General features: G+C 49.0%; 4 protein-coding genes across 6 annotated transcripts; 1 reads left to right on the top strand and 3 right to left on the bottom strand.

The window, feature by feature from the left end:
* Positions 1–4,853: 4,853 nt before the first annotated feature.
* On the top strand, positions 4,854–15,790 carry CALM3 (calmodulin 3). The gene is made up of 6 exons (XM_028742140.2): positions 4,854–5,372; positions 11,428–11,458; positions 11,922–12,065; positions 12,942–13,048; positions 13,279–13,414; positions 14,169–15,790. The coding sequence occupies exons 1-6, from the start codon at positions 4,869–4,871 to the stop codon at positions 14,195–14,197; spliced, it is 951 nt and encodes a 316-aa protein (XP_028597973.2). The 5' UTR covers positions 4,854–4,868; the 3' UTR covers positions 14,198–15,790.
* Positions 15,791–34,369: 18,579 nt separating this feature from the next.
* On the bottom strand, positions 34,370–81,082 carry PTGIR (prostaglandin I2 receptor). Its single transcript, XM_028742142.2, has 2 exons — positions 79,508–81,082; positions 34,370–35,416 (listed from the first exon to the last, which is right to left on the bottom strand). Exons 1-2 carry the CDS (start codon positions 80,348–80,350, stop codon positions 35,165–35,167), a joined length of 1,095 nt encoding a protein of 364 aa, XP_028597975.2. The 5' UTR covers positions 80,351–81,082; the 3' UTR covers positions 34,370–35,164.
* A 20,206-nt stretch (positions 81,083–101,288) lies between these two features.
* On the bottom strand, positions 101,289–103,826 carry LOC144328509 (guanine nucleotide-binding protein G(I)/G(S)/G(O) subunit gamma-8). Its single transcript, XM_077932284.1, has 2 exons — positions 103,698–103,826; positions 101,289–102,588 (listed from the first exon to the last, which is right to left on the bottom strand). Exons 1-2 carry the CDS (start codon positions 103,779–103,781, stop codon positions 102,460–102,462), a joined length of 213 nt encoding a protein of 70 aa, XP_077788410.1. The 5' UTR covers positions 103,782–103,826; the 3' UTR covers positions 101,289–102,459.
* Positions 103,827–108,559: 4,733 nt separating this feature from the next.
* On the bottom strand, positions 108,560–119,726 carry LOC114603338 (guanine nucleotide-binding protein G(I)/G(S)/G(O) subunit gamma-8). Of its 3 annotated transcripts, XM_077932283.1 has the most exons (4): positions 119,450–119,703; positions 112,688–112,819; positions 111,053–111,159; positions 108,560–109,854 (listed from the first exon to the last, which is right to left on the bottom strand). In XM_077932283.1, exons 3-4 carry the CDS (start codon positions 111,134–111,136, stop codon positions 109,726–109,728), a joined length of 213 nt encoding a protein of 70 aa, XP_077788409.1. In that variant the 5' UTR covers positions 111,137–111,159; positions 112,688–112,819; positions 119,450–119,703; the 3' UTR covers positions 108,560–109,725. The 3 variants fall into 3 exon arrangements, with proteins under 3 accessions (XP_077788409.1, XP_028598068.1, XP_028598067.1); XM_028742235.2 differs by lacking the exon at positions 112,688–112,819 and having other exon boundaries at positions 119,607–119,726; XM_028742234.2 differs by lacking the exon at positions 112,688–112,819 and having other exon boundaries at positions 119,450–119,696.
* Positions 119,727–132,635: the final 12,909 nt, after the last annotated feature.

The following is a 132,635-nucleotide window of genomic DNA, read 5'->3' as shown; positions in this document are numbered from 1 at the left end:
CTGGGCGCACCACACGCAAACATATACACACCAGCTGCCGGCCCCAGTGGCTATAGGAGGGCGTGGGACTGGGATGAAGAAATCCCGGTGCGGTTGGGAATTTCCGACTCTTGAGCATTTCAAAATAACCAGCCACCTGCAGCGCGGAAACAGGGGCAGCCCCAACCATCGCTTTGGAGCGAGTTTCTAGACCTCATGGGTCCACACCGGGGTCGGCAGCTGAGGTCTCATGCATTTACATGTTACATTATAAGTTACATGGAACCAGGCAGAGGGCCTTCTAGGTGGTGGCCCCCGCCCTGTGGAACACCCTCCCACCAGATGTCAAAGAGAACAACAACTACCAGACTTTTAGAAGACATCTGTTTAGGGAAGCTTTTAATGTTTGATGCATTGTTGTTGTTGTTGTTTAGTTGTGTCCGACTCTTCATGACCCCCTGGACCAGAGCACGCCAGGCACTCCTGTCTTCCACTGCCTCCCGCAGTTTGGTCAAACTCATGCTGGTAGCTTCGAGAACACTGTCCAACCATCTCGTCCTCTGTCGTCCCCTTCTCCTTGTGCCCTCCATCTTTCCCAACATCAGGGTCTTTTCCAGGGAGTCTTCTCTTCTCATGAGGTGGCCAAAGTATTGGAGCCTCAGCTTCAGGATCTGTCCTTCCACTGAGCACTCAGGGCTGATTTCCTTCAGAATGGATAGGTTTGATCTTCTTGCAGTCCATGGGACTCTCTAGAGTCTCCTCCAGCACCATAATTCAAAAGCATAAATTTTTCAGCGATCAGCCTTCTTTATGGTCCAGCTCTCACTTCCATACATCATTACTGGGAAAGCCCTGTTTAGGGAAGCTTTTAATGTTTGATGCCTTACTGTATTTTAATATTTTGTTGGAAGCTGCCCAGAGTGGCCAGGGAAGCCCAGCCAGATGGGCGAGGTTTAAATAATAATAATAATAATAATAATAATAATAATAATAATAATAATAATAATTTATTCATGCATTTATTTGACAATATTCTGTGCCACGGACGTGGGTGGCGCTGTGGGTAAAAGCCTCAGCGCCTAGGGCTTGCCGATCAAAAGGTCGGCGGTTTGAATCCCCGCGGCGGGGTGTGCTCCTGTCGTTTGGTCCCAGCGCCTGCCAACCTAGCAGTTCGAAAGCACTCCCGGGTGCAATATAAATAGGGACCGCTTACTAGCGGGAAGGTAAACGGCGTTTCCGTGTGCGGCTCTGGCTCGCCAGAGCAGAGATCTCATGCTGGCCACGTGACCCGGAAGTGTCTCCGGACAGCGCTGGCCCCCGGCCTATAGAGTGAGATGGGCGCACAACCCTAGAGTCTGGCAAGACTGGCCCGTACGGGCAGGGGTACCTTTACCTTTATTCTGTGCCACTACTCGTAAAATATACCTGAGCGGTTTGCAATAATACATACGGCAGAAAGCTAAAAGCTGAAGCCGGCAATTGTGGAAAGATGTGCACTTAACTGTCTGCACGAGGTTTCTAGGCATTTTGAGCAGAAAGACCTTTCCTCAAAAGCCTGGCCTGGCCTTACATACGAGTAATATTCACCATTGTAGAATAGGGGAGAGTTCCTCTGAGCACGTGCAGTTCTGCTGAGCAACATCTGAGAGGAGGACTGCTTTGGAGAGAGAAGGGAGCCCAGGGAGCAAGCATCCCCTCAGTGTCAAAGAATCCTATTTTCTGTTACTGATAAACTGTTCTTAATGTGCTGTTGAGGGAGAACCGGTACATATATCTTTGGAATAGGGAAGAGTGGTGGGGGAAATTGACCTTTATGTCTATTTGTACTAAATGAGGCTGAATAACTGCCATCGCGACAACATAGCGGCCTCCGCTGGCAAGGGGGTCACCCCCACAAAAAACGATGCAATATGTGGGGCATTCTGGGAAAACAAAATGGCAGCCCTCAGGAGCGGCTGCGGAAATTATTACAGCCACCACCAAAGTAAAAAGGAATGTCAAATGCAGCAAAGCAAATGGGGAACTCGACAGTTTCATTTGTGAGAACGAAAACGGATAGAGTAACAAAAAGCCCATTATAAACTTCTCTGTTCATGCGCCATTCCTGATAAGACCTGAAGCCGCATCGATTCTGGGTGGAATTAGGACCACCAAGGTCACTTTTTTTTTTGCTGTAAAAGCGGCAACAGCGAAAAACAAGTGCGTCTCGCAGGCCGGGCGCTCTCTGCCCTGCTTAGAAGGCTCCAGGGTAACATTATCTTCCCTGTTCAAGCTCACCGAAAGTCCATTACAGTCCATGAAAGGCAGGCGAGCCAGCGGGCGAGAGGAGGTCTCTGTTACAGGATCCATGGCCCAGAGCCATTTGCTCAATCGTTAATAAACTCCGCGCCGAGAGATCAGGATACGGACAGGCGCCAGGCCAGGTGTGTGTGTTTCTGGATAAGCATTTAGCATTTAGGGGTTGGTGGAGAGGAGAATGAGAGACGAACCACCTCGAAAACGAAAATTGTGCAGCAGGAAAAGGGTTCAGGAAAGGGCGAGCAAAACGACCGAGGCGATGGAGAAAGGGGACAGGTTGCAACATTTGGGGCTTTTTACTTTAGAGGGAGGGACGTGGGTGGCGCTGTACGCCGGCTCCCTTGGCCAATAAAGTGAGATGAGCGCAGCAACCACAGAGTCGTCCGCGACTGGACCTAATGGTCAGGGGTCCCTTTACCTTTTAAGCTCAGTATGGGACATGGGTGGCGCTGTGGGTTAAACCACAGAGCCTAGGGCTTGCCGATCAGAAGGTTGGCAGTTCGAATCCCTGTGACGGGGTGAGCTCCCGTTGCTCGGTCCCTGCTCCTGCCAACCTGGCAGTTCGAAAGCATGTCAAAGTGCAAGTAGATAAATAGGTGCTGCTCTGGTTCGCCAGAAGCGGCTTAGCCATGCTGGCCACATGACCTAGAAGCTGTATGCTGCCTCCCTCGGCCAATAAAGCGAGATGAGCGCCGCAACCCCATTCTGCTTTGTATTCTTTGAAATTCTTTATCATACCCCTTATGGGTACATATGCGTACCACACTTTAGGAAACTCTTTGGGTGACCCGTGGTCTGGTTCAGTAGAAGGCAGCTTCCTAGGTCCTTACCTCAGCAATGTCTGGAAGGCCTTTTGTGTGTTCTCAGAGGCACTCTTGTCCCTAGGAGCACTTCATTTCATGGAGGCATGACTGGAAACAAAACGTTAGTTGCTTTCCATATGACCCCCTCCAGCAGCGCGAGCCAAAGGTCTGTGTTGCCTGTGCATTCTAATGTGTGAGATCCTGTTTCTTATGTTTCCCTCCTCCAAGCAAAACTCCAGTTAAAAAAAATTAATAATGAAAGGAAGGAGGATCAAATTCAGTGATTTCATAGGGAGATATTCTAGAGTTCCTGTCTACTGTACTTCCCTATAACTCCTTGTGAACATTTTGCTGACCACATTATTCCTCACCTGCCGAAAGATGGTATCTGTGGTTGGAAGGGGCGTGAACTGATCTATGTTTCATGCATTCAAACCGTTTTTAACAGGTAGCGAGAGTTCGGAGGGCCTGTTGTCTCAAACCCTGACTGGAGAATCGCTGGCAGTCTGTGCAGGGAATTCTAAGCTTAAGATAAAGGGACCCCTGACCATTAGGTCCAGTCATGGCCGACTCTGGGGTTGCGGCACTCATCTCGCTTTATTGGCCGAGGGAGCCAGAGTACAGCTTCCGGGACATGTGGCCAGCATGACTAAGCCGCTTCTGGCATACCAGAGCAGGACAAAGTAACGCCGTTTACCTTCCTGCCAGAGCGATACCTATTTATCTACTTGCACTTTGACATGCTTTCGAACTGCTAGGTGGGCAGGAGCAGGGACCGAGCAACGGGAGCTCACCCTGTCGTGGGGATTCGAACCACTGACCTTCTGATCGGCAAGTCCTAGGATCTGTGGTTTAACCCACAGCACCACCCACATCCCATACTGAGCTTAAAAGGTAAAGGGACCCCTGACCATTAGGTCCAGTCGTGGCTGACTCTGGGGTTGCGGCACTCATTTTGCTTTATTGGCCGAGGGAGCCGGTGGCCAGCATGACTAAGCTACTTCTGGCGAACCAGAGCAGCGCACGGAAACGGCGTGTACCTTCCCACCAGAGCGGTGCCTATTTATCTACTTGCACTTTGACGTGCTTTCAAACTGCTAGGTTGGCAGGAGCAGGGACCGAGCAACGGGAGCTCACCCCGTCACGGGGATTCGAACCGCCGACCTTCTGATCGGCAAGCCCTAGGCTCTGTGGTTTAACCCACAGCGCCACCAGCGTCCCAAATACTGAGGTTAGTGGACCTTTATTTCTAATGTGGCCAGATCAACAGATAGGAGAGAAGCCAGGGAGAGCAGTTGCAGCTTGAACTTCTTCATTGACAGGCTGCAGTTCAACAGGTAAAGCGCCATACCATCACTGCATTGCCCTGCGTGGGGAAAACTGCGGTTGTTAACACCCAGTCTCTTCCACGTAGCAAAAGGAAACGCACCAGTCTAGGGGAAAAATTGCAGGTAAAAAGTTTGGGAGCGGAAAGGGGCGGGGAAACATGGGATGGGGCGTGGCCAGAGGTGTGGCCTATATGCGATGAGCGCGTGGCTGCATGAAGGAGGCGGGGCTATTGCCTGCCTGGTGATTATTGTGGCTCCGCCCCCTATGCCCAGATTGATCTATTTGTGCTGGGAGTGGGGGGGGATAGTTGGCTTGTACCATTCGAAAGAGCGCGAGCGGCTGCCTTCGTCCCTGAAACCCACGAAGCAAGCAGCCCGCTACCCTGCTGGCTCCCCTGCCTTTCCGCCCATTCCTCCCGATTTGGTTCCTCCCTCCACCCCCCCTCTTTCCCGCTCCAACATGGCCCGCTCCGATTTTGACGCATTGCAGGTGAGAGGCGACCAATGGCCGCGGCAGTCTCAGCCTGCGCCTCGCTCCCCAGCCAATGGGCGCGCGCGACACAAGCGCGCCGTCACAATACTGTGTCCTTCCGCTCGAAGGCGGTTCGAAGGAGGGGCGGACGGAGAGAAAAAGCGGCGGCGGGCGGAGAAAAAAAAAGAGAGAGGAAAAATAGTCCCCCTCTGCTTCCCCCACCCCACCCCGCAAAGAGGAGGGGAAGTGGGCGGGGCTTGCGCGGCGGCCGAGAGCAGCTCAGGCGCGCGGAATGCGGGGAGAAGGAAGGGGGCGGGGCGCTTCCCTGGCGGCGGTTGGCGGAGGGATCCCTCTCGCGCCGTGTGTGTGCGTGAGGCGGCCCGCAGCGGGTTCCGGCTAGTGCTGCTCCCACCTCCCTTTCCCACATCGCCGCCGCTGCTCCGCGAAGCCTCTCGACGCTCTAGCTGCTGTCGCCACCCGGACCCGGCCATGGTGAGGGGCGCCTGAGGGGTTAATTGAGGAGGGGGTGGTGGGGGCGAGGGGGGAAAGGGTTAATGGAGGGGGGTCTTCAGGGGGGCTGTATGAGGGCGGAGGGGGCCGAGGGTCTCTGAGGAGGGGGCCAGGTAAGTGCCCCATTGATTTTATTGTGTGTGGGGGGTGTTAATGGGGGGGGCAGGGGAGAAATGGCGCCAGTGAAATGGTTGTGGGGGGTGCAGAGTCAAATAGGGGGGTATTTGGGGTGCGTGAGACGGGGGGGGGGGTCACCGCACTGCAGGGCACATGGGGGGGGGGGCCGGCGCGTGCAGGTCCTGGGTTGCAGATGGGGGAGCACTGGATGGGGGAGGTTTTTTTGGGGGGGTGAGCGAATGGAGGTGAGGAGGAAACAGATGTGGGGAGGAGGGGGGCCGTTTGAGCGCAGGGTTTTGGGGGTGCCAGCTTGACTGCAGGGGAGGGTTTTTTGGGGGGGAGGCTTAGGACGCCCCTCCTACGGAGTGAAGGGGGGTGCAATGAGCATTTGGGGGCTGGGACGAGTGGGGCAGCGAGAGAGGCGAGGCGTGGGGGGAGGCTGATCTCATCCCCCCCTCTCTCTCCTGAACCTTCCTTCCGAAGAAGCAGGAAGGGGAGAGGCGAAATGTGATAAGATGAGCAGTGTGTGTGTTGGGGGGGGGGTTGTTGATGCTGGGGGGGGGGTCCAGGGGGTGAGGCTGTGGGGAGCGGATGGGGCGCGGAGAAGGGGAGAAAGCTGGGAGGAAGTGCCCTGGATGCTGGGTTTTCCGGAATGGCTGGCTACCTGGCCGGTTAGGTTCTTGGGCAATTGGGGCAAGGAGCAGGTGGCAAGGTTAATGGGAGTGGAGCAGAAAGGCAGGGCTCGGCTCAGGTGTGGATGTGGTTTCAGGGAGCTTGGGGTGGGAGGTGATGTGGGGTTGGCATCACCACAGGTACTGAACAGAGGAGGTGATGGCAGCAGGGGCACTGGGCGGAAGGCCCACCTGGCTGGGGGATGTGATGGGGCAGGAGGGCGGGTGGGGCTGGAGAAGGGTAACAGCTGATCATCACAAGGCCTTTGGCAAGAAGCCGTTGAGGGTGTTTGGATCTGCCCTTCAGGAGTACTTTGGGTAGGGGTCTTGTTTCTGGAGATGTTCTCTTGGGTAGCAGCGCTGTAAGGCTGCTGAATGATGTTGCTGAGAGTGGGACACACGAGGGCCATGGGAAAAGGGCTGGAGGTGATTCGTTGAAGGGGATGTGTGGGAGATGGCATTTTGTAGCCCATTGTTCAGAAGCCGACAGACAATGAGCCTTTGTGGGAGGTGGCCATGTAGAGTATCTGGTGTGAGATGAGTGAATGGTGTAGAATTGGAGGAAGTGAACTGACAGGACCCTCAAAGGTCAGGCTGGTGTTTCTAGGAGTGGAAGATCTAATAGGCAGAAAAGATAGGGGGGAAGCGTATTGAGAGAGCTTTATGATTTGAAGAGAGAATGCATGGAGTTGATGGTCTTTTGAATGGTCTCCTCATAAGCTGTGTTGGGGCTGGAAATGGCGGGGCTGGGTTGCTGATGTGAATTCACTTTCCATCATCTAGAAGAGCAGAGAGGCTTGTCTTGGGGATGCAGGAGAACATGGGTGTGGATCCTGACCAATATATTTGAGCTGTCTTCTTGATGAAGGTTTTATTGCCTGCATGTCCTTCTGTTCCATGAGGCTCCTGGTGGTCTGCTTTCCAGGTTACTGTTTAGCTGCAGCATCTGATGTTCTCGTGCACTGGGCCTCAGAAACCCCTTTGATTTGCCTCAACAAGGAAATTGACAAACTCCTGACTCAAACAAAAGCATGGAAGTAACCATTCCACTCCGTGTCTCACCTCTGACTGGCTTTGGGGGGAAGTGGGGAAGCCATCCAACACGATAATTTGAAATGTAGTGGGGTAGTTCTGGTCTAATTGCAGCGTGACAAACCATTTGGCACGAAATAATAGTGCGAAGACTACTTTGTAGTCTGGTGATGAGGAGAGGGAATCCTGGGGACCTTCGGGATGCTTGGAGAGGAGCCATAGTTCAGTAATAGAGCCACATGCCTTGCATACAGAAGGACCCATGTTTTAGTCCCTGGCATCTCCCAATAAGGCTGCAAGAGACTCCGGTCTGAAATTCTGGAGAGCCGCTGCTTGTCAGTGTAGACAGTACAGTAGCCCAGGTGTAAAGCACAAGGTTTGGTGTCTCAGTATTACAGGGTCACTTGTCTGTGGGTGGGAAGAGTGCTCGAAATGGAGAAAGAACGCCTTTAAAGAGCCACCCTCCTGTAATGAAGCCAGGGGTCCTTCTAGTTTTGATCTTCCTCTCCCTGCTGCAGCTTCCGGCGCGTGGATGACGCACTAATTCCTTCAGTCCCTTGCTGGAGCCTCCCTCAGCCTGTTGCAATATAGAAGAGTGGCTTCCTGTTTGAGTCTGCATTTCCCTCTGGCGGCTTGGCTTATCCACCAGAAGCTATTAGATTATTATTTTCATGCTGGCTGCTCTTGCCATGCTAACCTACTTTCCAGAGCATCTTTCCCTCAGGCCATCTAGATTGGCTACCCTGAAGGGCCACCATCTCTCTTTCTCTTTCTCTAGCAATTATTGAGATGTAGGCCATCTTAATCAATGCTGAAAAGGCCAGTGAGATTTTTTTTTTGGGGGGTAGCATGGTTTGATTGGGGAGGGGGATGAAGGCCAGGACTGTCCTTCCTTGATCTTACCACGGCCTTTGGTCTTCTGTCCTGTAGGGATGCCATTATAAATGCCAAGCCACTTCTGAAGGCTGATTCTGAAGAGCAATGCACTTCTTCTTGCTCTTTGCATTTCCCTCTCGTCTAGCAGACCCTGTGTAGCTTATGCGATCTGACAAGTTTAGACAGGGATGTCAGAGTTCAAGCTTTTGCCCTGAAGAAATCTTTGGCCAAGATGAAAGTCAGGTGGCTGTTCTGACCCCCTCCTGCCCCGTTGCCCCTAACAGTTCTGTGCCTGAGCTCAAAATGAGGATTTTTTCCTCTCTTGGCTGAGATGTGGGTGGTCCCACCCACCCTTTCCTGCATTGATGTGACCCTTTGTGGTGCAGTGTATTAAAACCTTCCCCAGATCCTCACTTTCTGTCGCTGCGTTGGAAGTGCTTTATCATCCTTGTTTCCTTTTCTGACAGTAGAGGGCTCCTAGGTCCATTGCAGTCTGTTTAACTGAGCCCCTGTTAATCCGGGGTAGCATTAGTTTCTCTGCAAAAATACCTCTAGCTCAAAAGCCTAAATGGGTCCGCCCCCCCCCCCCCCCAGAATGGGGCGTGGGGAGGACTTCATATGGTTGCATCTGGACTTTCATTGGGGGCTTTCCTTCCTCTCCCCCCCCCCCCCACGGGCTTCGCCCTTCTGCATGTTGCACCCTTGGCAGTCCTTGGTGATATCTGCATTTTGCAAGGAGCGACTCTCAGGCGGTATCAGGTTTGCCTTGTATCTTCTGCTCTGGCTCTCGCTGTGCTGCAGTGTTGGACTGGCTGGGACTGCAGTGAAGGCTGGAGTCCAAGCAATCCTCGTGTTTTGCAGCTCTTACTTCCAAAAGCACTGAAGTAGAATGTTAAAACTCCTTTTTTTAAACAAGTGCACTGTAATGGGTGTGAGCTGCAGGCTGCTTCTTAGCCAACGCAGAAGCACGATGGAATGGTGCAGCCAACTTGAGCAAGGCCAGACAAGGGGGAATGCGGCAGAGATGCTCTTGTCCAGGATGTCAGAAGTCCCATGATGTGGTAATACAAAGGTGGAAATGTGCCTCACTTCCCCTTGGAATCCACTTTACTCAGTACCTGTACACTGTTGATAAACACCCTCACTTCTCCTTAGGCCAAGATATTTGCATTTCTTTTCCCACCATTCTTCTGAGATCACAATCATTCTCACCACAATACTGTGACATAAGGTAGGCTCAGTTTTTGACTTGCCTACGGTCACCCATTAAGTGCCATGGCTGAGTAAGGATTTGAACCAGTGTCTTCCTGATTCAGTTCTAAAGCTTTGCCCTTGTCATCCCAGAGCCCTACATTTCTGCAATAACATTCAGCCAGAAAACTGCCTTCTGAATGTTGCCTTATTTTAAGGAAGAAGAATTCTGGTTGGGTTCAGCCATTGAATGCTCAGGTCGAGCTGTGGATCCCAACAGAAATGAGTCTGCAGTGTTGCACTGTCTGTCCTTTTTTATATCCTGCCTTTCCTCCATTCTGGGGCAGCTTAGCACAAACCCAAAGGCAAAGCATTAATACAGTGCAAATAAAACATCAATAAAAGCACAAATTTGCAATATAAATACAATGAAACAGTAGAAATAGATTATCTGTGTCTAAAGGCATGCCATTTTGGGTTTCATTTCTGAAAGCATTGTAAATATATAAAAGGATGTCATATAGAGGAGGGAGAAAAGTTGTTTTCTGCTGCTCCAGAGAAGCGGACACGGAGCAATGGATCCAAACTACAAGAAAGAAGATTCCACCTAAACATTAGGAAGAACTTCCTGACAGTAAGAGCTGTTCAACAGTGGAATTTGCTGCCAAGGAGTGTGGTGGTTTCCTTCTTTGGAGGTCTTTAAGCAGAGGCTTGACAACCATATGTCAGGAGTGCTCTGATAGTGTTTCCTGCTTGGCAGGGGGTTGGACTCGATGGCCCTTGTGGTCTATTCCAACTCTAGGATTCTATGGGAAATGGGAAGAAATCATTGCTTTGAGATCCTTTTCCAGTTCTGTTACTTCTGGCGGTGTAAATGGCCACCACCATATCTTGTGGCAGTGAATTCTATACTTGATGGTCAAACTAGCTAATGACCCCACCCCTGTGGTTTTTTTCCAGTCCTTCCTGCATGAAACAGCTGGCGCTGTTGGTCTCTGTCTGCACCTTTTGCTGTGCATCTGCTCTCTGGTCATGATACACTGTGGCTTAGATTGCAGAACCTGACTTGTGAGAGGCCAGCGGGTGGGTGGGTGCTGCCACCGCTCCTGAAACTGGCATGGCTTCAAGGGCCTTTTGGTGCCTCCTGTAAACATAGGCATGATGCAGAAGGGGGCTGGGCGTGTCTAGCTCAGAGCAAAGGTTGGGGGAAGTGGGCTTGAGAGGGTTAGGCTTAACTTCTATGGTATTTCAGCAGATGCTGTAAGTTACTTGATGAAGAATCCAGCCACCTAAAAAAAGAAATCTTCCTGACCTGCTCTTGATTATTTATTTGCTCCTTCCTGACAATTTTTGAAAGCCAGCAGAAAGAGGAAGGAGAATGTTATTTCACTAGGGTCATCCCTTTAAAGAGGACACAATCCACTTGGTCAGTGCTCAGCAAAGCAGGCATAGATTGGCTGTTGAGGGGTTTAATGAAGCGGTGTGGTTCAGGACCCGCCTATCCTGCTCTGAAACATTTAGGTTTCTGCATGTGACTTAAAATCGTAGCACTGTAGAGTTGGAAGGGACCACGAGGGTCATTAGGAGAACCCCCTGCAATGCAGGAATCTTTCGCCCTGCTTGTTCCAATGATGCAGCTGTCGCCATCCACCTGCAGTTCTTCTGCATTGTGCCATATTATGGGGGATGTGCATAGCTCCAGGTTTAAGACTTCTTGGTGAGAGCCAGGGTGAAGGAAGGCAGCAGTGACAACCGTAGGGAGGAAGCAATAGAATGATGGACAGGCTTAAAGGCCATGGCCTGTCCTAGTATGAGGAGTGGTGTGTTTGGAAGCCCCTTCTCACCTTCTGTGGATTGGGCTGCTGCTACAATCTCAGCTCTGTAGCCCTGAATTGCAGAACAGAGGCTGGGGGTTAAGCCAAATGCAGCCACATATAGCAGGTTGTATATCAGGAGACCCTTTGGATACTGCAGGTGGAGACTGCATCCAGCTTGGTAGGTCACAAGGTGTGCGAACCTGAGCTGGGGGCTTACAGGTAATGTGGAAAATGGCATGGGCTCTGCTGCTTCCCCACCAGGGAGGCTGATAAGAGATGTAGAGAGGTTTGACTCTTCATTTCATATGTGTTTTTCTCTCCCACTTCTTTCAGGCTGACCAACTTACCGAAGAGCAGATTGCAGGTGAGTCCTCAGCACACAGTGGCAGTAAATATTAACTCGACTGGCACTGAATTGATCTGCACGTTGAGGGAAGGCGAGCAGTACATCCCCTTGTCTACTGGCTTTGAAGCTGGGTTAACTACAGCTCAAACTGAGCCAGAATGCACATGGTGAGGGGCAGCTTGTGAGCTTCTTTGCAGAGAAGGAGTTCTTTTAGGAGAGATAATTTCCCCATCTGCTGGGTTTGGGTGGTGGTGTGAGGGCAAGGCCACAAAAGATCAAAACAAATCCCTGGGAAAATGTGAACAGGCTTGTGCTGCCACCAGCATTTTAGGCACTTGGGATTTCAAATACACCACCAGACTCACTTGGTCCCCCTCTCTCCCAAGTCTTTGGAATGGGGCTGGCTAGACTTCCAGGATAATCACTGGTTGCAAGTACATGATCTCTATGTAGCTTACACCAACCCTGCTTCCCCCTGCAGAATTCAAGGAGGCCTTCTCCCTCTTCGACAAGGACGGGGATGGCACCATCACCACCAAGGAGCTTGGCACTGTGATGAGGTCTCTGGGTCAGAACCCCACCGAGGCAGAACTCCAAGACATGATCAATGAAGTTGATGCTGATGGTAAGTGGCCCCAGCACTAAGGGGGCCTGGGCAGAGTAAATGATCCAAAACCTATGGCTTCTGCCAGTACTTTATGCAGAAATTCAGCGGGGGGTTGCTTAGATTGGGGAGCAAGCTTTATTCTTGATGGACAAGAGGAACAGTTTACCTTTCCCTCTGAGCTTCTCTGACTCCTGTGCTTAGACATCCACCCATCCCTGCTGTTTCCCTGCCTTTTGTGACTGAGAGGCAAGAGGTAGAAGCAAGAGGGATATTGATTTATTTGATCTTGCCAGACTAACATAGACTGGCCTATGTATTAAGTTGCCAATGAATGCAATGGTGGGGACTGGTTCTGATAGGGTACTAGCTGACAGTGGTGTGGGGGATGGGTCAAGGCTTGTGATGGACCCAGAAAGTCAATAGTTGTAGTAGTAGTAATAATAATAATAATAGCAATAATAGGAAGTAGCACCCTGTTTCCTTCCAGGGATAACAGAAGGGCACAACATGAATGTCTTGAAAATGCCACTCACTTTCTTCAGTGCATATACTGCCTTCCAAGCTGCACTGTCCAAGATGCTTAAAATAAAAACAAAATACCAACACTTGGGTAATGCCTGCAGTATCTTGAGATATTCTTTGTGATTGCTTCACAGGCAGACCGTTTGGCGGCCGCTAGTTTCAGTGCTGGGGTGTGGAACTCCTTTTGTGCCATAATGTGTCCAACTCCAACACATTCCACCAGCTAGTTAGGTTCCCTTCAAGCGGGGCTTCAGTCTTCCCAGGCTGGCTTTTGTCCTAGGGTGGCTATTTGGGATTGGTCTCGGCATCCCAGTCTGCAGCTGCTTTGGTTTCTGCTGGCTTCGTCTTACTGGTGCTCATTTCTCTTTTCAGGGAACGGCACAATTGACTTCCCAGAGTTCTTGACCATGATGGCAAGGAAGATGAAGGACACAGACAGCGAGGAGGAGATCCGAGAGGCTTTCAGAGTGTTTGATAAGGTGAGGAAGTGGAGAAGAACCACCCGCCTTCTGGAGGGGAGGGAGGAGAGTGGACAGAATAATGTCTTGCATCACCATATACTCTGGGAGAATGGCAAGGAAACAGCAGTGTCCCCTTCCCTTAATCTGGAGCATACAGAATGGAGAAGGAAACACCATTTGCCAGGATAAAAGTGGAAGGTGCTGCCTAGCTGTGCTGCTCCCTGCTAAACTGATTCCTTTGCTTCCAGGATGGGAATGGCTACATTAGCGCAGCAGAGTTACGCCACGTGATGACAAACCTAGGGGAGAAGCTCACTGACGAGGAGGTGGACGAAATGATAAGGGAGGCAGATATTGATGGGGACGGGCAGGTCAACTATGAAGGTGAGTCGGGGATGGGATCAGCATCTTGCCTGCCGCCGTTTTGGCAGCCAGAACGTTGCATGAAAGAATTGAGGTTCTGCTTCGGCAGAGGGTCTCTAAAGAACTGTATGGGCCCTCTTCTGGTTTTCAAGGGCCGTAATTGTGTCACAGACTTCAGCCATCTGGGTGGCGTGGAAGCACCGTAACCATTTTTATATATCATTGTTGAGGGGGAGATGTTTTGAGCTGTGTGGAAATAACCCCAAATTTAATACTCCCGAGTCCATCAGTGAGGTCCACATATATGCAGAACGTATTCAAAGGCTTTGAAGTTTCCTTTTTTTTACAGGCCTTGGCTGGATAGAACCAGGGCTTTCTTAGCCCTTCCCCTCAAATCTTGATGGTACTATTCTGGGGATTTTTCTTTGCTTCTTGAAGCCTTCACACATTGTTCAATATAGCAGGGTACACATTAAGGTCGTGTTCAGTGGCGGGGGTACCCTTGACTTTCCCTCTGGTAGTTTTCTCTGGATGAAGGCATTATGAGAGGGGAGCCGACACAGTTCACAGCATTATCACAGCTCTGTTTGCTTTTATCTTTTGAAAACTACATCGAGTGTAAAAGTCGAATCATGCCAAGCCGAAGTAACTGTGTGACCGCTGACTGGGCTGATGTCTAGGGAGCTTTTCGACTAGGTGATCTCAAGTCTTCCAGCTTCAAAGGGTGTGGGCACCGCCGTACTGACTTTGCTTCCTTACACTGTGTCTCTTGCAGAGTTTGTGCAGATGATGACTGCAAAGTGAAGCCCGCAGAGTGGGTGGCTGGCAATGCCCATTCTCCTTCGATACTTTTCTCCAACACACTCTCTCTACTTAAGTAACCTGGTTCTCTAAGCAAAACAATCGGCTGTGGAATAAATCTGACCAAGCAATTAAAAAGAAAAAAAAAGAAACTCCCCAAGCTGCATGATTGCACTCATCTCTCCCTCCTTCTTCTTGCTCTCCCTCCTTCCCCCTCCCCGCCTTTCCTTCCTTCCACCTCTTCTGGTGCATACCCCCCAAAAAACCTCCCTGAGAACCTCCAACCTTGTGGATGTCTTTTGTTTCCATCGGGTCTTCTGTTCTGCAGCCAGAGCTGGCCTGTCTCCCAGGGCGCAGATATCTTTCTCTTTCTTTCAAGAATCCACACGATGGGGGTGGAGAGAGCGCAAAAACCTTCTTAATCGTGTTGCATGTGTCTGGCACTGTGGTCGTGCGCATTGACATGGCGGTTGCCACCGAAGGTCTTGCCCCAGGGAACACCGAGGAGGGGTACAAGGAGGAAACTGGGTTGTTGTTTTCCCCCCCTTCGTTTTCGTGGGAGGGGGGGCACTATCCCATCGCCGGGGTGCCTGTGGCTGAAGGCGGGTTCCAGAGAGCTCCGTCAGCATGATGTGGGGAGAAGAGGCTGTTAAAAAGAGGGGGAGGGGGGAGCGTCCGACAACTGTCCGATTGGCTCTTTAAAGAAGAAAAAAAAACCACGCAAAACCGAACCAACCGCCCATAATTTTAACTTCTGTCTTTGTTCTTAACCTTGTATAAATTGTAAATGTCCTTACAGTTTCCTAAGCATTGTGTCCAGACATTGGAGCTGCTATGTAAATACCTGATGCTACAGGCCCCTTTTGCGGGGAGGGGGGGTCGCCCCGCGTATGGCGACGGCGAATGCTTTTGATTGGCAGCTTGAGGGGTTTGGGAGGGGGGGAAGCGTCGGAACGGAACCGCAATAAAACAGTGAAGCCGCTGCTGAGTGAATGCCAACTGCGCCAGAACGCCCTCTTCTCCCTCCTTCCTCCCCCCCCCCCCCGCCTTCCTCATGCGACGCTTCATTTTTTTCGTAGTGGCTCTCTCGGTTTTAACGCTTGTGCCGCACCTTTGGCTTCAGTGTCTGTGCTCTTTCAATGTTGCTTCCTTAACTCCGCCCGTCCCCACCCGCCCCGCCCCCTTTCTCGCGGCAAAACAGCATGGGCCGCAAACTTGCTTCTCTTTACTTTTTTCACTTTTATTTTTTAATCCAAAAAAAAAATAAATAAATAAATAAAGAAGAAGAGAAAAAAAAACCAGTTTTGGAGGGGGAATCGAAACAGAGCTGCAGAATTTCCCTGAAACCGGGTGAAAGAAGAGTGCTTTACGCAGTCCGTGGCGGATTTGACCACGCCCCCTCTTATTATTATTTCCTGTCTTCTGCACTCCTGTGTTGAGCAGAGGTGGAGGGATCTCACCTGAGAACTTAGGCAGGGGGCGTGGGGAAGGTTGGAGCAAGAATGTCTTTGAAAGCAGGTGGTGTTGTGTTCAGTTCAAGCTGTGAAAATAAAATTATATCAATGTTTTCCAATAAAATGCAGTGACTACCTGAAATGGCTGTGTTTGCTTTGATATTCCCTGTCCCTTTAACTGGACCGCCTCGTTCAGTTGTTTTGTTTCACAGTTGCTGGAACAGCTTAAGATGTGAGTGTCTCTTTTCCCCATGGGCAAATGCAGCAAATTCCCCTTGGGGAAACTTTTTGAAAACAAATTAAATTGGTAAGAGCTTTCCTCTGAAGGTTGTAATCGCTGAGCCACTTCCATGGGCTCCTGGTATAAACCTGGAGCTACTTGTGTTGGAAAGCATCATTTGACTTAATTGCTTTGAGCAGAAGCAGCCGCGTTCTTTATGTTGCTTCCATTGATCCTGGGTGGGCAAAGGAAGGAAATGGAGGACAAGGGAGCCAAAAAATCTCAAAAGGAGGGTAAGGAGATTGCAAAGAAAGCTGAATGAATTCTTTGCCTCTCTCTTCACAACCAAAGATACAGGCAGGTCCCAGTGCCTAAACCTAACCTTTACAGGAGGTGAGTAAGGAACTGGGGCAGATAGTTCTGATGAGAAATGATGCTCTAAGCCTAGTAGGCAACACAAAAATTGACACAGAAATAGAAATACTTTATTGTCACTGTACCACTTGTTTACAGTAAAAGTAATCACTGTGTCCCATGGCATCCACCTGAGAGTTACAAAAGAACTCAAATGTGAAATTGCTGATCTGTCTAAATAAACTTGCCTCCTCCATTCTTGAGGATTAGAAAGTAACCAATAAAACACTAGTAGTTGTTTTTAAAGGATGCAGGGGGGAATGCTGCTAGCATACTGTCTGCCCCAAGAAAACTGGTGGAAAGTGTTAAAGATAAAATAGCCAAACATAGAGAACAAGCTTCGCTCAAGCAGAGCCAGCATGGCTTCTGCAAGGGAAAATCCTGTCTCGCAAATCTATTGGAGTTCATTGACAGTGTCAACAAGTATATGGGTATAGATTGGTTAACACAGTGTACTTGGACATATAAAAGCTTTTTGACAAAGTACCTCATCAAAGACCCCTGAGTAAGCTCAGCAGTCAAGGAATAAGAGGAGAGGTCCTTTTATGGATCAGGAATTGGCTAAGTTGCAGGAAGTAGAGTAGGAACAAATAGACAATGGGGAGAAGTAGAAAGGATCAGTTTTGGTACCTGTGCTATTTAACTTTTTCATAAATGATCTAAAGGAGTGAGCAGTTAGGTGGCCAAGTTTGCAAATGATATTAAATGGTTCTGGATCATTAAAGCGAAAGAGATTGTAAAGAGCTCCAGGAGGACTCCCCAAAGCTGAGTGAACGGGCTGTAAAATGGCAAGTGCAACCCAAGTTAAACAAGTGTAAAGTGATAAAATACTGGAGCAAAAAATATTAATTTCATATGCTCATGGGGTCTGAATTGGCAGTGACCCCACAAATAAAAATTTGGGGTTGAAGTAGGTAGCTTGATGAAGGCACTGACCCAGTGTGTGGCAGCTGAGGCAATTTCCATGCTATGGGTCATTAAGAAAATGAATTGAAAATAAAATGGTTGATATAATGTCGTTACAAACATCCACGGTGCAACTGCATTTGGAATACCGTGTGTGTTTCTGGTCACCTCACCTCAAGCAGGATATTGAAGAGTTGGAAATGGTTCAGAAAACGGCGAGAGAAAGGTTGCAGCGTTCAGGACCTTTTAGTTAAGACAAAAGGTGGGTTAGAGTGGACAGGATAGAAGTTTATGACGTAATACATGGCATGGAGAAAATGCATAGAGAAAAGTATTTCCCATTCATAACACTGCAACTGGTGGACCTCCAATGAGACTGAACGTTGGAAAATTCAGAACAGATACAACAATTTCTTCTCTCTACCCATAGTAGGAACTATGGAACACATTCCTTCTGGAGGCAATGAGGGCCACCAACTTGGATGGCTTTAAGAGAGGATTCAACAATTTCATGGAGGAGAGGGCTATAACTTCTCTGGTAGCTTTGATGGCTTTGCTGTGCCTCCATAAAGGTAAAGGGACCCCTGACCATTGGGTCCAGTTGTGGCCGACTCTGGGGTTGCGGTGCTCATCTTGCTTTATTGCCGAGGGAGCCGGCATACAGCTTCCGGGTCATGTGGCCAGCATGACTAAGCCACTTCTGGCGAACCAGAGCAGCGCACGGAAACGCTGTTTACCTTCCCACCAAAGCGGTACCTATTTATCTACTTGTACTGGCATGCTTTTGAACTGCTAGGTTGGCAGGAGCAGGGACTGAGCAACGGGAGCTCACCCCGTCGTGGGGATTCGAACCGCCGACCTTCTGATCAGCAAGTCCTAGGCTCTGTGGTTTAACCCACAGCGCCACCCGCGTGCCCGCTGTGTCTCCATAGCTGGATGTAATAATGCTTCCAAATAACACTTGCTGGAAGCCACATGTGGGGAGAGTTGCTCTCGTTCTCATATCCTGCTTTTGAGGGTTTTCTACGGGCAACTTGTTGGCCACACTGAGAACAGGATGCTGGACTAGATGGCCATTGGCCCGATTCTGCGGGCATTTGTGTGTGCCTGTGTGTGTCTGCATACACTTAGCTGCGGATGACCCAGTCCCATTGGCATTTCAGTGCAACATTGTCTGCAAGACCTAGAGCTGTGCTGGCTGCGGACGATGGGAGCTGGAAGTCTCTTAACATCTGGAGCACACCAAGTTGGGGGCAGCTGCCCAAGAGAGTTGATCCGCGGCCTGCGCACATTCTACACTAGCTGCCAAAACCCTGCCCCGCTGGCCACCCAGTTCCTCTTGCATGCAATATTTATTTACAGTATTTATAGGCTGCCCTAGAACACAAGTCCTCTTGGTGGTTGTCAACAAGAAGAGAAATTAAAATCCGGGAACAGTCAGAGCAGAACAGGATAGAAACACTTAAATCTGCAGCTGTTAAAATTATAGCGTGCACTTGGGGCGGGGGGAGGGTTCTAATGCGTGTGGTTTTTGCAAGTTGCAAGAGCGGAAGATGACACCCTCTGCTGTGGAACATGGCAAAGACCTCTCTTAAAGTTGAGGAGTTCTCAGAAATACGGGTATTTGGTTACAGCTGCTCAACTGACGCCAGCTTTTTTGCTCATAGGGGGTCAGCCATGAGCTGCTTCGAGGCAGAATCCCAGTCGCCCTGGATCCATAATAATAATTTATTATTTATACTCCGCCCATCTGGCTGGGCTTCCCCAGCCACTCTGGGTGGCTTCCAGCAATATATTAAAATACTGCAGTACATCACACATTAAAAGCTTCCCTAAACAGGGCAGCCTTCAGATGTCTTCTAAAAGTCTGGTGGTAGTTGTTCTCTTTAACATCTGGTGGTAGGGTGTTCCACAGGGCGGGTGCCACTTCTGAGAAGGCTCTCTGCCTGGTTCCCTGTAACTTGGCTTCTCGCAGTGAGGGAACTGCCAGAAGGCCCTCGGTGCTGGACCTCAGTGTCCGGGTAGAACGATGGGGGTGGAGATGCTCCTTCAGATATACTGGACCGAGGCTGTTTAGGGCTTTAAAGGTCAGCACCAACACTTTGAATTGTGCTCGGAAGCATACTGGGTGTAGGTCTTTCAAGACCGGTGTTATGTGGTGTCAGCGGCCGCTCCCAGTCACCAGTCTAGCTGCCACATTCTGGATTAGTTGTAGTTTCCTGGTCACCTTCAAAGGTAGCCCCACATAGAGCGCATTGCAGTAGTCCAAGCAGGAGATAACCAGAGCATGCACTACTCTGGCAAGGCAGTCCGCAGGCAGGTAGGGTCTCAGCCTGCGTACCAGATGGAGCTGGTAGACAGCTGCCCTGGACACAGAATTGACCTGTGCCTCCATGGACATCTGTGAGTCCAAAATGACTCCCAGGCTGCGCACCTGGTCTTTCAGGGGCACAGTTACCCCATTCAGGACCAGGGAGTCCCCCACACCAGCCCTGTCCCACCAAGAACAGTACTTCTGTCTTGTCAGGATTCAACCGCAATCTGTTAGCCACCATCCATCCTCCAACCACCTCCAGGCACTCACACAGGACCTTCACCACCTTCACTGGTTCTGATTTGAAAGAGAGGCGCATCCATTCATTGCACTTAAACCCCACTTAGCTGGAGGTGTCCGAAAGCTGCTCTAACCACTTCACCATCCTGGTTCGGGATCAAGTTTAAGTGTTCCTATACTTTGCTTTTACTTGCATACATACCCACCCTTGCTGGAGCCCTGTGTTCTGTTGCTAAGGTGGATTTGTCTCCCAACTGGAATGGGTGCTGAGACGCAATGGGAAGCCCTCTCTTGAGAGAAGTTAAGATGATGCCTCTGATCAGCACTTCCACTGTTCAAAGATGCAGCGGATTGACTTGCCCTGGAAAATGCTGTTTGCAAGGAGGTGGGGCCAGACCAGTGACTCTCAAAGCCTCCTTTGATGGTACCCTCTGTGGGAGCCCCTGAGGTTCTTTCAGCACACTTCTCAGTTGTTATCCTTGGCAAGCCTAAGTCGGGGCGATGTCTTTTCTGCTCCCCCTTTTTAGTGGTTTGGTGTTTTCAAACATGGGGCCCTCTAGATCAGCGTTCCTCAAACTTGGGTTTCCAAATGTTGTTGGACTACAGTTCCCATCATCCCTGGCCATTGGCTAAACTGGCTGGCGATGATGGGAGTTGTAGTCCAACGACAGCTGGGGACCCAAGGTTGAAGGACTTTGGTCTGGATTCTGATGCCCATCACCCCAGGCTATATGGCCAATAGTCAGGGATGATGGGGTCTGTCTTGCACTCAAAACACCTGTTGTGAAAAGGAGTATTTACTTACAGTATTTAGAGATGGTTTCATTATGCAAACATCAAACTGGTGTAGGATAGTGCACAGGATATGATAAATATAAATTCAAAGCAAGTGAAACAGCAGCATCTAATAAATGATAACCTGTGGCTAGGTTCCTAGTCCTGAATTGTTTGGATCTACAGTGTAAGAATGAGACGCGGGTGTCGCTGTGGGTTAAACCACAGAGCCTAGGCCTTGCTGATCAGAAGGTTGGTGGTTTGAATCCCCGCAACGGGGTGAGCTCCCGTTGCTCGGTCCCTGCTCCTGCCAACCTAGCAGGTCAAAAGCACGTCAGAGTGCAAGTAGATAAATAGGTACCGCTCTGGTGGGAAGGGAAATGGCGTTGCTCTGGTTTGCCAGAAGCGGCTTAGTCATGCTGGCCACATGATCCGGAAGCTGTACGCCTGCTCCCTCGGCCAGTAAAGCGAGATGAGCGCTGCAACCCCAGAGTCGGTCACGACTGGACCTAATGGTCAGGGGTCCCTTTACCTTACAGTATACGGGGGGGGGGGGCGCGGAGTTTTGGGTTCATCTCTCTCCTTCCTAAAGGTGATGGTTGCCTCTTTCACTTTTTCCTCTGACAGGACCAAGTATTTGCCAGCTCTGATCGTCCTCCTGAGATTCTAAATAGGTTATAGAGGTTGATGGGGAAAGCTGACTTTTTTCTTCTTCAAAATAGCTGTGGGCATCTCTGAAATCTCTGGCGTTTGCAGATTGAAACAGTGGGAGGGCAGATTTGGGAGCTTACTTGAAGACAAGCGAAACTGACGGCTGGCTGTGAAGTTGACAGGAGACAAAGCGTATCTGAATCTGCACCGTCTCCTTGAGCACAGCAGAGGGAGCCAGCCGCCATGGGGAGATGGCTTCTTGAACAGGCTTTCCTACTTGTTAACTGTCGAAGCCCTGTCCTCTTTCTAGCTAGGTCTCGCCTGCCTAATCTCATTTGTTAGGTACCTGCTAGGTGCAGACTATGTTCATTACATGGCTGTGGCTGCAGCTTCCATGCTTTTACGCGCAACCCTTTGCTTCTCCTGCCTTCTTAAGAATAGGAAAAAGCCTTCAATGCAGATGGTGACAGCAGTCATGAAATTAAAAGACGCCTGCTTCTTGGGAGAAAAGCAATGACAAACCTAGACAGCATCTTAAAAAGCAGAGACATCACCTTGCCAACAAAGGTCCGTATAGTTCAAGCTATGTTTTTCCCAGCAGTGATGTATGGAAGTGAGAGCTGGGCCATAAAGAAGGCTGATCGCCGAAGAATTGATGCTTTTGAATTCTGGTGCTGGAGAAGACTCTTGAGAGTCCCATGGACTGCAAGAAGATCAAACCTATCCATTCTTAAGGAAATCAGCCTGATGCTGGGAAAGATGGAGGGCACAAGGAGAAGGGGACAACAGAGGACGAGATGGTGGGACAGTGTTCTCGAAGCTACCAGCATGAGTTTGACCAAACTGCGTGCCCGACTCTTTGTGACCCCCTGGACCAGAGCACGCCAGGCACTCCTGTCTTCCACTGCCTCCCGCAGTTTGCTCAAACTCATGCTGGGAGCTTCGAGAACACTGTCCAACCATCTCGTCCTCTGTCGTCCCCTTCTCCTTGTGCCCTCCATCTTTCCCAACATCAGGGTCTTTTCCAGGGAGTCTTCTCTTCTCATGAGGTGGCCAAAGTCTTGGAGCCTCAGCTTCTGGATCTGTCCTTCCAGTGAGCACTCAGGGCTGATTTCCTTCAGAATGGAGAGGTTTGATCTTCTTGCAGTCCATGGGACTCTCAAGAGTCTCCTCCAGCACCAGAATTCAAAAGCATCCATTCTTCGGCGATCAGCCTTCTTGATGGTCCAGCTTTCACTTCCATACATCACTACTGGGAAAACCATGGCTTTAATATATGGACCTTTGTTGGAAAGGTGATGTGTCTGCTTTCTAAGATGCTGTCTAGGTTTGACTTATGTTGGTACCAACATGAGTCTGACCAAACTGCGGGAGGCAGTGGAAGACAGAAGTGCCTGGCATGCTCTGGTTCATGGGGTCACGAAGAGTTGGACACGACTAAACAACAACTAGGTTTGACAACTTAAGGAATGCGTAAGTTAAATAATGACTATGGATGATTCACGGAAAAGCTGAAGGAAGTCCAGAAAAGAAACACTTTGTGATAAATTGGATGTGAAATTATTGTGTGTTTTTGTTTTTGTTGTAAATTAATAAAAATTATTTATAAAAAAACAACAACAACTAGGTTTGACATTGCTTTTCTCCCAAGAAAGGTGTGGTATAAATGCAGCCAATAAGGCAGCCTCTCAAGTAACCTGGTCCTGAGCTGTATTGTGACTTCTGTGTTAGCTCCAGCACCTTGAACTTTGCCCCATAGCTTCTGGTTGACATCAGATGTCCCCAGCTTGATGTCCCCCAGATGTTTTAAGACCACAGCTCCAACCTGTCCTGTGGCAGATGGGAGTTGTATTCCAGCTGCAGATGAGGGCGACCAAGATGGATCAAGGGTCTGGAAACCAAGCCGTATGAGGAACAGTTGAAGGAGCCGAGTATGTTTAACTTGGAAAAGAGGAGACTCAGAGGAGATCATCTTCAAATATCTCAAAGGCTGTCACATGGAAGATGGAGAAAGCTTGTTTTCTCCTGCTCCGGAGGCTAGGACTCAAACCAATGGATTTGAGTTAATAATAATAATAATAATAATAATAATAATAATAATTTTTATTTATACCCCGCCCTCCCCAGCCTAGGCCGGGCTTAGGGTGGCTAACAAGCAATAATAAAAACAAGTTGAATGAATAAAACTTAAAAACAAGATTAAAATACAACTTTAAAAACATTAAAATATTAAAATGCAGCCTCATCACAGGAGGAGAAGGGAAAAAGAAAGAGAGGGAGGGAATCAAATTGGCTCCGAGTCAAAGGCCGGGCGGAACAACTCTGTCTTACAGGCCCTGCGGAAAGAAATCAGATCCCGTAGGGCCCTGGTCTCATGAGGCAGAGCGTTCCACCAGGCCGGGGCCAGTGTTGAAAAGGCCCTGGCTCTGGTTGAGGCTAATCTGACTTCCTTAGGGCCCGGGACCTCTAGGGTGTTGCAGGAAAGGAGATTCCGATTCAACTTCAGGAAGAACTGTCTGACGGTAAGAGCTGTTCCAGAGTGGAACGGACTCCCTCTGGAAACTGTGGATGCTCCTACCTTGGAGGTTTTTGAGCAGAGGTCGGATGGCCATCTCTCATGGATGCTTTAGCTGAGATTCCTGTATTTTAGGGGGCTGGACTAGATGACCGTTGGGTCCCTTCCAGCTCTACGATTCTATAGTTATCTGGAGGGTGTCAGGCTGGGGAAGCCCAATGTCAATAATTTGCTTCCGTCGGCTCCCTGGGAAGGAGGGAGGGATAAGCGTTGAGTGCGTGACATGCTGCTCTGCCTGGGTGCTGTGGTCTGTCTTTTGCTATCTCTGCGGGCTGTTCTGGAGGAAGTGGAAGAGCTGCTCCAAAAAGGGACAGCTGCAAAAACAAAGCAGAAATGGCTAAAGAAAGGTACGCATCTGACCTTAAGCAACCGCTGCCACCATTCTCTCCCTTACCCCCCCCCCCCTGCATTGTAGCACGCTTGGATTTGTATATGCTAAGTGACTGTTTATATGTAGCTGTTTGTCCAGGCGGCAGCAAATTTAAGGCTTGCGGTCTTAGCCTGGTAGCAGCTGCATTCAGCGCTCTTTCAAAAGGAAGTCCTCCCTCTCCAAATGGCCGTTGTGCGGTTCGCTGTTTAATCTGAATGGTACAGCATGGAAACATCTGTGTTGACTCTGGTTGAGGGTGAATGCAGGAACTGAGTACTTCTCAGGTAGAGCTGCTGCAGAACTGGGTGCTAAGACACAGGCAGCCGTCGAAATGTGTGCTTCTGATTTTGCAGTGCAGACCTCCAGCCAAGAAGGGACGCGGGTGGCGCTGTGGGTTAAACCACACAGCCCAGGGCCTGCCGATCAGAAGGTCGGCAGTTCGAATCCCTGTGATGGGGTGAGCTCCCGTTGCTCGGTCCCTGCTCCTGCCAACCTAGCAGTTCGGAAGAAGCTCAGGCTTCTAAGTAGCCAGATCCGTCAATAACGTTTCTCCTTTTCCGCTTTTATGAATTCAGTGTGATTGATAGGTTGGGTGTGGGGTCTGCCTACCCACTCCTTCCTCCTATCTGCATGCAAGGACAGTTGAGGTCTATGGGGTGCTCAGCTGATGCATTGACATTCCGCCTTGGGATTGATGAGATGCAGGCGCCGCTGTTTATTCGAAGGCAGCCGGGTCAATGCCTTGTTTGGCATTTTTTCCATTGCACCAGGTGCTTTGCCTCAAGCATGCAGACGCGCGCGCGCACACACACACACACACCCACACCCGCCACTTGACTTTTTGGAGGAGATAGCATGCAGCAGCAGGCACTCATTCTTGCTCCCTGAGCCATACAAGTGCCATTTCTGCACACTCCTTAGAACTTCACCTAAAAGGTAAAGGTAAAGGGACCCCTGACCATTAGGTCCAGTTGTGGCCGACTCTGGGGTTGCGGCGCTCATCTCCCTTTATTGGCCGAGGGAGCCGGCGTGCAGCTTCCGGGTCATGTGGCCAGCATGACTAAGCCGCTTCTTGCGAACCAGAGCAGCACACAGAAACGCCGTTTACCTTCCCGCCGGAGCGGTACCTATTTATCTACTTGCACTTTGATGTGCTTTCGAACTGCTAGGTTGGCAGGAGCAGGGACCGAGCAACGGGAGCTCACCCCGTCGTGGGGATTCGAACCACAGACCTTCTGATCGGCAAGCCCTAGGCTCTGTGGTTTAACCCACAGCGCCACCCGCATCCCTAGAACTTTGGTTTGACTCTGAGTAAGGGCTCCCATGCACATTCTATGGTCCCGTTTGAGCAAGTGGCAATTCAGGTTTACCCCGCATTGCCATTTGCTCCAATCTCTCACTAAAGAATGAGTTTTCCCTTGGAAAGTTGCAGCTCGGTGAAGAAACTGCTTGAACCCATGCCTAGAAGGTGTGTTCAAGCGAAAAACCACCTATCCCTGTGCTTTCTAGGCACAAGCCGAAGTGTGAATGAGCCCTAAAACTTAACTGAATACCACCCTTTCTCTCTCTGTCCATCTGCTACCACTACTTGCAGTTTGCAAAGGGTAAAATTAAATTAGGGCGATGGCTGACGCATGCCCACCTAAGCCCAATTGTATACAGAGAGAGCCAGTGTGGTGTAGTGGTTAAGAGCGGTGGACTCGTAATCTGGGGAACCGGGTTCGCGTCTCCGCTCCTCCACATGCAGCTGCTGGGTGACCTTGGGCCAGTCACACTTTTCTGAAGTCTCTCAGCCCCACTCACCTCACAGAGTGTTTGTTGTGGGGGAGGAAGGGAAAGGAGATTGTGAGCCACTTTGAGACTCCTTAAAGGGAGTGAAAGGCGGGATATCAAATCCAAACTCTTCTTCTTCTTCTCCTCATGAACTTGTCTGAGCCTCATTTAAAGCCCTCCAAGTTGGCGGCCATCGCTGCCCCACGAGGGAGCAAGTCCTGTACTTCGTTGCAAATTCTTACGGTCTGGTTGTAAGGTCTGGTTGTAAGGGAAAGGAGAATGTTAGCCGTTTTGAGACTCCTTCGGATAGTGATAAAGCGGGATATCAAATCCAAACCCTTCTTCTCCTAAAGCCACCTCTTTTACACATACAAAATCCTTGGTCCATCTTTGGTGGAAGGATCCCAAGGCCTGGGAAATATCCTGGAGAAGCACCACCAGCCAGACGAGACCAAATGGGTATGATGGACCAATGACTCTGTAGGACATGGATGGGGGACCTTTCTCCCTTCCGATGGTGCTGGCTTTCATCTCCACCATCCCTAAAAAAAACATAACACAAGCTGGACCACATTCTCCCTGAAGAAAAGGCAGGGGAGCCTTTCCTAGGTGAGTGACTGCCCACCCCCAACCTTCTCAAGCCCCCACCAGTGACCAGGACATCCTTCTGGCCTGCTTTGACCAATTCCCATGTTACATATGCTTTGTTCATCATCCTAAACTCTTTGAAAAGGAAAGTCAGAAATAAGTCAGTCTCTCCGTTGCCGTTAAGATACATGTATATTTTAGTGTGCGCTAATAAAAGCACATGGTTTAAAACTGCACCATCACTCTCCTTCCACAAATGGTCTTCCGGTGGGTTTCTCTGCCAGCATAAAGAATGAAACAATGCAGCTTTGCAGAAGCCACATTCGAGCCTTGTTGTTGTTTAGTCGTTTAGTCGTGTCCGACTCTTCGTGACCCCATGGACCAGAGCACGCCAGGCACTCCTGTCTTCCACTGCCTCCCGCAGTTTGGTCAGGCTCATGTTTGTAGCTTCGAGAACACTATCCAACCATCTCATCCTCTGTCGTCCCCTTCTCCTTGTGCCCTCCATCTTTCCCAACATCAGGGTCTTTTCCAGGGAGTCTTCTCTTCTCATGAGGTGGCCAAAGTATTGGAGCCTCAACTTCAGGATCTGTCCTTCCAGTGAGCACTCAGGGCTGATTTCCTTAAGAATGGATGTGTTTGATCTTCTTGCAGTCCATGGGACTCTCAAGAGTCTCCTCCAGCACCATAATTCAAAAGCATCAATTCTTCGGCGAATGACAGCCTTAATGGCTGTCAATCTGACTTCAATAACGTGATGTAATAATTAAGAGGTCCGGGGGGGGGGTGGACCTAAAACCCTTTCCCACCTTAAACTGCTCCTACAGGAATGAAGTGTGCAAACTTCTGCAGTCATCTGGGCATTGTCTTTGCTTGCGAAAAATATCCATCTTTCGTTTGGGGTCTTGGACTTCTCTTTTTCCGCTGCTTTCTCTCTGACGGTGAAGAGATCGGGGGTTGAGCACAGTGGAGTTAACATAACAGGGAGTCAGGACATGTGGAGGTCCCGTGACCGGTGAAGACGCCTCTTGCTGTAGCCTTTGTGAAGCTCACTACCAGCAGGGATGCAGAAATTGGCTAAAAATGGGAGAGTTGTGATTCACTAGAACTAGGGCCCACCTGGCCCAGGGCACTGTCTCCAACAGTGGGCAGCTGAAAACTCCAAAGCTGAACATGGAAGACAAAAGCTCTCCCCTGTTATTTGTCCCAGTGTCTGGCGTACACACCATACATTTAAAGCACACCCCCTCCAAAAAGAATCCAGGGAACTGTATTTTCTTGTGGGTGCTGGTAATTGTAGTTCTGGGGGGGGGGAGTACAGTTCCCAGGTATCTGGGCCTTTTTTTGGGGGGGGTGCTTTATATATACAGGGCAGAATTCAACTAATAAGCCCCACCAGCAGAAAACCTGCATAAATGATTCCATCTCCTCGCCCTGTGCATTCCCTGAAATTGCCTTGGCTGGGGGTGTCGGGGGGAAAACAACTGGCCATTTTGCAGAAGCACCTCCCTAACTTTCCAGGGCTTTCTGGAACAACATTTTCTCCAGCAGCTAGAACCAAGGGCCACCTCCTGTGTGTTTTCCTGGGGGCGAAGCGCACGGAAAGTTTCTGATGCTGACATGTACCGTATTTTTCGCTCCATAAGACGCACCAGACCATAAGACGCACCTAGTTTTTGGAAGAGGAAAACGAGAGGAAAAAAATTCTGAATCCCAGAAGCCAGAACAGGAAGCGGGATCGCTGCGTAGCGATCCCGCTGGCTGTCCTGGCTTATGGGATAGCCGCACACAGCCTCTCCCGGGCAAGGGGAGGCTTTATCCCCTGCCTGGGAGAGGCTGCGCACGGCTAAGGCTCCCCCAAGAGCCACGCTCCCTTTAAAGAGCGTGCAGAGTGTGTGTGCGGCTCTTGGGGGCTTTTTCCCGAGGAGGGAGAAGGGCAGCAAGAGCCGCCCACACGCTCCGCGCGGCTCTTTAAAGGGAGCGCTGAGCAGAGCCTCCCGCCTGCATTCGCTCCATAAGACGCACACACATTTCCCCTTACTTTTTAGGAGGGGGAAAGTGCGTCTTAGAGAGCGAAAAATACGGTACTCTGGGGTAACTCTGGCTGCTCCCCACCCACTGGTGTCGTTTCCTCCAGCCTGTCAGGGATTGTTGCAAAGAAGCACAATTGCTCAAACCGTTGGCCCGAACCGCCCCCTAGGACAGCAGAAGGAGGAAATGGCTTTGCATCCTGCGAACTCATCTGCCCTGCGGATGGCAATGACCAGGCACTTGCGCAAAGCGGATCGTGTGCACAGAAAGAGGTGGAGGCTCAGGGAAGTGGTGGGAACTTCTTGAACGTGTTGCACCAGACAGAGGAGGTCGCCCCCTCCAGCATCCAGCTTCAATGGAAGTCTTCGGGTTCGAGGGTTAAGAGAGAGGGAGACGAACTTTTCTCTGCCCAGTCTCTCAAAGTCGAGCATAATTCGGTAAACTTCTATTGTGTCGCCCTCTCGCTTGCCTTTTCTCTAAACTAAAAAGTCCCTCCTGCTGCAGCCTTACAGAGGAGCTGCCCCATCCCCTTCATCATTTCAGTCTCTTTTCCAAACCTTTTCCAACTCTGCACTCTCTTTTCTGAGGTGCGCCAACCAGATACAGTGGTGCCTCGCAAGACGAAAATAATCCGTTCCGCGATTCTCTTCCTCTAGCGGTTTTTTTGTCTTGCGAAGCAACCCGATTAGCGGATTAGCGCTATTAGCGGTTTAGCGCCTTAGCGGCTATTAAAGGCTTAGTGGCTAAGCTGCTATAAGGCTATTAGCGGCTTAGCAGCTTAGAAAAAGGGGGGGGAGCGGAAAAAAAATCGCAAGACTAGCAAGACGTTTCGTCTTGCGAAGCAAGCCCATAGGGAAAATCGTCTTGCGAAGCAACTCAAAAACGGAAAACCCTTTCGTCTAGCGGGTTTTCCGTCTTGCGGGGCACCACTGTACAGTGGTACCTTGGGTTACATATGCTTCAGGTGACATACGCTTCAAGTTACAGGCTCCGCTAACCCAGAAGTAGTACCTCGGGTTAAGAACTGTGCTTCAGGATGAGAACAGAAATTGTGCTCCGGCAGTGTGGCGGCAGCAGGAGGCCCCATTAGCTAAAGTGGTGCTTCAGGTTAAGAACAGACCTCCAGAACGAATTAAGTACTTAAACCGAGGTTCCACTGTATCTCTTTCCTCGCATTTCCATCGCGGCAGCTCCCTTTGCCGGTCTGCTGGAGGTTGCTAAACCTATTGCATCTTGCTTCGGTGAGGTACAGCGACCTGGTATCTCCCAGCAGAGGAATTAAGAGGTTCACGCTTGGCAGCAAAGAGCTTTTCGAAGCGAGGCTTAATGGTGCGTGGCCCCCGCCGATTGAGCTAAAGATGCTGAATTTCCCCCCCAAAAGATGAGCTGGCAAATGCCTCAAATGCCTTCAAATCCCATGAATAGTTAAAGTGCGGCTTAAATTCACAACCTTGCAAAAATGGGCTTTTGCGATATCGCTGCTGAAACAGACATATAGTAAACGGAACGGGTGTACATGCCTGTGGAATTTTAAGGGAGCGGCTTATATTCTGGTATTGTCTTTTTCTCTCTCTCTCTCCCCCCCCCCCCCGGTGATTTTTAAAGGTGTGATTTATTTGCGGGTGCGGCTTATATTCGGGCCAATACGGTATTATTATTATTATTGAATTGTTGTTGTGTTGTTGTTTAGTCGTTTAGTCGTGTCCGACTCTTCGTGACCCCATGGACCAGAGCACGCCAGGCACTCCTGTCCTCCACTGCCTCCCGCAGTTTGGTCAAACTCATGCTTGTAGCTTCGAGAACACTGTCCAACCATCTCGTCCTCTGTCGCCCCCTTCTCCTTGTGCCCTCCATCTTTCCCAACATCAGGGTCTTTTCCAGGGAGTCTTCTCTTCTCATGAGGTGGCCAAAGTATTGGAGCCTCAGCTTTAGGATCTGTCCTTCCAGTGAGCACTCAGGGCTGATTTCCTTCAGAATGGATAGGTTTGATCTTCTTGCAGTCCATGGGACTCTCAAGAGTCTCCTCCAGCACCATGATTCAAAAGCATCCATTCTTCGGCGATCAGCCTTCTTTATGGTCCAGCTCTCACTTCCATACATCACTACTGGGAAAACCATGGCTTTTACTATGCGGACCTTTGTTGTTAAGGTGATGTCTCTGCTTTTTAAGATGTTGTCTAGGTTTGCCATCACCTTTCTCCCAAGGAGCAGGCGTCTTTTAATTTCGTGGCTGCTGTCACCATCTGCAGTGATCATGGAGTCCAAGAATTATTATTGAATAGTGCTTCCCTGTTCTCAGTGGAAAAATATTGGAGGGTAGGCTTCTGGCCTTACGTTCTTAGCTCTCTTGCTTTCAAACTTCTGAATGATTCCTACAAAAACTGACCTCCATGTTAGTGTGAGCAGCTGCTTTCCATGTGGAGTCTTCTAAGGGGTGTGTGCGGGGTGGTGGGCAAAAGTTCAGGGACCAACATCTCTCTCAAACAGCTACTTGAAACCAGTGGCTTACCAGGTTTTGCTGGGCTCCAGCACCCATCAGCTCCAGCCACTGTGACCAGCTGTCGGGAATAATGGGAATTGTAGTCTGGCAACTTCGGGGGGGGGGGCACACGTTCCCCACCCCTGTGCTAAAGCCATATTATCATAGTCTGCTAGAGTGTGCCTGAGTTGTACCGTTGTACCGCCTGTGTGTTGCCTAGCAACCAGTGCTAGGATGAGCGTTGTGCAGTCCAGCCATCACTGTCAGAAGTATCAGGGTTCTGCTAAGTTTGGGCCACAAAGCTGAATCCTCAGGTATCAGATTCCAGCTAAAGGATGCAAATGTAGAAATGCGTCACTTTGTGCACAGCTGAGAAGTCTGCTTTATTTCTCTCCACTGCTATATGTGTGGAAGGCTGTCATCACACTGTAGTTGGCGTGGCTGCTGACAGATGGCGCTGTCCTTGCAAACTGCAGCCTGGTGGCAACTGGGAAGAGGGGAAAGCAGCACGACAGGGCAAAATTCTGCAGTTCAGTTTTCCAACAGAGTTTTATGCATCTACAATGGGCAAAGTGTGTGTGTTAAAATGCGTGCGCTTGTGAAAACAGCATATCAAATGCATGATATCAGGGGAAAGACGAATGTCTGGGGAAATATGCTTTGCAAAAATGTGTATGTTAGAGGAGAAATTTGCACCAAAATGCTGGTGAGTTTTCACGAGGACCTAAAAATTACAATTGCAGACTTGACCCGGGCTAATGGCAGTCATCTCCAGAACACCCAGGGGCTAAGGCCCTATCTCAAGTGCCATCTCATTCAAAGGAAACTCAGAACCCAGTAGAGTGCCTGTGGAACTTCCCACCACTTGAGGAAACAGTGAGGAATTCCACATTTAGTCTGGGCACAGGAAATTCTGGGCTATTAAGCAACCTCCTCAAGTGTTGGTGCTGACCTTTAAAGCCCTAAACGGCCTCGGCCCAGTAGGAGCATCTCTACCCCCGTCGTTCAGCCCAGACACTGAGGTCCATCTCTGAACGCCTTCTGGTGGTTCCCTCACTGTGAGATGTGAGGTTACAGGGAACCAGGCAGAGGGCCTTCTCGGTAGTGGCACCTGCCCTGTGGAACGCCCTCCCACCAGATGTCAAGAAAATAAATACAGTGGTACCTCAGGTTAAGTACTTAATTCGTTCTGGAGGTCTGTTCTTAACCTGAAACTGTTCTTAACCTGAAGCACCACTTTAGCTAATGGGGCCTCCTGCTGCTGGAACACAATTTCTGTTCTCATCCTGAAGCAATGTTCTTAACCTGAAGCACTATTTCTGGGTTAGCGGAGTCTGTAACCTGAAGCGTATGTAACCTGAAGCGTATGTAACCTGAAGCGTATGTAACCCGAGGTACCACTGTAACTATCTGACTTTTAGAAGACATCTGAAGGCAGCCCTGTTTCGGGAACTTTTTAATGTTTGATGTTTTATCGTGTTTTTAATATTCTATTGGGAGCCGCCCAGAGTGGCTGGGAAAACCCAGCTAGATGGGCGGGGTATAAATAAAATTATTATTATTATTATTATTATTATTATTATTATTATTATTATACACACAGACACATACAAATTGCAAACTCGTGTAGAAATGTGGAGAACTGGACTTAAGACTGAGGAAAGCAAAAGAGACTGAAAGAAACGGAAATTGAGATTTACCTATAGACCCTCCTGCACCCCAGAAAATGAAATATATGGGAAAGTTCCCTTGGTGGCACTTTCAAATAGAGGGGATATGGGGTATTGCGGTGTGTCCATTTTCTCTCCTGCCCTATTTCCTCTCCCACTGGTGCCCCCAAATATTGGTGGCGGCAAAAGCGCCCTTCTAACTGACAGCTGTTCGGTTCAGCACATGTGCAGAGAGAGCTATGATGGGGGAATTCTAGTACTCCTGTCTTGGGACTTGGATTCCAAATATTTACACAGAAGGGATTATTGCTCAGTTGGATAGTGGAGTGGGGGGGGGGGGATGGAGAGATCTGGAAGAACATGCAGGAGATTAGCAAGTAAAGGAAATATTTACTCTGGGGCCTTAAGTCTTCCGGAGCTTCTGGAATGTGTGGTGCAACTTGGGGGAGGAAGGACAGGAGCTACAGGTGCTTGGATGGGCAGAACAAATTTGGTCTCCCAAATCAGTCTACTTCCAAACGCAGGCATTCGGAGAGTAACAATCTAAGTAGGGCTTGACAATGAGGCCCCCATCCTGTCATGCTCAGCTCTCCCGCTGGTCTTTAGCCTAAGGTTACCAGATTTTTTTCCAATGAATCTGATGGCACTTTTCAACTTCAATGGATTTTGTATGGGGACTGATTTGTAAATCTGGGGACTGTCCCCGGGAAACGGGAACATCTTGTAACCTTACTTTAGCCATATATTTTCAAGTTCGTCCCTATAATCATATGGACTAGCTACTTGATTCTCTTTTGAATGGAAGGCTGTAGGCTGGAGAGCAGAAAGTCAGCTGGAAAGAGGGATTGTAGCCTGTAAGCTCGCCCCACTTTGAGCCTCTGGGAAAAAGATTTTGGCTGCAATTCTAACCCTGCTTACCTGGGAGTAAGCACTATTGAATTCAGCAGGACTTATTTCTGAATCGACTTGTTTAGGATTGGAACGATAGCTGGCTTGTATTGGCTCAACAACATGGCAATAGAAAGTTGTGTACGCCTTGGAAACTTTCCCCCAAGATTCCCTGGAGATATTTTGGACTACAACTTCCATCAGACACAGCTGTGCTGCGCTGGCTCGGGCTGATGGGAGTTGTAGGACAGAGGTTGGATGGCCATCTGTCATGGATGCTTTAGTTGAGATTCCTGCATTGCGGGGGGGTTGGACTAGATGACCCGGTGACCCCTTCCAGCTCTATGATCCTAGGTTGGCAAAGGTTTCTTCCATGCTGTGTTTAAAGGTAAAGGGACCCCTGACCATTAGGTCCAGTCATGACTGACTCTGGGGTTGCGGTGCTCATCTCGCTTTACTGGCCGAGGGAGCCGGCGTACAGCTTCCAGGTCATGTGGCCAGCATGACTAAGCTGCTTCTGGCGAACCAGAGCAGCACACGGAAATGCCGTTTACTTTCCCGCCAGAGCGGTACCTATTTATCTACTTGCACTTTGACGTGCTTTCGAACTGCTAGGTTGGCAGGAGCAGGGACCGAGCAACGGGAGCTGACACCGTCGCGGGGATTCGAACCGCCAACCTTTTGATCGGCAAGTCCTAGGCTCTGTGGTTTAACCCACAGCACCACCCGCGTCCCCTATGCTGTGTTTATGTGAGAGTTAAGCTGCAGACTCGCCAGGCCCTGTTTGAGCTCTGTCTGTGTGCATTTTAAAGTACAGCCACGCAGGCGTGCCGGATAGAAACTCGCAGCTTTTTATTTCTACACCTTCAAAGATTCACAGTAAAGCTTCACAATCGAACCCTGTGCGCTAATCGACGCCGGAAGCGTGAAACTGGACAAACTTAATATCCGTTATCCGTTTTGGTACGTTAGCAAACAAGGCAGAGCTGGGACTGGCACAGGTTGCTCAACATGCAGACAAACCCAATGCTATACAGTCACATTTATCTTCTCTCTCTCTCTCTCTCTCTCTCTCTCTCTCTCTCTCTCTCTCCATCCTCTTCCTCTGTTTTGCCCTCTTGGTGGTTGAATTACAGACGCCCTTTTAATCTGATCTCCCGTCCTCTTTAACCAATGAGGAAACGCAAAGCAGAGCATCCCTATGGAAAGGGTCATCGCTCCCCTGATATAGAGCACCCGCTTTGCATGTTCAAGGTCCCAGGTTCACTCCGCAGCAGAATCTCCCGGTAGGGCTGGAATTGTCTCTTTCCTGAAACCTTGGAGGGCAGCTGCCAATCAGTGTAGAGACATTCCTGAGCTAGACGGACCAATTGGCCACTTCCCATGTCCTCCTGGAAATTTCCCTCTGGGGGATGCCATTGTAGGGGGAAAGAATCTCTCCCCTCCAAAGACCTGTTCCTTCACCACCACCCGCACCTGCTCCAACCTAACCCCACCAGTTCCTGGATCCTTGCTGAGATGTTCTGCAGGTGGGACCTCATTTCAGCTCCTCCTCTGAGTCGTCACCCCGTCCCTCTGAGCCCACTGCCAGGAAGCACCCCGTCCGTAGGGTGGCTTTGGCTCTCAGCAGGCGGAATAGTCTTGGAAAGGGATGCCGTCCTGCGTCCCCAGCGTGGCAGACGTTTTCTGCGTCCTGGACCACCAGGGCCACCAGAACTGGGAGTAGAAAAAGTTCCGGATGCTGCGGAAGACGGTTTTGCGGAAAATGATGAAGAGCCACGGGTCCACGATGGGGTTGAAGGCGCTGAATCGGAAGGCTTTCATGTCCTCATTCTCGATGTGGTCAGGACTGATGCCCCCAATGTAAGCCCGGATCTGTGGCGGAAGAGAAGAGAAAGAGTCAGGAGAGGGGGGAAACAGCACAAGATGTAGGTCATAATATTATGATGGAAGATTGGGAAAAATTATGGAAAACTGATTTAAAATTTACAGATTGTTCCCTATTGAAGGAGAATTGCATGAAGATAATGTACAGATGGTACACAACACCAGTGCAGTTAGGGAAAATGTATAAAACTAGTTCAAATAGATGTTGGAAGCGTAAGGAAAAGGAGGGGACATCTTATCATATGTGGTGGGATTGTAAAGTAATTAAAAAATTTTGGGAAATGATATACAACGAATTGAAGAAAATGTTCCATTTGACATTTGTTAAAAAACCTGAAGCATTTTTGTTAGGGATTGTAGGGAAAGATCTGCCAAAAAAGCTGAAAAACATCTTCATGTATGCAACAACGGCCACGAGAGTTCTGGTAGCACAAGGATGGAAGACTGAAGAAACCCCAACTAAAGAATCATGGCAAGAAAAATTGATGGACTATGCAGAACTGGCAAAACTGACATATAAGCTACAGGACAAGGATAACTGTGACTTTAAAGATGAATGGGAACCCTTTACAAAGTATCTGAAGACGCAACAAAGTGAACTGGACTCCTTGGCTGGGTTTGAATAAACATTCACAAACTTTTTATTGATAATAATCAGCTAAATAGTTTGAGGATCTATACAACTTTGTTGCATGCAGAAAACAGCAAAGACTGGAACTGAGGGAAGTCAGGGGGTGGGTGGGTTTTGTGTGGGAGAGTGGAGAGAGGGAGGGAGGAAAAATGGGGGGGGGGGAATAAGGATGATATGTTTCTGGATAAGCCTGGCTGCTTTGGGCAAGTTCCCTGCCCGCTCTCCCACCTTCTTTGCAAACAGCTTAGCTGGATCACAGCCAACTAATGCACACAGAGAGTCTTGGGTTCAATTTCTGACACCTCCAGTTGCACCTCAGGAGGTGAGTGAAGACCCCGGGAAGCCAAGACAAGCAAGCTATACCTGAAGGAGCGTCTCCACCCCCATTGTTCAGCCTGGACACTGAGCTCCAGCTCCAAGGGACTTCTGGCAGCTCCCTCACTGCGAGAAGTGAGGCTGCAGGGAACCAGGCAGAGGGCCTTCTCGGTGGTGGTGCCCGCCCTGTGGAACACCCTCCCACCAGATGTCAAGGAAATAAAGAACTATCTGACTTTCAGCAGACATCTGAAGGCAACCCTGTTTTGGGAAGTTTTTAAGTTTTGATGTTTTATTGTGTTTTTAATATTCTGTTGGGTGCTGCCCAGAGTGGCTGGGGAAACCCAGCCAGATGGACAGAGTATAAATAATAAATTAATACTACTATTATTAGCAGGGACGCGGGTGGCGCTGTGGGTTAAACCACAGAGCCTAGGACTTGCTGATCGCATGGTTGGCGGTTCGAATCCCCGCGGCGGGGTGCGCTCCCGTTGTTCGCTCCCAGCGCCTGCCAACCTAGCAGTTCGAAAGCACCCCCGGGTGCAAGTAGATAAATAGGGACCGCTTACTAGCGGGAAGGTAAACGGTGTTTCCGTGTGCGGCTCTGGCTCGCCAGAGCAGCGATGTCACGCTGGCCACGTGACCCGGAAGTGTCTGTGGACAGCGCTGGCTCCTGGCCTCTTGAGTGAGATGGGCGCACTGTGGGCAATAGTATATTGGGACCCCGCTAATTGATTTATTGGTCCTCAATTAGCTATTTATGGCAGCCCGGTCCGGCGCGCTTCCCTCAGCTGCGCCACTCAGCTCCGTCGTCCGGTAGCTCTCAGTCACACCTTAGCAGAGATAAACACAGCGGTGAAAAACTGTCATGTCCTTTGTCAAACACACACAGAGTCCAGGTTTGTCCATTTCAGTTCTTTATTCCAACATTCCCCAGGGATCTCCTGGGCTCACCTCAGCCATGAGGAAAAACTGCGACTTTCCCCCTCAAAGACCCAGGAGAAAGAGACAGAACTCCTCCCAAGCTCCTCCCAGCTTCTAAAAACTGACGTCAGAATGTTGAGGCATCATGGGAACTTCTTAACCAGTTAAGTTCCAAACCTGACACCCCCTCTTGCCGAAAATTCTGACAAGACCCTTTTGAGTTCAACACCTTTCCCTTTGCCTTGTGCCACTTCCCGGCATCTTCCCCAGGCACCCGTTGAACCCCTTCAACACTCCCAGAATCACACTGTGCGACACTTTTCCACGCACCTGTGACCTGATACCCTACTGACCCATTAGGGCCAGTAGTTGTGTCTTCTCCGTCAGACTTTTCCCCCTCTGACTTGACAACCCGTCCGTGAGCTTTCTCCATTACCGGAGATGAAGCCTCACACCTGGACACTCCTTTCACAACCCTTGGAGATGCCCAAACCTGCCCTGAACCCTGACCCTGGACTTGGTCCCCATCACCGGGTTTTGAACCCTGATTCTGGACCTGATCCCCATCACCGGAGTTCAGTAACAGCCTCCCTTCTCCCTTGAGAAGACTTTGCACCCGTCACCTGGTGACGTATTCCCTTTTCCTTGAAAAATTCCTCCAGAGCAGACCCAGTAAACTGTGACCCTCGGTCGCTCTTGAACCCTTGCACCTTGGTGGAAAACCTTAGTTCCACCTCCGCAACCCAATCCTTGATCAGTTGCGCCGCCTCCCCCTGTGATTTGAGAGAGAGACACCAGCCAACCTGGCTGTGGTCATCTGTCAGCGATGGCACATACCTGGCCCCACCCAGACTCTCACACCTCATGGGTCCTGACAGATCTGTGTGTGAACAAGCTCAAAGGGCTTCTTTGGCTACCCTCCCAAACCCGGGAAAACCAAGTACCTTTGCACCTTTGCATGCCCTGCACCCTAGGGACCTCCTCCCACATTTCTGGAGTTTGTACCCTTTTGTGCACCCGTGCAACTTTTGCACGTTCCCACCACCCTCCAGAGGTGTCTCCAGAACAAAGAAATTGTTCTCCCTTTTCATGTTGACCCGTTGTCGCCCCCCTCTGAAAATGGAACAGGTATCATTTTCAAAGCAACTTTTTTTGAACCCCTGCGTCGTTAGAGCAGATACAGATAACCGACAACAATTCAGTCCCGGCACAACGTAGACCTCTTGCTCCTCCTGTAAAGGAGAGAAAAACACGTTAGCCACACCACAGACTGATTTTTTGTGCTCCGTCTGCGAACATATCAGTCAATCCTGTTGAAACAGCCCTGCAGTTCCGCATTTTGCCTGCAGGCTTGCCTATCAGGTGCTGCCTGATAGCAGAATCCAAAACACCCAGCGTGTCACCGTGTCCTGGCTGGAGTTGTTCTTCACAGTTGCCATAGAAGCAACAAACGTCCCGCTGCCTCTGTCCTTGGCAGCGTCCGAAACCGCAACATCCTGCGTTGCTCTGAAGACTGGACTTATCTCAGAGTTCCCAGACAACTCTGCAGCACGTATCTCCCTCTGCAGCAGATGGCTGGCCTTGAAGCCTGTAGCTGTGTCCTGTTTCCCAGGCCTCGACTTTTGACGCAAACATCTCTTGGCAGCCTTTGGAAAAAGAGGCTTTTCTGTGCTTTTACTGCTCACCGCCCCCCCCACTGCTCCCAGGGCTCCCAGGAAGCCTTCCTGCACCCCCAGTGGTAGGTAAAGGGCTCCCAGCAGCTTGCCTCTCTCCAAGCTCCTCACGCAGATGTTGAACTCCAGTGGAAAATCACTGCCTTGGGCTCCTCCCAGCTGGCCTCCTTCTCCTTCTTCCGGAAAAGCACTCCTTGCCAGCTCCGCCCACTCTGAACCTCCACTCCATTCCAGCACGTACAGTGGAAAACTTTTTAAACGTGCCTTTGGAAAAGTCCGCCCCCCCCCACCTGCTCAGCAGCACTCCTTGAGGCTAAAGCATCAGGGACAGGGGCTCCAGCCATTTCTAGGCTTTTGTGTTCCTTCTCCAGGGCTCTGGCCTTTTGCTGAAGCTTCACAGCAAATGCAGCACATTCCCAGATAGCCCTTTCAGACTCTGCAAACCTGGCAGCAACAGCAACAGTGCCAATAGTCCCTTCGCCCCCCCCCTCTGGGGCCCACAGCCCTTCCCAGCTGTGCACCGGCTCTCACGAAGGTGGTCAGCGCCATCTTGCCTTCCTGTTCTGAAGCAGCCATCTCCCGGCCCTTGCTGTCCGCCTCCAGCCTCACAAACTCCCTGGAGCACTAGCCAAACGGCCTCTGGCTTCCTGGCACCCAGAACAGTAGACTTCAGGTCAGCAGCCAGGTTGCCCAACTTCTTAAAGTGAGCATGGAATGTCCTCCAAGACCTGGCAGCCTGCCATCTTCTTCCGTTCTCCCAAGGGGCCCCAAGCTGTACTTACAGTTCACAAGCTCCTCTGGCACCCGTGGAGAAGCGATTCCTTGCTGCCTTCAGGTCCGCAGCTCTCCTTGCCTCTTAACACCAGGCAAAACTCACTGAAAGCAGCCTCCGACCTCCGGCCAGCTGCCGTTTCTCAGATCGCCAACTTCAAACGCATTCCGGCACTTCCAGTGACAGTTTTACAAGCGGTGATTAGTACCCATAACCTGTGGGCAATAGTATATTGGGACCCCGCTAATTGATTTATTGGTCCTCAATTAGCTATTTATGGCAGCCCGGTCCGGCGCGCTTCCCTCAGCTGCGCCACTCAGCTCCGTCGTCCGGTAGCTCTCAGTCACACCTTAGCAGAGATAAACACAGCGGTGAAAAACTGTCACGTCCTTTGTCAAACACACACAGAGTCCAGGTTTGTCCATTTCAGTTCTTTATTCCGACATTCCCCAGGGATCTCCTGGGCTCACCTCAGCCATGAGGAAAAACTGCGACTTTCCCCCTCAAAGACCCAGGAGAAAGAGACAGAACTCCTCCCAAGCTCCTCCCAGCTTCTAAAAACTGACGTCAGAATGTTGAGGCATCATGGGAACTTCTTAACCAGTTAAGTTCCAAACCTGACAACCCTAGAGTCTGTCAAGACTGGCCCGTATGGGCAGGGGTACCTTTACCTTTACTATTATTAAGCTACTTGGAGAAAAACGATAAGTGGTTTTCATATTAAGTCTGTATTCGACTCACCCCAAATTGGCAAAAGACACGGTTTGGAAGTTTAAAAGGACCAGTACACCTGGCATTTCAGGAATTTCCTTCCTTGCCTCTTCCTCAAATCTGTACACATGTTTGCCATCAGTTGGTTCCTCTTTCATGACACCCCCTGCAGCGCATCAGGGAACCAACTCTATTTATATATCTGCAAGGCGGACTGGAGTCAAGAACCATCAGCAGGCTGTTTTTAAGGAGTTTTCTCAAATATTTGCAGAGGCAGATCTAAAAGGGAGAGCAAGCCACAGCTTTCCCCACAACACATTAGTCGACATGCTTCGAAGACCCAAGCAGATTTCGAAGAAGGGAGATGTTATGTACTGAAGTTCTCACCCTGGGCCAGCAGGGGGATACTGTAGATAGTTATGCAAATGAAGGATCGAAAAGTGACGTTCAGTTCAGTGATTGGATAGTTTCAGAAAATGGCAACAGTTACATTGTTCTGGAGCTCTATATAAGCAGGCTGACTGAGCTCCTCAGTTTAGTTCTGTTCCAGCTTACAAATAAAGAGCTGCTTGGAAGAATCGCTGTGTCGTCTGATATGTTCGCCCACAACTTAACAGGAGAGGCAAAAACAGATGGTTTAACAGCAAAGAACATATAAAAAAGACAAGTCGTCTGTACATTCTGGATCTAACCCAACCCTCGAGTGAGTTCAAATTCCTGGTGACTGCCTCCTGCACTTCAGGCATGCTTAGAAAATAGTGAAATTGCTGAGTGTGTAACCAATTTAGGCCCAGATCTTGTTAACCGGCCGAAAGCCCCTCTTCTGATAGAGGGGATTTTTTGCTCACGAAAGCCCATCGTGTGAACACAGCGCAAGGGTTGTTGTTTTCAATTAAAAAGCTGGCAACTCTCACGGTGACCAAACGCTGAGAGTTGTGAAATTGTTCTGAGAGGGAAGTGTGACTAAAACAAAGAAAGTCCCTCCGCGCTCAGCGAGCTGCGTGTAGCAATTTGCTTGAGAGGGAGATTTCCTCATGCCTCGAGAATCTTAGGGGGCCGGCTGTGATCCTTTTGCTGTGGCTTCCGCAAGAGCTCAGTGGAGATCCAGGCGGGTGGACCACCCCACTGATGGTTGCAGGCTGTTCCCCTTCTTCCACATCCCATTTCACGACAGAGAAGAGATGGGGTCTTTAGCCTAGTAAGAATACAGGCTTGCAAGCTTTCGTTGCTCAAACCACTGTGAATCAATTCTAGCTCTAACTGATTCACCACTGGGAGCATGTTTCTTTTTTCTTTTCTTTTCCTTTTCAAATAATCTTTATTAGTTTTTCAATTAGATACACCACATACAAATACTGTATTACATTTTACATTTACACTTGCTCTTCAGAGCTGACTTCCCTCCTCCCTTCTTCAGGTTTTTTATATCACATATAATTTTATCACATTATTTTCTTCCATTTTATATATTGTTATATAAATATATAGTTATATATTTTCTTCCATTTTATATATTGTTATATATTTGTTATATAAACAAATAAATCCTCATATTTATACAATTCTTGTTGTATGCCTGTATTCATTTACCACTACTGTTAGTTACAATAGTTTCCTTATACATTTTGTTTCTTATTATTTTCATTATCCTTCACTTTTCTTAATCTTTCCCGTTATGAGGTTTTGTTTCCAATTCTACTGGTTTCACTATTTCATCTTATCTTTCCTATATACAACATAATTTCCCCCCATTCTTTTTGAAATGTTTCCTCGCCCTGTTGTCGAATTTTCCCTGTTAGTTTGGCTATTTCTGCATATTCCATTACCTTCTGTCGCCATTCTTCTACTGTTGGCAATTGCTGCTGTTTCCAAACCTGGGCTAGCAGTAACCTCGCCGCTGTTGTTGCATATAAAAACAGTTTCTTATCATTCTTAACTATATCTTCTCCTACCATTCCTAACAAGAATGCCTCTGGCTTTTTCCAAAATGTATATCTAAAGATTTTCTTTAGCTCATTATATATATATATATATATATATATATATATATGTTTCAATATATGGGTTAAGAGTAAGAATCATAAAAAGGTAGATTTGAAAGGGACCCCAATGCTAAATGTCATGATGCCATGACATAATTTAAACTACATTACTGTATTTTAAAGGAACGTGGGTGGCGCTGTGGGTTAAACCACAGAGCCTAGGACTTGCTGATCAGAAGGTCGGCGGTTCAAATCCCCGTGACGGGGTGAGCTCCCGTTGCTCGGTCCCCGCTCCTGCCAACCTAGCAGTTCGAAAGCACGTCAATGTGCAAGTAGATAAATAGGTACCACTCCGGCGGGAAGGTAAACGGCGTTTCTGTGCGCTGCTCTGGTTCGCCAGAAGTGGCTTAGTCATGCTGGCCGCATGACCCGGAGGCTGTACGCCGGCTCCCTTGGCCAATAAAGCGAGATGAGCGCCGCAACCCCAGAGTCGGCCACAACTGGACCTAATGGTCAGGGGTCCCTTTACCTTTACCTTTACTGTATTTTAATATTTTGTTGGAAGCCGCCCAGAGTGGCTGGGGAAGCCCAGCCAGATGGGCGGGGTATAAATAAATTATTATTATTATTATTATTATTATTATTATTATTATTATCTAGTCCAACCCCCTGCAAGGCAGGAATCTCAGCTAAAGCATCCCTGACAGATGGCCGTCCAACTTCTGCTTAAAAACCTCCGAGGAAGGAGAGCTCACCACCTCCTGAGGGAGTCTGTTCCTTTCTCTTCCCCCTTCTATTCCTAGGTCATGCTTTGCAATTGCTTCCGCATTCCTGATATGTTAGTGCAACAGTTTGCCAACACAGATTTTAAAAAAAAAAACAAAAACAAGAAGTACTCTCAGCATGGGCAGATTTGAATTGTTTTAGCTCTTTAAAAAAATAATAATGTTACAGTGGTACTTCGGGTTACAGACGCTTCAGGTTACATACGCTTCAGGTTACAGACTCCGTTAACCCAGAAATAGTACTTCGGGTTAAGAACTTTGCTTCAGGATGAGAACAGAAATCGTGCTCCGGGGGCGCGGCAGCAGCAGGAGGCCCCATTAGCTAAAGTGGTGCTTCAGGTTAAGAACAGTTTCAGGTTAAGAACGGACCTCCGGAACGAATTAAGTACTTAACCCGAGGTACCATTGTATATAGGGACGCAGGTGGTGCTGTGGGTAAAACCTCAGCGCCTAGGACTTGCCGATTGCGTGGTCGGCGGTTCGAATCCCCGTGGCGGGGTGCGCTCCCGTCGTTCAGTCCCAGCGCCTGCCAACCTAGCAGTTCGAAAACACCCCCGGGTGCAAGTAGATAAATAGGGGCCGCTTACCAGCGGGAAGGTAAACGGCGTTTCCGTGTGCAGCTCTGGCTCGCCAGAGTAGCTTCGTCACGCTGGCCACGTGACCCGGAAGTGTCTTCGGACAGCGCTGGCTCCCGGCCTCGTGAGATGGGCGCACAACCCTAGAGTCTGGCAAGACTGGCCCGTACCGGCAGGGGTACCTTTACCTTTACCTTACCATTGTATATGTAATGTATTGTAAGACTATTAATAAAGCTTGTTACATTGCAAAAAAAGAGAAAAAAGCGCTAGTTGCCAATGACCCTTTTACAATACCTGAACGACCGATTTACAATATTAAGTCTGTCCACAGTGGGGGGGTGGGGGTGGAGGGTGTTTTTGATTTTTTGCCAGTGGATGAGGAGAGCAGATCCCTCTTTGTGCTTCAGTTCACCCCCCAACCTTCCTGCATGTAATATAATAAGTTAAATCCAGACCCCAGAGAGGTAGCTTAATGATTCTTGCACCCTGGGATGTTATCACGCAGGAAACCCCTGGCTCCTTCCGCTGCCACAACCGTAATCATACCAGAAATAATCCCGCCGTGCTTTTATGGCGAGGGGGGTTAATGAGATTGCTAGGTAATTGCAGACCTCGTCATAATTGGAATCTCACAAATTAAGGCTGATGACTCCAAGCCTTGGAGCGAAGCGAGGCCTCAGTGTCACCTCTGAGGCAGATGCTCCAGGAAATGCAAGATTGTATACTTAGTCAAATGACACTCGGATCCATTCAACAGTGTTTGAATTGGGATACGGATTTGTCAGGAGGGAAACATAAAATAGACAGCAAGATTTGCAGCCAGGACCAGAGATTTGGCCAATTTCCTTTCTAAACAAAGCGTCTTATACATGCCCTTATACATGCCATTTTATACTTTCAACTCATATCAATCAAAACATGTTCATTTCCCTTTCCCATTTATTTTCAAATTGTAAGGGCTGCCCTCAGTAGGACTGGGGTTTATTGTTCCCCTTAAGGTATGTCTACACTACCAATTTAAACCAGTTTCTGACCCATTTAAACTATACAATTCTTCATACTCAGCTGAGGAACTTTTGAAACTGAAGTCCTGTGAAGGGGTTACAGATCTCAAAGAGCCCTCACAAAATTACGATTTTGGTCAGGGAGGGGGAGCAGCGACAGTGACGAAGCTCGTTTACATTGGTTTCAAGCTAATTTAAATTTATCGGAAGATACACTCCCTTATCTACTGTGGATAAGATAAAAACCCATGCATTTCAAGTGGCAATTGGTCTGATCTAAGGCCCACGTTTCTGAAAGCACCGTGAACAAAGGTGACTGGATCTGTTCCAGCTGCGGCTGCATCTTCACAGTCATGATGCGAGCTAGTCAGCGGAACTGGGATTTTAAATTATAAATTATTGGATGGATATACAGCCTTCCTGCCAAGTCTCCCGCCCCTCCCAGTTTTAATTCTTCCCAATTCTCTGCTAGAAGATGTCAGATTTCATGTGGAACTCTGCGTGTGAGAGAGAGACTGCAGAAATCAAACAGCCCTCCTTATATCTTCTTTCTTCTTTGGCGATCCCTCGTAGCCGAGTAAGATTGTCTTCCATAGAAAACAGAGGAAGATGAAAAGGATTTGCTGAAACAATTAATAGAAGTGGAATACAAAAAGGGAGGTGTGAGGAGGTCGTGGAAATTAGTGAAAGAAAGATAAGATATTGAAATTGGACTGTGTTTTAAATGGTTTTTGTTTTGTTTTGTTAGTTGTATGTTAGTGTTTTGCAGTTGTTGTTGTTTTGTATTGTATTATTGTATGTTTTTTCTTTTTTCTTTTTTTGTAGTGTGGTGTTCAATTTGTTGGAAAACTAATAAATATTATTTAAAAAAAAAAGATTGTCTTCCATAAACACGGTTTTACAATGAGTCTGTAAGTAACTGTGAAGGCCATTTTTTCTTAGTGGCACAGTTTCTATCTCTTTGCCAGCTCTGAAAGGCCTACCTTTTGTTGTCACTCATCCGTTCAATCTCACTGTCATTCTCATCAAACCAGTCCTGGTGTTTCTTGGTTTGGTATCCAATAGTTTGTTCACAGGCTGCAATAATGGATGTTTTTAGCTTGGTCCAGTGTTCCTTAATGTTTCCAGGGAATTCTGAAAGCAGATGGTCCTTAAGAGTCGTTTGGAAGCAATCTCGCTTAATGGGATCTTGAAGGGCTTGAGTGTTCATTTTGCGCCTTGGTTTCCTTCCTTGATTGGGACACGGGTGGCGCTGTGGGTTAAACCACAGAGCCTAGGGCTTGCCGATCAGAAGGCTGGCGGTTCGAATCCCCGGGACGGGGTGAGCTCCTGTTGCTCAGTCCCTGCTCCTGCCAACCTAGCAGTTCGAAAGCACGTCAGAGTGCAAATAGATAAATAGGTACTGCTCCGGCGGGAAGGTAAACGGCGTTTCCGTGCGCTGCTCTGGTTCGTCAGAAGCGGTTTAGTCATGCTGGCCACACGACCTGGAAGCTGTATCCCGGCTCCCTCGGCCAGTAAAGCAAGATGAGCGCTGCAACCCCAGAGTCGGTCACGACTGGACCTAATGGTCAGGGGTCCCTTTACCTTTCCTTCCTTGAAGCCTGCGTTGAGGTATAATCTTGATCGCCATTGTGGAGCGTATTAGTATTGATATTGCAGCGCTCCAAGAGACTCGAAGAGCAGGTGAGGGACAACTGAAGGACGAAAAAGCAGGCTACACATTCTTCTGGAAAGGTCTATCTGAACAAGAACATCCTTTCTTTTTCATTCAAGGTGAGACGTAGGTAGGACCTTTGGCAACTTAAGGTGACAGAATATGCGCAGCTCGCAGACTTAACGCACAGAATAAGAGAACAAGAAGAACACAGGCTTTGCTATCAAAAACGATCCTGTCAGAAGTCCCTACCGGCATTAATGAGCGATTCTCAACCCTTCGAATAAAGCTCACCTCCTTATATATTCATTGCGCGACAAAAGAACATGGAACCCACAAGCTGCCCACATTGTAAGCCAAGTGTAACCACATACTTGGAACAGGCTCTGCTTTGCATAACCTACTCAGATCTCGCGTTGAATTTAAGCCAGCCCTCATCACTCTCCTTCCTTCTGCTATGCCAGTGAAGGCAGCCGTGATCTCATAGCCAACGCAGGCAGCATTTTCAAATGGGGGGGAGGTCAAATGAAACTCTGTGTTGGGGGCCCTGGGTGGGGAGGGGGACTGGCTGGGCCAGGATGGAGAAGAGAAGGGGCCAACAGGTTACCCTGAGAAGGGATCCGGTGGACTGGGTCAGTCTTCACCTAAGTCAGGAAAGCCAAAAAGAAGAGAATCCCAAGGAATATAATTTTTATTAAATTTTCTGTTATACAATTTAAAGTACTCGTTTTTACATCCTTAAGATATCAATGACTTCCCTTCTTCTCCTTCCATGCTCCATTTTGCATATCATAAATCCCTGCATATTTTATAAAAAAAACTATACCATTCAGTATTCCACTATTAAAAGTAAACGGAGCCCTAACCATTAGGTCCAGTTGTGGCCGACTCTGGGGTTGCGGCGCTCATCTCGCTTTACTGGCTGAGGGAGCTGGTGTACAGCTTCTGGGTCATGTGGCCAGCATGACTAAGCCGCTTCTGGCAAACCAGAGCAGCGCATGGAAATGCCGTTTACCTTCCCGCCGGAGTGGTACTGATTTATCTACTTTCACTTTGGCATGCTTTCGAACTGCTAGGTTGGCAGGAGCAGGGACTGAGCAACAGGAGCTCACCCCGTCGCAGGGATTCGAACCGCCAACCTTCCAATCAGCAAGTCCTAGGCTCTGTGGTTTAACCCACAGTGCCACCCACGTCCCATTCCACTATTACATCCATCAAAACTTATTTACACAGTTGAATTTATCTTCATGCTGCCAGCGTTTTCAGCTGTACACAGTTATTTCCCATTAGTCAACAAACGTTTTCCAACCTTCTCCAAGCGTGTGTTCTTCTTGTTCTCGTATTCTGTATGTTAAGACTGCAAGCTGCGCGTATTCTGTCAACTTAAGTTGCCAAAGGTCCTACCTACGTCTCACCTTGCATGAAAAAGAAAGGATGTTCTTGTTCAGATAGACCTTTCCAGAAGAATGTGTAGCCTCTTTTTTCTTCCTTCTGGTTGGCCACTGTGAGAACAGGACTCTGGACTCAATGGACTACTGGCCTGATCCTGCTAGGCTCTCCTTATAATTTATGGCCTTACGTTCTTTTGAGTACTGTACCAAAGTTTCTCAGGATACATGAGGCCTGAGTGCCTTTTCCTCCTCACCATTGAGCATCCCCACCTGAGCAGCTCCATCCCTTATAGATGTGAACCTGGGCAAAATTGTTTCTCGGTTTCAAAGAGAGTACAGTGGTACCTCGGGTTACATACGCTTCAGATTACAGAAGCTTCAGGTTACAGACTCCGCTAACCCAGAAATATTGTTGTTGTTTAGTCGTGTCCGACTCTTTGTGACCCCCTGGACCAGAGCACGCCAGGCACTCCTGTCTTCCACTGCCTCCCAGTTTGGTCAAACTCATGTTCGTAGCTTCGAGAACACTGTCCAACCATCTCGTCCTCTGTCGTCCCCTTCTCCTTGTGCCCTCCATCTTTCCCAACATCAGGGTCTTTTCCAGGGAGTCTTCTCTTCTCATGAGGTGGCCAAACATTTGGAGCCTGACCTTCAGGATCTGTCCTTCCAGTGAGCACTCAGGGCTGATTTCCTTCAGAATGGAGAGGATTGATCTTCTTGCAGTCCATGGGACTCTCAAGAGTCTCCTCCAGTACCATAATTCAAAAGCATCCATTCTTCGGTGATCAGCCTTCTTTATGGTCTAGCTTTCACTTCCATACCTCACTACTGGGAAAACCATAGCTTTAACTAAACAGACCTTTGTTGGCAAGGTGATGTCTCTACTTTTTAAGATGCTGTCTAGGTTTGTCATTACTTTTCTCCCAAGCCAGAAATATTACCTCAGGTTAAGAACTTTGCTTCAGGATAAGAACAGAAATTGGGGGGCGGCAGTGCAGCGGCAGCAGAAGGCCCCATTAGCTAAAGTGGTGCTTCAGGTTAAGAACAGTTTCAGGTTAAGAACAGACCTCCGGAACGAATTAAGTACTTAACCCAAGGTACCACTGTACAGCATTTGGGTAAACTCCAGTCTCCAGGGTTTGGGGTAGAGGGGGGTGTTGTTTATTTTGACAGCAGGGGAAAGGGAGCGTTGTCGAAAACAAGAGTTTGTAGGGAAAGCTTCTACTGTGTTGTGATCTTTGCCCCACTTGGGGTTATTTTAAGGAAGGCAATGAATCACAGAAGGGCAGGCTAGTACGCAAGGGATGGGGAAAGAGGGAAAGCGTTGCAAAAGGGGGATGTGAAGATCAGACAACGTTCGCATTTCAGCCACTCTGAGATCAGCAGTGAAGATGACAGAGAGCTTCAGCTGGAACCTGCTACCTAAGAACAGACGAAGAGCCACGAAAGAAGAATGGCAGACAAAATTAATGGACTACACGGAGTTAGACAAAACAACAGGAAGGATTCGAAACCTGCGGGACCAGAGATTTACAGAAGATTGGGAGAAATATACGAACTATTTGAAGAGCAACTGCAATCAACAAATGACGTTAGTAGGACTGCAAGAAGTTTTGTAAGGAGAAATATTGCAAAATAGAGAAAGAAGAGAGACTTTAGTTATGAAATTTAAAGGTAATAGTGAAAGTAAGAAATGTATCTTAAGTGAATAGGTTGGGAAATATTCAGCCGTGATTGACGGAAGCCCAAAAAAATTGTATAAGATGTAAAAAATATGTTTAATTATTTGAAAACGATATGCTAAAAACTAATAAAAAATCTATAAAAAAAAGAACAGATGAAGAGCCAGATGGATCAGGCCAATGACCCATCTAATCCCGATGCCTGGGAGGATCCCACTAGCAGGATCGGAGCGCAAAACCCTCTCCCCTCCGGTGGTTTCCAGCAACTGGAACTGAGAAGCATTGCTGCCTCTGACTGTGGAGCAGAGCCATTGTAGCTGGTAGCCATCAATAGTCCTCTCTTCCTCCATGAATTTGTCTCTTTCTCTTGAGGATTGGATTAAATTATGGAATTATGATTGCACAAAACTGGAAGACTGGAGAAATTCAGTGGTACCTCGGGCTAAGTACTTAATTCGTTCTGGAGGTCCGTACTTAACCTGAAACTGTTCTTAACCTGAAGCACCACTTTAAGCTAATGGGGCCTCCTGCCGCCAGAGCACGATTTCTGTTCTCATCCTGAAGCAAAGTTCTTAACTATTTCTGGGTTAGTGGAGTCTGCATATGTAACCTGAAGCGTATGTAACCCGAGGTACCACTGCACCAACTAAAGAACAATGGCAAGAGAAGCTGATGAACTATGCAGAACTGGCAAAAATGACAGACTAAGAGAAAAAGACAACAGTGACTTTGAAAAAGAAAGGGAACCATTTATATTATACTTGAAGAAACAAAGGAAGTTGATAGACTTGATGGCAGGATTTAAATAAACATTCACATTATTAGCATTAGAAAATGTGTGGAAGATAGAGAAATAGGATGGTGTGTTTTATTTTTAGGTTTTAAGGTTTTATGTTTTAAGGTTTGATGTTGTTGTATAAATATGTTACTAGCATTATTTTCTTTTAGGAGGTAGCAAAGTGGGTGAAAGGAGAAACAAACCAGAAACGGAAGTTGGGGGAAGTCCAGAAGGGGAGGGAGGAAGGAATGTATAGTAAATGTTATGGATATGAGATGTATGTAATGAATGAAAAAGGAAAAAGAAGAAAAAGAATTTGTTGCTTTTAAGCCATCTAGGTTGGTGGCCATCTTTGTCTCCTGTGGCAGGGAGTTCCATAGATTATGCACTACATGAAGAAGCACTTTCTCTTTTCTGAATCTTTCAACATTCAGCTTCACTGCAGGTCCATGAGTTCCAGAGAGAAGGGAACGAGTTTCTCTCTATCCACCCTCTCTGTGCCATGCCAAATTTTTTGAAATCCTCCGCCACTTGCACTTGCAAAGTGTTTAACTTCTAAGGAAAAAAAGGAAGGTGCGGGGGCCAAGCCTATGCCCCCAACACGTCGCCCCATCTTTAATTTATTTACTTTCACCACTTTCAGCCTGCTCTTCGTTGTAGCAAATGAACAACATCACAGCATGTCATACCATAGAATCATAGAGTTGGAATAGACCACAAGGGCCATCGAGTCCAACCCCCTGCCAAGCAGGAAACACCATCAGAGCACTCCTGACATATGGCTGTCAAGCCTCTGCTTAAAGACCTCCAAAGAAGGAGACTCCACCACACTCCTTGGCAGCAAATTCCACTGTCAAACAGCTCTTACTGTCAGGAAGTTCTTCCTAATGTTTAGGTGGAATCTTCTTTCTTGTAGTTTGGATCCATTGCTCCGTGTCCGCTTCTCTGGAGCAGCAGAAAACAACCTTTCTCCCTCCTCTATATGACATCCTTTTATATATTTGAACATGGCTATCATATCACCCCTTAACCTCCTCTTCTCCAGGCTAAACATGCCCAGCTCCCTTAGCCGTTCCTCATAAGGCATCGTTTCCAGGCCTTTGACCATTTTGGTTGCCCTCCTCTGGACACGTTCCAGTTTGTCAGTGTCCTTCTTGAACTGTGGTGCCCAGAACTGGACACAGTACTCCAGGTGAGGTCTGACCAGAGCAGAATACAGTGCCACTATTACTTCCCTTGATCTAGATCCTATACTCCTATTGATGCAGCCCAGAATTGCATTGGCTTTTTCAGCTGCCGCGTCACACTGTTGGCTCATGTCAAGCTTGTGGTCAATGAAACAAGTTTAAAACAAAGAGGAAACAAGTTTAAAACAAAGAGGAATAGAAAGGGGGGAAACCCAGCCAACCATATAACCCAATGGCAAAACATTGTTTATACAATTGCTTTAGCACCGTCCTTCTCGCAAACGCTGGGATCTGGGTAAGCAGCTGCTGCTGGTCTAAACTGCGGCGGAAACTGGGCAGCAGAAAAGAATGCTAAAATCAGGAATGAACACATTTTGGAGATGTGGCCTCCCAGTGCAGCTCACATGACTCAGCGGCGCATCAGTGCCCCCCCGCCCGATCTGCACGTGGCACAAACCACATGCTTTAGTGCTCAAATAAAGGGACATTTAAGTCCAGTCGTGAACGACTCTGGGGTTGCGGCGCTCATCTCGCTTTACTGGCCAAGGGAGCCGGTGTTTGACCGCTTCCGCAGACAGTTTTTCCGGGCCATGTGGCCAGCATGACTAAGCCGCTTCTGGCGAAGCCAGAGCAGCACACGGAAACGACGTTTACCTTCCCGCCAGAGCAGTACCTATTTATCTACTTGCACTGGTGTGCTTTCGAACTGCTAGGTTGGCAGGAGCAGGGATCGAGCAACGGGAGCTCACCCCGTCGTGGGGCCTCGAACCGCTGACCTTCTGATCGGCAAGCCCAAGAGGTACAGTGGTTTAAACCACAGCGCCACCCGCGTCCCCAGTGCTCAAATAGCGCCTGGCAAATCTGTGGTTTAACTATTGTGTAAACACACTGTGGCAGCTGTGCTGTCTGGGGCTGATGGGAGTTGTAGTCCTAAACACCTGGCAAAGTCTGGCTTAAAGCATGGTTCTGTAGCTGGTAGACGCAGCAGTCGATTCACCCTGAAACATCCACCCTCTTGTTGGTGTTATGTATTGAGTTGAATAGGATTCAGAATACAGCAGTCTGATTGGTCCTAGAACAATGCAGCAGTATGATTGGTCTGCAGGAGCCACCCAATCCAGCTCCAGGTGGAAGTGAATCCACAATCTGATTGGCCTACAGGAGAATTCCAGAATTAGCCAATCACGTGCGACCCATTGTGTAAATAATGTATATAAAGCAGATACTTTGGGGAAACTTCCATTCCTCCTCACCACTATGAGCTGAATAAAGAGCATGAAATCCACTCTCGACTCTGAGTATATTTCATCCTCCCAGAACAAGATTGGTTGAGGAATGAGATGGTGGCAGATGGATGCCTCTCTGACCTATATGTGAACGACAGGTAGACACTACCTCACTTCCCTGAAACCTTTGGGAAAAGACGCCCAGATGATGCTGTCTGGGCTTTTTCCTGGTCTGTTTTGTTCTGCTTGCTGCCTAATTGATTTTCGGTTTCTTGTTCCTCATTTCTCATTTCTACAGGGTTTGTCTATTTTGTTTTTGTTTTTTGAACAGATGAGCTGCATCTTACGACTTATGCCTGAGGGTGGCTTCAGCAGTCAAAAGCATCGAAACAAATACCGTATTTTTTGCTCTATAAGACTCACTTTTTCCTTCCTAAAAAGTAAGGGGAAATGTGTGTGCGTCTTATGGAGCGAATGCAGGCTGCGCAGCTATCCCAGAAGCCAGAACAGCAAGAGGGATTGCTGCTTTCGCTGCGCAGTGATCCCTCTTGCTGTTCTGGCTTCTGAGACTCAGAATATTTTTTTTCTTGTTTTCCTCCTTCAAAAACTAGGTGCGTCTTGTGGTCTGGTGCGTCTTATAGAGAGAAAAATACGGTATATACTATCCTCAGATATTTCAGATATAGAAACAGGGACCATTCTCTTGTGTATTTAGACACAACCTTTTATGTTAAGGGATGGTATCTCTCTCCCTCCCTCCCCCCCCCCCCCCCCACAGCCTACTGCTGAATGCTCTAGTAGAGTTGCGTGAATCTATTAATTTTGATTTCTCTCGATTTCTGGTTTTCCCAGTCTAAAGTTCAGTTCTCTACATCAACTGCGATTCCGATTCCTGCAATGCTGGGGTTTGGGGCTAGATGACTCTTTGGATCCCTTCCAAATCTGCAAGTCTATAATTCTATGAAAACCACACTTAGTAAAATGATAGCACTTCAGCTGCAGCATGCGCGCTTTGTGGTGCCTTAGTGCCCATGCGCTCACCTGCATTTGTAGGCGCACTAAGGTCGAAATGCTTCTGGAGCCGGCGGAGGGGGTCAAAATGAGATCCCCTTCAACTCTGGGGGAAAGGGAGGGCTACAAGCAAAGCATCCTGGAAAAAAATGTATTCCCCTCTCTTTCTCAAGCAAAACAGGAACAAATTACAGGCAGCGTTTTAATCTGGGACAGGTAGCTCAAAATAGGGACAGTTCAAATGTATTTTAGAAATCCAAATTTAAAACGCACCGGTGAAAACAGCCAATGTAGCCAAGTAATTCAAAACTGCGCCAAACTCAGAAGAACATAAGGAAATCTTGATGGAGGCAGAGCCGAGCCATCGTGACTAATAGCCATCGATAGCCCTCTCTGAACTGGACTAATTCTCCTTGAGGTGCTTTCTAAGTGATCCACGCAACGGTCATCTCCAGGCTTGACTACTGTAATTCGCTCTACGCGGGGCTGCCCTTGAAGCTGTCCCAGAAACTCCAGCGGGTGCAGAATGCTGCAGCGAGGCTCCTCACGGGGTCTCTGCCATGGGAGCATATTCACCCAGTGCTTTTCCAGCTGCACTGGCTCCCGGTGGAGTACAGGGTCAGATTTAAGGTCCTGGTTTTGACCTTTAAAGCCCTTCACGGCCTAGGACCCTCGTAACTACGGGACCGCCTCTCCCGGTATGCCCCACAGAGAGCCTCAAGGTCCATATATAGCAACACCCTAGTGGTCCCGGGCCCTAAGGAAGTTAGATTAGCTTCAACCAGAGCCAGGGCCTTTTCAACACTGGCCCCGGCCTGGTGGAACGCTCTGTCTCATGAGACCAGGGCCCTGCAGGATCTGATTTCTTTCCGCAGGGCCTGTAAGACAGAGTTGTTCCGCTTGGCCTTTGGTTTAGAGCCAATTTGATTCCCTCCCCTCCCCCTCTTTCTTTTTTCTTTTCCTTTCTCCTCCTGCGATGAGGTTTCAATATTTTAATGTTGTATTTTAATTTTGTTTTTAAGTTGTATTCATTCAATTTGTTTTTATTATTGCTTGTTAGCCACCCTGAGCCCGGCCTTGGCTGGGGAGGGCGGGGTATAAATAAAAATTATTATTATTATTATTATTATTAAACTCCACCCAGGAAGTGGAGAGATGTGCCTCCTCTGTCAGCTCTCGTCCCGAGGCCTCTGGGTCCCTCAGACGACTTGTGGAAAAGCCCACAATATCTCTGATTGCTAAACGCACGCGAAAGACATAAGGTGAAGTAACCACAAAGCATTCTGAAGAATTGCCTTTTCCCCCAAGTTATCATCTGAATCTAGAACAGGGAAGTGCTTTCAACCTTGGCCTCCCCTTGCCGTGTCAAAAAGCTGCTTTTTGCCCTGCTGAAATCTGAAACCGCACCTATGCTCGATGTGCAGAAATGAAGCAGGCACAAGCCTCCATCTGATACCACGCAGCGCGCCTCGATTCTGAACCCACGACACTTTGCTCCTTAACCGCCCCGGTTCATCGGCAAGCGGAGACGGGCTCTTTGCAACACGCCCAGAGACCTCCTTGCCCTTGCCGTCGCTTGGCACGCCAGATGTGGCGCTGAAACCAGGACGTGTGGTCCGATTGCTGCTGAAGTTTGGCCCTCCTGCAGGGATATCCCCCTGCAAGGTCTTCTCAAGGAACAGCAGCCCCTGCAAGCTGCCTAATTGATCCTTTGCCAGGCTGATGCCAGAGAGCACAGCTCTTCGTATTCAGCCACGTGGCACTAGCAAACTCGGCATTCGCCACTGGCATCTTGAGCCAGGGTCCTTGGGTGCCTGCAGGCCTTTCAGCCCGAGCTCCTTATCGCCCGCCTGTTGCACAACCCTCTGTCCACGCCCGGTTGGCATCCTCAGCTGTTTCAACAAAGCCCTGCCCCTTTCTTGTTGCCACAGTAATGCAAAACAATCCTTCAACAACCCCGATTTGGGCCGGATACCCCACCGTGGGTGGTTAGAACTGCCTGGCATTTTATGGGCGATGGATGCAAGCTGTTCTGTTTTCAATATATGTATACATTTTATGGTTATTTCACATGTAGTATACGGCAGGCAACAAAAGTAGCAGCTCATCTGCCCTTCCTTGGAAAGATGCGTAACAGCAGTCTAAAGTTTATGATGCATACGAAAGTCTCTCGGCCAATAAGTCTCTCCAGATATTTCTGTGGTTCTGGAGAGATGTTGTCTCCATTGATCGTCTCATATAGGAGATAAATGAATGCCGGGTGTAATAAAAGGGTAAAGGACTCAACTTGCTTCTGACCGTGCTAACCTGGCATCTGAGACCGCACCGTGCGTCTGTCGACAGACCAACATTTAGCAATTTCTAAATGAGCAGCTACCAGCAAAAATGTCAGCGTCTCCCAGTGAGATAATTGTTGATTCATCTATTATTCCTAGCAAGGCTAACAAAGGAGTTGGATTTGGTTTTGTTTTAAGTTATAAAGACAAAAGTGGGGGGGTGCATTAACCCCGCCTGGTAAACAGAACCCGGGGTGTCTTTCTCTTTAATCCCAAATAGATGGGCAATGGTTTGGGTTGCTCAGCTGTGTGTGTGTGTGTGCCAGCGGGGGGGGGGGGGGGACACTCTGTACCTGCTCAGTGGTGTTACTGGCAGGAATTTTTTTATTTTCTTTCGACTACAGCACACCAACGCAGCTACCTAAAAGGTAAAGGGACCCCTGACCATTAGGTCAAGTTGTGGCCGACTCTGGGGTTGCAGTGCTCATCTCGCTTTATTTGCTGAGGGAGCCAGCGTACAGCTTCCAGGTCATGTGGCCAGCATGACTAAGCCACTTCTGGTGAACCAGAGCAGCGCACGGAAACGCCGTTTACCTTCCCGCCGGAGCGGTACCTATTTATCTACTTGTACTTTGACGTGCTTTCAAACTCCTAGGTCGGCAGGAGCAGGGACTGAGCAACGGGAGCTCACCCCATCACGGGGATTCGAACTGCTGACCTTCTGATTGGCAAGCCCTAGGCTCTGTGGTTTAACCCACAGCGCCACCTGTGTCCCTACCTGTAACAAAAAAATGTGTTTGCTTTGCTGTTGCATCACTTGTTCCAAGACTGCTGCCCTTGGCATCTGGGAGAGGAATGGTGGGTATAAATTAAATTACTACTAAAATAATGTTTTGAACGGTTCCTATTTTTGTCTGTAAGCCACCTAAAGTCCTGTTTGGGGGAGGGAAGGAAGGAAGGAAGGAAGGGAAAGAAAGAAAGAAAGAAAGAAAGAAAGAAAGAAAGAAAGAAAGAAAGAAAGAAAGAAAGAAAGATTCTGAGCTGATTCTTTATAATAATAATAATTTATTATACCCTGCCCATCTGGCTGGGTTTCCCCAGCCACTCTAGGCGGCTTCCTACAAAAGATTAAAAATACATTAAAATACATCCGTTATTAAAATCGTCCCTAAACAGGGCTGCCTTCACATGTCTTCTAAACGTCAGATAATTGTTTATTTCCTTGACATCTGATGGGAGGGCGTTCCACAGGGCAGGTGCCACCACCGAGAAGGCCCTCTGCCTGGTTTTCTGTAACTTTGCTTCTCGCAGTGAGGGAACTGCCAGAAGGCCCTCGGATCTGGACCTCAGTGTCCGGGCAGAATGATGGGGGTTGAGACGCTCCTTCAGGTATACTGGGCCTTTGAGACCATTTAGGGCTTTAAAGGTCAGCACCAACACTTTGAATTGTGCTCGGAAACGTACTGGGAGCCAGTGTAGGTCTTTCAAGACCGGTGTTATGTGGTCTTGGCGGCCGCTCCCAGTCACCAGTCTAGATTTGCTTTATTCAAATCAAACCACAGAAATCTCCAGGGTGATGGCAGAGATAGGTGAAACAATTCAAATTCTCGAGAGCCATAAAGACCCAGTTTTTAAAAAGCTATCCCCATACAGACGAAAGACTAAACTAAAATTCCTGGTACTGGCCCAGAGGTTTTAAAGCAACCTGAATTTTCCCAGGCTGGAGAGCCCACTGTGACTGCTCTGGGGTCTGGACAATGCAGCTTAAAGCAGAGGCAAAAGTCCCATCATGGTTGCCCTGGGTAATGTCTTCAGCTCTGGTGATTCTCTCTGGAGATTCTCCTCGGGAGCATCCGACATTTTTCAAGCTTCTTTCACAAAAATAGAAGAAGAGCTTTGCTGGAAGAGAGCTAAGGCCCGCCAAGTTCAATGGGCCGTTTCCCACATTAGCCAAGCAGATGTTTTGGGACATGAGCCCAGTCGCTTTCTCCGCCTTCCCTCCCCCAGCAACTTTTACTCAGCGGTAGGGGTGGGCAGATCTGCCCATTTCTGTTCCCATTGCTCATCCTTCCACTCTTATATTCAGTAGATTTGCACATCAGCTTCCAAACGTGGGATTCTTTATAGATATAAAAAAATCCTCGTGAAAATTCACCAGTAGTTTAGTGAAATTTCCCACAATGTACATGCTTTTGAATGTAATAACCCAACTGATGGGCAAATATGATCTCTCAGTGACTGAGATTAAAGAACTCCCCTTATATTCACAGAAAAATATTTTTAAACGAACCATAAGGGCAGTGGCAACAAAAAACTATCTAAACTCTATGTGCACATCCACATGCGCCCCATTGTATTTTAAACTTAGAGAGGTAAATGAACACATATCTTATTTTAATGAATTGACTTTTGCACAGCTTCGAAAAGCTTTTACAGAGCTACGACTAAATACAATAAGCTCTGCTTATAGAGATGGGAGACATAGAGGCATACCAAAAAACGAACATGTTTGCATTAGGGGATGTTCTGAAGTAGAGGACCTTATGCATTATATCTTGCACTGTCCGTTATATAATGATGCAAGAAAAAGATTTTTGGTACCTATAATGACAGGGTCCCCTGACCAGAACCCCCTTGACATGACGTTATATCTCCTTGCAAACACAGATAAGTATGTGACCTGGCGGGTAGCACTTTTTGCAACTGCTGCTAGGAAAATTAGAGCAAATTATATAGCCAAGGTAGCCATTAACTGTAAAGGAGATGAATTTATTTGATCCTATCTATCTACCTCAGGCTATGCTCTATCTTTGTCACCAAACTCTGAGTATAAATTGCACACTGTATTAATTGATATTGTTTTTAACATTAGTGACCATGTGATGATTTTAGCTTATGAACTTTAATGTTTAATGTTTTTATTTGTACATTGGGGTACTTTTATAGCTTTGTTTAGAGTACGTAATGTTTTAATAATATAAATGTTTTAAGTCTTTTTTTACCAATTCAGTATATTTTCTTTTAATTGTCAAATAATTCTGTGTACATTGCGGCAGCCTTTGGCTATGTGCAATAAAACTGACTGAGACTGAGAATGCAATTTGGCCCAAGATGCAAAATTCAGAGAAGTGCGAAATTTTGAAGGCTGGTGTTTATGGACTGGCTGCATGCAGAGAAACGGTGGAAGGGCACCAGCTGGGGATCCCTCAAGGGAACCCCCAGGGCAAGAAGGGTTGGGGAGTGGTGGTGGGGTGACGATGAGAGGGGGTGGTGGAGGTGTCAGAAACTGGAGAGGCAACAAGGTTTAGTGAGCAGGAAGAGTCTGTGGCATAGCTGTCCACTTACAGATTTGAAAATAAGGGACCAGCAGCCTCGAAAATAAGGGACCAGCAGCCAAAATAAGGGATTTTAGTCAACCAGTTAAAAGGGACCAGATAATGTTGGAGAGCAGTGTCAGTTTTTAGCCCTTCGTTTCCAGAGGTTACTGCTCAAGACACCAGCCGATGAAACACTGCAATTAAATAACTACAAGCAGCAACCGCTTTTCGCGCAAAACGAAGTCCAAGCTACGAAGATGCTGCTGCAGTTCTGTATCTTTTCTCTCCTGCTCCATCTGCAGCGCTCAGTTCCATCAGGCAGGGCGGGAGGAAGGGGGGGGAGAATAGCGCCCGAAGTAAACCCGCAGATCAGACCATCTATGCTAGTCTACCACTACAAATCTATGGGAGAAGTGCTTGCGGTCCTTCCCTTGCAGCCCTTGGCACACCTGCCCGCGCCTCCTCCGCCTCCTCCTCTCTCTGAACTGCTTTCTCTATGGTTGCCCTCGCTCTCCTCTCAAGGCTCCTCAACAATTCATAGACCATGCCAGGCTGCCCATCTCATTTGGGTCCTTCGGCGGCACAGCCGCAGTACGGCCTAGCGGGAGCGGGCATGGCGGTGACGGGCAGAGGGGAGGCCCCAGGCAGAGATGCCCAGTTCGGCGGCCGCAAGGAGGATGGCGGCAGAAGGGCCCGAGGCTCCCACCAGTCCCGGCGGGGAGGGGACAAGACGACAGAGTCTCAGATTGCTTGGGAAGGACTTGGGGGATGAGAAGATTTAGGGAGCTGTGGGAAGGCGGGGACCTTCAGGCCTCGCAACTGCCTCGTTGGGGCAAGATCTACCAGGAAGAGTTGCTGTGCTCACTAGGCCTGGCCTCCTGAGCTGTTCCGTTTCTTCAAATAAAAAGTTCACTGAAGCCGTGTGAGTTGTTGCTGACCTGTTCCTGGCACCTGCTCTTGTCAGGTTCTGCGCTTCGGTTCACATAGCATTTTGGAAAGTGCGAATCTCACGGGCTCGCTTTTAAATGCAAACTTTATTGAATTGCTCCCCAACCCTCTTCAAAGGCATTGTGTCTCTGATCCAGGAGGTTACACAGAGCCGTCATGACTAGGGAGGGGTGAATCGGTCCATTCTGGTTCTCTCCGTTTCTCATTTTCACAAACTTAAATTTGGTTTTCCACATTTCTGCAGCAATGTGCGAATTTTCTCTTAAGAAAGCACCCTCCTGAAAGCTCTCGAACATATTCATGTGAATTCCTCCTAATGCCATTTTGTCTGCAGATTTAACTTTTAAACATTTTTGCCCCAGATTTCTCCTAACCAGAGTACCTTTTCGTTCCCGGTCTGTGGTGAGATTTTCATGGTGCTGAATTCTCAAACTTTCTACCCACAGGATAGAGGCTGAGCTCCACCAGTCACGAAATGGTGCAGGGGCAGAGCCACTCACAAAATGGTGGCAAGCGAGGACAGAGTTTGGCAGAACCCAATATCAATTGCTGACATTGTTTTCTACTGATATCTGACCCATCTTTGGAAACCACCACGCTCTTTCCCACAGCATTTCCCCTGTGGCAAGGAGTTCCGCAGCTCAGCTTTCCTTGAAACATGTGTAGACATTTGCTCCGGGGGTGTTATGACTCAGCCTCCCCGTTTTAGGCAATATTTGCTGATCCAGAGATTCTAAACAGAGATGGCTTTTTCTTTGATAGATTTCCCTTTCCACCCCCACGGGCCTCTCAAAATCTTTTTACTTATTTCCTCTCCTTTCCTGCTTTCACGCTTGATTTGTACCCCATTCTCCACTCCCCAAACTGCCAATTCCTTTGACCCCTCGGTCATTTCTTCCTCCTGCAACAGCTTCCCTCTCTTATCTTCCCCCTTTTTGATCTCAGGTGGTTAGTTTGTTTTTTTTATACAGTGCTACCTCGCAAGACGAATGCCTCGCAAGATGGAAAACTCGCTAGACGAAAGGGTTTTTTGTTTTTTGAGCTGCTTCGCAAGACGATTTTCCCTATGGGCTTGCTTCGCAAGACGGAAACGTCTTGCAAGTCTGTTTCCTTTTTCTTAACACCGTTAACACAGTTGCGACTTCACTTCGAGGAGCAACTCATAGCACGCGGTGTGGTAGCCTTTTTTGAGGTTTTTGAAGACTTTGGTGATTTTTGAAGCTTTTCCAAAACTTTCCCGACACCGTGCTTCGCAAGACGAAAAAAATCGCAAGGCGAAAAACCTCGCGGAAGGAATTAATTTCGTCTTGCGAGGCACCACTGTACGATATCTTTATTGTCATTCTCCCATGCAGAACATTCCTCTTCTTATTCCTCTTATTCCTCCTCTTCCTAATATATCCATCTTTTATCTCCTGTCCTGATTCCCTTCAACGCCTCCCCGTTCTCATTAGAGGGAGAGAGATCTACCTGCCCCTTGAGCATCTCTGTCTCCCAGCCATTTTTACTCAGCAAACCACCTTTGGGAGTTGGTGGTACTGGTCAAATGAAGAGGCTGTTGCGGTGAAATGACAATGAGCGGTTGGGGGGAGAAGAGGGAGCAAACAGGTAGGCGGTGGCGTGGGAAGCGGAAGAAATAATAGGGTTCAGTGAGTGGGAAGAGGCTGTGGCAATGTGCTCTATGTGGGGCTGCCTTTGAAGGTGACCCAGAAACTACAACTGATCCAGAATGTGGCAGCTAGACTGGTGACTGGGAGTGGCCACCAAGACCATATAACACCGGTCCTGAGAGACTTGCATTGGCTCCCAGTACGTTTCTGAGCACAATTCAAAGTGTTGGTGCTGACCTTTAAAGCCCTAAATGGCCTTGGCCCAGTATACCTGAAGAAGCGTCTCGATCCCCATCGTTCAGCCCAAACATGGAGGTCCAGCTCCGAGGGCCTTCTGGTGGTTCCCTCACTGCGAGAAGCGAAGCTACAGGGAAACAGGCAGAGGGCCTTCTTGGTAGTAGTAGTAATAGTAATAGTAATAGTAATAATAATAATAATAATAATAATAATAATAATAATAATAATTTATTTGTGCTCCGCCCATCTGGCTGGGTTTCCCAACTGGGCAGCTTCCAACAAAGATTAAAAATACATTAAAATGTCACACATTAAAAACTTCCCTGAACAGGGCTGCCTTCAGATGTCTTCTAAATGTCAGGTAGTTGTTTATCTCTTTGACATCTGATGGGAGGGTGTTCCACAGGGCGGGCGCTACTACCGAAAAGGCCCTCTGCCTGGTTCCCTGTAGCTTCGCTTCTCGCAGTGAGGGAACCGCCAGAAGGCGCTCGTTGCTGGACCTCAGTGTCTGGGCAGAACGATGGGGGTGGAGACGCTCCTTCTGGTATACTGGGCCGAGGCACCTGCCCTGTGGAACGCCCTCCCATCAGATGTCAAGACAATAAACAACTATCTGACGTTTAGAAGACATCTGAAGGCAGCCCTGTTTATGGAAGTTTTTAATGACTGATGTTAGGACAGATAAAAGGAATGACTTCTTCTTGGTTAGAGTATGGAACTCCCTGCCACAGGGATAGCCACCAACTTGGAAGACTTTAAGAGAGGACAAGTTCATGGAGGAGATGGCTATCAATGGCTGCCAGGCACGATGGCAGTGTTCTGCTGACACAGTTGGAGGCAGCGATACTTTTGAATACCAGTTCATAAGAAAATGCAGGAGTCTGGCTTGCAGGGGTCCCCGAGTTGCTGGACTAGATGAGCCATGGGCCTGATCCCGCAGGGCTATTCTTACACTGCTGTAGGTGGTTTAATAAGATTGCTGATCTGCAAAGTCAGGTGCACACATGACCTGGAAACTCTGACCTGAGGTCGCCGTCGCCCTGGCTTCAGAGCATCTCCTCTGCTGGGTTGACTCTCTGTTTCCTCTGACTTAACTCAGCTTGTGGCTTGCCTGCGTGGGTCCGCATCGCCCTTGTGCACTTATGCACAATATTGCAGTGCAGGCAGCATTTCCTGCAACAAACCGTTCAGCCATCGGGCGTTCGGAGGGTGATTCACGGCTTCCCCTCCTCTTTTGCAAATGAAAACCGGCCTTTCGACTTCATCTCGGGGCCTCGTCTATCTCCAGGGAAATGTTTACAGAAGGAAGAAATGAGGACAGAAGCGGGGAAAGGTTACGGGGGTGAAGAAACTGCACTCTGCATATGGTCAGAGACATACCGTATTTTTTGCTCTATAAGACTCACTTTTTCCCTCCTAAAAAGGGGAAATGTGTGTGCGTCTTATGGAGCGAATGCAGGCTGCGCAGCTATCCCAGAAGCCAGAACAGCAAGAGGGATTGCTGCTTTCACTGCTGTTCTGGCTTCTGAGATTCAGAATATTTTTTCCCCTGTTTTCCTCCTCCAAAAACTAGGTGCGTCTTGTGGTCTGGTGCGTCTTATAGAGCAAAAAATACGGCATTTTTCTGAGAACAGGCAAGCTCCCAGATAATGCTGCCACAGAATATGAACGTACCAGTGAACTGTTTTCTCCCAAATGATTCTGTAATCTTCCGAGGAGCCTCACCTCCATGTCCTCCAGGTGCAGGAAAACTTTGGCCCTCCAGTTGTTGCTGAACTACAACTCCCATCTTTCCTGGCCACTGGGCATGCTTCCTGGAGCTGCTGGGAGTTGTAGTCAAAAACATCTGGAGGGTGCTAGATTGGCAAAGGCCGATCTAAGCTGCATTGGGCTGGGCCATCCCTGCCAAGGGACGCCCATTGCACCAACTTCCCCATGCCTTTCCTACGCCACACAAAGCGATTCATTTTCTAGCAGACGTTCAGCCTGCCCAGCTGTTAATTCTAAATAAACTTTAATCGGGAGGTTAAATGTTTTATCTGCTGTTTCCTCTCTCCCTCTCTCTCATATTGCTTTTTGTTTTCCTTATTCGTCTTCGTCTTTTATATTTTATCTCCCTTTTTAACGATTATTGGATTGCAAAGTGGCTTAGGCATTTCTTTAAGTGGAGAATGGGAGATAAAAACACTTTAAGTCAATTAGCAAGTAATGCCATATCATTTACGTTTTTTAAAAAAATAATAATACAGGAAACTTTTTATTTGTTTGTTGATATTGGCCGTGAGCTTCCAGAATCTTCTGGCTGGCTGGCTGGCTGCAGCCTCTGCGTGGGCCTCTGGTCTGATTCAGATGGGGAAATATTGAAAAGAGGTTGCAGGGAGGCTGCAGTTCAATTGGGAGGGTATCTGCTTAGCCTACAGAAGGTCATAGGTTCAGTGCGCAGCATCTCTAGGTCTTGAAAGACTCTTGCTGGAAATCCTAGCGAGTCCCTGCCAAACAGTGTAAATACTGAGCTAGCTGGAGCAATAATACTGAGCTTGCCAAAGCAATAATACGGAGCTTGCCAAAGCAGTAACACTGAGCTAGCTGGAGCAATAATACGGAGCTTGCCAAAGCAATAATACTGATAATACTGAGCTAGCCGGAGCAATAATACTGAGCTATCCGGAGCAGTAATACTGAGGAAAGACTCCTGCCGGAAATCCTGGAGAGTCCCTGCCAAACAGTGTAAATACTGAGCTAGCTGGAGCAATACTGCTGAGCTAGATAGAGCAATAATGCTGTGCTAGCCAGAGTAATCGTACTGAGCTAACTGGAGCAATAAAACTGAGCTAACTACAGTGGTACCTCAGGTTACGAACTGAATTCGTTCCTGAAGTCCGTTCTTAATCTGAAGCGTTCTTAACCTGAGGCACGCATTCCATTCCCTACACAGGCCTCCTGCGGCCCCGGAAGCGGATGGCATTTGTATCCCAGGGCAAAGTTCGCAACCTGGAACACTGCTTCTGGGTTTGTGGAGTTCGTAACCCGAAGTGTTTGTAAGCAGGACTGTTCGTAACCCGAGGTACCACTGTACAGCCATACTGCTGAGCTAGCTGGAGCAATAATACTGAGCTAACTGGAGCAATAATACTGAGGAGAGACTCCTGCCGGAAATCCCTGCCAAACAGTGTAAATACTGAGCTAGCTGGAGCGATAATACTGAGCTAGCTGGAGCAATAATACTGAGCTTGCCAAAGCAATAACACTGAGCTAGCTGGAACAGTCACTAGACTCAGCATAAGGCATCTACCTATGTTCCTAAATAGATTTGGGAAAACCCCCGTCCCGTAACCTTGGAGAGTCACTGCCAGTCCCTGTAGACAACGCTAAGCTAGTTGGACAAATTCTCTGACTCAGTAGAAGTCTTTCCGAAGGCCAAGGTAGACAGGATGACTTTATTTCACCATGCATGGTTCAAAAATAAAGTAATATACCAGGCGTCTGGGGCGGGGCAGGCAGGCACCAAGCTATATTGGAATTGTGGCGGAGAGGGAGCAGGTCTTTAACTCTTTGCCCCCTGCTGTAGTGCTGGCCAAAAAGGGTCTTCCTCCCCATTTCTGGAAATGGAAAGACAGCTCACTTTGGCTCACTCATGCGCCCAAGCATGGGGGACAGGTTCCATAATGGAGAAACAGATCGGTTGTGATCCAATTATATGCCCCAAACCCAGGACAGCCACAGACCATGTCGCCAACACTGAGGTAGAGTGACCAGAGGTCTGACGGGGTACCCAAACTTCTTGGGCCTGAGGCTGGCACAGGTGGAAATGTAAGAAAACGTCATAGGTAAAGGTAAAGGAAAAGGGACCCCTGACCATTAGGCCCAGTCGTGGCCGACTCTGGGGTTGTGGTGCTCATCTCACTTTATTGGCCAAGAGAGCCGGCATACAGCTTCCAGGTCATGTGGCCAGCATGACTAAGCCGCTTCTGGCGAACCAGAGCAGCGCACGGAAACGCCGTTTACCTTCCCGCTGGAGTGGTACCTATTTATCACTTGCACTTTGACGTGCTTTCGAACTGCTAGGTTGGCAGGAGCAGGGACCGAGCAACGGGAGCTCACCCCGTCGCGGGGATTTGAACTGCCAACCTTCTGATCGGCAAGTCCTAGGCTCTGTGGTTTAACCCACAGCGCCACCCGCATCCCTAAGAAAATGTCATAGGCGCTGGAAAATACCCATTTCACGGAAGAAAAACTGACGCTGGTCAGATTCTCCCGGAAACAGGAAAAAAACTTGCGCACCACCACCCTGAAAACAATCACATACGAGCAGATTCAGGTTACATGAATATTCAGGTTGGTTGGGAGGTTTTGCACTACAAACCCACTTCTCCCCAAAGATCAGACTGTTTACGAAAAGGAAAGCGATGCAGAAATGGAGTGGAAAGTTCCAGATAATATTTGCTGCAATGTGACATCATCTAACCTCCCCACAAACGAATCAGGATTAATGTTCATTAAATAGTCACCAACATCTATTCTCCTCGCACAGAAACCAGGCTCAGTGCTCAATAAACCATGTCATCTGGAAGGAGCGTTGGGCACAACCCTTCAGTTTTGCCTTCTCTCCGTTCCTTGTTTTCCCAGCCTTACATTCAGTTCTCCACATTAGCTTGCAATTTATTCATTTTATAAAGCGCTCATGAACATTCAACTGCATTATCGTAAAAATTTCTCCTAATATATATATTTTACGTGCAATTTCCCTTAATACACACCCTTTCCCTTTTTCCTTTTTCCTTTTGCAAAGCAGCTTGCCCTCTTATGATGCAGTTGTGTATAATATTTTTTTTACTAACATAAGCACACTTTGCCTGTGTATCTCTCTGCACATTACGAGAGCCAGTGTGGTGTAGTGGTTAAGAGCGGTGGACTTGTAATCTGGTGAACCAGGTTCGATTCCCCGCTCCTCCACCTGCAGCTGCTGGGTGACCTTGGGCCAGTCACACTTCTCTGAAGTCTCTCAGCCCCACTCATCTCACAGAGTGTTTATTGTGGGGGAGGAAGGGAAAGGAGAATGTTAGCCGCTTTGAGACTCCCTAAGGTAGTGATAAAGCGGGATATCAAATCCCAACTTTTTACTTGCCTAGAGAACTGCATTGCAAAATTTTGGCAGATTTCCAAGGATGGCTGTGTTTGCATTTGCACCTTGCTTCTGAAAGTGCAGGATTGTGTCTGCTCTGGCAGCAGGCACACTAACCCCGGAAGGCGAGAATTGAGTTTGGGCCCCCTTAAGTGCAAACTGAACCTTGAGCTTCTCCTGAATTCCTGTCTGGAAGCAACCAGAGACGAGAAAGCGGACCGCCCCAGCCAAAACAATAGCCGCATCCACCCCCACCCACTCCTCTGAATGTACGACCTCCAAGCAAACGACCCTCTCTTTAAAATTAATTTTAAAAAAAGTCATTGGAGTGGTCCTGGCAGATGCCATCTGTAAGCACCTTGGGGACCCCAGAATTTGGAATAAGACAGCTTCCTCTGCTCCTAGCACCTGTGGCTTAGAAAGCACAGCTCCTTGGACTGGCAGTGTGTTTCACACCTGCTTGTAGGTATCTCTGTTTGCCTAACCCTTGCTAGGAGGCCTGCAGAGACACACCCGAGGGGGAAAGATAACAGGATCCGACTCTTGCCGCCACCTTTGGTCAGCCCACGGATCCGGATTTGCAGCCAGTTGCCCGAGGAGCACCAGCAAATTCAGCTGCCTGGCACCCAGTGGCGTAGCGTGGGGGGTGCAGGGGGGGCCGGCCGCACCGGGCGCAACATCTGGGGGTTAGGGTTAGGGGGCGCAAATCCACAGGTTAGGGGGCACAAATTACTTGCTTTGCCCCGGGTGCTGACAACCCACGCTACGCCACTGCTGGCACCCCTCTCTCTCTCCTTGGCCACCCCGATCTCGTCCTTTATTTCAGAAAGGCAAGTTGTGTTCTGGAAATTCCACCAGCTGAGGCACAAAGAGCAAGCTGGCTGCAACACCCATCCTGCTCTCTTTGTGGCCCAGGATGTGGTCCAGGAGAAAGCCAGATGTTGTTGCTGTGTCTCGTGACACATGTAACTCCCTGTTCTGAGTAGCCTACCAGAGCCTCCTCCTTTCTTTCAGCTTTCCCTAACTTGGTGCGCCTTGATACTACAACTCCCAGCAGGCCCAGGAGGTGGAATGAGAGAGGGGGAGAAGCATGTTGTGGTGGCGATAACGCCAAGCTTGCAGGTTTGAGCCCCACTGTATTCCAGGGGGTTGGACTAAATGATCCTTAGAGTCCCATCCAACTCTCCAATTGAGTGATTCTATGTATGTTGCGAAGAATGGATGCTTTTGAATTATGGTGCTGGAGGAGACTCTTGAGAGTCCCATGGACAGCAAGAAGATCAAACCTCTCCATTCTGAAGGAAATCAGCCCTGAGTGCTCACTGGAAGGACAGATCCTGAAGCTGAGGCTCCAAGACTTTGGCCACCTCATGAGAAGAGAAGACTCCCTGGAAAAGACCCTGATGTTGGGAAAGATGGAGGGCACAAGGAGAAGGGGACGACAGAGGACGAGATGGTTGGATAGTGTCTTCGAAGCTACCAGCATGAGTTTGACCAAACTGCGGGAGGCAGTGGAAGACAGGAGTGCCTGGCGTGCTCTGGTCCATGGGGTCACGAAGAGTCGGACACGACTAAACGACTAAACAACAACAACATGTATGTCACCTTGAGCCCCTTGAAGCGAGAGGTGGGCTATAAGTGTAAATCGGTGGAAGTGGGATGTATCACTCCCTGGGGTGGGTTACCTGAGGGGAGCTGCTGAGCTGTGAATGACTATCAGGCTTCAGAAATCTGGTATCACTGGATCAAGGTCATCAGTTGTTGAATTACTTCAACTGGTTTTAATTGGATGTTGAACAAACGGCCCTTTCAAATTTCATTGCATTCTTATCTTCCTTAGTAAGGTAAAGGGACCCCTGACCATTAGGTCCAGTCGTGGCCGACTCTGGGGTTGCGGCGCTCATCTCGCTTTATTGGCCGACGGAGCCGGCGTACAGCTTCTGGGTCATGTGGCCAGCATGACTAAGCCGCTTCTGGCGAACCAGAGCAGCGCACGGAAACGCCGTTTACCTTCCCGCTGGAGTGGTACCTATTTATCTACTTGCACTTTGAGGTGCTTTCGAACTGCTAGGTTGGCAGGAGTAGGGACCGAGCAACGGGAGCTTCGAACCGCCGACCTTCTGATTGGTAAGCCCTAGGCTCTGTGGTTTAACCCACAGCGCCACCCGCATCCCTTAGTGGGGGCATGCAAATCTCTATTCTGAAGAATGTTTTTTTATAAAGTAGGGGGCACCGAGGATGAGTTTATGGAGCCAAGAGAGCAGTGGCCCCAAAATTTTCTGGAATCACTAATGTAAATAATAATGATTAATGTCTTAGGGTAGGGAACTAGGTCACAAAAAAGCAACAGACCCTGGTAAGGATGTGGTCTGAGAGTTCACAGTATCTCTCCTTGCCCACCCTCCCCTGCTGGTCCCGAAACCATAAAATTCGATAGCTCAACTGATGCTTGATGATGGGGCTGCTGGAAATTGCAATCCACATCTGGAGGGCCACAGGCTTGGCGAAGGTTGAAGCAGCACCAGGTCCACGGATCCTGGCCTGCTGCACCTCTCCAGTGTTATCAGATAAAGGTCCCTATCCTCCAACATTTCTCCAGTAAAAATAGGGGTGTCCTAAGGGAAAGTGAAGGGACGCGGGTGGCGCTGTGGGTTAAACCAAAGAGCCTAGGACTTGCCAATCAGAAGGTCGGCGGTTCGAATCCCCGTGACGGGGTGAGCTCCCGTTGCTCGGCCCCTGCTCCTGCCAACCTAGCAGTTCGAAAGCACCTCAAAGTGCAAGTAGATAAATAGGTACCACTCCGGCGGGAAGGTAAACGGCATTTCCGTGCGCTGCTCTGGTTTGCCAGAAGCGGCTTAGTCATGCTGGCCACATGACCTGGAAGCTGTATGCCGGCTCCCTCGGCCAGTAAAGTGAGATGAGCGCCGCAACCCCAGAGTCGGCCACGACTGGACCTAATGGTCAGGGGTCCATTTACCTTTACCTTTAAGGAAAAGTGGGGAATTCCAGGAACAAATCAGAAACCAGGACGGCTTCTGTGCTGGAAAATACTTGGAGGCTCTGAAAGTTTCTTTCGCTGGGAGTTTTTCTAAAACTAAGATACAATATTGGCAAATTGCGTGAGCTCTCTCAGCTCCCGGGCCAGGCATCCTGGAAGAGGTTGGCACCCTCAGGCGGAAACTGCAGATAGACTCGCCTCGACTTGGCTGCCTCAGCGGCAGGATGTGGGGCAGCTGAGGAGATGCAGGAAATCGACAGCACCTCAGGGAGTCTGGCTGTTTTCCATGCCAATTCCGGTCGTGCCAATTTGCTCACTTCTGCAGTGTGGGCGGGTTGCGAGGCGGCGGGGCGAGAGCTTCGAGGCGGGGTTTTGGCACGGATGTGGCTGAAAAACCCAAAGGTTTTGGAGGGGCGGAGGCAACACTTGTTCTAGGAAGGCCCCATAGCTGTGGGGAAGGGGAGAAGCAGGGCTTGGGGAAGTAAGTGGGTCTTGCAAGTAGGGCAAATGCCTCAGAGTCCCATAATAATAATAATTTATTATTTACTTATACCCCACCCATCTGGCTGGGTTTCCCCAGCCACTCTGGGCAGCTTCCAACAAAACACTAAAATACAATAACCTATTAAACATTAAAAGCTTCCCTAAACAGGGCTGCCTTCAGATGTCTTCTAAAAGTTTGGTAGTTATTTTTTTCTTTGACATCTGGTGGGAGGGCATTCCACAGGGCGGGTGCCACTACCGAGAAGGCCCTCTGCTTGGTTCCTCGTAACTTGGCTTCTCACAGCGAGGGAACCGCCAGAAGGCCCTTAGCGCTGGACCTCAGTGTCCAGGCAGAACGATGGGGGTGGAGACGCTCCTTCAGGTATACTGGGCTGAGGCTGTTTAGGGCTTTAAAGGTCAGCACCAACACTTTGAATTGTGCTTGGAAACATTTGTTGTTGTTGTTTAGTCGTTTAGTCGTGTCCGACTCTTTGTGACCCCATGGACCAGAGCACGCCAGGCACCTCTGTCCTCCACTACTTCCCGCAGTTTGGTCAAACTCATGCTGGTAACCTCAAAAACACTATCCAACCATCTCGTCCTCTGTCGCCCCCTTCTCCTTGTGCCCTCCATCTTTCCCAACATCAGGGTCTTTTCCAGGGAGTCTTCTCTTCTCATGAGGTGGCCAAAGTACTGGAGCCTCAGCTTCACGATCTGTCCTTCCAGTGAGCACTCAGGGCTGATTTCCTTAAGAATGGATGCGTTTGATCTTCTTGCAGTCCATGGGACTCTCAAGAGTCTTCTCCAGCACCATAATTCAAAAGCATCAATTCTTCGGCAATCAGCCTTCTTTATGGTCCAGCTCTCACTTCCATACATCACTACTGGGAAAACCATGGCTTTAACTATACGGACCTTTGTTGGCAAGGTGACGTCTCTACTTCTCAAGATGATGTCTAGGTTTGTCATTGCTTTTCTCCCAAGAAGCAGGCGTCTTTTAATTTCGTGGCTGCTGTCACCATCTGCAGTGATCATGGAGCCCAAGAAAGTAAAATCTCTCACTGCCTCCATTTCTTCCCCTTCTATTTGCCAGGAGGTGATGGGACCAGCATACTGGGAGCCAATGCAGGTCTCTCAGGACCGGTGTTATATGGTCTTGGCGGCCGCTCCCAGTCACCAGTCTAGCTGCCGCATTCTGGATTAGTTGTAGTTTCCGGGTCACCTTCAAAGGTAGCCCCACGGAAAGCACATTGCCGTAGTCCAAGCGGGAGATAACCAGAGCATGCACCACTCTGGCGAGGCAGTCCGCGGGCAGATAGGGTCTCAGCCTGCATACCAGATGGAGCTGATAGACAGCTGCCCTGGACACAGAATTGACCTGCCCCTCCATGGACAGCTGTGAGTCCAAAATGACTCCCAGGCTGCACACCTGGTCCTTCAGGGGCACAGTTACCCTATTCAGGACCAGGGAGTCCTCCACAGCCACCCACCTCCTGTCCCCCAAAAACAGTACTTCTGTCTTGTCAGGATTCAACCTCAATCTGTTAGCTGCCATCCATCCTCCAACCGCCTCCAGACACTCACACGTGTGTGGAATTCACCCAGGGGACACGGCCCAACCAAGCTAGGGTGTCCATGTGTCCTTTACAGAGGCTGGTCCCCACTGCAGCTGATAGGGTGTAAAGCAAGGAGGTCAACAGTAGGGGGAGCCAGAGCCAGCTAATTCTGGTTTTGTTCCCATCCTCCTGCCTGTTGAGCAACAGGAATTAGGAGCAGGAAGCTGGCAAGCAGGGCGAACCCCCTGGGAAGATTGTCGTTGAGAAGATAGGCAGGCGGGGGCCGACTGAGGTCAAGTGGGCACCTCATACTAAGGCAGAGAGAGCGACTGGCGCTTCCATCCACGGTGTACGCCATTCTGAGCGATGGCCAATGTGGCAGCCCTGATACCACATCCACCCAGTATATATTTAAGGTAAAGGTACCCCTGCCTGTACGGGCCAGTCTTGACAGACTCTAGGATTGTGCGCCCATCTCACTCAAGAGGCCGGGGGCCAGCGCTGTCCGGAGACACTTCCGGGTCACATGGCCAGCGTGACAAAGCTGCATCTGGCGAGCCAGAGCCGCACACGGAACGCCGTTTACCTTCCCGCTAGTAAGCGGTCCCTATTTATCTACTTGCACCCGGGGGTGCTTTCGAACTGCTAGGTGGGCAGGCGCTGGGACCGAGCAACGGGAGCGCACCCCGCCGCGGGGATTCGAACCGCCGACCTTTCGATCGGCAAGCCCTAGGCGCTGAGGCTTTTACCCACAGCGCCACCCGCGTCCCTTAGTATATATTTAAAGCACCCTTAAACCACTTTAACAGTCATGTTTCCCCGCGAAAAGAATTCTGGGAATCCTAGTTTCAATGTGCTTGGAGTTGCAGCCCAGCCAAAGGGGTAAACCAGAGTTCTCAGAAGCCATGGTGCTTTAAATCAGGGTTCCCCAAACCTGGGTCTCCAGCTGGTTTCGGACTACAACTCCCATCATCACTAGCTAGTGGGACGAGCAGTCAGGGATGACGGGAACTGTAGTCCAAAAACAGCTGGAGACAGGGTGCCCACTGGAATAAAATATTGGGGGGCAGGTAAGCCTTGCCCTGCATAATTGGTAACATGATGGGGCACAGTCCTGCCATTTGAATGGCAATGCTCATCACCTTGGAGGGGGCGGCCCCCTCAAATATTTTATTAGGGGAGTGAAGCCCCCTCGGCCCCTAGGAGTTGGCTCCCGTGGCTGGAGACCTAAGTTTTGAAAACCCTGCTTTCAATGAATGGCGTGGATCTTGCTGGGAGTTGACACTTAATGAGCCTTGGTCACTCCCCCATGCAACCTGCCTAACCCCACCCACTTTTATCTTATACCTGGGTAAGGTAAAGGGACCCCTGACCATTAGGTCCAGTCGTGACTGATTCGGGGGTTGCGGCGCTCATCTCGCTTTATTGGCCGAGGGAGCCGGCGTACAGCTTCCGGGTCATGTGGCCAGCAGGACTAAGCCGCTTCTGGCGAACCAGAGCAGCACACGGAAATGCCATTTACCTTCCCGCCGGAGTGGTACCTATTTATCTACTTGCACTGGCATGCTTTTGAACTGCTAGGTTGGCAGGAGCAGGGACCGGGCAACGGGACCTCATCCTGTCGCGGGGATTCGAACCGCCGACCTTCTGATCGGCAAGTCCTAGGCTCTGTGGTTTAACCCACAGCACCACCCGCGTCCCTTATACCTGTGTACGTCCTGTTAAACTGCAGTTCCCAGGATTCCTGTTGCTGTGGGTAGGAAAGAGAGAGACGCTTTTAAAATGCAGTGTGTGCACAGCTTACGCTGCTCCGAGCCTCTTGGGGAAAGGGTGAGACGGTAATCAATAAGAATAATAATTGGTGAGAATAAATCTCCCAATACCTTAGGGTCATAGAAATGCAGAGTTGAAAGGGACCATGGAGGGGGGGTTAATCTAGTCCAACCCCCTGTTTAGGGAAGCTATTAATGTTTAATAGGTTATTGTATTTTAATATTCTGTTGGAAGTCGCCCAGAGTGGCTGGGGAAACCCAGCCAGAGGGGCAGGATATAAATAAATTATTATTATTATTATTATTATTATTATTATTATTATTATTATTATTACTTTAAGGTCCATAAATAGCAACACCCTAGAGGTCCCGGGCCCTAAGGAAGTTAGATTAGCTTCAACCAGAGCCAGGGCCTTCTCAACACTGGCCCCAGCCTGGTGGAACGCTCTGCCTCCTGAGACCAGGGCCCTGCAGGATCTGATTTCTTTCCGCAGGGCCTGTAAGACAGAGTTGTTCCACCTGGCCTTTGGCTTGGAGCCTCCCACTCTTTCTTTTTCCTTTCTCCTCCTGTGATGAGGCTGCATTTTAACGTTTCAATATTTTAATGTTGTATTTTAATCTTGTTTTTAAGTTGTATTCATTCAACTTGTTTTTTATTATTGCTTGTTAGCCACCCTGAGCCCGGCCTTGGCTGGGGAGGGCGGGGTATAAATAAAAATTGTTGTTATTGTTATTGTTGTTATCTTTTGCCCAAAGTGGGGCTCAAACCCACAACCCTGAGATCAAAAGTCTCATTAGTTGCCACCTTATTATTATTCATACCCAGCCTTGCTCCTGCGCCTTAAGGCCCTGCAGGCATTATCAGTTGATAACAATTATCTCCCAGCTTTGCAGACCAGGATGCTCTGAAAAGCATGGGAGGACGCCTCATCCCCCCCCCCCTTTTGCAACCTTGCCATTGCCCCATCTGCAAAGAACGGAAATGATGAAAGCTTCCCTTCTCATCAGAATCCAGCCTCGTCAGCTGCCGGCCCTCCAGAGTTTCTGAACAGTCACGCTGCCGTACTATTCCCTCGTCACTCTAACCCACACATGCACCAGGTCCCTCATGCGGAATAAGGGCAGGGCTCTTCCCGGGACTGATTCACATGTCTGAGGCCGGATTCCCCTCTGGCAGCAGCAGGGAACTGGGAAAGTCAGCCTGAGAATTTCTGGGACCGTTCTGGAGGCTGCTAGGAGGACTGGTTAGAGAAGAAAAGCGACGGGGAGGGAATTGGGAACTTCAGAATGTCTGCAGCAAACTTTCCTGAAAGAATGAGGCTGAAGGGTAATAGAATAGTTGGAAGAGAACCCAAAGGTCATCCAGTCCAACCCCTTGCATGGTAGGAATCTCAATGGCAGGTCGATGTTTGCTTTCAGAACATAAGAAGAGCCTGCTGGATCTGGCCAATGGCCCATCTAGAGCGGGATCCTGTTCTCACAGAGGCCTGTGGAGAACCAGCAATCAGGATTCGAACACAAGACCAACTCTTCCCTCCTGTGGTTTCCAGGAACCGGGATCCAGAAGCATTTCTGCCTTGAACCATGGAGGCAGAGTGTAGCTAGGAGCCATCAATAGGCTTCAACTCCTGCCAGCTGAAAACGAAGGAATCATTGGTGCCCTGGTTCTTGTTGTTGTTTAGTCGTTTAATCGTGTCCGACTCTTCGTGACCCCCTGGACCAGAGCACACCAGGCACTCCTGTCTTCCACCGCCTCCCGCAGTTTGGTCAGGCTCATGTTTGTAGCTTCGATAACACTATCCAACCATCTCCTCCTCTGTCATCCCCTTCTCCTTGTGCCCTCCATCTTTCCCAACTTCAGGGTCTTTTCCAGGGAGTCTTCTCTTCTCATGAGGTGGCCAAAGTCTTGGAGTCTCAGCTTCAGGATCTGTCCTTCCAGTGAGCACTCAGGGCTGACTTCCTTCAGAATGGATAGGTTGGATCTTCTTGCAGTCCATGGGACTCTCAAGAGTCTCCTCCAGCACCAGAATTCAAAAGCATCAATTCTTCGGCGATCAGCCTTCTTTATGGTCCAGCTCTCACTTCCATACATCACTAGCCCTGGTTCTGGTTTTCTGTATTAATACAGGCAGGTTATGTGTGAGCGTCTGTGTGTAGGGTAGCCAATTCCTTTGCTGGCTCACGCTCTTCTGCCTCGGTCCTGTATACCTGAAGGAGCGTCTCCACCCCCATTGTTCAGCCCGGACACTGAGGTCCAGCGCCGAGGGCCTTCTGGCGGTTCCCTCCCTGCGAGAAGTAAGGTTACAGGGAACCAGAAAGAGGGCCTTCTCGGTAGTGGCGCCCACCCTGTGGAACGCCCTTCAGATGTGAAGGAAATAAGCAGCTATCCTATCTTTAAAAGACATCTGAAGGCAGCCCTGTTCAGGGAAGTTTTTAATATTTAATGCTGTACTGTTTTTAACATTTGATTGGGAGCCGCCCAGAGTGGCTGGGGAAACTCAGCCAGATGGGCGGGGTATAAATAATACATTATTATTATTATTATTATTATTATTATTATTATTATTATTATTATTATTACAACACCTTGGTTGCCAGAAACCTCACAAGCAGCGGCGGAGCAAGCCGATTGGGCATTTGGGACGGCAGGTGTGCCCGGTGCCCAAGGGCGGGGCCAGCCACCCGCGGGGGAGGGGCCTCCGAGGAGTCTGCCTGCCTCCTCCCACTCAGTTGCCCTACAGCTGAGGGGAGGCAGTGGGCGGACCGTTTGGGGCAGCACGGAGCCTGCGGACCCCCAAGCCACCGCGTCACTCCCAGGAGAGACGCATGGATCGAGCGCGCTGCAGGCCCCGCCTGCCATTTTGTTACCCCCCTCAGTTGTGACACCTGGGATGGTCCACCCCCACCGCACCCCCCTTCCTCCGCCCCTGCTCACAAGGTGGTGAGCTCTTCTCACTGGAGGTTTTTCCCCACCAGCAGAGGTTAATCATCAGGGATTCTTTAGCTGTGATTCCTGCATTGCTGCGGGTTGGGCTAGATGACGCTCAGGAGTCCCTTTCAACTCCACAATTCTATGCCTTGAAAGCCTTCTGATCCTAAGCTGCTGCGAAATGCTCCGAAATGGAGCCAGTTTTGCTCCAGCTGTTTAGCAAACCCCTTTTTTATAACCGAAACATTACCCTTTTCTTGGCCGTTGCGTTTCTTCGATTGGGCAAACAGCAGGAAATGGAGGAAGAAAAGGAACAGGAAAGATATGGAATATAAAGCAGGGAACGGGTGCTTTATCTCAAGGCACACACGTTCCTCCTCTGCTCCCAACATTTTGCCTTGCTAGCTCTACACTGGTCTCGTCTTCTCCTAGGCTGAACAGAGATCTGCCGGCATGGTGATGTTATAGATCAGCCTTCCCCCACCGGGCGCCCTCCAGATGTTTTGTGCTACAACTCCCACTGGTCACAGCACTGCCAAGGCTGTTACAGTGGTACCTCGGGTTACATACGCTTCAGGTTACATACGCTTCAGGTTACAGACTCTGTTAACCCAGAAATTGTGCTTCAGGTTAAGCACTTTGCTTCAGGATGAGAACAGAAATCGTGCTCTGGTGGCGCTGCAGCAACAGGAGGCCCCATTAGCTAAAGTGGTGCTTCAGGTTAAGAACAGATTTAGGTTAAGTACAGACCTCCGGAACGAATTAAGTACTTAACCTGAGGTACCACAGTATAGTTCTTCCTGTCCCCAGTTAAACTTCCTTTTAGCAGCAGGAGGAACAAGGCAGAAATACAGGCTGAATGTCACCATTTCTCTAGCCGTGTGTGTCTCAGGGCCAGATGTAAAGGGCACCCTTAAAGGACTGTGCACCCCAAACCCAACAAGGGAACTACTGTGTGTGTGTGTGTGTGTGTGTGTGTGTTGGAATGACCTTTCTGCATCAAAGAAGCCCCTAGCCCCAACTTGGTTTCCAGCAGAGCCCAGGCAGTGGCGTAGCGTGGGTTGTCAGCACCCGGGGCAAGGCAAGTAATTTGCACCCCCTAACCCGTGGATTTGCGCCCCCTAACCCTAACCCCCAGATGTTGTGCCCGGTGCGGCTGGCCCCCCCCCCCTGCACCCCCCACGCTACGCCACTGAGCCCAGGTGGCTTCCAAGGAAGGCATAATGACAATGGGCTTCCTCTGCTGTTCCTCTCCAGACTCTGATATTCAGAGATAGACTGCCTCTGAACCTGGAGATCCTTTATGTCACGTTATTTTTGTTTATGACAGCTATTGCACAGCAACAGGGGCCCTGGAATTCAGATCGGAAGCTTGGTCTCACATCGCCCCTGACCTGGATATCTGTCGTGGTTAAATAACTATTTGCAGACCCGTCTGCGTAACTGTCTAATCTCATGTGTGTGTGCATCTCTCGGGCGAGGAAGTCTGTGACATGCTGATCGGACCACATCAACCACACCACGGATCCCAGCTTGGTTTTGACAGCTTCTCGCCCTCTGTCACTTGGGGTCTCTGCGTGCACAGAAAGACTGAACCGTGTAGCTCAATGTTGTCTACACAGACCAACAGAGGCTCCTCCATGTCTCAGCCCTGCCTGGAGGAATCCCGGGGGGTTGAACCTGGGACTTTCAGCTGCTCTAACCACTGAGCCACAGTCCTTCCCCTACAGAAAGCAGGTTGCAAAAAGCTCCCAGCCTGGGACAGTCTTGTGCACCCTCCTCACTCGCACGCAGGCGGGAGATGAAAATGTGGCACAGCGTTTGCTGTTGTGGCCTTCGGCACAAAACCGGTGCAGGATACAGCTGTGGAAATGCCTCCTGCGACAGCCACCTGAGGCCATGTGGAAGACCCGGGGAGTGGCAGGTCACGAGATGCTTGACTCTCCCACTGCGCTCACAGGTGAGCAGTCGCATGGCTCCCTAGTCTTGAGATGGAGCCGATTGGCTCACGATTCTGGACCACCTCAGATGAAAACTGTGTTGTCTCAGTTATGAACCTGGCCGACCCTTATCATGTCATTTCCTGTCCCCAAGACATTTGTCATTATTGAGCCAAGACATTTGCCACTATTGAGCCAAGACATTTGCCTCCATTGAGTCAAGACATTTGCCTCCATTGAGTCAATACATTTGCCTCCATTGAGCCAAGACATTTGCCTCCATTGAGCCAAGACATTTGCCACCATTGAGCCAAGACATTTGCCATTATTGAGTCAAGACATTTGCCACCATTGAGCCAAGACATTTGCCACCATTGAGCCAAGACATTTGCCATTATTGAGCCAAGACATTTGCCATTATTGAGTCAAGACATTTGCCATTATTGAACCAAGACATTTGCCTCCATTGAGCCAAGACCATTGAGCCAAGACATTTGCCTCCATTGAGCCAAACTGCCCTCCCTCACCTCACCAGTCCCTCTCCATTATCCCTCCCTGCCCCCTGTGACCCCCGTGGCAGTACTTACCGTGAGGGGCAAAGAGCAAATGACAAAGATGACCGTCATGAGGGCCAGCAAGATGAGGTGGTCCACCTCCTCCTCGCCTTGGCCGAGCCAGCTCTTGCGCCGCCGCCGCTGGGCCACGTTGATAGAGCCTCTCCGTCGGGCCCTCTGTTTGCGGTACATCTGGCAGAGGCTGATGATGACCAGGCCGTTGCAGACGAAGATGGCGAGGATCAGCAGCGCCATCAGCGTGGCGTAGGACAGAGAGAAGGCCGCCTTGCTGCGGTCGCCCCCCGTCAGCTCCACGTCCATCTGGACAAAGCACCAGGTGCCCGGGCAGTACTGCTTGTACTTCCCAACGCCCAGGAAGGGCAGAGCGCAGAAGAGGGCGCTGAAGGCGTAGGTGGCGGGCAGAGAAAGCTTGGCCCACCGGCGGATGTTGTGCTGCGAGTAGAAATAGGGGTAGGAGATAGCTAGGCACCGCTCCACCGCCATGGTGCAGAGGATGAGCATGGCGGCTTGGCTGAAATACATCATCGAGAAGGCAAAGAGGTTGCACAGCCAGTGCCCTCCGTCCGCCAGGCCCAGCACGGTGGCATTTTGTGAATAGGCCACAAAGACCACGGGGCTGACCACGCATGTGCCCAGCAGGTCCGTGATGGCCAGGCCGGTCACCAGGATGCAGAAGGCTGAGCTCTTGGTCCGCAGCTCCTTCCGGTGGAAGCCCAAGATGGCCAGGGCGGCCATGTTGCCCACCACCCCTGCCGCAAACATGAAGGAGCTCATTCCCGGGTTGCCATCCTTCTGCAGTCGGGTCAGGCTGCTGCAGTCCTCCGGAGGGGTCAGGTTTGCTTGCGGCGCTTGCATTGGCACGGAGAGGGGGCTGGAGGTCTCAGAGGGCTGGAGGTCTCAGAGGAGAAAGGGGGAAGCTTTGGGACTTCTTCTTCTCAGATGTGAGGCCTCAGAGTTCTGAGAAGGAAGAAGGCGAATGGTGGGTTCAGATCCTTCTCCTGTTGCTGCTTTCAATCCCCAATTAATTCACGTTGGAGGGCAGCCCTTCGTCACGACAGACGAGCCCGGAGTCCTGTTCCCAGAAGCTGCGAAAGAAGACATCAGGGTCCAGCAAATTACGGAGCAAGAATCCAGCCGGCGTTCCGGGTTTAGGGTCAGGACAGGGTCATGCCCCCTGGCTAAAGCAGGTGGAGCTGGGATCCCTCAAAAAAGGACTGAGTGGTCCTGGGTTCTGTTCCTCCCAGCTCTAGAAACGTCAGAGAGCAGGAAGAGGGGCTAAGCCGAGGCAGAGGCGTCCGAGGCTCTGTTTCCTCCGCAGCTCAGGAGTTCCCAGATGTGACAACTCTGGGCTGGTGTATCTGAGGACGGAGCCTGCCCCATCCCATCCCTGGCTGGGTGCGAAGAAGTCTGCTTGCTTCCGAGTGAGTCGCCCAGCGTCGAAAGTGTGTCTGGCTTCTGCCGGCTTTGCGTGGGTGAACATCTGAGCTGTCATGAGCTGGTAAGGGAGTAGCTTTCGACTCAAGTAGGCAGGCGGAGACTGGGGAGGGACAGGGTGGGTGGGGCTTGGCCTACCCACCCAATGGGTGCTGATAGCTTTCTTTTTTCCCAACCAGACTCCCACGCTTATTTCTCTCTCTCTCTCTCTCTCTCTCTCTCTCTCTCTCTCTCTCTCTTTCTCTCTCTCTCTCTCTCTCCTTCCTTCAATGACTGCAAACTGGCTCGTCTGCTGAGTAAAGGCACGAGAGCTTTCCCCGTCAGCGAGACTCATTCCTTATTATACAGACAGAGCCCCCACCCAGCCACCTGCCCTAATGCAATCCAGAGGAAAGTTTGCTGCAGGCTCCCCAGGGCTGCCTAGTAACAGGAACTTAAGTCATTTAACCACAACCAGACCGTAAGAATTTGCAACGAAGTACGGGACTTGCTCCCTCGGGGGGCAGCGATGGCCGCCAACTTGGAGGGCTTTAAACGAGGCTCAGACAAGTTCATGAGGAGAAGAAGAAGAAGAAGAGTTTGGATTTGATATCCCGCCTTTCACTCCCCTTCAGAAGTCTCAAAGCGGCTAACAATCTCCTTTCCCTTCCTCCCCCACAACAAACACTCTGTGAGGTGAGTGGGGCTGAGAGACTTCAGAGAAGTGTGACTGGCCCAAGGTCACCCAGCAGCTGCATGTGGAGGAGCGGAGACACGAACCCGGTTCCCCAGATTACGAGTCCACCTCTCTTAACCACTATAGGTAAAGGGAACCCTAGGAGGGGAGGGAGGGAGGCATAGTAAATGTTATGAATATGAGATGTATGTAATGAATGAAAAAGAAAAATGAATAAAAAAAAATTTAAAAATAGATGACCCATGTGCTCCCTTCCAATTCTACAATTCTATGTTTCTATGACTGGTGAGCCACTGGCCTAATTCGGCAGGTTTTTCTGATGTTCTTAACTACAGGGAGGAGGAGTTGGCCAACTTGCCTGGCCTCAGGGCCGGCGCTGCCATTAGCCAGAGTGCGGCAACTGCCTCAGGCGGCAAAAACTGACAGTTGGGGAGAAGCAGAGGGCGGCTGAAGGCCTACAAGGGCTCTGCTGCCACCCTGTTTCCTGGCCTTCCACGGGACAAGAAAGAGGTATAATAATAATAATAATAATAATAATAATAATAATAATAATTATTATTATTATTATTATTATTATTATTATTATTATTATTATTATTATTATTTATTATTTATACCCCGCCCATCTGGCTGAGTTTCCCCAGCCACTCTGGGCGGCTTCCAATCAAGTGTTAAAAACAGTACAGCGTTAAATACTTCCCTAAACAGGGCTGCCTTCAGATGTCTTTTAAAGAGAAGATAGCTGCTTATTTCCTTCACATCTGATGGGAGGGCGTTCCACAGGGCGGGTGCCACTACCGAGAAGGCCCTCTGCCTGGTTCCCTGTAACTTGGCTTCTCACAGTGAGGGAACCGCCAGAAGGCCCTTGGAGCTGGACCTCAGTGTCCGGGCTGAACGATGGGGGTGGAGACGCTCCTTCAGGTATACTGGACCGAGGCCATTTAGGGCTTTCAAGGTCAGCACCAACACTTTGAATTGTGCTTGGAAACATACTGGGAGCCAATGCAGATCTCTCAGGACTGGTGTTATGTGGTCCTGGCGGACACTCCCAGTCACCAGTCTCGCTGCTGCATTCTAGATTAATTGCAGTTTCTGGGTCACCTTCAAAGGTAGCCCCACGTAGAGCGCATTGCAGTAGTCCATAGGTAGCGTCGTATCCTCAGCCTCAGGCAGCAAATAGCATTGAGCCAGCCCTGGCCCTTCTCGGTTGGTTGGGAAGATGAGCAATGTGTGAGTAGGATTGCCACCTTTTCGGACCGGACCAGCTTTTTGGCCTTTAAAGGCAGCCCAAGGCACAGGGATTTTGCAGGCAAGCCTTTTCCCGATGTTGAGACAATGTGCGAGGGAATTATTACAGTTCCTGGCAACTCGGATGGACGGATATTTTTAACTGTAACTGAGACTGTTTTCAAGCTGCAGCTGGTTTTAGATATGGCTTTATTGTTATTGGATTGTTTTAACCGTTTTAGACGGTTCATGCTTTGTTTTTGTCTTTGGATTGCAGATCCTTTGGCCGCCCTGGGCTCCTTGGGGAGGAAGGGCGGGGTATAGATACAACCAATCAATCGGTTGCTTAATTTGGGCTGGGCGGTGAAAGGCGCAGGAGCGAAACCAGCTAAAAAAGTTGGCAACCCTTACTGCATTGAGGCAGGGCTTGGAAAAAGAGGAGTGCTTTTTGCTGCAGCAGGGAGAGGAAGCTGGGTTCATTCTATGATTCTAATCCGGCACTCTCCAGCTGTTTTGGACTACAACTCCCACCATCCAATGGGAGTTGTAGTTCAAAACATCTGGAGGCCACCAGGTTGGGGGAAGGCTAGCTTAGATGACCTTTGAAAGACCTTCTACCTCTATGGTTCCATGAAATCAGGGCAACTGAATATGTTGTTGTTTGTCGTTAAGTCGTGTCCGACTCTTCGTGACCCCCTGGACCAGAGCACGCCAGGCACTCCTGTCTTCCACTGCCTCCCGCAGTTTGGTCAGACTCGTGCTGGTAGCTTTGAGAACACTATCCAACCATCTCGTCTTCTGTCGTCCCCTTCTCCTTGTGCCCTCCATCTTTCCCAACATCAGGGTCTTCTCCAGGGAGTCTTCTCTTCTCATGAGGTGGCCAAAGTCTTGGAGCCTCAGCTTCAGGATCTGTCCTTCCAGTGAGCACTATGGGCTGATTTCCTTAAGAATGGAGAGGTTTGATCTTCTTGCAGTCCATGGGACTCTCTAGAGTCTCCTCCAGCACCATAATTCAAAAGCATCAATTCTTCGGCGATCAGCCTTCTTTATGGTCCAGCTCTCACTTCCATACATCACTACTGGGATGTATATATGCAACTGAATATATGCATCCCAATTGCCACTTCGGATGCACGAGGTTCTTTTGCACGACATCAGACAACATCCAGCATCCCACACACCTGCCTTCTCTCGCCCCTGTTTAACTGGCATCATTTGCAATAATAATAATAATAATAATAATAATAATAATAATAATAATAATAATTTTTTATTATTTATACCCCGCCCATCTGGCTGAGTTTCCCCAGCCACTCTGGGCGGCTCCCAATCAAGTGTTAAAAACAATACAGCATTAAATATTAAAAACTTCCCTAAACAGGGCTGCCTTCAGATGTCTTTTAAAGAGAAGATAGCTGCTCATTTCCTTCACATCTGGTGGGAGGGCGTTCCACAGGGCGGGCGCCACCACCGAGAAGGCCCTCTGTCTGGTTCCCTGTAACCTCACTTCTCGCAATGAGGGAACTGCCAGAAGGCCCTCGGCGCTGGATCTCAGTGTCCGGGCTGAACAATGGGGGTGGAGACGCTCCTTCAGGCATATACAGGACTGAGGCCGTTTAGGGCTTTCAAGGTAAGCACCAACACTTTGAATTGTGCTTGGAAACATACTGGGAGCCAATGCAGATCTCTCAGGACTGGTGTTATGTGGTCCCAGCGGCCGCTCCCAGTCACCAGTCTAGCTGCCGCATTCTGGATTAATTGCAGTTTCCGGGTCACCTTCAAAGGTAGCCCCACGCAGAGCGCACTGCAGTAGTCCAAGCGGGAGATAACTAGAGCATGCACCACTCTGGCAACCTTTCGTGTGTCTTTTTCTCTAGCCTTCTCATTCTCTCCATCTCCACCCATACTTCCTTCGGGGTTGTCAACTGTTTTCTGGGAGGGTCCTTGGAGAGGAGTCATGCGGATCCATCTTAGGGTTGCCTGCGGTAGAGTGAGCAATGGAGGCTGTCAATAATTTGCTGGAATGGAAGACCTTGGCTTCCCCTGCTGGGCAGCTTCGGTAGTAGCACCCAATGTCTGCAACAGGGCACTAACCTGGGCTTCTTTTTCATGGACAATCACTCATAGCTGAGTAAGATTGTCTTCCATAAACACGGTTTTAACAGTGAGTCCGTAAGTGACTGTGGAGGCCAATTTTGGATCCACACGTCCTTCCACACTGGGGACATTGGTTCCCAGGCAGGAGTTGATCACGGTGTGGATTTGCCAAGCGTGCCTTCCTCTTAGCACGTTTCTCCCTTGCGTCCTGAGTTCGAGTGTCTTCAAAGCCCTTGACACCTTTGGTAAAGGCTGTTCTCCAACTGGAGCGCTCGCAGGCCAGTGTTTCCCAGTTGTCGGTGTTTATAGTACTATTTAAAGATTTGCCTCGAGGCAGTCTTTAAATCCTCTTTTGTTGACCACCAGCATTACGCTTTCCATTTTTAAGTTTGGAATAGAGTACAGTGGTACCTCGGGTTAAGTACTTATTTCGTTCCGGAGGTCCGTACTTAACCTGAAACTGTTCTTAACCTGAAGCACCATTTTAGCTAATGGGGCCTCCTGCTGCCGCCGTGCCGCCAGAGCCCGATTTCTGTTCTTATCCTGAAGCAAAGTTCTTAACCTGAAGCACTATTTCTGGCTTAGTGGAGTGTGTAACCTGAAGCCTATGTAACCTGAAGCGTATGTAACCCGAGGTACCACTGCAGTTGCTTTGGAAGACGATCATCAGGCATCCGCACAACATGACCAGTCCAACGAAGTTGATGTTGAAGAATCATTGCTTCGACACCTACAGTGTAACCTGGGCACACTAAGACTGTGTGCATATTACCCTATTGGATTTCGAATTGCAGTTGTGCATAATCATGCACATCAGCACAGTGGAATGTGTTTTCAGGTCTCTCCTCACCAGCGCCTGGATATTTTCCTTACTAGTTGTCAGAGCTGGCTCCAGGTCCCAGCTCACAGAGGACCAACGCTAGCCGGTAGTAATGTACAAAAGTCTTTATTGAAGTACAGTTTCCATTTTCAAGCCGCAGCGCCCAGCTCTACGTCTTAGAGGCTAGACCGGCAAAGCTCCATCTGAGTCTCCACCCCCTGTACACCAGCTTAAGACTCTAACCTTACTCCACCTCTTCCGTCTCTCCTTTCTCCTCTGGGTCCTTCTGCCCCCCGGGGTCTCCTCCTTTCTGGACTCTTCTGACGCTGACCCCCCTGACTCCTCCCCCTCCTTACGGCGGGCTTTGGGACCTGGCTCCCTATCCGGACTGCCAACTGCGCCGCCCTCCTGTACATTTGAACTTGGCGCGCGCGCCCAGCCTTCAACCTTCCTCTTGACCGTTTCCTCGCTCTCCGATGGAGGCGTGGCCAATCCTGACTCCTCTCCTCCCGCTGGCGGTGAGCCTCCTGGTCCCGATACCTGGGACTCCTCCCCCCTACTGCGCTCTGGTGGGGAAGCTGGTCCTGATTTCCAACTGCTGCTCTCTGAGTCCCCTCTGGCCCCTTCTTCCTGGGGTGTCCCCCTAGGCACCCCCCTTGCTCTGACCAGGGGAGCCCCTTTCTGTGAATCTTCCGATTCGCTGGAAAGACTCAGAGACCTCGGGCCGCTGTCATCGCTAACATTTCCTTCGGACTCCTCCCCCTCGCTCTCTATTTCCTCCCTTTCCTGTGCCTCTGCTCCTGAGCCCTTGACACTAGTCATGATGGCTTTCGCTGTCTCCATGGTTGGAGGCAGCCAATGCTTCTGAACACCGATTGCTAGAAACTGCAGGAGGCGAGAGGGCTGCTGTGATTGGCTGCCGCTTGCTGGTTTCCACTGGCATCTGGTTGGCCAAGGTGAGAACAACAGGGTGCTGGACATGGGTGACACTGTGGTCTAAACCACTGAGCCTCTTGGGCTGGCTGATCAGAAGGTCGGCGGTTCGAATCCCCGCGACGGGGTGAGCTCCCGTTGCTCAGTCCCAGCTCCTGCCAACCTAGCAGTTCGAAAGCAAGCCAGCGCAAGTAGATAAATAGGTACCGCTGCGATGGGAAGATAAACCCATCATTCAGCCCGGACACTGAGATCCAGCGCCGAGGGCCTTCTGGCGGTTCCCTCATTGTGAGAAGTGAGGTTACAGGGAACCAGGCAGAGGGCCTTCTCGGTAGTGGCGCCTGCCCTGTGGAACTTCTTCCCATCAGATGTCAAGGAAATAAGCAGCTATCTGTCCTTTAGAAGACATCTGAAGGCAGCCCTGTTTAGGAAAGTTTTAAATATTTAGTGTTGTATTCTTTTTAACACTTGATTGGGAGCGACCCAGAGTGGCTGGGGAAAACTCAGCCAGATGGGTGGGGTATAAATAATAAATTATTATTATTATTATTATTATTATTATTATTATTATTATTATTATTATTAGTGGATGTTTCTGTGCACTCCCGCACCTATCACAGTCCTCCATGTGCCAGTAGTGGTTTAGTCATACTGGCCACATGACCCGGAAAACTGTCTGTGGACAAACGCCAGCTCCCTCGAGATGAGTGCCGCAACCCCATAGTCACCTTTGACTGCACTTAACTGTCCAGGGGTCCTTTACCTTTTACTGTCTGTCTTGAGAGGCAATGGAGTGCACCTCCAGGGATGAAGTCAAACTGCTGTGTTAGCAGCACTGAAGTGGCGCAAGCCCAGGCAGTGTGTCTGGGGGTGCTGGGCTGCTCAGACGACAAGACCCCCCTCTCGGCCTCACTGATGTGGTCCAAAGGAAAGCAGAGCAATACATTTGGTACCAGCTTGGCTGCGAGAGTTGCCGGAAGGAGGCGTACATGGCGCTATCCAACCGTCTTAGGGACTCCGCTCCACATTTGTGTAGGGTTTACTCCTTAGCCTTTTCTCTGAAAGGCAGCGGAGTCTTAGGATCAGGTCCAACAAAGGTCCGTATAGTAAAAGCTATGGTTTTCCCAGTAGTGATGTATGGAAGTGTATAAAGAAGGCTGATTGCCGAAGAATGGATGCTTTTGAATCATGGTGCTGGAGGAGACTCTTGAGAGTCCCATGGACTGCAAGAAGATCAAACCTTTCCATTCTGAAGGAAATCAGCCCTGAGTGCTCATTGGAAGGACAGATCCTGAAGCTGAGGTTCCAATACTTTGGGCCACCTCATGAGAAGAGAAGACTCCCTGGAAAAGACCCTGATGTTGGGAAAGATGGAGGGCACAAGGAGAAGGGGACGACAGAGGACAAGATGGTTGGACAGTGTTCTCGAAGCTACCAGCATGAGTCTGACCAAACTGTGGGAGGCAGTGGAAGACAGGAGTCCTGGCGTGCTCTGGTCCAGGGAGTCACAGAGTCGGACACGACTAAACGACTAAACAACAACACAACAGCACTCCACATTCTTCCCTCCTCTTTCTGTTCCCTTTTCATCCCTGATCCCCACCTAAATCAGGGGAGCATCCTACTAATGCAGATTGAAATAACGCGGGAAAAATCAGACCCCATCATGTATTGCAATTGAACGTACAGTGGTACCTTGGTTTACAGACGCTTTAGGTTACAGATGCTTCACTAACCCAGAAATAGTACCTCGGGTTAAGAACTTTGCTTCAGGGTGAGAATAGAAATCATGCAGTGATTTGGCATGGCGGCAGCGGGAGGCCCCATTAGCTAAAGTGGTGCTTCAGGTTAAGAACAGTTCCAGGTTAAGAACGGACCTCCGGAACGAATTAAATTCTTAACCCAAGGTATGTTTGGGTTATGTTTCATTTCATTATTTTAACATATCGTTTTAGGGTTTCATCTTGTTTTTATTTTGAGTTATGGATGTGGGGGACCACCACCAACTTAGGGCTCCTGAAGGTTGTGACCTCTGTATCTGGAGACCCTTCTCACCTTCTTTGCCACACACCCCTTTCTCTGGCCTTTTCAGCCCAGACTCCTGGCAGTGCAACAGGTGGGAGATGTTTCCGTCCTTTGTGCCAGAGATAAACTCGGCTTTAATTGGCTTGCCCTTTCAAGGCATTCGGCTTCCAGCTGATCGCTTTGTCTTAACGCCACTGGGAAGCCAGCATTCATTATTCAGCAGCCTCTGTTCCAGGCCCTTTTCCAAATGAAATAATCCATCCATTACTGCGGGACGATGATCTCAGGCCTTTCTCAACAGTCCTTTGCAACATCCTGCAACCATCCGCCCAGTGACCCTGTGAGGTAGGTCAGTCGCGCGAGGACCAACTTCAGCAAGTCTCTCTTGTGTTTTGTCTGCTGGGATCTGACCAAGGTTTTGTCCCGGAAAGTAAAAAAAGGAGGCCTCTGAGGATTTGAAGATCTGAGAGCGACATTTTTTACTGCCTCGGTTCTTGGCAGTGTGATGCAAAGACTCTGGGGTCATAGCAGGAAGCAGATATCTTGATGATGATATCGAGTCAACGCATGGCGGCCGTGAAGAAGGAAAATTTCATGCCAGGGACCATTAGAGAAGGAACTGAAAAATAAAACTGCCAATATAATGCCATTATACAAATCCATGGTGACAGCAGTCACAAAATTAAAAGACGCCTGCTTCTTGGGAGAAAAGCGATGACAAAGCCCCGTATAGTTAAAGCTGTGGTTTTCCCAGTACTGATGTATGGAAGTGAGAGCTGGACCATAAAGAAGGCTGATTGCCTAAGAATTTGAATTATGGTGTTGGAGGAGACTCTTGAGGGTCCCATGGACTGCAAGAAGATCAGACCTCTCCATTCTTAAGGAAATCAGCCCTGAGTGCTCACTGGAAGGACAGATCCTGAAGCTGAGGCTCCAGTACTTTGGCCACCTCATGAGAAGAGAAGACTCCCTGGAAAAGACCCTGATGTTGGGAAAGATGGAGGGCACAAGGAGAAGGGGACGACAGAGGGTGAGATGGTTGGACAGTGTTCTCGAAGCTACCAGCATGAGTTTGACTAAACTGCGGGAGGCAGTGGAAGACAGGAGTGCCTGGCGTGCTCTGGTCCAGGGGGTCACGAAGAGTCGGACACGACTAAACGACTAAACAACAACAAATGGTGCAGCTGCATCTGGAATACCGTGTCCAGTTCTGGTTGCCTCAGTTCAAAAAGGATATCCTAAAGTTGGGAAGGGTTGAGAAAATGGGGCTGGAGCAATTCCTGCATGAACAATTGCAATGTTTGGGACTTTTTTGTTGTTGCTGTTGTTTAGTCGTTTAGTTGTGTCTGACTCTTTGTGACCCCCTGGACCAGAGCACGCCAGGCACTCCTGTCTTCCACTGCCTCCCGCAGTTTGGTCAAACTCATGCTGATAGCTTTGAGAACACTGTCCAACCATCTCGTCCTCTGTCGTCCCCTTCTCCTAGTGCCCTCCATCTTTCCCAACATCAGGGTCATTTCTAGGGAGTCTTCCAGGGACGCGGACTTATAAAAAATATTGGGGGGGCCCGGGAAAGCTCATGAATAATAAATAAGCTCATGAATATGCAAATAAAGTGGCGCCGCCTCCTCGTGAGCGAATAGGGGAGAGCGTGCTGCGCCTATTAATCAGCTCCAAAGGAAATTGGGTGGAGCTTTTGCTCGGGAGGGAGGGCAGGAGGCATGCAGCCCGCCCCTCCCTGTGCATTTTGGGCTGGGGGAGGGGCGGCGATGGCGCTCTGCTGGAGGGGCGCCGGAGATTATTGGGGGGGCGGAGCCCCCCCAAACGAATTTTTGAGGGGGCTCGGGCCCCCTCAAGCCCCATGGAGTCGGCGCCTATGGAGTCTTCTCTTCTCATGAGGTGGCCAAAATATTGGAGCCTCAGCTTCAGGATCTGTCCTTCCAGTGAGCACTCAGGGCTGATTGGAAGAGGTGGCATGAAAGAAGAAGAAGAAGAAGAAGAAGAAGAAGAAGAAGAAGAAGAAGAAGAAGAAGAAGAAGAAGAAGAAGAAGAAGAAGAAGAATTGATATCCCGCTTTATCATTACCCTAAGGAGTCTCAAAGCGGCTAACCTTCTCCTTTCCCTTCCTCCCCCACAACACACACTCTGTGAGGTGAGTGGGGCTGAGAGACTTCAGAGAAGTGTGACTGGCCCAAGGTCACCCAGCAGCTGCATGTGGAGGAGCGGAGACGCGAACCCGGTTCACCAGATTACGAGACTACCGCTCTTAACCACTACACCACACTGGCTCTCACCACAATGCACGGCATGGAGAAAGCTAATAGAGAAAGGTTTTTCTCCGTCTCTCATAATGCTAGAACTCACGGATATCTAAGGAAGCCAAATGTTGGAAGATTCAGGAAAGCGCTTACTTACACAGCACACCGTTAAACTTTGGAACTCCCTTCCACTGGAGGCAGTAAGGGACACCCAATGGGATGGCTTTAAAAGAGGGTTAGGCAAATTCATGGAGAAGAGAGCTATCAAGGGCTACAAGCCATGATGGCTATGCTCTGGCCTCCACAGCAATGTTTCTGAATCCCAGTTGCAGAAAACCTCAGGAGGAGAGGGTTGCTCTCGCACTCAGATCCCACTTATTGGTTCCCTGCATCTGGTTGGCCCCTGTGAGAACAGAATGGGCCATTGGCTCGATTCTGCAGGCCCTTCTGATGTTCTTGTATTTGGTGAGTTTCTGTGGGATATGACAATAAGGCTGTCATTAAGGGACGTGGGTGGCGCTGTGGGTTGAACCACAGAGCCTAGGACTTGCCGGTGAGAAGGTCAACGGTTCGAATCCCTGGGACGGGGTGAGCTCCCGTTGCTTGGTCCCAGCTCCTGCCAACCTAGCAGTTCGAAAGCACACCAGTGCAAGTAGATTAATAGGTACCGCTCCGGCGGGAAGGTAAACGGCGTTTCCGTGCGCTGCTCTGGTTCGCCAGAAGCGGCTTAGTCATGCTGGCCACATGACCCGGAAGCTGTACTCCGGCTCCCTCGGCCAATAAAGCGAGATGAGCACCGCAACCCCAGAGTCGGCCACGACTGGACCTAATGGTCATGGGTCCCTTTACCTTTAGGGTCTCCTTAGGAAAGAAAGAAGGAAAGGACAATCCCCTGGGATTTCATTTCTCTGTGGCTACAGGAAACAAAATTATGCATGCAAAATACAGGCAGATGTGCTCGATTGGCATGACGTGCGCCAGCCTCCATGCAGGAGAAGGGGTTTTGTTTGAGCGTAGGAATTTCGCATGCATTCTGGGTGATGGTGTTTGGGACTCGAGAGAATGAAGAAGGGTCCTCGGTGGGTTGTGGAGAAAAGCAGTCGGTTCTCAGGGTCCTGCCTGGACGCTCTCCATCCTGCCTCCTTGAGCAAGGCAGCGATCGGGCACAGCTGCCGCATGATGGATTGCCCACCTCTTGCCAAAGGGATGCTTGGCGAGGGCTGCCAGCTACCGTGCCTGTAAAGCCTGTCTAAATCTTCATTTCTTCGGGGACGGGCACCACGCTCTCCCTTAACTTATTAGGAAACTTATTAGGTTTACAAGAAGTCAGGTCATTACTTGTGGGGCAGCTGAGGGGCCTGCACTCCTTCTCCCTCGCACTGCTTGGACAGTTCTCCATGGCTCCTGATCCAAACACACCTCACCATCTCCCTTCATGGTGCTGGCCTGTCTCTCCGGATCCTTCAGATCTGTGGTGAAGCCCAGTCCAGCCGCCTGGTTTTCTTCCCAGTAATCTGGAGTTTATGTTCTCTCTAGCGACCCCTCCTGGTTCGCTCGAGGTATTACACCTTATACCTACACCATCCTTTGTTTCTTGAGCCCTGTCTGCCATCCTTTGGATTGTATCCTCCAGCGCCCTCTTCTGGCTGAATGAAGGATTGCACTTCACAACTCTTTCCTTGGGAACAGTTGGGAGTTGCTGATCGCTCCTTTTATTGCACCAGCAGAACTACATACACCAAAGGGAGCATGCATGCGGGTGAGAGTGTGTAATTTCTTTTGGGTGCTCCTCTACCCACCCTATTCTAAAAGTTGAGGATGTGCTACCCAGAGAGCCAGTGGTTGGAAAGTTGCAGCTTGGACTACTGCCATGCGCTCTACATGGGGCTACCTTTGAAGGTGACCCAGAAACTGCAATTAATCCAGAATGCAGCAGCTAGATTGGTGACTGGGAGCGGCCGCTGACACCATATAACACCGGTCCTGAGAGATCTGCATTGGCTCCCAGTACGTTTCCGAGCACAATTCAAAGTGTTGGTGCTGATCTTTAAAGCCCTAAACGGCCTCAAAGGCCCAGTATACCTGAAGGAGCGTCTCCACCCCCATTGTTCAGCCCGGACACTGAGATCCAGCACCGAGGGCCTTCTGGCGGTTCCCTCCCTGCGAGAGGTGAGGTTACAGGGAACCAGACAGAGGGCCTTCTTGGTGGTGGCTCCCGCCCTGTGGAACACCCTCCCACCAGATGTCAAAGAGATAAACAACTACCTGACATTTAGAAGACATCTGAAAGCAGCCCTGTTTAGGGAAGTATTTAATGCTGTATTGTTTTTAACACTTGATTGGAAGCCGCACAGAGTGGCTGGGGAAACTCAGCCAGATGGGCGGGATATAAATAATAAATTATTATTATTATTATTGTTGTTGTTGTTGTTGTTGTTATTGTTGTTATTGTTATTGTTATTGCAGCAGAGCCTGTGGGACCAGGGTTCAAACCACTGCTCATTCATGAAGCTCACTGGGCCTCAAGTCTCTCAGCTTAACCTAATCCACAGGGTTGTTGTGAGGATAAAATGGAGCGAACCACCTTATGCTCCCATGGAGGACAGATGGGAAATAAATGTAATATTGATATGACTTTTTTCATGTATGCAACAACGGCAGCAAGAATACTCATCGCAAAGTACTGGAAGACACAAGACCTACCCACCATGGAAGAATGGCAGATGAAGGTGATTGACTACATGGGCCTGGCAGAGATGACGAGCAGAATCCGAAACCAGGGAAGAGAAACAGCGGAAAAAGATTGGAAAAAATTTAAGGACTATTTAAAGAAATATTGTAAAATCAATGAATGTTAAAATGATGTTGGATTAGAAAATAAGTGGTTATCAGCGGCAATGGATAAATTAAAGAGAATAAGTAAGATTAAAATTAAGTTAAAATAAGGGAAGGATTTGCTGAATAATCGATCAGAAATTGGAATACAGAAAGGGGAGGTATGAGGAAGTCGGGGAGGTAAATTATAAGAAAATAAGATTTGAAGTTGTACTTGTTTTTTGTTTGTTGTGTCTATTGTATTGTTTTGTCTTGTTTTTGCTGTTATAAAAATTATGGAAACTTTAATAAAAATTTTATATAAAAAAAGGAAATAAATGTAATAATACCCACATAATTTATTTTTAAAATAGTTGAGTGCACTTTGAGTCCAAATATCTGGGTTGAAATCCCTGCTCAGTCGTGAAGTGTACTGGGTGACCTTGGGCCAGCCTCTGTGCGTCTCACTCTAGCCTTCCTCACAGGGTTGTTGTAAAGGGAGTGCCACGACTTCTTTTTAAAAACAAAAAACAAACCATATTTCTCTCCTCTGACAGATGAAGCTTTTCCCTGTACGGGAAGAACGAAGTGCTGGGAACATTTCAACTGGTAAATTTCCTGCTGGTAAATATAACAGCGCAAGTTTTTTGTTGCCAAATTTAATTCTGATTCAAAGGCACAGCACTAATTTGTTTCTAGGTCACAACCCTTTTTGTTTCCCCTCTTCATCTGAAGCATTACAACAGGAGGCAATTGGGCTTAATTCCATTTCCCAGTCTCTAATGTTTTCAGCATTGGATCATTATCTACCATACATTTCAATGAGGGAATGCCAAGCCTTAACCGCAACAACCCCACATCTCAGAGCCACAGGAAGCCATAAAACGGGCTCAAATTTCAAGCATTGGAAAGCTGGTCAGGCTGGCGCTGCAGTTGTGGTTTTTCCACACACACAAATACACATAATCATCTGTGAGAGACAGTGTGGTGTAGTGGCTAGAGTTCAAATCTCCATTTGGCCCTGAAGCTCAGTGGGTGAGAGTGTGGGGACCCATCACTGCCTCTCAGCCTCACCCTACCTCTCAAGATTGTTGTGGGGATTAAATGGGCAGCGGGGAAACCATGAGCTCCTTTGAGGGGAAAAAGTGGGGGTTAGTTAGAAATGCTAAAAAAGCAGAGACATCACTTTGCCAACAAAGGTCCATATAGTTAAAGCTATGGTTTTCCCAGTAGTGACGTATGCAAGTGAGAGCTGGACCATAAAGAAGGCTGATCGCTGAAGAATGGATGCTTTTAAATTATGGTGCTGGAGGAGACTCTTGAGAGTCCCATGGACTGCAAGAAGATCAAACCTATCCATTCTGAAGGAAATCAGCCCTGAGTGCTCACTGGAAGGACAGATCCTGAAGCTGAGGCTCCAATACTTTGGCCACCTCATGAGAAGAGAAGACTCCCTGGAAAAGACCCTGATGTTGGGAAAGATGGAGGGCACAAGGAGAAGGGGACGACAGATAACGAGATGGTGGGACAGTGTTCTCGAAGCTACCAGCATGAGTTTGACCAAACTGCGGGAGGCAGTGGAAGACAGGAGTGCCTGGCGTGCTCTGGTCCAGGGGGTCACGAAGAGTCGGACACGACTAAATGACTAAACAACAACAAGTTAGAAATGCAATAAATGAATAAATCATGAATGAGGCCTGGGGGGGGGGGGGGGAGGAAGGTGACACCACAATACTGGAATCCAATGGGCTGCCAACAGCATCATGTGGGCAAGAGAGACACGTAAACAAGACCTGGCAGTTCCAGAGAAGAGGGCTAGAGTGAAAGCAGATGATCTGTCATCAGCAAGATGGAGAATGGCCCGTGGCTCAGTGGGAAAACCATCTGCTTTGCATGCAGGTGGTTCCAGGTTCAAATGCCCGGTGTCACGGTCCGGTTCATGGGAGATCGAAGTCCCGGCAGGGGACGTCGGGACCAGAGGCAAGATGGCGGGGTGGGAGCAGGAACGGGGGTCCAGAAGCCAGGAGTCAGGAAGCCAAGGGTCTGAGGGTCAGGAAGCAAGGAGTCACGAAATCAAGGGTCCGAGGGTCAAAAAGCAAGGAGTCACAAAGTCAGGGGTCCGAGGGTTAAGAAGCAAGGAGTCACGAAGTCAGGGGTCCGAGGGTCAAAAAGCAAGGAGTCACAAAGTCAGGGGTCCGAGGATCAAGAAGCAAGGAGTCAAGAAGTCAGGGGTCCGAGGATCAGGAAGCAAGGAGTCACAAAGTCAGGGGTCCGAGGATCAAGAAGCAAGGAGTCAAGAAGTCAGGGGTCCGAGGATCAAGAAGCAAGGAGTCAGGAAGTCAGGGGTCCGAGGATCAGGAAGCAAGGAGTCACGAAGTCAGGGGTCTGAGGATCAAGAAGCAAGGAGTCAAGAAGTCAGGGGTCCGAGGATCAAGAAGGAAGGAGTCACGAAGTCAGGGGTCCGAGGATCAGGAAGCAAGGAGTCAAGAAGTCAAGGGTCCAAGGAACAAGAAGCAAGGAGTCACGAAGTCAGGGGTCTGAGAGTCAAGAAGGAAGGAGTCACGAAGTCAGGGGTCCGAGGATCAAGAAGCAAGGAGCCACAAAGTCAAGGGTCTGAGGGTCAAGAAGGAAGGAGTCAAGAAGTCAGGGGTCTGAGGGTCAAGAAGCAAGGAGTCAAGAAGTCAGGGGTCTGAGGGTCAGGAACAGGGAGTAAAGAAGTCGAGGAGTACTCAAATGCAGACACATTTTCACGAGGATTTGAACAAATAATGCGGAAATCTGAACCCGAGACAGGAGAAATGAGAGAGCAGAATTGGCAGATTTGCCCATCCTGGGCCCCCCTGCCTCTATGGGCAAACTCTGCTGGTTAAAAAAAATGCAGCTGTCCATCAGAATCAGTAACCACATGGGTGTCTGTGTGTGCTCACACTGGATTTAAATTAATAACTTAAGTGTAAAGTGAAAACTCCCTCTTTTATATTCAAGCTGTGCCCTCTGCCTGACTCACAAAGCCTTTGCAATCTTTCAACTTGTCTCGCTTATTGATCTTACACTTTTGAATTATCCTAATTGCCCTCTTTATTTACTTAAGACCAATTAAAGTTGTAATGTAAACTTTCCTTTCTTTTCCTTATTGTTCCTCCTGTAATAAGCTATTGTACCACTTTGCCCGGGCTCTGTTCTATTGACGTTGAAACAGCAATAAGCTTCATTTTTTAAAATAAACACACAGGTCTGGTTTTCAACTGATAAAATTCAGAGAGTCCGGCTACTTGCAGGGGCAGAATCATTCACACATTTGAATGATATTCAACGCACATTTAAGGCGTATGACTTCCCTCCAAGCATCCCAGAAACTGTAGTTCGTTAAAGATCCTGAGGGAAATGGTAGCCCTGTGAGGGGTAAACTGCAAGTCCCAGGATTCTTGGGGGGGGGGGGTGTCTGTGTGTGTGTGCTTTAAATATGGAGTTGACAAAAAAAAAAAGTAGAGACATCACCTTGCCAACAAAGGTCCATATAGTTAAAGCCATGGTTTTCCCAGTAGTGATGTATGGAAGTGAGAGCTGGACCATAAAGAAGGCTGATCGCCAAAGAATTGGTGCTTTTGAATTATGGTGCTGGAGGAGACTCTTGAGAGTCCCATGGACTGCAAGAAGATCCAACCTCTCCATTCTGAAGGAAATCAGCTCTGAGTGCTCACTGGAAGGACAGATCCTGAAGCTGAGGCTCCAAGACTTTGGCCACCTCATGAGAAGAGAAGACTCCCTGGAAAAGACCCTGATGTTGGGAAAGATGGAGGGCACAAGGAGAAGGGGACGACAGAGGACGAAATGGTGGAACAGTGTTCTCGAAGCTACCAGCATGAGTTTGACCAAACTGCGGGAGGCAGTGGAAGACAGGAGTGCCTGGTGTGCTCTGGTCCATGGGGTCACGAAGAGTCGGACATGACTAAACGACTGAACAACAACAGGCAAACTAAGGCCCGGGGGCCGGATCCAGCCCAATCGCCTTCTAAATCCGGCCCGCAGACTGTCCGGGAATCAGCGTGTTTTTACATGAGTAGAATGTGTCCTTTTATTTAAAATGCATCTCTGGGTTATTTGTGGGGCATAGGAATTTGTTCTTTTTTCTTTTTTCCCTCAAAATATAGTCTGCCCCCCCCCCACAAGGTCTGAGGGACAGTGGACCGGCCCCCTGTTGAAAAAGTTTGCTGACCCCTGGAGTTGACCTTTGCTATCCCTTTGAGGAAGAGCCTGAGCATGTGCAGAGTGCACCTAAATATTCGACACTGCCTAGCTCATCAATCAGATTCTCTGGTTTCTGAGTCAATGTGGAGTGAGCTAGCTTTCCCCCCCTCCCCTTTCGTTATTCATAGCTTCCATCTGTCATTGTGATTCATGCAAATTCTTTCCCAGCTTCCTCACAGGCCATTTCCAAAGGCTCCCTTGACCCTTGCTGCTGGGGTTCTCCCTCCTCTTTATGTATCGATGGGGTTATAGTGAATTTACTGCCTCTGCAGCCTGGAGTGCCAGAGGTCACAAGCCAAGTGGATTATGAAACATTTCTTAAAAGGAAGTTATTCCCAAGATTCATTCCAATTAATCCTGGGAGAGTCCCCATTCTAGCTGCAGTTTTCTTCAAAATCTCTGACACAGGTTTTTTATATACGAGAGAGAGAGAGAGAGAGAGAGAGAGAGAGAGAGAGAGAGAGAGGTCTTCTGGGATCATCTTTGCCGAGAAATGATGCTTTCTTGGTTGGGTGGGTGAATCAGCCGAAGAGCGTGGGAGACCTGTTCCTTGCCATGGAGGGGAGTACTTTGTGGCTGCATTCTCAGATTCTGGAAGGGCATGATACATGGCTGGTAGACGGCCCTTGTCTTTTGCTTTGCTGCCAGGAAAAAAGGCATATTTCCCACGGTGCCCAGTCAGACCACTTGCAGAAATCCAGAAGTAAGCTTCAATACACCACTCAGCCTTCTTTGAACAATTTACCTGCTTTCTTGCTTCCTTGTTGTTCCATCATCACATCACCGCCCACTGGTGGCCACATGAACTGCAGCATGACAACAGCATTCCAATTTTGTTATATAGCAATAATAATATAATATAATATAATAGGGTGAAAGAGGAGAGTGCAAAATATGGTCTGAAGCTCAACATCAAAAAAAACAAAGATCATGGCCACTGGTCCCACCACCTCCTGGCAAATAGAAGGGGAAGAAATGGAGGCAGTGAGAGATTTTACTTTCTTGGGCTCCATGATCACTGCAGATGATGACAGCAGTCACGAAATTAAAAGACGCCTGCTTCTTGGGAGAAAAGCAATGACAAACCTAGATAGCATCTTAAAAAGCAGAGACATCACCTTGTCAACAAAGGTCCGTATAGTTCAAGCTATGGTTTTCCCAGAAGTGATGAGCTGGACCATAAAGAAGGCTGATCACCGAAGAATGGATGCTTTTGAATTATGGTGCTGGAGGAGACTCCTGAGAGTCTCATGGACTGCAAGAAGATCAAACCTATCCATTCTGAAGGAAATCAGCCCTGAGTGCTCACTGGAAGGTCAGATCCTGAAGCTGCGGCTCCAATACTTTGGCCACCTCATGAGAAGAGAAGACTTCCTGGAAAAGACCCTGATGTTGGGAAAGATGGAGGGCACAAGGAGAAGGGGAAGACAGAGGACGAGATGGTTGGACAGTGTTCTTGAAGCTACCAGCATGAGTTTGAGCAAACTGCGGGAGTCAGTGGAAGACAGGAGTGCCTGGCGTGCTCTGGTCCATGGGGTCACAAAGAGTCAGACACGACTAAACGACTAAACAACAACAAATATTCTTGAAAGAAGCTTCATGCTTGGCTCTTTCTTCCAGCCCTCCTCTCTTACTGTACATACATACTGTACATTTAAAGCACATCCATGCACACACAAAATCCTCAGAACTGCGCTTTAGCGCAGAGCTACATTTCCTCCATTCTGCTTTGTGAGCTGAAATTTCTTAGATTTTCAGTTTACAGTATCACCAGCATGCATTGACTGGGACACCCTTTCACTGGCGTCATGTGACAGATGAGGACGTGATTTGTTCCTTTACATGCGCACTGCCCGGTGCGTCAGAACACTGATGGAGGAACAAGGCTCTTTTGACGGAAGACTGGGGGATCTCAAGAAGAAGTTCATGGCCTAGACGGAGCCAGCAGTGTAGTTACTGGCCTGATCATCAAGAAAAATGGCAAATTAGCAGAACTTAAATCAAGGCTTGTGGAATGGATTATAGACTAATTGAGAGACCAGAGAGTTATTTGCTCATTGTGGCCGACAGAAGTTAAACATTATGGTTATACTAATGCAACCCCTTGCTGGGGCAGGGAAAAGTGAACATAAAGCAATGTTCAAAGCACAATCGTTAGCCAATTTTGCTGATAAACCCTATTTTGCCTTTTGGGCGCCTAACAAAGAAACATGTAAGTGCACCAACACATGCAATAATGAGGTAGAGTGGTTAGTGCAGCCAAACTCCTTCCTGGTGCTTTCCAGATGTTTTGATTGCCAGCTCTCAACACCAAATTCAGCACAGCACAGCCAAAGATGATAATTGCACTCCAAAGAATCAACAGGGACGGGGGCACCAGTTTGGGGAAAGGCTGCTTAAGAAGGAGCAGGAAAACCCACTGATGGGATGAGGGCCTGACCACAGAGCCTAGGACTTGCCGATCAGAAGGTCGGCAGTTCGAATCCCCACAACGGGGTGAACTCCCGTTGCTCGGTCCCTGCTCCTGCCAACCTAGCAGTTCGAAAGCACATCAAAGTGCAAGTAGATAAATAGGTACTGCTCCAGCGGGAAGGTAAACGGCGTTTCCGTGCGCTGCTCTGGTTCGCCAGAAGTGGCTTAGTCATGCTGGCCACATGACCCGGAAGCTGTACGCCAAATCCCTCCACCAATAAAGCGAGATGAGTGCCGCAACCCCAGAGTCGGTCATGACTTGACCTAATGGTCAGGGGTCCCTTTACCTTTAAGAAGGTGCAGGAAAACCCACTGATGGGATGAGTGCCTGACAGCATCGCTGTTGGCAAATTGGCCTCTTCTTTAAAGTCCCCAATGTTTTGGCAATGGCTTCTCAGCAGTACAATCTTACGTTTCTCCCACTGAGGCCAGGGGTGGAAATCCGTCTCCCGCTTCAAACCGCATCAGCCACAAAACCGCAACAGATTTAAAAATTGGGGAGAGGGGCTGCTCACTTTGTCTAAAGAACTGCACCATTTCCCTAACTCTCCCCTCAAAAACATGTGTGTGATTGATTAAGCTCTGAAACCCGGCCGTGGCCTTCCGGGAACGCCTGCCTTCTGTCCTCCCACGTTTGATGGAAAGGCTGCTAAGATAACCGTTCTGTCTCGCTGCTGTTCCGCAGAAAAGTGAGATAACCGTCAAACACCCACCTCATTAGGACATTTTGCCTCTTGTGGACTCGATGCCCCGAGAGCGTGGTTTGTGGAAACAGGAAAGAGGCGTGGAAATAATCAGTTCAACATTTATTGGAAAGGAAAAACAAAGAAGGAGGTGGGAAGTAGAATTCTCCTCTAACAGCACCCTGGGGGGCGATTTTTGAATGGAAGGAGATCACAGAACCATAGAATTGCAGAATTGGAAGGGATCATCAGGGATCATCTAGATCAGGGGTCGGCAACCCGTGGCTCCGGAGCCGCATGTGGCTCTTTTACACCTTTGCCGCAGCTCCAGGGCGGATACTAGCGAGGGGAGGAGGCGCATTGTGCGCCCCGACACTCCCCACTGTGGCGGGCGCTGTACTGGCTGTGACGTCGCATGGGGGCGGTGCGTGCGTTAGTCACGCACCGTCCCGACGTCACCTTCCTGCCCGCCTGCCCGCTACATTGTAAGGGGCATGTACACTGGTCACTGTTTTGAAGGGGAGTGAAGAACACACACACACAAAAAGGTAACTTGTTAATTTAACGTTTATTTCTATGAGGAGGAGTACTTCTGAGGGGTCAAACAAAGAAATAATAAAAAAGTGACAAAAAAGTTATTTTTATAATGACGAGGATGACATTGGGCCCTCATTATTAATTATTATTTACATCAGGCACTGATTATGATTTATGGTACACTGGGGCCCTGATTAATTTTCTATGTTGCAATGGTTTTGCGGCTCCCAGTTTTTTTTTCTTTGGAAACGGGTCCAAGTGGCTCTTTTTGTCTTAAAGGTTGCAGACCCCTGATCTAGATCAACCCCTGTTGGGGTCACTTCCCCCCTCCCAGCCCCTGGGGCAGAAGGTTGTCAACCTTCTTGGGCCTGTGGGCACATCTGCCTACCAGAGAAACTATCATGGGCACCTTTCACACATACCAGGGTTTATTTGTTTATCATTGGGATCAGGAAACAACACAGGACGGACAAGCTTATTTTTGACCGCAATGAGGACTAGTAACTTGCTTTTTAAAAAAGAAGAAGCTAAGACACGTTTTCTCTACAGAATACACACAGTCCTGTTTTTTGTGTGGGTTTTTTTTGCTGGATGGAGATAGGACCAGGTTAGAAATGGGGATTTGATAGGGGGTCAGGGTGTACCATGAACATACAAGAGGAAGTTCCGCCCACCACCGCCCTGGTCTGGAAGTGGGAGGAGTCTGCCATTTGTCTCCCCCGTCCAATCCGCTTCCAGGCTCACAGCACGATGCAAAAGAGCCGTTTCTCACGGAAGGGGTTCTCCGCGGATGGCACCGGGGTCACCAGAGGGTCCTCTTTGGCGTGGGCTTCGCAGTGGGCCAGGAGGTCGGCCGCTGCCTTGGACACCTGGCACGGAAGGAGAGAGAGTCAGCACGCCATATATACACACCGTATTTTTCGCTCCATAAGACACACTTTTCCCCTCCTAAAAAGTAAAGGGAAATGTGTGTGCGTCTTATGGAGCGAATGCAGGGGGGAGGCAGGCAGGAAAAGCCCCCAAGAGCAGCACACAAGCTTCGCATGGCTCTTGTGAGCTTTTCCCCAGGAGGGAGAAGGGACTGACGTGGCAAATCAGTCCCTTCTCCCTCCTCGTAGAAAAGCCCACTCCTTAAAGGGTGCACAGCTCCTGTGGGCTTTTGCGGGAGGTGGGGGAATTGCCATAGCCGCGCACAGCCTCTCCCGGCCGGAGGGGCTGGGCATGGCTAAAGAAGCCAAGACAGCAAGCGGGAATGGATCCCACTTGCTGTCTTGGCTTCTTTGCTCTTTGGGGCTGGGGGGGGGGGTTAATAATATTTTTTTTCTTGATTTTCCCCTCTAAAAACTAGGTGCGCCTTATGGTCTGGTGCGCCTTCTGGAGCGAAAAATACGGTGTGTGTGTGTGTGTGTGTGTGTGTGTGTGTGTGTGTGTGTGTTTTAACATATCATTTTCAACAGTAGTTAAACATACTTTTACATCTTATTCCATTTTTTTAACTTCCATCAGTCCCGTCTGGAAAATTTTCCAAACGAATCTCTCAGTATGCATTTCTTATTTTCCCTGTTACATTTCAAACTCATAACCAATATCTCTATCTTTTCCTACTTTGTAACACTTCGTCTATTTCTCCTTACAAAACTTCTTGTAGTCCTACTAGCATGATTTGTTGATTACAGTTGCTCTTCAAATAATTCACATATTTCTTCCAATCTTCTGTGAATCTCTGGTCCCGCAGGTTTCGAATCCTTCCTGTCATTTTGTCCAATTCTGCATAGTCCATTAATTTCGTCTGCCATTCTTCTTTCGTTGGAACTAGTGAGCACGCCTTTTGCAACACTTAAGATAGACTACTGCATGGCAGGCAGGGCTGCCCTTGGAGACTGTTCGGCTGCTTCACCACACAGAACCGAAACACGGTGTTGTATACATGGAAGTGCACCTCATGCAGTAGGTGAGGAGAGAAGATGGGGAAGCTCACCTTCATCCGGTCGATGTTCACTTCCAGTTTCAGCTGCTCCACCGTCTTCCGCGCCTCTGCAATCTTGGCCATGTTGTTAGACATTATCCCTCACCCGGCTGGAGTGGCTTTGTGGTCAGCAGGTGGGCAGAGAAAGAGAAAGAGACAGGCATACAGTAATATTCAGTGGAACCAACTAACCTCTGAGCCCTCTCCTCCCAGATTAATAATAATAATAATAATAATTTATTTATACCCCGCCCATCTGGCTGGGCTTCCCTAGCCACTCTGGGAGGCTTCCAACCAAATATTAAAATACAGTAATACATCAAACATTAAAAACTTCCCTAAACAGGGCTGCCTTCAGATGGCTTCTAAAAGTTTGGTAGTTGTTCATCTCTTTGACATCTGGTGGGAGGGCGTTCCACAGGGCGGGCGCCACCACCGAGAAGGCCCTCTGCCTGGTTCCCTGTAACTTGGCTTCTCACAATGAGGGAACCGCCAGAAGGCCCTCGGTGCTGGACCTCAGTGTCTGGGCAGAACGATGGAGGTGGAGACGCTCCTTCAGATATACTGGACCGAGGCCATTTAGGGCTTTAAAGATCAACACCAACGCTTTGAATTGTGCTCAGAAACGTACTGGGAGCCAATGTAGGTCTTTCAAGACCGGTGTTATGTGGTCTTGGCAGCCGCTCCCAGTCACCAGTCTAGCTGCCGCATTCTGGATTAGTTGTAGTTTCCGAGTCACCTTCAAAGGTAGCCCCACATAGAGCGCATTGCAGTAGTCCAAGCAGGAGATAACCAGAGCATGCACTACTCTGGCAAGGCAGTCCGTGGGCAGGGAGGGTCTCAGCCTGCGTACCAGATGGAGCTGGCAGACAGCTGCCCTGGACACAGAATTGGGCTGTGCCTCCATGGACAGCTGTGAGTCCAAAATGACTCCTAGGCTGCGCACCTGGTCCTTCAGGGGCACAGTTACCCCATTCAGGACCAGGGAGTCCTCCACACCCGCCCACCTTCTGCCCCCCAAAACAGTACTTTTGTCTTGTCAGGATTCAACCTCAATCTGTTAGCCGCCATCCATCCTCCAACTGCCTCCAGACACTCACACAGGACCTTCACCGCCTTCACTGGTTCTGATTTAAAAGAGAGGTAGAGCTGGGTATCATCCACATACTGATGGACACCCAGCCCAAACCACCTGATGATCTCTCTCAGCGGCTGCATGCAGATGTCGAAAAGCATGGGGGAGAGGACAGAACCCTGAGGCACCCCACAAGTGAGAGCCCAGGGGTCTGAGCACTCATCCCCCGACACCACTTTCTGGACACGGCCCAGGAGGAAGGAGCGGAACCACTGTATGACAGTGCCCCCAGCTCCCAGCCCCTCAAGACGGTCCAGAAGGATGTTATGGTCTATGGTGTCAAAAGCCGCTGAGAGATCCAGCAGAACTAGGAAACAACTAGTTCTAGATCCAGCGACGTTCACAGAAGCCATAATTTCAGCAGAGCAAACCACAGCCATTAATGATCTCTCAGAATACCGTTGTGAGCTCGGGGGGAATCAGTCTGGATGATGCCCTGAGCCCCTTCCAATTATTGGGTTCCTGTACCTGTACCTGATGATGGAAGGGACGCAGGTGGTGCTGTGGGTTAAACCACAGAGCCTAGGACTTGCTGATCAGAAGGTCGGCGGTTCGAATCCCCACGACGGAGTGAGCTCCCGTTGCTCGGTCCCAGCTCCTGCCAACCTAGCAGTTCGAAAGCACGTCAAAGTGCAAGTAGATAAATAGGTACCGCTCCGGCAGGAAGGTAAACGGCATTACCGTGCGCTGCTCTGGTTCACTAGAAGCGGCTTAGTCATGCTGGCCATATGACCCGGAAGCTGTACACCGGCTCCCTTGGCCAATAAAGCAAGATGAGCACCGTAACCCCAGAGTCATCCACGACTGGACCTTATGGTCAGGGGTCCCTTTACCTTTACCTTACCTGATGAGGGCTAGAATCTAACAGGGCAGGTTGCTGAACTGATCGGACAAGTTTCTTTGCAAGACAAGGACCATAGCTGGCCACTTAAGTACCCTCATCAACGTCCCAAAAGAAATAGTAAGAGTGACAACTAACTGATTATGGCCTCCAGGTTAATGGGTGGGCCTTTCCTAGCTCCTAGGAAATAGGTACCGCTTACTAGCGGAAAGGTAAACGGTGTTTCTGTGTGCTGCGCTGGCTCGCCAGAGCAGCTTCGTTATGCTGGCCACGTGACCCGGAAGTGTCTCCGGACAGCGCTGGCCCCCGGCCTCTTAAGTGAGATGGGTGCACAACCCCAGAGTCGGACACGACTGGCCCGTACGGGCAGGGGTACCTTTACCTTTAGGTAGGGGTAGTGTGTGAGAGCTGGGCTGGAAGCCGGAGACACAGAGTCATGCTTGCTGTGTGCTGGATCCAAAGTTGTCATTTTTGAGCTATTTTCATGGAAAATCGCAAAAAGCAACACTGCCGACATGGGCTGCCATATGTCCGGATCTTCCCAGACATTTTTTTCCAATTTCCGCCTGGAAACTGCCGCCTGCTGCAGTATTCTGGATATGTCTGGGAAAATTCTGGACGTATGACAACACTAATATATATGGAGGGATCTTTTTGTGTGTGTGCGAGAGATTCTTTTTGCAAATGCGACATTAGGAGAGATGCAAGTTAAGCGCTGATTAATTTTTGTGCAGCTTTTAGAAACAAAATAAAATCACAAGTGAGGCTGCATTTTAGGTTGTTAAGATTAGAAACTCAGAGAGGGCAAAGAAATCGACAGATTTCTCTCTCCCTACTAGTCAGGGCTGATGAGAGCCACAGCCTTATAACATCTGCAGAGCGGCAGGTCTCCCCATCCCGCTATAGGCAAAACACCTTGAATAGCACAGGACCGCTAAATCTTACTAAATTAAGTCCTTGGTGAGTTACACCATGTAGATAATGCAGCTCTGAGCATTTGCTTTCTAAAAGCTGATCCCACTGGGAGCGAAGGCGTTTTTCAGTTAATGAGCCAGAATCAATAGCGGGTTCTTCAATGACTGCCATTTAACAACTCACACCGGTAGGGGGCAAGGTGCTGTTTTGAAAGCAGAACCAACACAAATCCCTTGTCCACAAATCCCTGCCCGTCTATGCCCCAAACTTATGAATACTTTTGGTGAGTAGCCGCAGAGTAGCATTTGGGGTTGTTGTGCTGGGACTTTTCCATTTAATGAAAAGATTGTGTGTGTGTTTCTGGTTAAAGTAAAGGTAAAGGGACCCCTGACCATTAGGTCCAGTCGTGGCCGACTCTGGGGTTGCAGCGCTCATCTCGCTTTACTGGCTGAGGGAGCCGGCGTACAGCTTCCGGGTCATGTGGCCAGCATGACTAAGCCGCTTCTGGCGAACCAGAGCAGTGCACGGAAACGCCGTTTACCTTCCTGCCGGAGCAGTACCTATTTATCTACTTGCACTTTGACGTGCTTTCGAACTGCTAGGTTGACAGGAGCAGGGACTGAGCAACGGGAGCTCACCCCGTCGCGGGGATTCGAACCGCCGACCCTCTGTTCAGCAAGTCCTAGGCTCTGTGGTTTAACCCACAGCACCATCCATGGTCCCGTGTTTCTTTCTGGCAAAGAAAAGAAAGAAGAGAGACATTAGTAATGAGATTTAAATGTAACAGTGAAAGTAAGAAATGTAAATTAAGTGAAAAGATTGGAAAATTTCCAGATGTGATTGATGGAAGTCAAAAAATTGTATAAGATACAAAAGTATGTTTAATAATTGTTGAAAATGATATGTTAAAAAACTAATTAAAAATAAAAAAGATGATGATGATAATAATAATAATAATAATAATAATAATAATAATAATAATAATAATAATTAAACCCTACCCATCTGTCTGTGTTGCCCCAGCTACTCTGGGTGGTGTCCAACACATATAAAACATAATAAAATGTCAAACATAAAAAACTTCCTGATACAGGGCTGCCTTTAGATGTCTTCTCAAAGTTGGGTCGTTCTTTATCTCCTTGACACCTGACGGGAGGGCATTCCACAGGGAGGGCGCCACCACCAAGAAGGCTCTCTGCCTGGTCCCCTGAAACTTCACTTCTCACAGTGAGAGAACTGCCAGAAGACCCTCGGAAGAGGACCTCAGTGTCCGGGCTGGACGATGGGGGTGGAGACTGTGGAACTGGCTGCCACAGGAGACAGTGGCGGCCTCCAAGGTGGATTGCTTTAAACGAGGATTGCATAAATTCATGAGGGCGACGGCTGTCAACGCCTACTGGCCATGATGGCTGTGCTCTGCTGTGTGACACTTTTGATACAAAGCTCTTGTGCTTAGAAGACATTTGAAGGCAGCCCGGTTCAGGGAAGCTTTTAATGTTTGATGCATTCTTGTATTTTAATATTTTGTTGGAAGCCGCCCAGAGTGGCTGGGGAAGCCCAGTCAGATGGGCTGGGTATAAATTATTATTATTATTATTATTATTATTATTATTATTATTATTATTACATGGTGACAGCAGTCACAAAATTAAAAGACGCCTGCTTCTTGGGAGAAAAGCAATGACAAACCTAGACAGCATCTTAAAAAGCAGAGACATCACCTTGCCAACAAAGGTCCGTATAGTAAAAGCTATGGTTTTCCCAGTAGTGATGTATGGAAGTGAGAGCTGGACCCTTCCGGGAACGCCTGCCTTCTGTCCTCCCACGTTTGATGGAAAGGCTGCTAAGATAACCGTTCTGTCTCGCTGCTGTTCCGCAGAAAAGTGAGATAACCGTCAAACACCCACCTCATTAGGACATTTTGCCTCTTGTGGACTCGATGCCCCGAGAGCGTGGTTTGTGGAAACAGGAAAGAGGCGTGGAAATAATCAGTTCAACATTTATTGGAAAGGAAAAACAAAGAAGGAGGTGGGAAGTAGAATTCTCCTCTAACAGCACCCTGGGGGGCGATTTTTGAATGGAAGGAGATCACAGAACCATAGAATTGCAGAATTGGAAGGGATCATCAGGGATCATCTAGATCAGGGGTCGGCAACCCGTGGCTCCGGAGCCGCATGTGGCTCTTTTACACCTTTGCCGCAGCTCCAGGGCGGATACTAGCGAGGGGAGGAGGCGCATTGTGCGCCCCGACACTCCCCACTGTGGCGGGCGCTGTACTGGCTGTGACGTCGCATGGGGGCGGTGCGTGCGTTAGTCACGCACCGTCCCGACGTCACCTTCCTGCCCGCCTGCCCGCTACATTGTAAGGGGCATGTACACTGGTCACTGTTTTGAAGGGGAGTGAAGAACACACACACACAAAAAGGTAACTTGTTAATTTAACGTTTATTTCTATGAGGAGGAGTACTTCTGAGGGGTCAAACAAAGAAATAATAAAAAAGTGACAAAAAAGTTATTTTTATAATGACGAGGATGACATTGGGCCCTCATTATTAATTATTATTTACATCAGGCTCCGATTATGATTTATGGTACACTGGGGCCCTGATTAATTTTCTATGTCGCAATGGTTTTGCGGCTCCCAGTTTTTTTTTCCTTCGGAAACGGGTCCAAGTGGCTCTTTTTGTCTTAAAGGTTGCAGACCCCTGATCTAGATCAACCCCTGTTGGGGTTACTTCCTCCCTCCCAGCCCCTGGGGCAGAAGGTTGTCAACCTTCTTGGGCCTGTGGGCACATCTGCCTACCAGAGAAACTATCATGGGCACCTTTCACACATAGGGTTTATTTGTTTTTCATTGGGATCAGGAAACAACACAGGACGGACAAGCTTATTTTTGACCGCAATGAGGACTAGTAACTTGCTTTTTAAAAAAGAAGCTAAGACACGTTTTCTCTACAGAATACACACAGTCCTGTTTTTTGTGTGGGTTTTTTTTGCTGGATGGAGATAGGACCAGGTTAGAAATGGGGATTTGAAAGGGGATCAGGGTGTACCATGAACATACAAGAGGAAGTTCCGCCCACCACCGCCCTGGTCTGGAAGTGGGAGGAGTCTGCCATTTGTCTCCCCCGTCCAATCCGCTTCCAGGCTCACAGCACGATGCAAAAGAGCCGTTTCTCACGGAAGGGGTTCTCCGCGGATGGCACCGGGGTCACCAGAGGGTCCTCCTTGGCATGGGCTTCGCAGTGGGCCAGGAGGTCGGCCGCTGCCTTGGACACCTGGCACGGAAGGAGAGAGAGTCAGCACGCCATATATATACACACCGTATTTTTCACTCCATAAGACACACTTTTCCCCTCCTAAAAAGTAAAGGGAAATGTGTGTGCGTCTTATGGAGCGAATGCAGGGGGGAGGCAGGCAGGAAAAGCCCCCAAGAGCAGCACACAAGCTTCGCGCAGCTCTTTTGGGCTTTTCCCCAGGAGGGAGAAGGGACTGACGTGGCCAGTCAGTTCCTTCTCCCTCCTCATAGAAAAGCCCGCAGGAGCCGCACGCTCCTTAAAGGGTGCGTGGCTCCTGTGGGCTTTTGTGGGAGGTGGGGGAATTGCCTGGCCGGAGGGGCTGCGTGCGGCTAAAGAAGCCAAGACAGGGAGCAGGATGCATCCCGCTCGCTGTCCTGGCTTCCTCTTTAGCCGAGTGCAACCTCTCCGACCGGGAGAGGCTATGCGCGGCTATGGCACAAGCCAAGACAGCCAGCAGAATGGATCCCACTTGCTGTTTTGGCTTCTTTGCTCTTTGGGGCTGGGGGGGGGGGGAATAATATTTTTTTTCTTGATTTTCCCCTCTAAAAACTAGGTTCACCTTATGGTCCAGTGCGCCTTCTGGAGCGAAAAATACGGTGTGTGTGTGTGTGTGTGTGTGTGTGTGTGTGTGTGTTTTAACATATCATTTTCAATAGTAATTAAACATACTTTTACATCTTATTCCATTTTTTTAACTTCCATCAGTCCCGTCTGGAAAATTTTCCAAACGAATCTCTCAGTATGCATTTCTTATTTTCCCTGTTACATTTCAAACTCATAACCAATATCTCTATCTTTTCCTACTTTGTAACACTTCGTCTGTTTCTCCTTACAAAACTTCTTGTAGTCCTACTAGCGTAATTTGTCGATTACAGTTGCTCTTCAAATAATTCCTAGACTTCTTCCAATCTTCTGTGAATCTCTGGTCCCGCAGGTTTCGAATCCTTCCTGTCATTTTGTCCAATTCGGCATAGTCCATTAATTTCGTCTGCCATTCTTCTTTCGTTGGAACTAGTGAGCACGCCTTTTGCAACACTTAAGATAGACTACTGCATGGCAGGCAGGGCTGCCCTTGGAGACTGTTCGGCTGCTTCACCACACAGAACCGAAACACGGTGTTGTATACATGGAAGTGCACCTCATGCAGTAGGTGAGGAGAGAAGATGGGGAAGCTCACCTTCATCCGGTCGATGTTCACTTCCAGTTTCAGCTGCTCCACCGTCTTCCGCGCCTCTGCAATCTTGGCCATGTTGTTAGACATTATCCCTCACCCGGCTGGAGTGGCTTTGTGGTCAGCAGGTGGGCAGAGAAAGAGAAAGAGACAGGCATACAGTAATATTCAGTGGAACCAACTGACCTCTGAGCCCTCTCCTCCCAGATTAATAATAATAATAATAATAATAATAATAATAATAATAATAATAATTAATAATAATAATTTATTTATACCCCGCCCATCTGGCTGGGCTTCCCTAGCCACTCTGGGAGGCTTCCAACCAAATATTAAAATACAGTAATACATCAAACTTAAAAACTTCCCTAAACAGGGCTGCCTTCAGATGGCTTCTAAAAGTTTGGTAGTTGTTCATCTCTTTGACATCTGGTGGGAGGGCGTTCCACAGGGCGGGCGCCACCACCGAGAAGGCCCTCTGCCTGGTTCCCTGTAACTTGGCTTCTCACAATGAGGTCCAGCACCGAGGGCCTTCTGGCCCTCGGTGCTGGACCTCAGTGTCTGGGCAGAACGATGGAGGTGGAGACGCTCCTTCAGATATACTGGACCGAGGCCATTTAGGGCTTTAAAGATCAACACCAACACTTTGAATTGTGCTCAGAAACGTACTGGGAGCCAATGTAGGTCTTTCAAGACCGGTGTTATGTGGTCTTGGCAGCCACTCCCAGTCACCAGTCTAGCTGCCGCATTCTGGATTAGTTGTAGTTTCCGGGTCACCTTCAAAGGTAGCCCCACATAGAGCGCATTGCAGTAGTCCAAGCAGGAGATAACCAGAGCATGCACTACTCTGGCAAGGCAGTCCGTGGGCAGGGAGGGTCTCATCCTGCACACCAGATGGAGCTGGCAGACAGCTGCCCTGGACACAGAATTGAGCTGTGCCTCCATGGACAGCTGTGAGTCCAAAATGACTCCTAGGCTGCGCACCTGGTTCTTCAGGGGCACAGTTACCCCATTCAGGACCAGGGAGTCCTCCACACCCGCCCACCTTCTGCCCCCCAAAACAGTACTTTTGTCTTGTCAGGATTCAACCTCAATCTGTTAGCCGCCATCCATCCTCCAACTGCCTCCAGACACTCACACAGGACCTTCACCGCCTTCACTGGTTCTGATTTAAAAGAGAGGTAGAGCTGGGTATCATCCACATACTGATGGACACCCAGCCCAAACCCCCTGATGATCTCTCTCAGCGGCTGCATGCAGATGTCGAAAAGCATGGGGGAGAGGACAGAACCCTGAGGCACCCCACAAGTGAGAGCCCAGGGGTCTGAGCACTCATCCCCCGACACCACTTTCTGGACACGGCCCAGGAGGAAGGAGCGGAACCACTGTATGACAGTGCCCCCAGCTCCCAGCCCCTCAAGACGGTCCAGAAGGATGTTATGGTCTATGGTGTCAAAAGCCGCTGAGAGATCCAGCAGAACTAGGAAACAACTAGTTCTAGATCCAGCGACGTTCACAGAAGCCATAATTTCAGCAGAGCAAACCACAGCCATTAATGATCTCTCAGAATACCGTTGTGAGCTTGGGGGGAATCAGTCTGGATGATGCCCTGAGCCCCTTCCAATTATTGGGTTCCTGTACCTGATGAGGGAAGGGACGCAGGTGGTGCTGTGGGTTAAACCACAGAGCCTAGGACTTGCTGATCAGAAGGTCGGCGGTTCGAATCCCCACGACGGAGTGAGCTCCCGTTGCTCGGTCCCAGCTCCTGCCAACCTAGCAGTTCGAAAGCACGTCAAAGTGCAAGTAGATAAATAGGTACCGCTCCGGCAGGAAGGTAAACGGCATTTCCGTGCGCTGCTCTGGTTCACAAGAAGCGGCTTAGTCATGCTGGCCATATGACCCGGAAGCTGTACACCGGCTCCCTTGGCCAATAAAGCAAGATGAGCACCGTAACCCCAGAGTCATCCACGACTGGACCTTATGGTCAGGGGTCCCTTTACCTTTACCTTACCTGATGAGGGCTAGAATCTAACAGGGCAGGTTGCTGAACTGATCGGACAAGTTTCTTTGCAAGACAAGGACCATAGCTGGCCACTTAAGTACCCTCATCAACGTCCCAAAAGAAATAGTAAGAGTGACAACTAACTGATTATGGCCTCCAGGTTAATGGGTGGGGCTTTCCTAGCTCCTAGGAAATAGGTACCGCTTACTAGCGGAAAGGTAAACGGTGTTTCTGTGTGCTGCGCTGGCTCGCCAGAGCAGCTTCGTCATGCTGGCCACGTGACCCGGAAGTGTCTCCGGACAGCGCTGGCCCCCGGCCTCTTAAGTGAGATGGGTGCACAACCCCAGAGTCGGACACGACTGGCCCGTACGGGCAGGGGTACCTTTACCTTTAGGTAGGGGTAGTGTGTGAGAGCTGGGCTGGAAGCCGGAGACACAGAGTCATGCTTGCTGTGTGCTGGATCCAAAGTTGTCATTTTTGAGCTATTTTCATGGAAAATCGCAAAAAGCAACACTGCCGACATGGGCTGCCATATGTCCGGATCTTCCCAGACATTTTTTTCCAATTTCCGCCTGGAAACTGCCGCCTGCTGCAGTATTCTGGATATGTCTGGGAAAATTCTGGACGTATGACAACACTAATATATATGGAGGGATCTTTTTGTGTGTGTGCGAGAGATTCTTTTTGCAAATGCGACATTAGGAGAGATGCAAGTTAAGCGCTGATTAATTTTTGTGCAGCTTTTAGAAACAAAATAAAATCACAAGTGAGGCTGCATTTTAGGTTGTTAAGATTAGAAACTCAGAGAGGGCAAAGAAATCGACAGATTTCTCTCTCCCTACTAGTCAGGGCTGATGAGAGCCACAGCCTTATAACATCTGCAGAGCGGCAGGTCTCCCCATCCCGCTATAGGCAAAACACCTTGAATAGCACAGGACCGCTAAATCTTACTAAATTAAGTCCTTGGTGAGTTACACCATGTAGATAATGCAGCTCTGAGCATTTGCTTTCTAAAAGCTGATCCCACTGGGAGCGAAGGCGTTTTTCAGTTAATGAGCCAGAATCAATAGCGGGTTCTTCAATGACTGCCATTTAACAACTCACACCGGTAGGGGGCAAGGTGCTGTTTTGAAAGCAGAACCAACACAAATCCCTTGTCCACAAATCCCTGCCCGTCTATGCCCCAAACTTATGAATACTTTTGGTGAGTAGCCGCAGAGTAGCATTTGGGGTTGTTGTGCTGGGACTTTTCCATTTAATGAAAAGATTGTGTGTGTGTTTCTGGTTAAAGTAAAGGTAAAGGGACCCCTGACCATTAGGTCCAGTCGTGGCCGACTCTGGGGTTGCGGCGCTCATCTCGCTTTACTGGCTGAGGGAGCCGGCGTACAGCTTCCGGGTCATGTGGCCAGCATGACTAAGCCGCTTCTGGCGAACCAGAGCAGCGCACGGAAACGCTGTTTACCTTCCTGCCGGAGCAGTACCTATTTATCTACTTGCACTTTGACGTGCTTTCGAACTGCTAGGTTGACAGGAGCAGGGACTGAGCAACGGGAGCTCACCCCGTCGCGGGGATTCGAACCGCCGACCCTCTGTTCAGCAAGTCCTAGGCTCTGTGGTTTAACCCACAGCACCATCCATGGTCCCGTGTTTCTTTCTGGCAAAGAAAAGAAAGAAGAGAGACATTAGTAATGAGATTTAAATGTAACAGTGAAAGTAAGAAATGTAAATTAAGTGAAAAGATTGGAAAATTTCCAGATGTGATTGATGGAAGTCAAAAAATTGTATAAGATACAAAAGTATGTTTAATAATTGTTGAAAATGATATGTTAAAAAACTAATTAAAAATAAAAAAGATGATGATGATGATGATAATAATAATAATAATAATAATAATAATAATTAAACCCTACCCATCTGTCTGTGTTGCCCCAGCTACTCTGGGTGGTGTCCAACACATATAAAACATAATAAAATGTCAAACATAAAAAACTTCCTGATACAGGGCTGCCTTTAGATGTCTTCTCAAAGTTGTGTCGTTCTTTATCTCCTTGACACCTGACGGGAGGGTGTTCCACAGGGAGGGCGCCACTGCCAAGAAGGCCCTCTGCCTGGTCCCCTGAAACTTCACTTCTCACAGTGAGAGAACTGCCAAAAGACCCTCGGAAGAGGACCTCAGTGTCAGTGGACGATGGGGCTGGAGACTGTGGAACTGGCTGCCACAGGAGACAGTGGTGGCCTCCAAGGTGGATTGCTTTAAACAAGGATTGTATAAATTCATGAGGGCGACGGCTGTCAACGCCTACTGGCCATGATGTCTGTGCTCTGCTGTGTGACACTTTTGATACAAAGCTCTTGTGCTTAGAAGAAATTTGAAGGCAGCCCTGTTCAGGGAAGCTTTTAATGTTTGATGCATTCTTGTATTTTAATATTTTGTTGGAAGCTGCCCAGAGTGGCTGGGGAAGCCCAGTCAGATGGGCTGGGTATAAATGAATTATTATTATTATTATTATTATTATTATTATTATTATTATTAGACGGTGACAGCAGTCACAAAATTAAAAGACACCTGCTTCTTGGGAGAAAAGCAATGACAAACCTAGACAGCATCTTAAAAAGCAAAGACATCACCTTGCCAACAAAGGTCCATATAGTCAAAGCTATGGTTTTCCCAGTAGTGATGTATGGAAGTGAGAGCTGGACCATAAAGAAGGCTGATCGCCGAAGAATTGATGCTTTTGAATTATGGTGCTGGAGGAGATTCTTGAGAGTGCCGTGGACTGCAAGAAGATCAAACCTCTCCATTCTTCAGGAAATCAGCCCTGAGTGCTCACTGGAAGGACAGATCCTGAAGCTGAGGCGCCAATACTTTGGCCACCTCAGGAGAAGAGAAGACTCCCTGGAAAAGACCCTGATGCTGGGAAAGATGGAGGGCACAAGGAGAAGGGGACAACAGAGGATGAGATGGTTGGATAGTGTTCTCGAAGCTACGAACATGAGTTTGACCAAACTGTGGGAGGTAGTGGAGGACAGAGGTGCTTGGCGTACTCTGGTCCAGGGGGGTCACGAAGAGTCGGACACGACTAAACGACTAAACAACAACAATTATTATTACAGTGGTACCTCGGGTTAAGTACTTAATTCGTTCCGGAGGTCCATTCTTAACCTGAAACTGTTCTTAACCTGAAGCACCACTTTAGTTAATGTGGCCTCCTGCTGCTGCTGAGCGATTTCTGTTCTCATCCTGAAGCAAAGTTCTTAACCCGAGGTACTATTTCTGGGTTAGCGGAGTCTGGAACCTGAAGCGTATGTAACCTGAGGTACCACTCTATTATGGATGCTGCTTGCAGGATCTGTGAGATGGAGATGCTGGATGAATTTCGTTCCAATGTCTTAATTAACAGCGCTGCAACAACAATGGTGTCCACGGCATCTGGCTCTGCCCTGAGAGTTTAATAGTTTCATAAAGGAAGCAGACCCAAGAGAGAGGCGCGAGTAGATGAAGGGGAAGCTGAATAGCTGGGTGTGACTGAGGAACAGCGGGAAGCCCAGAGCCTGAGCCACGATCCAAGAGAAAAGGGAATTAGCTACACGGCAGGAGCAGCAAGAGGGCCGTGGGGGGCAAATGCAACTCATTAGCCCCCTTCCTTCCACCTCCATGCGCTCCTGACCCCTCACATCAGCCATGCTCAAAGCCCTTGGCTAATTGAGAAGCCCCCTGCAAGGGAGAAGGGAAGGTTTGGGCACATGGAGATGATGAAAGTATGTGGGAACATGGGGGGGGGGCTCCATTGTGTGCAGGAAAAACGCAATAGGGGAGGGACAGAATCGGTATTTAATACCAATATCCACTACTGAGACCCCTCCCTGCCCACAGAGTGTCTCGCCAGAGTGGTGCATGCTATAGTTATCTCCCGCTTGGACTACTGCCATGCGCTCTACGTGGGGCTATCTTTAAAGGTGACCCGGAAACTGCAATTAATCCAGAATGCGGCAGCTAGACTGGTGACTGGGAACGGCCGCCGAGACCACATAACACCGGTCCTGAGAGATCTGCATTGGCTCCCAGTACGTTTCCAAGCACAATTCAAAGTGTTGGTGCTGACCTTGAAAGCCCTAAACGGCCTCAAAGGCCCAGTATACCTGAAGGAGCGTCTCTACCCCCATCATTGAGCCTGGACACTGAGATCCAGCACTGAGGGCCTTCTGGCAGTTCCCTCATTGCGAGAAGTGAGGTTACAGGGAACCAGGCAGAGGGCCTTCTCGGCGGTGGCGCCCGCCCTGTGGAACGCCCTCCCACCAGATGTGAAGGAAATAAGCAATTAACTTATCTTTAAAAGACATCTGAAGGCAGCCCTGTTTAGGGAAGTTTTTAATATTTAATGCTGTATTGTTTTTAACACGCGATTGGAAGCTGCCCAGAGTGGCTGGGGAAACTCAGCCAGATGGGCGCGGTATAAATAATGAATTATTATTATTATTATTATTATTATTATTATTATTATTAACCACCTCTGCATGCATAATTTTTATTGTTTGTACAAAAACAGAATACAAAAGTTCAATATGTTGTTTTCACAGATTTTTAGCTTTTAGATTTAGTCAAAGCTACCACCTCTGAAGTATAGAAAAAGCCAGCAGTGCCTCTGAGCATGGGCAGAGTCATTCCGCTGCCCACCAAGCAACTCACGCCGTGATTCAAGCCAGCTGGCGTACATAACCCGGGACAGGGTTGAAGAATTTGCTGGGGGGGCGTTGGAGTCACAAGGAGTGGGGAATTCAGGATTTGGGGACACAAGGTGAGGGACGGGTTTGAGCCAAGTTGGTTTTCCAATGGTCTGCCGCGGAGCATCCGAAGCACTAAGCAAGAGTGCCTCTGAGCATGTGCAGAGTGCACCTGTGAATGCAAAGGGCAGCTTACATGGGGAGGCCATGGGTGTCTCAGCCTGGTACCCTCCAGATTATTTAGACTACAGCTGATGATGGGGGTTTTAGTCCAAAACATACCTGTAGGTTGGAGATGCTGTAATTATTCACCTGCTTTTCCTCCCTCCCTGTGGAGGCACCATCCCCTTGCAGTGCCCGCCCTCGCCAGCTGTGCCCAAAGCCCTTTTGAGCTTGACAGCTGCTGCCGAGGGAGAAAGGAGGTCCCTCATCTTAGATCTACACAGGTAAATATCAGGAGGGGAATGAGCTCTTGTAAGGCAAGAAGGTGGACCCAGACAATGTCTCTCCCCCCGTCGTATCTCACGACCATGGTTAAACCACCTGGATTTTTTAAAAGACACGGACTAGGAGATCCAGTTCACAGGCAGAGTGCACCATATTGCGGCAGGTATAATTGGCAAGTAATTTCCTGGATTCGGGTGCAAAATTCAGTGGGGAAAATCCATACCGTGGCTCCTAAGAAAGGGGATCTTATTCTATGTACCAAGCCAGACCATTAGTCCATCTAGATCAATAGTGTTCACACTGACTGGCAGCATCTCTCTGGGGGTTCAGGAAGAGGTCTTTTCCTAGCCCTACATGCTGTCGGGAATTGAACCTGAGAACTTCTACCTGCAAGGCAGATTGCTCTGCCGCCGAGCCCTTCCACCTTGAGGGCATCGCACGCTCCTGGCCTCAGTTCTACCACCTGTTAAATGGGCGCAATAGTGACTTAAATGGACGTTTTGCCTTTTAAAAGGGATCTCTGAGTATTAAGGATAAAATCACAACAATGGGGCATCTGTTAAATAGTTATAGCTAGCTGTTTGTGGTTCATTGCCCCTCTGCCTTATAAGAAAGCAAAAAGGCCCAAGAGATTCAAAAAGGAATCTAGCTCATGAAAAAGCCAACTTTTCAAACCCACATGGATGAACAAAGCCTGAGATATTTTGTTTTAATGCCGTTTGTATGGAGAAGGAAGCGCTCTCTCTTTGCAGCCATGAACAGTGCAGTCCTGTTCTGGAGTAAGCCGCACCGAGTTCAACAGAAAATGTGTAGAGGATTGCAGTCTAACAGTACATTCCTAACTGCATCTCCCCAGAAAGAAGTCTTGTTCAATTCAATGGGACTAACTCCTAGGTGCGCTTGGTGCGCAATTATCAAGCATTGCTTGCATGCCGTTTTGTATTCTGAATTCTGCCTTATATACAGTATTGCAAATATTTTTATTTCCTGCCAACCCACACTACCCTTGTATAATCTGATTGCCTGCAAAAGAGAGAGAGAGGATGCGCATGGGAAAGCATTGTGATTTTAAAATTTGGTTCCGGCAGGGAATTTCAGCTTGAAAAGTGAAATAAAATGTTAGATGAGACAGGGAAGATCTGCCAAGAAGACCTAACTCGGAGAGCCAGATGCACTTGGGGGAGAAGCGAGGATTTAAAAAGTACCTCCTCAAAGGTGTAGGATCCACCTACCTTGGCCAGATCCAACGCCAAGTCAATCCTCACGCAATCAGAATCACTTCAGAGCAATAAGCCTCTCGCCCAACCCAGCCTTTTGCCTTGCCTCTCCCCAGCCTAGGACAGCTCCGGGTTCGAAAGGAGCCAAGCAAGGGAGAACTCTGGTGGTTACCTGTTGTCCACAGCCGTCCTTGCAGAGCAAAGTGGCTCCTCTCTGCTGTCTCTGGTCGGAATGAGCAGCTGCCGCCACCTGGGGCACTGGGAGCCGCAGGAAAGCAGGCAGGGAGGGGAAGGAGGGAGGGAGGCGCCTCCCAGCCCACCCCTGGGAGACACAGTTTCAGAGGAAGGCGGCTTGTAGGGAGGGGGTGGGAGGGAAAGCAGGCCCAAGCCCTTTGGAGAGAACTGGCTTGGATTTCAGGTGTCTGAGGTCTGAAGGGCATCAGAAGATCCTGCTGGACCAAGCCAATGGTCCATTCAGTCCAGCATCCTGTTCTTGCAGTGGCCAGCCACACACCTGTAGGAAACCTGGAAGCAGGATTGGAGCACAAGAGGAACTCTCTCTTCCTGGGTTTCCAGCAACTGGTACCCAGAGGTGTTGGTGCTGACCTTGAAAGCCCTAAACGGCCTCGGCCCAGTATACCTGAAGGAGCATCTCCACCCCCATCGTTCTGCCCGGACGTTGAGGTCCAGCGCCAAGGGCCTTCTGGCGGTTCCCTCATTGCGAGAAGTGAGGTTACAGGGAATCAGGCAGAGGGCCTTCTCGGTGGTGGCGCCCGCCCTGTGGAACGCCCTTCCACTAGATGTCAATGAAATAAGCAGCTATCCTTTTATTTTCTCCTCCACATATCGAGTCACGTTTATTATAAAGATTTTTTAAAAACAATAAAAGACAGTCTGAATACAAGTTTCCTGGTATTCATTCCTGGTATATTGCACTCGAAAAGCAATGACAAACCTAGACAGCATCTTAAAAAGCAGAGACACCTCCTTGCCAACAAAGGCCCGTATAGTTAAAGCCATGGTTTTCCCAGTAGTGACGTACGGAAGTGAGAGCTGGACCATAAAGAAGGCTGATCGCCGAAGAATGGATGCTTTTGAATTCTGGTGCTGGAGGAGACTCTTGAGAGTCCCATGGACTGCGAGAAGATCAAACCTCTCCATTCTGAAGGAAATCAGCCCTGAGTGCTCACTGGAAGGACAGATCCTGAAGCTAAGGCTCCAATACTTTGGCCACCGCATGAGAAGAGAAGACTCCCTGGAAAAGACCCTGATGTTGGGAAAGATGGAGGGCACAAGGAGAAGGGGACGACAGAGGACGAGATGGTGGGACAGTGTTCTCGAAGCTACCAGCATGAGTTTGACCAAACTGTGGAGGCAGTGGGAGACAGGAGTGCCTGGCATGCTCTGGTCCAGGGGGTCAGAAGAGTCAGACACGACTAAATGACTAAACAACAACAACAACAACTTCCCTGGGCTGACAAGTTGAGAGGATACATTCAGGCACAATATTTGTAACATTTAACTTTAAAGATCTGCCCCCCCCCTAATATCTGTAACATACTGCTGCATCACACTGTTGACACATGTTCAGCTTGCGGTCCACTAAGACTCCTGGATTCTTTTCACATGTGCTACTGGCAAGGCAGGTGTCCCCCCCATATCATATATCTGTGCAGCTGATTCTTCCCACCGCCCCCCCCCCCCCCCATCCACAGTTTCTGCAGAGGAACAGCATAAAGGACACGGAAGAGAAATGATAATAAAGCACCTCTGGTTTTTTTTAATTGCATGCAATGTCGACTTGCATCCATGTGGAGGCAGCATAAAGCAAGAGAACGACGCCATGGAAAATCCTAGACTCTTCAAGGTTCCCTCTTGCCACTAGAATTTGCCACAAAGGTGCCGGTCAACCCTGTTCGCCAACCTGGTGCCCCTTCCAGCTCTTTTGAACTACAACTCCCTGGGGCTTGGTGATGAGAGTTGTAGTCCGAAATATCTGGGAGCGGCACCCGGTTGGCGAAGGCTCTGTGAATCCCAAATCCTGCTCCTCAAAAAATGGAGCTGGGTTTATTGAAATCTCCCCCTGCCCTCAAAAAGCCAATCCAAGCTCATATTGGACCAGGATACTTTTGACTAATAAATCCACAAATGCCTGTTTTGGACTTGGACTAGTGACCTGGGTTCAAATTGTTGCTGTAAAAAAATGCTGGGAGGCCTCTTCTCCCTCAGCTTGACCTACCTCATAGGGTTGTTGTGAAGACAGCAAAAGCTACCTAGACTAAAGGCAGGCTAGGAGAGAGCAACATGGTCATGTACTCTGGCTTTCTAAAATATCTTTTCCCCCCTTTTGGGGGGGCTCAAACCATCTGCATTCCATGCAAAATTATCTCCTGTGAGATCATTGCCCCTTGCAAAATCATCTGCATCCTACAGAGCAAGATATTTTTAGATGCTTTTTATCCTGTCCAGTGGTCGATCTTCTGTTTTGAATTATGGAACTGTTGCAATGTATTTACCAAATGTCGGTGTGGATTCCTATTATTCGATTGCATTTGATTTATTGCACTTTGATTTAAGAACAACAACAACAACAAAAACCTGTGTCGCCTGGAGCTTTGCTCCCCAGGTAGTGCGTTTAGGATCGCAGCTCGACCCTGGTGTTAGGAACGTAGTGATCTGGCCCATGAAAAAAAAAAGAAAGAAAAAGAAAAAGCCTTGTTTCTGGATCAGGGCCAAGGGATAACTATAGTTCAGGCCCTGTTGCCAAACAAGGTGTCTCTGGGAAGCCTGGAAACAGAACTTGAGCACAACAGCACTCTCCTGGTCTCCGGCGGGTTCTAGAAACAGACATTCAGAAGCATAGTGCCTCTGACAACAGAGTTTATTATAATATACTTATCATGGCTCGTAGCCACTGGCAGCTGCAACTGGCCCCTCAGTGTTCTCAACACAGATTCGCAATGGCTGCCCAGGTTTTCAGGTTTCCAAGCCCAAACTGAGGACACCAGGGACTGAACCTGGAGGTTTCTGCATGCAAAGCAAGAGCAGGAATAGCTCCGTCGGTAGAGCATGAAACTCTTAATCTCAGATCGTGGGTTCGAGCCCCACCTTGGGTGAAAGGGTAAAGGTAAAGGTACCCCTGCCCGTACGGGCCAGTCTTGACAGACTCTAGGGTTGTGCGCCCATCTCACTCAAGAGGCCGGGGACCAGCGCTGTCCGGAGACACTTCCGGGTCACGTGGCCAGCGTGACATTGCTGCTCTGGCAAGCCAGCGCAGCGCACGGAAACGCCGTTTACCTTCCCGCCAGTAAGTGATCCCTATTTATCTACTTGCACCCGGGGGTGCTTTCGAACTGCTAGGTTGGCAGGCGCTGGGACCGAACAACGGGAGCGCACCCCGCTGCGGGGATTCGAACCGCCGACCTTTCGATTGGCAAGCCCTAGGCGCTGAGGCTTTTACCCACAGCGCCACCCACGTCCCACATTGGGTGAAAGTTTCCTGCAATTGCAGGGGTTGGGCTAGATGACCATCATGGTCCCTTCCAAATCTACATTTCTTTGATTCTGCCACCAGCTAACCACCCAGCTCGATCTATGTTTATTTTTTTATACACATATATATAAATTTTAATTAGTTTTTTAACATATCATTTTCAACAGTAATTAAACATCCTTTTACATCTTATTCCATTTTTTTTACTTCCATCAATCCTGTCTGAAAATTTTCCAATCTAATCTCTTAGTATGCATTTCTCATTTTCCCTATTACATTTCAAACTCGTAACCAATATCTCTATCTTTTCCTACTTTGTAACACTTCGGATTTTTCTCCTTACAAAACTTCTTGTAGTCCTACTAGCGTAATTTGTTGGTTACAGATGCTCTTCAAATAATTCCTATACTTCTTCCAAACTTCTGTAAATGTCTGGTCCCGCAGGTTTCGAATCCCTCCTGTCATTTTGTCCAATTCTGCATAGTCCATTAATTTCGTCTGCCATTCTTCTTTCGTCGGAATTTCTTCTTGTTTCCACTTCTGGGCTAACAATACTCTTGCGCAGCTCGATCTATGTTTAATCCACCTTTAAGTTCCAGAACCCTCATTTGGAGGAAGGCTGCAAGCTTGCAGTTTCTCAAAAGGTGTGGTCGGAGAGGATGGCAAGTGTGTTGTGATAATTCAAGGACAATCAAAGAACATTTAAACATTTCAGTGTGGTGTAATGTAGTGTCAAAATAACATGTTTTCATTTGCAGACCCAATATAAAGGAGATTTCCCAGCAAAAGCTACACTCCTGCATTGTTTTCCAAGACAGACGGGTGCCAGCATACCCGGCAAAACCAAGCTCATACCTCTCATTGAGTTTGTATACAGTGGTGCCCCGCAAGACGAATGCCTCGCAAGACGAAAAACCCGCTAGACGAAAGGGTTTTTGAGTTGCTTCGCAAGACGAATTTCCCTATGGGCTTGCTTCGCAAGACGAAAATGTCTTGCGAGTCTTGCCATATATTTTTTGCTCCCCCCCCCCCTTTTCTAAGCCGCTAAGCCACTAATAGCCTTTTAGCAGCTAAGCCTTTAATAGCCGCTAAGCCGCTAAGCCGCTAAACCGCTAATAGCGCTAATCCGCTAAGCCGCTAATAGGGTTGCTTCGCAAGACGAAAAAACTGCTAGACTAAGAGACTCGCGGAACGGATTATTTTCGTCTTGCGAGGCACCACTGTACATACTTAGGGTACATATGTAAGAGGCTCGTTTATAATTATATTTTGGGAATGATTCATGTTATTATGCGTAATTTTATATATTCTGGATGTCCACTCCCAGATGAGCTGTAGCTATGGGTCCTGTGGGTGAGTGAGTGGCCCACCACATGGTCTGAGGGACGATGGACCAGCCCACGGCTGAAAAAGGTTGCTAACCCCTGGCCTAGGGTCTCCCTTAATCTAAATCCAGCCATGCATGGACACCTATAAACGCCATCTGCAACTCCTCGAAAGATTCCATCAACAGTGTCTCTGAAAAATTGTACACATCACTCGGGAAGTCAGGCGAACTAATGCCAGTGTACTGGAAGAAGCAAAGATCACCAGTGTCGAAGTGATGATTCTTCAACATCAACTTCGTTGGACTGGTCATGTTGTGCAGATACCTGATTATCATCTTCCAAAGCAGCTACTCTATTCTGAACTTAAAAATGGAAAGCGTAATGCCGGTGGACAACAAAAGAGGTTTAAAGATGCTCAAATCTAAAATAAGTAGTATAAACACTGACAACTGGGAATCACTGGCCTGCGAGCGCTCCAATTGGAGAACAGCCTTTACCAAAGGTGTCATGGGTTTTGAAGACGCTCGAACTCAGGGCGAAAGGGAGAAACGTGCTAAGAGGAAGGCATGTTTGGCAAACCCTCACCGTGATCAACTCCCACCCAGAAACCTATGTCCCCACTGTGGAAGGACGTGTGGGTCCAGAACTGGCCTCCACAGTCACTTACGGACTCACTGTTAAGACCGTGTTTATAGAAGACAATCTTACTCTGCTACGAGGGATCGCCAAAGAAAGAAGACAGAATTCTTGCTTAAAGTTATCTGCAACCAACCGCACCTCGTGGGAAACTGGCCCCTCAGATGGTCCTACTGAGACCGGTCTCCTCATTGGAGTCTTAGACCTTTCTACCTCAAACTCTCTGCAAAGTGGCCTCTTTGCAACATTTTTGGCTCCTGCAAAATTGGTTAATAAATAGATCGGGGGGGGGGGGTAACTTTCAAAGGCATCTCCGACACTCTGCCCCTTCCAGAAGCTTCCAAATTTTCGAGGGTGGAGGAGGGAATGCGGACGACCTTTTCCCATCCCTGACAGAAGTGACTCCATTTTGAGAGGGGCGGGGGGGGGGGGTAACTTATCTATTTAGGAGACCTTGGGCGGCTTCGCTCCTTTGTTCAAGGGAACTTTGCCGGGCGATGTGGCATTTGATCGAATCCAGATGGGATTCCAGTTCCTTTGACCTGATGTCATGTTTGTGTGTGTGTGTGTGCATGCGCGCAGGGCCTCGCTCACAAACACGCACACGCAGACATGCTCGTGAGGTGGTCACCTCCTGACTCCGGTTTCGCCTGCCCTCCCCCCCCCTTTGCGGCAGCTGCGATAAAGGATGCCGAGGGGGCTAAAATTAACCCCAGGAAAATCTCGGGCCAGCGTCTGGAACAGATCAGAATCATTCCAGACACCGAGAGACGGGGTGGGGGCAAGGCATGTGTCTGTGAGTGTGCGCATAGTTCAGCGCACTTTGGAGGAGGGCGAAGGAGGAATTGCAAACAGAAAGGAGAAACACACACAGAGTAAGGTTTTTTAAAAAAACCCAGCCCTTTAAAGCAGCGGCTGAGCGAAAAAGTATAAATTAGCATCTCCAGGAACTTTGAGACCCCCACCAGGCGAGGAGAAGGCAATTTAAGAAGCACCACGGCAAGGAGAGTGGGCGGGCACATAAAAGGAAACAAGGAATGGGCCCAGGCCGCTCTGCCCATGCTCAGATGCACCCCTCATTTATTTGCACGAGGGTTGACAACCAGCCAATGTAATGTAGTGTTTAGGACCTGGGAGACCAAGGTTCGAATCCCACCCCGACTCAGCCATGAAACTTACCTTGGGCCACTTGCAATATGCTACTATTCGGAATCCTCAGTAATTTTTCTGTTTTAAGTGAGAATATCCTAATAACCTGGGGTTTTTTTGTTTTGTTTTGTTGTTGTTTAGTCGTGTCCAACTCTTCGTGTCCCCATGGACCAGAGCACGCCAGGCACTCCTGTCTTCCACTGCCTCCTGCAGTTTGGTCAAACTCATGCTGGTAGCTTCGAGAACACTGTCCCACCATCTCGTCCTCTGTCGTCCCCTTCTCCTTGTGCCCTCCATCTTTCCCAACATCAGGGTCTTTTCCAGGGAGTCTTCTCTTCTCATGAGGGGGCCAAAGTATTGGAGCCTCAGCTTCAGGATCTGTCCTTCCAGTGAGCACTCAGGGCTGATTTCCTTCAGAATGGAGAGGTTTGATCTTCTTGCAGTCCATGGGACTCTCAAGAGTCTTCTCCAGCACCATAATTCAAAAGCATCAATTCTTCGGCGATCAGCCTTCTTTATGGTCCAGCTCTCACTTCCATACATCACTACTGGGAAAACCATAGTTTTAACTATACGGACCTTTGTTGGCAAGGTGATGTCTCTGCTTTTTAAGATGCTGTCTAGGTTTGTCATTGCTTTGTTTTGCAAACCTTTTAAAAGCATTACTAGCCCTCACAACACCATTATTCCCCCCCCCCAGGGGATATGAACGAAACAATCAACTTATTCTCTCTCTCTCTCTCTCTCCCTCCATAGCTGTCAACTTTTCCCTTTTCTTGCGAGGAATCCTATTCGGAATAAGGGAATTTCCCTTAAAAAAGGAAAACATTGACCTCTCTCTCTCTCTCTCTGCTACCTCGCACGACCCCAACGAAGATTGGGGCCACCTTGAGCTCCTTGAAGTGGCAACAAATAAATATACAATAAATTTTACCCTCTTGAACGTTTGTGAGAAAAAGAGGCTGTAAAGCCAGAGACGCACACACGGGGAAGGACAAGGTTGTGGGTTTTAATTTCGTTGTTTTTGTTAGGTGTCTGGGGGGGGGCCTCTCGACTCCAGTTTCGTCAGCCCCTATGTGGCAGCTGTGATATAGGTGGCAAGGGGGCTAAGGGGGGGGGGAGTGCCGCAGCCACTGCCTGGGGTCCTTCTAAGAAAGATTTATTCCTGATCTATCTGACTTTTTCTGAGGGAATCTCCTTTGCCTTTTGGCAGGAACCTGATTGCATTTGGGCTTTTAGTCTATTTCAAAATGTTCAATTTAGTTGTCTTAATTTTTTGTTTAGCTCTATTTTTTTTTTTTTTTGCATGAATTTTGTAAGGGGGGGGGCTTTCTTGGCCAAATGGCAGCACAGAAATAAACCTATATATATATCGACCTAATGTTCAGGTGGGACGCGGGTGGCGCTGTGGGTAAAAGCCTCAGCGCCTAGGGCTTGCCGATCGAAAGGTCGGCGGTTCGAATCCCCGCGGAGGGGTGCGCTCCCGTTGCTCGGTCCCAGCGCCTGCCAACCTAGCAGTTCGAAAGCACCCCCGGGTGCAAGTAGATAAATAGGGACCGCTTACTGGCGGGAAGGTAAACGGCGTTCCGTGTGCGGCTCTGGCTCGCCAGATGCAGCTTTGTCACGCTGGCCACGTGACCCGGAAGTGTCTCCGGACAGCGCTGGCCCCCGGCCTCTTAAGTGAGATGGGCGCACAACCCTAGAGTCTGTCAAGACTGGCCCGTACGGGCAGGGGTACCTTTACCTTTACCTTAATGTTCAGGCGCCTCCTACACATGCTATAAAGTAACTTTTCCCTTCTTTTTAAAACCATTTCCCCCCCAGAAAAGGCATCCTTCACATACCAGGAGTGACTTTGACCAAGCCTTTCTTAAAGATCCTTTTATTTCTCTAAACTTAAACGTCCGAAACGCAATAACCTTCAGCTGCCCCAAATCCCTGCTCTCCTGGAGTTGTCCATACAGGAAATTACTCGATAAATAACCTTTATATCCTGGTTATATATCACATTTATATCGTGGTTAATAGAAACAATGTTTGGTTTAAATCAATAAATAACGTTTCTGTCATGGCCGAGCGTCCCGTGAATTTCACACGTGTTACCTCAGCCTTCCTTACGAGCCCCCTACAAGGTAGGCCTGCCCCAATTCTCCTGACGTTAAGGACTGGCAACAGGATGAGGGAACGAAACCTGGCCTCCCAGTGACTCCAAGGCAGGGACGAGATTCGAACCCGGGACACGGTATTGCCCAGCTTTCTGCCCCTGCTTCGCCACGCCTCTGCCACCATCTCGGTTCCTTGGCTCCTAATTAACCGACTTGGGCGATTCGAGATGCTCGTCTCTCCTCTCAGGCTTCCGGTATAGGGACCGGCTGGTGCCGTTGCCATGGCGACTCTTCTGCAAGCGCCAGCATCCTCCGTGATGCGGGCAAAGGAGATGAGCACCTTAACCCTTGCTGGGTACCATCCATCTTGTGCGTTCTCTCACATACCACGGAATCATGGGACTGCAACGCATGTTCTGGAACTTTCCGCCGTGGGCAAACATCACCCACTAGCCGCCAACTTTGGCCTGGCAAGGCCTCAGCGAGCCCTCCTGTCTTTGCTGCCTGCCTGGGGCTGACGAAACAGGGGGAGAAGCATCTCTTAGCCCCCCCAAATGTGGCCGCAGGTTGTGTCGGCTCGCTTCCCAGCATCCTTTTATTGGTTAACCTGTTCTGGCCTTTGGAGAGGGCTAATTTGGGTCATCTTTGACCCTGTTTCTGGCACTGTCTTTGAAATGCGTACATATACGATTCAGCTGCTTCCTTTAGCATTTTGTGTTCCCCAGAAAAAAATGGATGGTCCTTTGGCCAGGGTCTCAGGCTCAGCTAAGGCCTCACTCACATTTAGGCACTTACTAATGGGGGGGGGGGCGATTTGGTAAGTTTTACAACTTGTCTTGATGCGCATCACACCAAAAATGGGGCACGCGTTCTCAGCTTTCCCAATTTAAGCAAATAAGAAGATGCTATTTGATTAAAGAACCTTTTTTTTTAACCAGTATATATACATACTAATATATATACATACTAAAATGAGCCTTAAATGTTCATAAATATTAACAAGCATATGCTACTATTCAGAATTCTCAGTAATTTTTCCATTTTGTGAGAATATCCTAATAACCTGTTTTGTTTGTTTTGTTTTGCTTTACAAACCTTTTAAAAGCATTGCTAGCCCTCACAATACCAATATTTTTTTCCAAGGGATGTGAAACAGTCAACTTATTCTCTCTCTCTCTTTAATAATATTTTTTATTAAAGATTTTCCTCGTTTACAAAAGCACATGCAATGTCGCTTCCTTCAGGTTGTTTTTTCTCTCTCTGTGTGTTTGATTTTAATTCTCCTTCAACTCAATTGCTTTCCTTTACTCTTCCATGTCATCGAAGCATATGCCCTTGTTTAAACAAATAAAATTAGATAAATATGAATGCAAATATATAGGCTCTGGTGGCCCAGGATTAGATCGTGATGGACAGAGTCCTCTCGGATCAGCAACTACTTTAGCACAGCTTAAAGCAGGCTTCCTCAACCTCGGCCCTCCAGATGTTTTTTGAGACTACAATTCCCATCATCCCTGGCCACTGGTCCCGCTAGCTAGGGATCATGGGAGTTGTAGGCCAAAAACTTCTGGAGGGTCGAGGAAGCCTGGCTTAGTGGGCTTCAGAACCTGGAAGTGGCCTGGGGATCTCACGACCTTTGAGGGTGCTTGCTAAAGAGCACTTTGCCGCCGAGTGCCGAGTGCGAGAGAGGGGCGACAAGGGCCTTTCCCCACCAGCAACAAAAATCTTCGTACAACTCAGCAGTTGGTGACGAGCGCCAAAATCCAGGCCCAGAGTAAAAGGGAGGAAAGGGAGGTGGGGTCTCGTGTCTCTCATCTGGAACACATTAGGAGAGGCCCCGGCCACGACATGAGTTTTTCTTTTTTTAAGTCAGCCGCAGCCTAGACGAAAAGGGACTCCGAAAGACTCCCTTCCCTCACCTCCCCCATGCTCAGGTTTCCATTACGAGTCGGTGAGATATTCAGATGGTACAAATTAGGCACACACTTCATAAAAGAAGCCTTCCCCCCCCCCCCATGCCTGGTTCCAGCTTAAGTTTCTACAATTCCCTAACCGTGCGTCAGGCGAAAGAAGTAAATCAAATCGTGAACCCAAAGGAATCGCCCAGAGGGAGGAGGTTCCCTGTCGCCCTACTGCATGAGTCACTGATCTGGCCTGGGAGACACACGATTCTGCTGCGGCTTTCCTTCGGGCCCATCAACACCTCCACCCTCAATTCAGGGACACAACAAGGACTCCAATGTGGGCCAATAAATAGCCTTTCTCCCAAACAGGTTTTATAACCAAGGTTGCTTCCACACCATACACTTAAAGCACTATGATACTGCTTTAAATGGTCGTGGTTTGCCGCAAAGGATCCTGGGAGCTGTAGTTTGTTAAGAGTGCAGAGCGATCTTAGGAGACCCTCCCCCATCCCTCTCTCAGAGCTACAATTCCCAGATTTTTTAAACAAGAAATCCCCCTTCCCAGGTACTCTGGGGTGCAAATATAAGGTAAGGGGACCCCTGACCATTAGGTCCAGTCCTGACCGCCTCTGGGGTTGCGGCGCTCATATCGCTTTATTGGCCAAGGGAGCCGGCGTACAGCTTCCTGGTCATGTGGCCAGCATGACTAAGCCGCTTCTGGCGAACCAGAGCAGCGCACGGAAACGCCGTTTACCTTCCCGCCGGAGTGGTACCTATTTATCTACTTGCACTTTGAGGTGCTTTCGAACTGCTAGGTTGGCAGGAGCAGGGACCGAGCAATGGGAGCTCACCCTGTCGTGGGGATTCGAAGCGCCAGCCTTCTGATTGGCAAGTCCTAGGCTCTGTGGTTTAACCCACAGCACCACCCGCATCCGATCTGCAAAGATGGTGCTCAGCAAAAAATTTTTTTTAAAAAGGGCACAGGAGGGGTGAATTTATTTCTCAGGGGGCTGGGAAGAGAATCCAGATGTCAACCCTCGTGAACACAACTGTATGCTTCTTAGGAGACATAGTTTTGGGGAGCTGAAACGGGTTGTCCGTGTGCCCCTAAGTGAATGCGGCCCTTTTATCTGAATAGGATCCCCTGCCCCTGATCTATAGAAATCACGGGGAGCAAAGGATCCCGTTCCAAACATACAATGGCCCAGTCTTTGGGACCCAGGTTCAAAGACACACAGAGGTCCCTTTTTGGAGGAGGAGGAGGAGTTGTTCAGCCAAGGAGGCCACGGGCTCATTTCTCTGGCTCCCGCCTTGCAGAAGCCGTTGCAATAATTTAGCTGAGCCAGAATTGCTTGGAGGGAGGAGAAGGGCTGGCGGAAAGGAGCCGTGCTTTCCCCTATATTGGGGGCAGCGGGGGGATGGGAGGAGTGCCGTGCGTTCCTGGGGAAAGAATTTGGAAAAGCAGAACCCGCCTTCCTGGCTGCGCGGAGAGCATCTGGTTTTCATAAGGGGCTGCAGCTCTGAGCAAAAGGGAATATATATATGAGAGAGAGATGGACCTCAGATAGCAGCGCGGAAAAAGCAGAATTTCATCCCGAGATGCCCAGCGGTTCTAGGACTCAAATGGGCTCGCAGGATCCAAGGCATAGCTGCCAACTTTTCCCTTTTCTTGCGAGGAATCCTATTCGGAATGAGGGAATTTCCCTTTAAAAAAAGGAAAACGTTGACCGCTATGATCCAAGGATTTCCTGCTTTCGCTTTAAAGGGACGGTCCAGAATTGGAATCGCTTGGGCTGGTTTGCATACTACAAGGACAAACATAATATATATAAAAAGCTTGAGGCACAGCCCCGTTCTGCAACCAAATTAAAAGCTTCCTCTGAGCAAGTGCAGAGTGCCTTCTCCCGAAGCCACACATTATGCGTCAGGAACGGGGAGTTTCCAGAGAGGGGATACTGTTCTCAAGCAGGCTTGAGGCCTACTGTAAAAGCCGTTTTTCTCCCCTCTTTCAGAGTTTTGGCTCTTGTTCCATCCTACCAGGCTGGACTTTTAAGTAAAGTTTCATTCCTCAGCCCATACTTGCTTACTTTCCCCCAAAGGAGATACAGTAAAGGTTTTCTTTTTCTCCTTCTCTACCCTACCACACCCCTCGTCGTCAAATCCTCCTTTCTTTCTCCTCTCTCTTTCTCTTTCTCTCTCACACACAAATGCATTGCTGCAATGAGAGTTATGCAAACCAGAAACGCACTCTGTTCTTGCCTTCAGTTAAACAGATTTTGCAGGTTTTGGAAGCCAAGCAAACCCCTACAAAATCTCTTTTTCCCCAAGTCAGAAGCGGGATGTGCGTGCATCATCGCAGGCCCCTCTTTCAAACAGCCTTCAGCTCTCCAAATAAAGCTATCACCTGGTTCAAGAGACGAAACCCAGAGTCCATGATGTGCCCCTCTAGGTCCCTCAGAAAACCTACGCAGCTAAGCGTTTAAGCTTCATTGGCTTCTCAGCTTTATATCTGGATCTCAGCCACAAAACTTAAGCTTTTAGGGCTGATTCATACTGGGTTTCGCCGGGATTTGGCCAGCGTTTGAG

Source organism: Podarcis muralis, chromosome 7 (genome assembly GCF_964188315.1).
Source record: "Podarcis muralis chromosome 7, rPodMur119.hap1.1, whole genome shotgun sequence".
In the NCBI taxonomy this organism is placed as follows: domain Eukaryota; kingdom Metazoa; phylum Chordata; class Lepidosauria; order Squamata; family Lacertidae; genus Podarcis; species Podarcis muralis.
Note: the sequence above shows the minus strand (reverse complement) of the source record. Positions and strands in the feature narration are given on the sequence as shown.

Excerpts from the sequence above, each read along its gene's own strand:
- CALM3 (XM_028742140.2), top strand. The coding sequence starts at position 4,869 with ATGGCCCGCTCCGATTTTGACGCATTGCAGGTGAGAGGCGACCAATGG. Across the intron at positions 5,373-11,427 it reads GCCACCCGGACCCGGCCATG|GCTGACCAACTTACCGAAGA; the intron begins GTGAGGGGCGCC and ends CACTTCTTTCAG. Across the intron at positions 13,049-13,278 it reads CTTTCAGAGTGTTTGATAAG|GATGGGAATGGCTACATTAG; the intron begins GTGAGGAAGTGG and ends CTTTGCTTCCAG.
- PTGIR (XM_028742142.2), bottom strand. The coding sequence starts at position 80,350 with ATGCAAGCGCCGCAAGCAAACCTGACCCCTCCGGAGGACTGCAGCAGC. Across the intron at positions 35,417-79,507 it reads TTTGCTCTTTGCCCCTCACG|ATCCGGGCTTACATTGGGGG; the intron begins GTAAGTACTGCC and ends CTTCCGCCACAG.
- LOC144328509 (XM_077932284.1), bottom strand. The coding sequence starts at position 103,781 with ATGTCTAACAACATGGCCAAGATTGCAGAGGCGCGGAAGACGGTGGAG. Across the intron at positions 102,589-103,697 it reads TGAACATCGACCGGATGAAG|GTGTCCAAGGCAGCGGCCGA; the intron begins GTGAGCTTCCCC and ends CTTCCGTGCCAG.
- LOC114603338 (XM_028742235.2), bottom strand. The coding sequence starts at position 111,136 with ATGTCTAACAACATGGCCAAGATTGCAGAGGCGCGGAAGACGGTGGAG. Across the intron at positions 109,855-111,052 it reads TGAACATCGACCGGATGAAG|GTGTCCAAGGCAGCGGCCGA; the intron begins GTGAGCTTCCCC and ends CTTCCGTGCCAG.